The 116398-nt window shown below is 45.8% G+C and overlaps 3 protein-coding genes and 1 pseudogene across 7 annotated transcripts; 3 read left to right on the top strand and 1 right to left on the bottom strand.

The window, feature by feature from the left end:
* Window positions 1–33972: 33972 nt before the first annotated feature.
* PSMD13 (proteasome 26S subunit, non-ATPase 13) lies at window positions 33973–52939 on the bottom strand. The gene is made up of 13 exons (XM_077287925.1): window positions 52745–52939; window positions 46691–46769; window positions 45825–45859; window positions 44306–44361; window positions 43940–43983; window positions 41246–41332; window positions 40675–40846; window positions 38513–38592; window positions 37594–37719; window positions 37422–37484; window positions 37223–37303; window positions 35255–35371; window positions 33973–34306 (listed from the first exon to the last, which is right to left on the bottom strand). Exons 1-13 carry the CDS (start codon window positions 52843–52845, stop codon window positions 34211–34213), a joined length of 1137 nt encoding a protein of 378 aa, XP_077144040.1. The 5' UTR covers window positions 52846–52939; the 3' UTR covers window positions 33973–34210.
* A 55-nt stretch (window positions 52940–52994) lies between these two features.
* SIRT3 (sirtuin 3) lies at window positions 52995–85199 on the top strand. 4 transcript variants are annotated; one of them, XM_077287928.1, is made up of 9 exons: window positions 52996–53125; window positions 63484–63576; window positions 63647–63749; window positions 63871–64011; window positions 64918–65150; window positions 80845–80945; window positions 83496–83657; window positions 84441–84644; window positions 84753–85199. In XM_077287928.1, exons 2-9 carry the CDS (start codon window positions 63501–63503, stop codon window positions 84780–84782), a joined length of 1050 nt encoding a protein of 349 aa, XP_077144043.1. In that variant the 5' UTR covers window positions 52996–53125; window positions 63484–63500; the 3' UTR covers window positions 84783–85199. The 4 variants fall into 4 exon arrangements, with proteins under 4 accessions (XP_077144045.1, XP_077144043.1, XP_077144041.1 ...); XM_077287926.1 differs by having other exon boundaries at window positions 53056–53189; XM_077287930.1 differs by lacking the exon at window positions 63484–63576 and having other exon boundaries at window positions 52995–53125.
* A 7456-nt stretch (window positions 85200–92655) lies between these two features.
* LOC143806908 (mitoguardin 2-like) lies at window positions 92656–106594 on the top strand. The gene is made up of 4 exons (XM_077287924.1): window positions 92656–96311; window positions 96957–97093; window positions 97995–98128; window positions 106369–106594. Exons 2-4 carry the CDS (start codon window positions 97000–97002, stop codon window positions 106381–106383), a joined length of 243 nt encoding a protein of 80 aa, XP_077144039.1. The 5' UTR covers window positions 92656–96311; window positions 96957–96999; the 3' UTR covers window positions 106384–106594.
* Window positions 106595–106858: 264 nt separating this feature from the next.
* Window positions 106859–115655, top strand: LOC143803861 (mitoguardin 2-like; annotated as a pseudogene). Its single transcript, XR_013220961.1, has 5 exons — window positions 106859–106903; window positions 109826–109960; window positions 114024–114077; window positions 114444–114560; window positions 114881–115655. The product of XR_013220961.1 is annotated as a mitoguardin 2-like (transcript).
* Window positions 115656–116398: the final 743 nt, after the last annotated feature.

Here is a 116398-nt window from a genome sequence, read left to right as displayed (position 1 = left end):
TACGTTCACATTTGCGGTCCTCGCCGCAGCGTCGGGCGCCGCAGCGGCGCCGCATGCGTCATGCGCCCCTATATTTAACATGGGGGCGCATGGACATGCGGCGCACTTGCGTTTTGCGCCGCATGCGTCGCTGCGGCGCCCGCGTCCGGGCGCAGAGGACGCAGCAAGTTGCATTTTTGCTGCGTCCAAATTCAATGAAAAAAATGACGCATGCGGCGCAAAACGCAGCGTTGTGCATGCGTTTTGCTGCGTTTTTATTTGCGTTGTGCGTTGCGGCGCCGACGCTGCGGCGCACAACGCAAATGTGAACGTAGCCTTACCCTTACACCTCTCATCTATTATATCCTGGTAGCTTAGGTTTACTTAGACAAGTAAGCATGATGAAACATAATCACACATTTAATCACACATACGCATATTTGCCTTTTCTCCTTTTGTGACTGATGGGGACTGGGCAAAGCTTAGCTGCTCGGCCAGAAGCTATGAGTACAGCTGCTAATACATATGGTGATGATTCCTGGAGGTTCTCAGAATTGGCCATATGTGAAATAAATATGTGATCACGGAGGAAGGCAGTTTTCCATGTAAACTTTAACTCATTGAAAACATCAGCACCTACCCAGCATTTAATGGCTGATAACAGAGAACTGTAGATTGCATTAAGTTCTAAGTAGTTGTGTTCCATTCTGTACATTCTCATCCCACCAATGTTATTTCCTGACTTTAGTAGGTTGTTTCTTTTTACAGAAGAAGCCACACTAAGTAATGCTGCCTAACCGGTACAGAGGATGAAATACTGCACCGCTACTTCCGTATGCACGACGGCATGGCGCATACACAGTTCAAAGGAATGATGTTCATTGAAACCTTCAATTACTGAAATGCAATCTGAGACCTTTTTCAATGAATTTAGGATTAGTACAACTCACTTCTGTCATTATTAGTAGGGGCAGAGCTTTGGGAAATTTTCAGCCTTGGCCAAGGTATTTAGATACAGATCTGGGACAACAAACTGCTATAATTTGCTACAAATCTGCTATCAAAGTGACTGCAGACTTGTAGCTTAAGACCGGACAACCCTTTTTAAAGGGATCAACCCTCCTAAGGGATGTAGATCAGGGGAGCAGACTGTCGGTCATTACATGTCTCACACTGGTTACAGCCCCTATAATTTACAATAAGCTCTGGAGATGGAGTCTTGGGGAGATCTATGTCCGGCTCATAGATCTTAACAGCTCATTTACATATTAAGATAAAAGTGGAATTCTCTGGAATAAAACACCGGATCACAGATATTAAGGTATCATTTATTCAGATTTCTAAGACCTACAGGTGCCTCTAACAAAATTAGAATATCATCAAAAAGTTAATTTATTACAGCTCTCCAGTGCAAAAAGTGAAACTCATATATGGTATAGCGTCATTACAAACAGAGTTATCTATTTCAGGTGTTTATTTCTGTTAATGTTGATTATTATAGCTTACAGCCAATGACAACCCAAAAGTCATTATCTCAGTAAATTAGAATAATTAACAAAAAAACACTTCCTAAGCGTTTAAAAAGGTCCCTTAGTCTGTTTCAGTAGGCTCCACAATCATGGGGAAGACTGCTGACTTGACAGATGTCCAGAAGGCCGTCATTAACACACTCCACAAGGAGGGAAGCCACAAAAGGTCATTGCCAAAGAAGCTGGCTGTACACAGAGTGCTGTATGCAAAAATATTAATGGACAGTTAAGTGGAAGGAAAAAGTGTGGTAGAAAAAGGTGCACAAGCAACCGGTATAACCACAGCCTTGAAAGAATTAAGAAAACACTTTCAAATAATTGAGGGAGATTCACAAGGAGAGGACTGCTGCTGGAGTGATTGCTGAAAAAATTAACTTTTTGCTGATATTTTAATTTTCTGAGAAGCACCAGTATTTTCTGCTTAAAGGCTTGTCACCGGCTGAAAAATAGCCAGGTTTTGCTCTTTTTTTATTCTCGCTGCTCCCCTCTGTATTTTGTTTTTGTTATTTGTCAATCCTTCATACAATACCAGATATGGGACTTTTATTTTGATGTTAGATTTTATTTTGTTTACTAACAGTGCCATTATACAGCTTGGGGAGAAATTCAGGGGCCATTATACAGCTTGGAGACTAATGCGGGGCCATTATACAGCTTGTGGACTAATGTGGCATCCATTATACTGCTTGTGGACTAATGCGGGAGACATTATACAGCTTGGGGACTAATGTGGGGGCCATTATACAGCTTGTGGACTAATGCGGGGGCCATACTACAGCTTGTGGACTTATGTGGGAGCCATTATACAGCTTGTGGACTAATGAGGCGGCCATTATACAGCTTGTGGACTAATGAGGGGGCCATTATACAGCTCGTAGACTAATGCGGGAGCCATTATACAGCTCGTGGACTAATGTGGGGGCCCTTATGCAGCTTGCAGACTAATGTGGGGGCCATTATACAGCTTGTGGACTAATGCATTGGTCATTATACTGCTAATGGACTAATACGGGGCCATTATACAGCTTGTGGACTAATGCGGGGGCAATTATACAGCTTGTGGACTAATGCAGGAGCCATCATACAGCTTGTGGACTAATACAGGGGCCATTATACAGCTTAGGGATGAATACAGGGTCCATTATACAGCTTGTGGACTAATGCAAGGGCCATTATAAATCTGTGGACTAATGCGGGGGCCATTATACAGCTTGTGGAATAATATGGGGGCCATTATACAGCTTGTGGACTTATGCAGGGGCCATTATACAGCTTGTAGACTAATGAAGGGGCCATTATACACCTTGTAGACTAACGAAGGGGCCATTATACACCTTGTAGACTAACGAGTGGGCCATTATACAGCTTGTGGACTTATGTGGGGGCCATTTTACAGCTTGTGGACTAATGCGGGGGCCATTATACAGCTTGTGGACTAATGCGTGGGCCATTATACTAAACAATTTGCCAAAGTTAAAATCAACAAGTCGGGATGATATGAAGGTAAATACAGAAATCACTTATGAGAGAGAGGATTTCCATGGAAGACCCCCATACATAGAAAAGGAGAAGAAAGAAAAGAAGAGAAATACCACAAGAGAGAATAAGAAAGGGGGGGAGGGGAGGAGGAGGGGATCCTTCCACAGGCCATGTTTAATAACTGAATGCAGACACAGGCTAGCCGCTCCTACTCTGAAGCAGAAAAAGTACAAGCACTGAGCTGGGAGAGTTTGGCCGCTCATTTTGGCACATTTCTATTGAAGCCCTTCATTCTCAATGGCAGTTCTGGAAGTAAGAAATCATGTGAGGGGTGTGCAGAGCTCCACACAGGCCCCAGCTAAGCTAGAAAGCAGGAAACTGCCTCCAATGCTATGCTCACATATAGCGTTTTCTTTGCCTTTTTTATGCATATTAAAAGCTTTTTTTTTTTACTGTATCAGCAAATCTATGAGATTTCAGAAGTCTCAGGCACACACTTGTTTTTTTTCTGACAACTTGAGCGCTACAGCACTCTGACACGTATACTGTAGGCAAAGCACAAGTGTAATCTGCACACAAAAAAACACAGCAAAAACACATTGAAAAACACAGCAAAAATGTTTACTGACCAGAGAAAAGGTTTTGACTTCAGAAAAAAACACTGCATGTGAACACAGTCCAACAGCAGCGATAGGAGTTATCTTTGATCATTGCCGTTAACTCCTTGGATAACAAAGTCAATCTCTGACAGCCACATTTAAAGCGTGCGATCGTGCTCGGGCACCCATCACCCACCCCATGCCAGTGATGTGATCGCAGGGTGCTGGTGGGTTGTCATGTTGCAAGGAGACAGTTATTTGTCCTGTGTTCTGCAATACTGTAAAATATAGAACAAGTGATCAAACTGCTTGTACAAAGTCCCCCATTAATGCTCTCTAGTGCCAAACACTGAGCTTCATAGAAAACTGTGATTTGCCCTATACACTGTAATACTATGGCATTGCACTATAAAGTATAAGGCAGGCATCACACTAGCGTTCAGCAGGACTGTGGATGGCAGCCTTCTTCCTCTGTGAAGCCCCGCCCACTGCCACACCTCTTCCTTCAGCTCCGCCTACGTCTGCATGCGTCCTGCGTACCCTATCTTTAACATTGGGTACGCAGGCCATATGGAAGTGGGCGAGGTTTCACAGAGGAAGAATGCTGCTGTCCGCAGCCCTGCCGAACGCTAGTGTGACACTAGCCGAAGCGATCAGATGATTGCAAGTTCAAGTCCCATAATGGGGCTAAAGCAAACAAAAAGGTTTCAAAACTAAAAAAAATATATAACAATTCAGATCACCCACCTTCTTCCCTGTTAAAAATGAATACATTAAAAATAATAAACATATCTGGTATTGATAATAAAAGTCTGATCTATTGAACAACAAGGAAAAAAAGTACATGCATGCGAACAGGGATCACCCAGATATTTTAAATAAAGATAAAAAATTTTATTTCAAGACTGTCACGATGGTATGAAATATCATAAGTTTAGTTCTCTTGCTAGCATGCTGTGGGCTAAGCCCCCCTCCTTGGAGTGATTCAGCAACAGCTCGTAGCTGCAAATTCCTGACTTTCCTTCTCAGAGAGTGTGGGGGTTATGAGAGCCAAGGTATTTACGACCGGCATTTCCTGCCGTGTAAGCTCTTATCCAGCTATAACTGGACTAGAAACTTCTAGAATCTATGAAAGTTCTTTGTTCTGTTTTTGTAAGATATTACGCAAACCGTTTAAGTTAAGACCACAAAAACATATATTTTAATCTCCATCGAAGCATCTATCCAGCACTCTAAAGACGAGTTTCTAACTCCATCTGGTAAAGAAGTAGGGATTTCTCGGTAAATATGTATCCCAGACAGGACATATTTGATCTCGTTAGAATGCCCACGTTAATCCGAGATGAATGCTGGGTTTGTTACGACTATGACATGTTGTGTAGCGAAGTTATAGAAAGTAGATAAATTTAAGGTTGAAGTACTCAGAATGTAGAGAGAGGAGGGTTTGGAAAAGCCAGCCCTTTCTGTGAGGTCACAGGCTGTAGGTTTTAAGTGCTGGCCGGCGTCCAAGAGAGGGAGATTTGAGTTTTTACCTGAAGAGCCCAGAGTGCACGCCCTGATGCACTGGGATAGATGGAAAGTCCCCCTAGCCTGTTGCCTGCAATGCTTTGAACAACTGTAAGTGTTATTTCTCATGTTATTCCCTGTTTTTTTTATAATTACCTTGTACATATTTGCAATTGTCTCATTTGTAACATCTTTGTAAAATATTTTGATAAAGCACTATCTACATTCTGTGGGGTATATTATTTCATGCCAGTTCTTTCTCCATGCTCTAAAAACGTACCCTAAGTCTCTGAAGGGAATTACGCTACTGTTTTGGGTTAGCTTCGGACCCGTGTAATCGAAGCTGGTGGCGGCACTACCGTGTGCAGGCCTTTGGGTGTTGTAGCGATTGCGGCTTGATAATTATTGTTCCTGCCTGAGCGGGAGTAGTTTATCGCGTCGCTGCAGCGTGCCCAATAGCCAGTACATAGCAGGCAGCCTTTCTGGCGACTAATTACCCTAGGTGCAGTACCTAACCTGACCTGATAGAAAGGGGGGCGCCAGAGAGTGCAAGGTTTAAGTGGAACTGTAAGCGGGATACACAAAAATCCCTGCAGTTCGTGGTATATTGAAGAGCAGTGGGATACCTAAAATAAGCCCCTGCTGTAAACTAAGAGGTCCCTAGCCTTGTGTGTGTTTTTTCATCACATTGTGGCAGTGGAGGGATAACTAAGATAAGCCCGCCTGCACATGTGATAGCCGTCTGTTGGTCTAAAGTCACCCCAATCCGTGACATATTGGTGACAGTGGTCAGGAATCCCTGTGAATTTCGTGACCAATTGGTGGCAGCGGCTAAGGGATCGTGACAACTGGTAACGGTGCATGGACTGGGGACCCACTTTGACCAGTGGACCCAAGGACTATCAGTGACCACCTTTGCACAGCTGCGAGACCTGATGATCAAAGACCAGTTCTTCCATCTTTGCCCAGCTGAGGTGCGACAGTTCGTGATGGACAGAGAACCCAAAGACGTGACGAAAGCAGCGCAGATTGCCGATGCCTATGAGGCCAACCGTAGATCGGAAGTGCGGAAGCCAGTCACCAGCAGCTGGAGAGGGGGTAAGCCTGCAACCAACGCCAGTACCCCTGCCAGCCAACACACCAGAGGTCCTGTCCCCGTGGCCAACAGCACCAGACCTACCACCGAACTTCGCCAGTGTTACCACTGCAGGCAGCCTGGTCATATCAGTCCCCAGTGTCCAGTCAAGCAGAAGAACCTCCCAGCCAAGGCCCCAGGGCCTAATGCAGCAGTTCTTTTGGTGGGTTGTGTGACAACGTACAGCGCGTCACTGTGGGAGGTCATGTTGCTACAGGCCTCAAGGACACCGGGGCTGAACGAACCCTCATCCGACCCGAACTGGCAGCCCCTGAAGAAATCATTCCGGGGAAAACCCTAACTGTCACTGGGATTGGGGGCATCAGCTGTCCCTTGCCAATGGCCCGGGTTTATATTGATTGGGGTGCTGGGAGCGGGGTGAAGGAAGTGGGGCTGTCTGATAATTTGCCCACTGATGTTTTGTTGGGGACTGATTTGGGGAGGTTGGTTGCATACTACGACGTTGACACCCCTCCCCAATCTACTAATGAGGGTAACGTTAACCCTGATGATGAGGTTGATGATGATGATGGGAAATCGCATGTTTTACCTGACCATGCTTTATCTTGTAATGATGCATCTGATAACCATTTTTTCCCTAGGATTGATGGTGAAAATGTTGTACCTGTGCCAACTGTACCTGATAATGATGTTTCTGTGAAAGTTGATGTGTCCGTAGGTACAGGAGTGCTCAGCCACATCGCTCTGCGGAGTGAGCCGACTGAGGAACCCCTAGCAGGGGCAAGTGTCGGTGCTACAGGAAATGGGGAGATTCATGGGAACCGTGAGGAAGGTGATGCCGTGCAATTGACCAGTGCCACCGAGGAAGGTAACTGGCCCATAAGTAGCAATGCTCCTGAAGTGTTGGGGGTGGATAGGGAGGTAGAGCCCATAGCAGCGTCGGCTGATGGATCTGTAGAAATCCCCGGGGAGACAGCCTACGTAGCTGCTGTCACCCGCAGTCAGAGTGCCCGGAACGCAGATAACTGTCTGCCTCCCGGACCCTCCTCAGTCATCAGTATGACTGAACCAGAGGTGGACCCAGAGCAGGTCCCAGAGGGCTCCCGTGGGGAAGGGACCCTGACGTCGCTTCTGGCTTCCCCTAGCCAGGAGTTTCAGGCCGCTCTGCACACAGATGCGAGCCTAGAGAGTTTGAGACAACTCGCCGGGACGCGCTTCTCCGAGGCTGATAAGGAGAAGGTGTTCTGGGAAGGAGGAAGGTTGTACCGGGAGACAGTACCCGGAGAATCACAAAAGGAGTGGTTGAGGGAAAGACAGCTAGTCGTCCCGCAGCAATTCCGGGGTGAGTTGTTGCGGATTGCCCATGAGATCCCGCTAGCTGGACACTTGGGGATCAGCAAAACTAAGGCCCGGCTGTCTCAACACTTCTATTGGCCTAAGATGGGGACAGATGTGTCAAACTACTGCCGCTCCTGTGTCACCTGTCAAAGAGTGGGGAAGGCGGGGCCTGCTCTTAAGGCTCCCCTGATCCCTTTGCCAGTGATAGAGGAGCCTTTCCAGAGGATCGCGGTGGACATTGTGGGCCCGCTGGCCGTCCCCAGCAGCTCTGGAAAGCGATATATTCTTACTGTGGTAGACTATGCTACCCGGTACCCAGAGGCAGTAGCTCTGTCGTCAACTAGGGCAGATAAGGTGGCGGATGCCCTGTTGGCTATCTTCGCACGTGTAGGATTTCCCAGGGAGATGCTTACCGATCAAGGAACCCAATTCATGTCTCGCCTAATGGAGGCTCTCTGTAAGAAAATGCAGGTGAAGCACCTGGTATCGAGTGCGTATCACCCACAGACCAATGGCTTGTGTGAACGCTTCAATGGTACCCTCAAACAGATGCTATGCATGCTGGTTGAGACTCAAGGGCGCGACTGGGAGCGGTATCTCCCACACCTGCTGTTCGCCTACCGAGAGGTTCCGCAGGCCTCGACGGGGTTCTCCCCCTTCGAGCTCCTGTATGGCAGGCGAGTCCGGGGACCCCTTGGGTTGGTAAGAGAATCCTGGGAAGAGGAGCCGAACCCTTCTGAAGTGTCCATAGTGGAGTATGTCATGCGCTTCCGTGACAAGATGCAGACCTTGACGCAGTTGGTGCATGACAACATGACGCAGGCTCAGGCTGACCAGAAGCACTGTTTAATATTACAGTCATGAAGCACCAATATACTTTGTATCGATGAGTGGTAAATACCAACTCTCTCTAGGCACTCCTCAGGTGCCCTTCTGGGACTACTCCAAACCAATACATAAACAAAAACACGGAGAAAAGAAGTCCACTTCAACATATTTAGAAAACAATATACAAAAGGTTTATTAAGTAATCAATCATATACAAATACAAATATGTAAAATACAAAACATGGGTGTATTGTCAATACCGCCATATAGCAGAAGACACATAGGAGGAAATGCGGCAATGACCAAGTCAGGGGGGGAGTTCACATATACACCTTTTGGGTGGCAGCGTCAGCTCAGAAAGTAAAGAGAGTGTACGACCAGATACAATCACTACGTCTAAATCACATGGCAAAATAGCCCAAAGTACAGGATCATATCTTCATAAGTACATATAGTTGCTGCTTACCCATTATGGATCAGGTGTGTTCTCCCCACCTCACTCGGTCCCCCCGGACGCGCGTTTCGCGTGGCTTTTTCAACAGGGTGTATCCATAGTGTGTCCCATTGTGTTTAAATATCATAAACCCGGAAGTAGAATTGGTGACGCCGGCGCATGCGCAGTAGCGTCCAGAGTGCATCGTTCAATAGGGCCATCACAGTGGGGAGTGTATGAGAGGCGGAGCTCCACCTTCCAAGCACAAGAAGTGTAGCACTCCCCACTTGTAAGTGATAGGTCCACAAGAAGATGGCTACGATGGACGACACCGGGCATGCGCACCACCAATTCCCAATAAAAAGCCCTGGCTACAGCCATTTTCTTAGTGATAAATAAGATCGCTCAAAAAACAGAACGCCGCAGCGTCCCGAAATATACGTAAACCGGAACGCTAGATAGATCCAAAACGTCCCCAATAGAGTGAAAGAGCGGGACGCTAAAAAGATGCAGAAAATAATAACGCACCTCATATTTTTAAAGTGTGTACAGTTACATAAAAACAATAAAAGAAAGAAGAAAAGAAGCACTATAATGAAAAGACAATTTACAAAAAGAAACAATAACATACATATAAATATGTGAACAAAGCATATATCATGCGTGTAAAGCACATATGTGATTCCGTGTATATGTTATGAAACAGACCCCACTACACAATGGGGAATAAATTATACCATGTGTTAGTAGTCGCTTACAACCCCAAAGTACATTTTTAATGTCAAAGGGTCCTCTAAAGGCCCTAAAATATAAACCAACAAAGTTAAAATTGATATGTGATCCTGCACAATCTTGAAAGACGCAGGAATATCGAGTGAAACCTAGTGAATAACTAATGACCCCCACCCTAAACTAGACCAAATTATATAGACATACTAACAACTCATGCAAACATTCACTAAGGAATAATGTTAACATATAAAGACCACATGAAAAAACACGTAGACCACGTGTAAAAACATATACGTAAACAACATGTAGACAATATGTAAAGGACACTCCTTCTCTTCAGGTTCCGAAACGTTCAACGGGTTTTGCTGCGGCGTCAACACCAATGCGTAGCCATGGACGACTAATAAAAACTAAAAGGAAAAACACACAAGACAGTAAATACATAAAAATATTAAAAGCGAATGGTGAAAGCCAGGGCTTTTTATTGGAATTTGGTGGTGCGCATGCCCGGTGTCGTCCATCGTAGCCATCGTAGCCATCTTCTTGTGGACCTATCACTTACAAGTGGGGAGTGCTACACTTCTTGTGCTTGGAAGGTGGAGCTCCGCCTCTCATACACTCCCCACTGTGATGGCCCTATTGAACGATGCACTCTGGACGCTACTGCGCATGCGCCGGCGTCACCGATTCTACTTCCGGGTTTATGATATTTAAACACAATGGGACACACTATGGATACACCCTGTTGAAAAAGCCACGCGAAACGCGCGTCCGGGGGGACCGAGTGAGGTGGGGAGAACACACCTGATCCATAATGGGTAAGCAGCAACTATATGTACTTATGAAGATATGATCCTGTACTTTGGGCTATTTTGCCATGTGATTTAGACGTAGTGATTGTATCTGGTCGTACACTCTCTTTACTTTCTGAGCTGACGCTGCCACCCAAAAGGTGTATATGTGAACTCCCCCCCTGACTTGGTCATTGCCGCATTTCCTCCTATGTGTCTTCTGCTATATGGCGGTATTGACAATACACCCATGTTTTGTATTTTACATATTTGTATTTGTATATGATTGATTACTTAATAAACCTTTTGTATATTGTTTTCTAAATATGTTGAAGTGGACTTCTTTTCTCCGTGTTTTTGTTTATGTATTGGTTTGGAGTAGTCCCAGAAGGGCACCTGAGGAGTGCCTAGAGAGAGTTGGTATTTACCACTCATCGATACAAAGTATATTGGTGCTTCATGACTGTAATATTAAATATTGTTTTTCTGTGTTTTTCACAGCAGTTAGTCAGAAGTCAATGGATTTTCGTAGTCGGGACCAGACGTGGTTGTCTCGGCTGCAGGAGGCCTTTAAGGAGGATAATGTCGGCTCTACTGTTGCGAGTGGTGGTGACTCTAGAGAGAGGATTGCCAGGCTAAGGTTATTGCTGCATAAAAGGACAAAGCTGTGGTGGAATAGGGCCACTTTGGGGCAATACCTGACTCGCAATCTGATTCCGAGGGGCTTACGTGTCCAAATTTTCCCCTCTTATCCGATTGAAGACGAGGTATTTAAAACCGAATGGGAGAATATTGCTAACATCTGTTCCAGAGGTTTCATCGGTTTGCTTATGAAACTAGATGAAACCAAACTAGCGGAATTGGAGAAGGAAATTGACGATATTCAACTATTCATAAAAGAAGATTTGACACCAGAAGCATTGGGGAAACTTAATGGTGATCTTGAGAGTGATTTCCTCAAATGGGAGCAAGAGATAAGTGCGGTTAAGACAAAAAAACTGCAAAGAGACAATTCAGACTACCGCGATAATCACGTGTACAGGTGGAGGACAGGGAGAATGAGAACTCGTCCAACATCACTGATTAGGTCGGGCTCAATGTCATCCGCTACTTCAGTGGATGAACTGAGTGTGACATCGGACCAATCTAAAACTACACATGGTGATAGAGGGAGAAAAATACAACCTAATAGAGCTGCAAAAGGAAGATATACCTCCCAAAAGAGAAAATTCACCTCCCCTCCCACGTATGAGCGGAAGGCGAAAAATAACAACTTAGAGGTGATTAATCTATCTACCCATCCCCTCTCCAAAACTCAGTCTGAAGTCCTTAAACTTGGTCTTAATTTTGTCCCATCTAATCAGTTTAATTTTTTTACAGCTGTAAAGGACACGCATTTATTTTGTCGTAAATTATTATTGAAGAAGTTACACGCCCCAAAAAACTCTGGTAATCAACCTCCTAGTGATGTGGAAGCCGTTGCTCTATCGGCCCTGGAGGATCTACTTGAGGAACAACAACCAGATTCAGTAGGTAAATTTCCTTCTTCAGTTTTGCCCAGATCATCCACCTTCCCCCCTTTGTCTCTGTGTCCACAGATAGACATTTTTTGTAGACTGGTCACTGAGGATCTAGTCAAGATTCCAAGGGGACTCTACAATGATAATCTAACATCAGATCAAAGGAAGGCGCTGAGGGAGGTACAGGCTTTGGACACAGTAGTTATTAAACCTGCAGACAAGGGGGGGAATGTGGTGATCTGGCCAATTGAAAAATACGAAAAAGAGATATTTCGACAATTAAAGAACAAAGAAACATATCGGTGTTTACCTCAAAATCCCACCTCGGTTTTTTCAGGAGAGTTGGAATATATCTTGGAGTTGGCGAGCGAGTCGGGTGTTGTCCCCAAAAGGGTCCTCGATGGACTCATGCCAAGGTCCCCTAAGGTGGCTACCTTATATGCCCTGCCCAAAGTGCACAAAGATGCTGTTAACCCACCGGGACGTCCTATTGTCTCTGGCATAGGAGGGCTATGCGAGAATATTTGTAAGTTTATTGACTTTTATTTAAAACCTTTGGTGGAGACGCTGCCCTCCTATGTCAGAGACACTACTGACGTGCTGAGAAGGGTGGACGGACTGTCTCTGGAGGCGGGCATGATTTTAGTCACCATTGATGTGGAGTCATTATACACCTCGATTAGACATGCAGATGGTCTGAGGGCCGCCCGCTTCTTCCTTGAGACTACCAACTGGGATGGCCATTTTTCGGAATTTATTTTGGAATTGCTTGAGTTTATTTTAACCCACAACTATTTTGTTTTCAAAGATAAGTTTTATTTACAGTTGCAGGGCACTGCAATGGGCGCGGCGTGTGCGCCTTCGTATGCAAATTTATTCTTGGGTTACTGGGAAAGGTGTATTTTCCAGGGCGATGGCGCACACGCCGCGGACCCAGTGGTGGGCTGGTTTCGCTACATTGATGACATTCTGATGGTGTGGAGTGGTAGCGAAGCCAGCCTATCCAAATTTATGCAGGCCCTGAACATTAACAACTTTAATTTGAAATTTACGTATACTTGGCATTCTAGGGAAATTAATTTTTTGGATATTACGTTGTGTGTTGCCGAGGATGGCTCTATTGAAACAGATCTGTATCGCAAGGAATCCTCTGTGAATTCCTTGCTTCATGCCTCCTCGGCACACAATTATTCGGTTATCAAAGCCATCCCAGTTGGACAATTCTTAAGGAACAGGCGGGTTTGCTCTACGGATGCCCGCTTCGAGAGACAGTCCGCCATTCTCACGGAACGGTTTAGGGCACGAGGATACAGCCATCGTAGCATTAGGGCAGGGTATGGAAGGGCCAGACATACACGGAGAGAGGACCTGCTTAGGGAGTCGAACAGATCAGGAGCGAATGACGAGACGGCAATTAGATTCATTTCTACCGCGAATTGCCAATGGCACCGCATCCGTGAGGTGTTCAGCAAACACTGGTCCGTGCTGCAGACCGATAGTGCTTTGGCCCCATATCTCACAAAATCTCCTCTGATGACACAAAGGAGAGCCAGAAACTTGAAAGATACTCTGGTAAGGAGCCATTATATAACAACAAAAAGTAAAACATTTCTTGGTGTGAGGAGTCCCAGACAGGGATGTTTTCCTTGTGGCTCGTGTGTCGCGTGTCCGAACATCCTTAGATGTGGGACCTTCAAGAGTTCAGATGGGAGCAGGGAATTTAAGATAAGAGAGTATATCTCATGTAACACTACTTTTGTGGTCTATTATGCGACCTGTCCCTGCTCCCTGATCTATGTCGGTCTCACATCTAGGGAACTCAAAGTTCGGACGCGCGAACACGTAAGGGATATTTTGGCAGGCAAAGAAGTAGAAGATCCATCGGTCTTAAAAACAATACCCAGGCACTTTCGGCTGTTTCACGGATCAGACCCTAGGGGCTTAAAAGTGAGAGGGATAGATTTAATACATGGAGGTGTCAGGGGTGGCAACATGACCAAGTTACTCGCACAGTGCGAGTGTAAGTGGATTGTCACCCTTGATACCCTTGCCCCTAAGGGACTGAATGAACAGCTCAGCTTCGCTCCTTTTCTGTGAGAGTCCCGTAGGTTCTCTGTTGTGTCCGACACCTTTACTTGGTTCCAAAAGTATATTTTCGTAAGTTTTTGGCTTTGTTCTGACATGCAGCGATATAATATGGATGTAATATGGACAATAGTCCATGACCTTTGACCTGGCTGTCCTCTCTTGGGTGACTCTTTCACCATTCGCTTTTAATATTTTTATGTATTTACTGTCTTGTTGTGTGTTTTTCCTTTTAGTTTTTATTAGTCGTCCATGGCTACGCATTGGTGTTGACGCCGCAGCAAAACCCGTTGAACGTTTCGGAACCTGAAGAGAAGGAGTGTCCTTTACATATTGTCTACATGTTGTTTACGTATATGTTTTTACACGTGGTCTACGTGTTTTTTCATGTGGTCTTTATATGTTAACATTATTCCTTAGTGAATGTTTGCATGAGTTGTTAGTATGTCTATATAATTTGGTCTAGTTTAGGGTGGGGGTCATTAGTTATTCACTAGGTTTCACTCGATATTCCTGCGTCTTTCAAGATTGTGCAGGATCACATATCAATTTTAACTTTGTTGGTTTATATTTTAGGGCCTTTAGAGGACCCTTTGACATTAAAAATGTACTTTGGGGTTGTAAGCGACTACTAACACATGGTATAATTTATTCCCCATTGTGTAGTGGGGTCTGTTTCATAACATATACACGGAATCACATATGTGCTTTACACGCATGATATATGCTTTGTTCACATATTTATATGTATGTTATTGTTTCTTTTTGTAAATTGTCTTTTCATTATAGTGCTTCTTTTCTTCTTTCTTTTATTGTTTTTATGTAACTGTACACACTTTAAAAATATGAGGTGCGTTATTATTTTCTGCATCTTTTTAGCGTCCCGCTCTTTCACTCTATTGGGGACGTTTTGGATCTATCTAGCGTTCCGGTTTACGTATATTTCGGGACGCTGCGGCGTTCTGTTTTTTGAGCGATCTTATTTATCACTAAGAAAATGGCTGTAGCCAGGGCTTTTTATTGGGAATTGGTGGTGCGCATGCCCGGTGTCGTCCATCGTAGCCATCTTCTTGTGGACCTATCACTTACAAGTGGGGAGTGCTACACTTCTTGTGCTTGGAAGGTGGAGCTCCGCCTCTCATACACTCCCCACTGTGATGGCCCTATTGAACGATGCACTCTGGACGCTACTGCGCATGCGCCGGCGTCACCAATTCTACTTCCGGGTTTATGATATTTAAACACAATGGGACACACTATGGATACACCCTGTTGAAAAAGCCACGCGAAACGCGCGTCCGGGGGGACCGAGTGAGGTGGGGAGAACACACCTGATCCATAATGGGTAAGCAGCAACTATATGTACTTATGAAGATATGATCCTGTACTTTGGGCTATTTTGCCATGTGATTTAGACGTAGTGATTGTATCTGGTCGTACACTCTCTTTACTTTCTGAGCTGACGCTGCCACCCAAAAGGTGTATATGTGAACTCCCCCCCTGACTTGGTCATTGCCGCATTTCCTCCTATGTGTCTTCTGCTATATGGCGGTATTGACAATACACCCATGTTTTGTATTTTACATATTTGTATTTGTATATGATTGATTACTTAATAAACCTTTTGTATATTGTTTTCTAAATATGTTGAAGTGGACTTCTTTTCTCCGTGTTTTTGTTTATGTGTGACCAGAAGCACTGGTACGACCAGAACGCCCAGGAGCGGACCTATCACGTGGGTCAAAAGGTGTGGGTGCTGGTCCCCGTACCAACGGATAAGCTTCAGGCAGCCTGGGAGGGCCCGTACGTCGTCCACCAACAGCTCAACCCGGTAACCTACGTGGTCACGCTTGACCACGCTCGGGGTAGGCGAAAGGCCTTTCACGTCAACATGATGAAGGCTCATCACGAACGTGAACCTTTCATCCTACCGGTCTGCAGCTTGCCCGAAGACGTGGAGGAAGACACCCTCCTGGACATGCTGGCCCAAGCCAAGGCCAATGGGTCCATTGAGGACGTGGAGGTAAGCGCCTCGCTAGATGAACCACAGTGGTTGCAGTTGCAAACCACACTGGAACCCTTCCGGGTCGTGTTCTCGAACCGGCCTGGAAGGACTGAGTTAGCAGTCCACGAGGTGGACACCGGGAATCATGCCCCACTACGGCGAACACCCTATCGAATCTCTGACCAGGTGCAGCAGATTATGCGCCAGGAGATCGATGAGATGTTACAGCTGGGGGTGATTCGACGGTCAAAGAGCGCGTGGGCCGCACCTGTAGTTCTCGTGCCAAAAAAGGACCGGACCACCCGGTTCTGCGTGGACTACAGGGGGCTCAACGCCATTACAACCTCTGACGCGCACCCAATGCCACGCATCGAGGAGCTGCTTGAGAAGTTAGCTGGCGCAAAATACCTGACAATAATGGATCTGAGTCGCGGATACTGGCAGATTCCCCTGAGCCCGGAGGCGCAGGAGAAATCTGCCTTTATCACACCCTTTGGACTGTACGAGTCCACGGTCATGCCCTTCGGCATGAAGAATGCTCCTGCCACTTTCCAGTGGATGGTCAACCTCCTGCTTCAGGGACTGGAGAAGTACGCAGTGGCGTACTTGGATGACATTGCCATCTTCAGTCCCTCCTGGGGGGAACACCTGCAGCATCTCGAGGAGGTGCTCAGGCGAATTCACCGAGCAGGACTGACTATCAAGCCGGGAAAGTGCCAGATGGGCATGAGGGAGGTCCACTACCTGGGGCACCGGGAAGGCGGAGGCACCCTGAAGACAGAGCCTGAGAAAGTGGGCGCGATCGTGAACTGGCCCACTCCTGGGACCAAGAAACAGGTGATGTCCTTCCTGGGCACTGCAGGGTACTATAGGCGCTTTGTGCAGCACTATAGTAGCCTGGCAAAACCTTTGACGGACCTCACCAGGAAGAAGCTACCCCACATCGTCAACTGGACAGATGGCCGTGAGGGGGCCTTCCAGGCGTTGAAAACCGCACTGTGCAACGCCCCTGTGTTGAAAGCAGTCGACAGCAGTCGACCGTTCCTGGTACAGACTGATGCCAGCGAGTTTGGCTTCGGTGCTGTGCTCAGCCAGGTTGACTCGGAGGACCAAGAGCACCCCGTGTTGTACCTGAGCCGGAAACTTTTGCCGAGGGAAGTGGCCTACTCCATTATTGAGAAGGAGTGCCTGGCCATAGTCTGGGCCCTGCAGCGCTTGCAGCCCTACTTGTACGGTCGCACCTTCACTGTGGTGACCGACCACAACCCTCTGCGCTGGCTAAGCACCATGTGTGGAACCAACGGCAGGTTGCTACGCTGGAGCCTTGCCCTTCAGCAATTTGACTTCACCATTGAACACAAAGCGGGCAGGGAGCATGGGAATGCAGATGGACTGTCCCGCCAGGGTGAACCTACTGAGGTGCGCATGGAGGCATACCGTGGGGTTCTACCTCCCTAGCGCACTCCAAAGGGGGAAGGTGTCACAATGGTATGAAATATCATAAGTTTAGTTCTCTTGCTAGCATGCTGTGGGCTAAGCCCCCCTCCTTGGAGTGATTCAGCAACAGCTCGTAGCTGCAAATTCCTGACTTTCCTTCTCAGAGAGTGTGGGGGTTATGAGAGCCAAGGTATTTACGACCGGCATTTCCTGCCGTGTAAGCTCTTATCCAGCTATAACTGGACTAGAAACTTCTAGAATCTATGAAAGTTCTTTGTTCTGTTTTTGTAAGATATTACGCAAACCGTTTAAGTTAAGACCACAAAAACATATATTTTAATCTCCATCTAAGCATCTATCCAGCACTCTAAAGACGAGTTTCTAACTCCATCTGGTAAAGAAGTAGGGATTTCTCGGTAAATATGTATCCCAGACAGGACATATTTGATCTCGTTAGAATGCCCACGTTAATCCGAGATGAATGCTGGGTTTGTTACGACTATGACATGTTGTGTAGCGAAGTTATAGAAAGTAGATAAATTTAAGGTTGAAGTACTCAGAATGTAGAGAGAGGAGGGTTTGGAAAAGCCAGCCCTTTCTGTGAGGTCACAGGCTGTAGGTTTTAAGTGCTGGCCGGCGTCCAAGAGAGGGAGATTTGAGTTTTTACCTGAAGAGCCCAGAGTGCACGCCCTGATGCACTGGGATAGATGGAAAGTCCCCCTAGCCTGTTGCCTGCAATGCTTTGAACAACTGTAAGTGTTATTTCTCATGTTATTCCCTGTTTTTTTTATAATTACCTTGTACATATTTGCAATTGTCTCATTTGTAACATCTTTGTAAAATATTTTGATAAAGCACTGCCTACATTCTGTGGGGTATATTATTTCATGCCAGTTCTTTCTCCATGCTCTAAAAACGTACCCTAAGTCTCTGAAGGGAATTACGCTACTGTTTTGGGTTAGCTTCGGACCCGTGTAATCGAAGCTGGTGGCGGCACTACCGTGTGCAGGCCTTTGGGTGTTGTAGCGATTGCGGCTTGATAATTATTGTTCCTGCCTGAGCGGGAGTAGTTTATCGCGTTGCTGCAGCGTGCCCAATAGCCAGTACATAGCAGGCAGCCTTTCTGGCGACTAATTACCCTAGGTGCAGTACCTAACCTGACCTGATAGAAAGGGGGGCGCCAGAGAGCTGCAAGGTTTAAGTGGAACTGTAAGCGGGATACACAAAAATCTCTGCAGCTCGTGGTATATTGAAGAGCAGTGGGATACCTAAAATAAGCCCCTGCTGTAATCTAAGAGGTCCCTAGCCTTGTGTGTGTTTTTTCATCACATTGTGGCAGTGGAGGGATAACTAAGATAAGCCCCCCTGCACATGTGATAGCCGTCTGTTGGTCTAAAGTCACCCCAATCCGTGACATATTGGTGACAGTGGTCAGGAATCCCTGTGGATTTTGTGACCAATTGGTGGCAGCAGCTAAGGGATCGTGACAACTGGTGACAGTCACGGTGTGAGTCGTGACAAAGACCAAAAAATACACACACATAAAAACATTTAAAAGTCCACTTGGGATAATTTACACACAAAACAATGATCGATAATGAAGAGTTAAATACTCTCAAATACTCATAGACCAAATCCAAATAACGTTAAATGACAAAATCAATACATATGAGGACTATCTACTGGGCTGATGCTACCAGCCCATCATGGCCTGTGAAAAAAATCAGTAGCGGGGAGGCCTCCCCGCTAAGGCCAGGATCGCGTGCAGCTCCATATATTGCTGTGCGGCCGCACACTCCGCTCCGGAGTGCCGGCGCCAGAGCTGGGTTTTCACCTGCAAGACTCGGCCGTATCTCGTGTATGTGTGATCCCGGCCTAACTCTTTTGCACCACTCCAGTCTGTCCTCAACTCTGCTGCCTGACTAATCCACCTCTCTCCTTGCTACTCCCCTGCTTTCCCCCTCTGCAAATCCCTCCACTTGCTCCCAATTCCCCAACGAATCCAGTTCAAACTGCTAACACTCATCTACAAAGCCATCCACAACCTGTCCCCTCCCTATATCTCTGAACTAATCTCCCATTATCTTCCCTCACTTAATCTTCGATCCTCCCAAGACCTCCTACTCTCTTCCACACTTATTCGTTCCTCACACAACCGCCTCCAAGATTTCTCCCGAATATCCCCCATCCTCTGGAATTCCATGCCTCAACACGTCCGATTATCCACCACCCTCGAATCCTTCAGATTGAACCTTAAAACCCATCTCTTCAAGAAAGCCTACAGCCTGCAATAACCATTCTGCCACCTCACCACCACCCGAGCTGCCGCCTCACCAACCACCCAGGCTGCCGCCTCACCAACCACCCAAGCTGCCGCCTCACCAACCACCCGAGCTGCCGCGTCACCAACCACCCGATTTGCCGCGTCGCCACCACCAGAGCTGCCGCCTCACCAACCACCCGAGCTGCTGCCTCACCACCACCAGTGCTGCAGCACTCAAATCCTGTCTCTTGCCCATTATCCCGTAGAATGTAATTCCGCAAGGACAGGGTCCTCTCCCCTCAGTACCAGTCTGTCATTGTAAATTTGTTTACTGTTAACGATATCTATAACCCTGTATGCATCCCCTTTTCACATGTACAGCACCATGGAATTAATGGTGCTATATAAATAAATAATAATAATAACAATAATAATAAAATATAACAAACCCCTATGCGTGCAAGGTTACAATAAACCTATATGCAAAGCTTGTAATCATTCTATGAGAGAGATAAGGGCTGTGTGGAATAAGGTCCTAGTGCACTGTGTTCCCAGTTAAAAATAATGGAACCGAGAACACTGCACAATTATCATCATGGACAAAAAATATATACAGGTCCTTCTCAAAAAATTAGCATATAGTGTTAAATTTCATTATTTACCATAATGTAATGATTACAATTAAACTTTCATATATTATAGATTCATTATCCACCAACTGAAATTTGTCAGGTCTTTTATTGTTTTAATACTGATGATTTTGGCCTACAACTCCTGATAACCCAAAAAACCTGTCTCAATAAATTAGCATATCAAGAAAAGGTCCTCTAAACGACCTATTACCCTAATCTTCTGAATCAACTAATTAACTCTAAACACATGCAAAAGATACCTGAGGCTTTTAAAAACTCCCTGCCTGGTTCATTACTCAAAACCCCCATCATGGGTAAGACTAGCGACCTGACAGATGTCAAGAAGGCCATCATTGACACCCTCAAGCAAGAGGGTAAGACCCAAAAAGAAATTTCTCAACAAATAGGCTGTTCCCAGAGTGCTGTATCAAGGCACCTCAATGGTAAGTCTGTTGGAAGGAAACAATGTGGCAGAAAACGCTGTACAACGAGAAGAGGTGACCGGACCCTGAGGAAGATTGTGGAGAAGGACCGATTCCAGACCTTGGGGAACCTGAGGAAGCAGTGGACTGAGTCTGGTGTGCAAACATCCAGAGCCACCGTGCACAGGCGTGTGCAGGAAATGGGCTACAGAGAAGCAGCACTGGACTGTTGCTAAGTGGTCCCAAGTACTTTTTTCTGATGAAAGCAAATTTTGCATGTCATTCGGAAATCAAGGTGCCAGAGTCTGGAGGAAGACTGGGGAGAAGGAAATGCCAAAATGCCTGAAGTCCAGTGTCAAGTACCCACAGTCAGTGATGGTGTGGGGTGCCATGTCAGCTGCTGGTGTTGGTCCACTGTGTTTCATCAAGGGCAGGGTCAATGCAGCTAGCTATCAGGAGATTTTGGAGCACTTCATGCTTCCATTGGCTGAAATGCTTTATGGAGATGAAGATTTCATTTTTCAGCACGACCTGGCACCTGCTCACAGTGCCAAAACCACTGGTAAATGGTTTACTGACCATGGTATTACTGTGCTCAATTGGCCTGCCAACTCTCCTGACCTGAACCCCATAGAGAATCTGTGGGATATTGTGAAGAGAAAGTTGAGAGACGCAAGACCCAACACTCTGGATGAGCTTAAGGCCGCTATTGAAGCATCCTGGGCCTCCATAACATCTCAGCAGTGTCACAGGCTGATTGCCTCCATGCCACGCCGCATTGAAGCAGTCATTTCTGCCAAAGGATTCCCGACCAAGTATTGAGTGCATAACTGAACATTATTATTTGATTGTTTTTTTGTTTGTTATTAAAAAACACTTTTATTTGATTGGACGGGTGAAATATGCTAATTTATTGAGACAGGTTTTTTGGGTTATCAGGAGTTGTATGCCAAAATCATCAGTATTAAAACAATAAAAGACCTGACAAATTTCAGTTGGTGGATAATGAATCTATAATATATGAAAGTTTAATTGTAATCATTACATTATGGTAAATAATGAAATTTAACACTATATGCTAATTTTTTGAGAAGGACCTGTATATAGCGACAATGGTCCATACTCAGCCCTGACACAGTCAGATGGTCCCCCAATAAGAAGTCCGGTCTGGAAGGTACATGGACCAAGTTTGGTCTATTAAAACAATCAAAATAAAAAATTATCTTACGGTAAAGAGAAAAGTAATTGAAAAACTATGATTATGTTTTTTTTGTAGCCTAACCTCTGTAAAAAAAAAATAAAATAAATACAAAATAAAAAGAGATCAAAACATTGTATGTAGCCCAAATTGGTACCAATAAAAATGTCAGGACCCCAAGCAGAAAACAAGCTCCGTAGATCGAGAAACAAAAATGTTACGGGTCTCAAAAATGTAAAACAACCCCCCCAAAAAATCTATGTATGCCGTGATCGCACTGGCTTGAAGAATCATGTTCACAGGTCATTTCTTATCATCTGAATAAAGTAAACGCAAAAACAAAGACAGATTTGTGTTTTTTCACTGCATGCTTATATTGCACAGTGGGGAGGGTGGCAGTTCAGTTTTCACCTCAGGCAGCAAGAAAGCTGGAATCAGCTCCGCACGTAGCTCTGTATACAAGTTGCTTCAGGGCCTGTTTAAACAATGATAATAACTACAATGCGGAGTATGAAGAAACTCTTTCACATTCTTCAGGACGCGGCTGCACACTGTAAATTGCCAGATTCTATTACTGGAGGAAGCTCCTGACAAAGTCGGTCATACGCAGACCCCTGTGACTGGTGCTATGCAGGGAGGGGGCGAGGGTCTGAGCAAGTCCAGGCACAGTGAAGAACGAATGAGGAAGGACAGCAGCAAATGAACTCGAGGAAGAGAAACTGCTGGTGAAAAGGAGAAGAACACCAAGTGCATGGTGACATTATAGAAATGCTGGGAAACGCACGGAGACGGTAACACCAAGTGCATGGTGACATTATAGAAAAGCTGGGAAACGCACGGAGACGGTAACACCAAGTGCATGGTGACATTATAGAAATGCTGGGAAACGCACGGAGACGGTAACACCAAGTGCATGGTGACATTATAGAAAAGCTGGGAAACTCACGGAGACGGTAACACCAAGTGCATGGTGACATTATAGAAATGCTGGGAAACGCACGGAGACGGTAACACCAAGTGCATGGTGACATTATAGAAAAGCTGGGAAACGCACGGAGACGGTAACACCAAGTGCATGGTGACATTATAGAAAAGCTGGGAAACGCACGGAGACGGTAACACCAAGTGCATGGTGACATTATAGAAATGCTGGGAAACGCACGGAGACGGTAACACCAAGTGCATGGTGACATTATAGAAAAGCTGGGAAACGCACGGAGACGGTAACACCAAGTGCATGGTGACATTATAGAAAAGCTGGGAAACTCACGGAGACGGTAACACCAAGTGCATGGTGACATTATAGAAAAGCTGGGAAACGCACGGAGACGGTAACACCAAGTGCATGGTGACATTATAGAAAAGCTGGGAAACTCACGGAGACGGTAACACCAAGTGCATGGTGACATTATAGAAAAGCTGGGAAACGCACGGAGATGGTAACACCAAGTGCATGGTGACATTATAGAAAAGCTGGGAAACTCACGGAGACGGTAACACCAAGTGCATGGTGACAGTATGGAAAAGCTGGGAAACTCACGGAGACGGCAACACAAAGTGCATGGTGACATTATGAAAATGCTGGGAAACGCACGGAGATGGCAACACCAAGTGCATGGTGACAGTATGGAAAAGCTGGGAAACTCACGGAGACGGTAACAACAAGTGCATGGTGACATTATGGAAATGCTGGGAAACGCACGGAGACGGCAACACCAAGTGCATGGTGACAGTATGGAAATGCTGGGAAACGCACGGAGACGGCAACACCAAGTGCATGGTGACAGTATGGAAATGCTGGGAAACGCACGGAGATGGTAACAACAAGTGCATGGTGACATTATGAAAATGCTGGGAAACGCACGGAGACGGCAACACCAAGTGCATGGTGACAGTATGGAAAAGCTGGGAAACTCACGGAGACGGTAACAACAAGTGCATGGTGACATTATGGAAATGCTGGGAAACGCACGGAGACGGCAACACCAAGTGCATGGTGACAGTATGGAAATGCTGGGAAACGCACGGAGACGGCAACACCAAGTGCATGGTGACAGTATGGAAATGCTGGGAAACGCACGGAGACGGTAACAACAAGTGCATGGTGACATTATGAAAATGCTGGGAAACGCACGGAGACGGCAACACCAAGTGCATGGTGACAGTATGGAAAAGCTGGGAAACTCACGGAGACGGTAACAACAAGTGCATGGTGACATTATGGAAATGCTGGGAAACGCACGGAGACGGCAACACCAAGTGCATGGTGACAGTATGGAAATGCTGGGAAACGCACGGAGACGGCAACACCAAGTGCATGGTGACAGTATGGAAATGCTGGGAAACGCACGGAGACGGTAACAACAAGTGCATGGTGACATTATGGAAATGCTGGGAAAAACACGGAGACGGTAACAGCAGGCTTTCTATGGGGAGCAGCAGGCAAAGCTGAGTGACAGCTTGAGTGACGGGCACAGCTGTCACCGTAATCCCTTCTCAAAAGCAAAAAGTCGTTTGGATCTAAGGAAGACGTAAAGAGGAGTATAACATGAAGAAACCCCAGGAAGAAGCTTCGTATTGATCATCAAGGCACATAGCATGACACTTGTAGTATGTGGCAATGTGGTTGTATGAGGAGCAGATGTAAAGGCTGATCAGTATCCTCCCCTTTACTTCAACCCCTCCCTAGTCTATAAATATCGAGATCAATGTACGTGCTCCACACAACGTCTTACTTTAACCACTGTGTTGCCAGAATACAACTCACCAATGAGACCCAGAGACAAGTAAACCACTCCCTACTGGAAGCATTGAGCGTGGTAGATCGGACTTTACACCTGTCTCTGGCCGAGCTTACAGCCTTCCCTACAGAAAGCAGCAATGCCACTGTTTACCCGAGCCCTTGGCCTTCTGCGCCAGTCAAGATCTCCCCGAGTTATGAACAAAGCTTGGGCATCACAACAACCCAAAAGTCAAGAACTCTCAGCAGCGGTAAGTGAAATGGCACTAAGCATTGTAGAGGCCCGGGGTTATCATTGTTTTTGGATAATACTCTAAACTTTCCATTTTATTGGTCACCATAGAATTTATTTTCTGAAAAAATTCTGTCTGACCATTTGTGAGATCTTCATTGTTTTCTGTTTCGCCAACACCAGTTTCCATTGGGTCATCTTCCAGCCACTTGGACTTGGCTTTTTAGTGCTACATGAAGGATTCTTGAAGGGCATGCAACCTTGGTATTTATGAGAAGTTGGAGCATGACTAACGTACATTTCTGTTTGAGAAATTCTGTCTCATTGTGAGGGTAAGATAAAAGTCCAAGACGGTTTAGATGGAGTCATTGCGAGGTCATCTGGTGCCACCACCACTTCACATCTGTTTCCTGGAGGGATGTGTAATTACCGACCCTAATTTATATATTTTCATGATTATTCCAACCAACCATAAAACATTTATTCACCGATAAGTTTGTCATGTTGCACAACTCTTCTTCAGATCTTCTGATATCTGGGGACTTTCCTAAAACTGCAGGTAAACTAGTGACATTATCACACATGGTGTAGTCGTAAAGGGTCACAAAATAAATTTAGTTGTCCTTCTTTGGTATTTATTAGTTGATAATCTCTTTGCATGTAGACACTAAGGAATTTTTACATTAATACTTATTAATACTTGATCCTTAAGCTTTTCTCCTAAATAATAAGTAGCGACAGCTGCCCACCCCTCCCTGTAATATGTGCTGGTAGCATACAGCGCAGAAACCTCCTGAGAGACCAGTGTTAATATTCAATGAAATGGGGGGAGGGCGCACAGCACGAGGCTAACGACCTTGGGAAGTGTCCGGTCACCAAGCCGAGGCCTGCAGCTGCCGCAGGATACAGTGGTGATAAATCCCTAGGGACACCAGCTTATGACATTGCAATTTCCAGGAAATTATTTAGCATGTCATTTCTATCCATGACACTAGTAACAATAGTATACAAACCATCCAGGCTAGTGAATTATTGGATCTTAAAGGGCTTACAGTCTGCATCCAGTTTATGGAGAAAAATATTGGGCCCCATACACATTACACCTACAGGAGCTTTTCTGACCCCCCATACTACAGTCATAGACAAAATATGGAGCTGGTCCCTTTGCAGATATAACAAATCCCACTCTTCTGGGAAAACTTGCAACATGATTTTGGAAGTGGCTGTAGGAAATTTTGCCTCTTCACCCAGAGGAGCATTTGTGAGGTCTGACCCTGATGTTGGAGGATAGGCCGGGCTCACAATTCAGTCTTGTTCATCCGAAGGATGCTTTCACATTGTGTTCAGGGACCTGTTCAGTCACCTCGTCCTGGCTTAAACCCAACCCCAACCCCCCAAAATGGGATATGGACATATGCATCGACAGGGTAATAGAAGAGTGACAGTGCGCTTTTCTGTGCATCATTTTCAAGCGTGTACTCCTATTGGAGGACACTTAGACGTAGTCACAAAAGCAGTCAGGCAGGTAGCGTGCTCCTGGCATTCACCAAACCCAGACTCACCCATCAGATGCCAGATATAGAAGTGTGATCTGTCACTGCACAGGACACGTTTCCACTGATCCAAGCTATAATGGTGGCAGCTTTACAACACTCTAACATTTGACATTGTGCTTGGTAATGTAAGGCATCTTTTCAGCATGGAAACCCATGTCATGAAAAGTTTTTGTGCTGATGGAAATGTCATTGGAGGATTGGATGCCACAGTTATGGAGTCCATAAAGCGTTGGTGACTTTTCTGCTCCTCAGCACTCGGTGACCCAGCGCTGTAACTTTCTGTTGTCTCTACGTCGAACTAAAGTTGATGCTAATCATTTGCTTGTTTAAATAAAACCAATGACCGGTGATTTTAGAATATATAGTAGGAAAGAATTGAATGAACTGACTTGTTACCTAGGTTATAACGGTGGCCTGGACTACACCGTGACTTTGGCCATAACACCGGCCTGGACTACACCGTGACTTTGGCCATAACACCGGCTCTGTGCCGATGCTACATTCCAGCACAATGTAGGTGAACAGGATCACATTGTGACCAAAAGGGATTATGACTGCGACAAAATATGCAACTAAGGGCTTGTTTCCACTTGCGAGAAACACATCCGTGTCTCGCATGTGGAAACCAAGCTCTGGCGCCGGCACTCCAGAGCGGAGCGTGCGGCCGCATAGGAACACATGGAGCTGCACGCTCCGCTCCAATGTGCCGGCGCCAGAGCTTGGTTTCCACATGCGAGACACGGACGGGTTTCTCGCAAGTGGAAACAAGCCCTAATTCTGACTCTTTGCTTCTTGCAGTCATGGTACCCTGCGGGTTGCAATACCAAGGCCGCCGTGTAGCCCCAGCTTGAGAATACGTCCTTCCATTTGTAAAAGAATGGCTAAAAGTGCAGGCAGAGTGGAAGGGAGGGGCAGGGTTGTATATATGGGGGCAATGAGACAGAAAGAAAAACCTGAATTTATTATTTTGTCCATAGTACAGTTTTGTACATCTAATATCTGCAGGAATCTGATTTACTGACATTGACCTACACCGTTTCCTAGAACGTGCCATGTCACTACTAATGAAGATTATAATCTCCAAGTCTAGACCAGGGAATTTTTCAATGGATGAGCTGTATGAGATTAGAATAAAAAATGATTGCTGTGATACTACAAACAGCCCCCAGACATACATGGCCCAGTTTCTGGAAGAACGCAGCCCTTCCTCCAGCGACATCCAGAGCTTTCACGTTTGCAATTGGAATTATTTCTAGACATCCATTAATTCTGGATGAGAGGACTTGTACTGAAAAGCAGCGGCCGCTGTGGCTTTAGCCTAAAAAGGCCCAAGTCCTGGGTTTGTTAATATCTACCACCCTTAACAACTGTTTATCTGCACCAAAGAAATTAGTGTTTCTCATTTATTTGCAATGTTGGGCAGAGCCATTCATTCTTTCATGCAGAACATTGCACACGGGCACAGACGACAGCAAGTTAGCAACATGAACCTATATGCCAATCCAAGATAAAATCTCAAGGGAAATAGTGTCTAAAGTGGCCAAAACTGCAAGATTTTTTTTTTTAAATGTTGCCTTTTCAAAGAGCTAAGTCCAGAAATTCCTTTACAAGGCCAATCTGCTCCTCCGACACTGAGAAGTCAGTATTTTAATTTATATGCAAAAGAAACTGAAGACCTATGGTAGATCTGAAGCCTCCGTCACTCCAGCTCAGCACCGTCTCCTCCTGCTTGACTGATGTCTCCATTGCCTGAAGGCATGTGGAATAGATGCCGTCAGTCAAGCAGGTTGAGGCTTTGCCAAGCTGGAGTGACGGAGGCTTCAGATCTACCATAGGTCTTCAGCTTCATATGTCTAATTTGCATATCCAATCAGAAGCTGATTTCTTAGTAATGGAGGAACAGACTGGTCATTTAATGGTATTGCAGGACTTGCCTTTGAATGTGCTACGTGCGTAATATAATAGTATAATATATAGTTTGAGGGGTGACATTCTCCCGATAGATTTCCTTTAATGGTGATGCAGCTAAACAGTAGTTCACGAACAATAAAACTGCACCATCCTTTGTGTTGGCATGCTTCTGATCACAACATGTGAGTGTATCATACCATTATAGCATTTGGAGCTGCAATCTGCCGAAATTATGGCTCAATTACAGCAAGGCGAGTCATGTACGTTAAAGCATTTTAAAAATATTTTCCCGAAAGAGCAAAATAAATAAAGTGCAGTGAAGTTGTGTCTGATGTATTTGTGTTCCCAGTACATCCAAACACTGGAAACCTGTGTAGAACCAGTCCTTCTTTCAAATGAGAGGTGGATACAAAAATATTTTTATGAGCCAAACACATTAAAAGGGGTTGACCAGGCATATAATATTGGCGACTTATCTGCCGGATAGGTCAATAGCAGATTGAAAGGGGTCCGCCTCCAACAAGCAACTGTTTTTTGTTTTTTTCCTCTGGCAGTGGCTGCATGTAAACACTTTGAACAGCCTCTGCCTGCAACTGCTCCTTATGGGGGTATTAGTGAAGCAAGTGGCATCAGCGGGAAGAAGTCATGGAGGAGAGCGCGGCCCCCCACTGTGTGTGTGTAAAGTGTGCAGGGCGGTAGCCGTGGACGAGGGGCTGCTTCTCCACACCCTGGCACCCCACAAAGAAAGTGTCCCAGTCCACCAATGTTTTGCCGTGTACAATGCCGTACACTCACTTTCAGGCCGGAGGCCTCCACTGCATCCACGTCCTTTGGTCCAGGACCAGCTGCACACACATCAGGGGACAACAAATAAATTCAACTTTACTGGAAAGTTCAGATACAACAATCCATAAGGCCTCTTTCACACGTCCTGATATTTCCGGTACCGGAGATATCCGTGTCCGTATGTCCGTGTGCTCAAGTGGGACATACGTGCGGCATCCGTGTGCCCCCTGAGGACCACACGGACCGGGCAGGAGAGACCACGCTACACTAAGCGCTGTCCCCCCCGCATGTGGTGCTGAAGGCAGAATTCATCTCTTCTCCCCCAGCGTTCGTTGGAGAGAAGAGATGAAAGATCTTTTTTTTTTTTTTTTGGGGGGGGGTGAAAAATAAAGTTTGCATGTGCCCCCGCCTCCCCCCTTAGTGCGCCGCCTGGCCCCTTGCCGCAGAAATACTCACCTAGCTCCCGCGATGTCTCCTCTGTCCTCTCCGCGCTGGCAGCTTCTCCTGTGTGAGCGGTCACGTGGGACCGCTCATTACAGTCAGGGAATATTCCCTCACTGTAATGAGCGGTCCCACGTGACCGCTCACACAGGAGACGCTGCCAGCGCGAAGAGGACAGAGGAGACATCGCTGGAGCTAGGTGAGTATTCCTGCGGCAAGGGGCCAGGCGGCGCACTGAGGGGGGAGGCGGGGGCACATGCAAACTTTATTCCCCCCCCCCCCCCCCCCCCCCAAAAAAAAAAAAAGATCTTTCATCTCTTCTCTCCGGCGGGGGAGAAGAGATGAATGCCGCCTTCAGCACCACACGGGGGGGACAGCGCTTAGTGTAGCGCTGTCTCTCCTGCGGGCGGTACGTGCACACGGAGGAGAGTGCACACTGTTCTCCGTGTGCAGTCCGTATTGTGGTCCGTGCTGCCGGTAGAAAACGGACATGTCGACGTGTTTTCAGCAAGGACATACGGTCCGTGTGAAAACACGCACATGTGCATAGACCCATTCATTTTAATGTGTCTACGTGTGTCAGTGTCTCCGGTACGTGAGAAAACTGTCACTACACGTACCGGAGACACTGACGTGTGAAAGAGCCCTAACACACAGTTTCAGACAACACCTTCCAGTTCCATCAACACAGTAATTTCAAGCCTCTGCTAACGTCCAGCTTGGATTATCCCTACGCTTGATCCTCCTGTCTGGACTTCCCATCTGGCTCCACAGCACTCCCGAGATTTGCTACATTTCCCTAGTGAGTTTCCCCATTCAGCTTCCTCTGTCTGGAAGGGAGTAAGGCACACTCCTCAGCGCCTAGTTTGGGCCGTAGGTCTTAGACATTCCAGGGAGGTCCACAGCGAATCCAGTATGACCTCACGCTGTCAGAATGTTATATGCTCCATGTGGCTTCAATCCACTACCATCTGAACTTCACAAGAACTCAGACTGACTAAACCAGGATATGCTTCTCCTTTTTCATTGGCCTACTCCTTCCTCTGCTGGGCTGGTCCCAAACATTTAACTGTATCTTTACTGTGTCTGCCCCAGCAGTCTGTTGCTGGGCAACTTAAACTGTCACCTACATTCTAACCTAACATCACTACAGTCACTATGTTCTAACAGTATGCACTAAGCATCTTACATTTACAATGAGCATGGTCGGTCATAGGCACTACACAGGCACACACACTCAGGCAGCATCAGACTGCGCTCCCTCTGGGAAGTGAGCGCTGTCAATCAGAAGTCAGGGAGGTGTAATGGTGCACCAACAGGTACAGAGCTAGTATTGTCTTTATAGGGGCCAAGCCCCCTAAAACACTGTGTAGTCCATTTAAAATGCATTTTGGAGGTATGCTCCATAGTTTCCAACATGGACAATAACAAAGTTTAGGTCTCATTTACACATCAGTATTTCATCAGTGTTTGAGCCAAAGCCAGGAATGGAGCTTAGAGAAAAACGAAAAATAGAAAGACTGACATCTGTTGTGTGTTTTGGATCCACTCCTGGTTTTTACATACAAACACTGATATAAAAATATGATGTGTGAATGAGGCCTTAGGGTTAGAATTAGTGACTCCACCAAATAGTGAAGTAATTAAAAGTATAAGAATGTGCAACTGCATAACCTACATCAGTTATAGAAAGCGCCTCCTAACATCTTCATGGAACAGGAAGGTAACAGTCGTTATGTGTATCCTGTACACAGACAGATAAAATCAAGTACAGTACAGAAAAATCATTGTGTGCACATAGGTATAATTTATGCTTCAGGGTTTTGTTCAAAATTAGTCTCCTTCCCCATCTGGCAGCTGACAATACAGTGCCTTTCTGAAAGCAAACATTGTTCATTTATATGATTCATACATGTTTTCAATAGTGAATCAACGCCCAAAGCACCAAAATAGCAAGTGTTAGGCAGGATCGGTCCATACTCAAACCATGATGTGTGAATCCGGCCTTAATCTCTACCCTACCACACACTTCCGGTGAGATTAGGTTTTTTCCCGTAATCACCATAAAAGGTCCAAAGATATTAGTGTTAACCAATCCACCTTCCTATAATTTCCCATCGCGACTTAACTTTTTATGATTTATTCTGAGTTGTTTTGTTGATCTGCAAAAAACATGATGCATTTTAACAAGGCACTAGTCCTAATGCTGGATCTCATCTCTTACTACATTCACCATCCTGTTAGGTATTAACCCCTAGGGATCTTACTAGAGACACTGTTACTGACCTCCATTGCAGTCTATAGAAAGTTCACATATTCCCCAATGAACAAGCGAGGCGAAACGTGTGTTGGGGTGTTTCGCCACCACATGGCCTGTATGGATATTCTGACTACTATTTTGTATTTCTAACTATTGTGATAGTATTACCCCATCTCCAGTGCTTGGTGACTTGTGTACCCCTTAGTATCTGATAGCGGGGGCTCACTAGCTATCTTACAGAATTAGGCTGGTTATTTGTAAGCTTTCATAGTAACTATCTGTCGTGCTCATATATGCACATAATATATGACCCGAGTGGTCAGGAGTAGTCTGCATGGTAATTTAACACTCTGTGCATGCATTATTAACCCTATACAAGCCCTTCGTGGTTTTCTTCCTTCAATTCTAATTTTATGCAATGTTTTTCATTAATAAATCTAAAGATATTTTGTATATATTTTTGTTGCCCAAAATTTTTTTTTAATATAATTTATGCCCAAAGTGTGAAAAATATAAAAAGATGAGGTATTTTGATATCCTGGTTATGGACAACACAATATTTGGAAATGTACCCTCTCGTGATTGCCCTTGAAAATTGTCCATTTTTTAAGGAAAATAGGAGAATAGCCTTTGATTTCAGACTCTCTGGAGTCTCCTTTGTGCTGATGATCAGATATATGACCCTCATATCCTCCCAGTGTCTGGCTGTTGCATAATGTTATACTGAGGACTCCTTTTTGGTGGGTGGATGGGACACATTGAGCATAAAAATGTAACCTACACTTGTGTCTGTACAGGAACAAGCCATCGGCCTTGGGGTCCTCTTCTCAGTCTTCCTAGTTCCTTCTGGCTGGATCCTGTCTCACTTGGAAAACTACAAGAGCAGACCAGAATAAAGGAAGTTACCCGACCTCCGAGGAAGTCACTGGCCTGGGATGATGGCGGAAGGATGACCGAAGAAACGGCAGTGTCTAAATCTGCTCCTGGGGTGTCCGGACCCCCTTGTGTATTTTTTTTGTACTTAATAAAATTATTCTAAATCTGCTTTTAGGAGTGGAGTGGGCATCACTAAACGAGAGACCCCCTTGGTGGATGACTGGAGTCTACAGCCCATGACTGACCTGTTACAGCTTAGGCTGTGCGCACACGTCCAGTAATCATCCGTCTGAACGGATCCAGCAGTAATCCATTGACAAAAAAAGTTGTGCAAACAAATTTTTACCCAGGTAAAAAAATTATTTAAACTGTTTTTTTACATTGAATTCTATGTAGAATGGATCCGTTAAATATAAATCTGTTTTTCTTTCATATGAAAAAGGATCCGTTTTTTAACTTACTGGATAAGTTGCAAATGGAAGAAAACTGATGACCATTTAATGGATGTTTTCCATAGACTTCAATGTAAAAAAAAAAAACCCAGATATTGTTAGAAGATCTCAATCCATTGAGAATGTGTCCAGTTCCAGACGTCTCCTGCGCATTGTACGAGGATAGGTGGACACAGCAGTGCATAGAAGTAATATGCGGTAACAGAGGAGAATGCGCCCCCTGGTGGTGCAACACAACTTCTCTTTCCAACATGTTCAAGGTTTGGAAACATAAAACATTATGGATCCAGTTGTTTAAGACTGGCTGTGCAGGAATAAGATGAAGCCAGTTCAGCGGTGTGAACATGTTACTCTAGTCAGAGACTGGAATAACATTTCTGGCGTAATGTATGCCTTCGCTTTCCATGGATATAAAAGAAGAGTATAGCCATGCCTCTCCTCCCCAGCATCGCCTATTTTGTCGGAGCTGCTTGAAACCGGTGTGAAAACTCCAAGTCGCGGTAAAATTTCGCAGCAATTTAGTTTTACATCAGTTTTCCGGGTAAAAACTGAAGTATCGGTAACACATTTCTACAACAATCCCAGCACATCATTCAATGCTCGTCCGTGGACAATATGCCACCTCCTGCGGACACAAACATATTTTTCGAGCACGCCGAAGACACTCGGCTAGCACCTAGATAACACCTTATCCGAGCACGTCCGCTCATGACTAATATCTAGCCCTTCATTACACGTCGTACACTGAAAACGTTCTATAAGGAGAAAATGAAATATTAACGGGAGATTGCAGGGGAGGTCGGGTTATCCTGCCACTGGGGAAAGCAAGATGCCAAAACAGCATTTGTGAAGATTACAGAAACTGGTTTATTTGCTCATTGCCATTATTAGTGCAGGCACAAACCCTGGAACATAAAGAAGCTGCATCCTCTAGATGAAACCAGAAGACAGGTGGGTGTGACTGGTAATGGGGGCTTCAGTCACCTCCGAATGAGTCCAGCTATGTCCCCAATACCACGCTCACAAGTGCAGCCGCAACTGGTGACGAAGACTGGTGCGATCTCTGATCAGAGTGGTCGGACGTCTACGTCAAGATGTCGTGGGCCTGATGTTCTACAAGCATCTCCATGCTCTTCACATCTGTGCACCAGAACTCCAGGCGGTCTTTCATACCTTTGATCTGAAAAATAAAAAGCACAACAACTTTAAGGGGTCGTCCGGTGAAGAGAGGTCACCCCCCATTCTGTGGATAGGTGATAAATAATAGATGGGTGGGGGAGCGGCAGCGCACAAGCCTGACCGTCGTTCCAGACAACCCCTTTAATAGATCTGTTATATTGCTTAACAAAATGTCATATTTTAATGGGGGAAGTGATCTCACACATTCACAACTTTAATTAATTAGCCAGAAAGTGATGTGACTGCAAAGGTCACGTCGCACTCTAGAGGTCTCGGCAACTCTATGTACTTCATGGACTGTAATTAAAAAAGGAACATGTATCCCTAAGAATAGGTCATAAACGTCTGATGGTTGGGGGGATCCAATCTTTGGGACCCCTATTAATTGCAAAAAAACTGTGGATTAAACATCTCCCCGAGTTTAAACAGAACATAGGCCGAACATGAGAAATGCTGCTCCATTCATTGTATATAGGACTAAAGCAGCGTATCGGGGGTCTCCATCAGTCTCAGAGGCTATATATGGAGTCAGCTCTGATCAAACATCCCTCACTACAAGCCAGCAATGAGGAGGAAAGGGGCCCAGGATCAGTGGGGCTCTCAGGAGTGGGGCCCTCAACAATCAGACATCCTGTACATAGGTAAAAAGGAAATTGGGCGTTACATCACAGACATTTCTGAAGTATTCATGTATTGCCAAACCTCCATTCATTTTCCCTGTCCAGGTGAGGCAGCCACATCAGACAGGAGTGGGAACAGTTTTCTACATAAGGCTAGACCCCAGAGGTGTCACAGATCTATGGATATGCCATAAATGTCTGACCCCTTTACTTTGGTCTGATCACTGGGGTCCTGTAGTGAAGCATTCTCTGATCAGCTTATATAGGATAATTATGGAACAAGGTAAATTGCATAATCTGAAGCGTCAGGACAGAAGCCGATTACATACCTGCTGCAAATCAAGAACCCGAGGCTGAACCCACGTAATGTGCACTCGCTTATACACCTCATCAATGCTTCCCCGCAGCAAACCCACCGACAGCGCCTTCATCACAAGAAGCTCCACCTGCGACAATAGGGAGATTGGTGAAGGACACGTTACTCCAGACAAATTGCATTGCACTGAATGGTGCAGCTGGCGACCAGGGAGGAAGCCCGCCGTTCACAGGCCTTTGGCTGTTTTGATCCAACGAGTGAGATATGAAAAGCCAAAGAGCTGGGTGACGTCGGTCACAATTTGGCCATGTCTGGTGTAGAGGGATGATAAATGCCCCCCTTGTGTTTAGAAAGCTACTCTATGGGCCACTGGGGGCACAAAGCAGTATGGACAGACCCTCTAGTGGCATGTGAGGTCATCATGGCTCTGTATAACAGATCTAGATGATCTCCATGTACCACTGCATATGGTGCATACCGTTAAAAATTTTCTCCTACAATTAATAGGTCCATAATAAGGTATATGATAGAGGGGGGCAACTTTTTTGTTTTGTTTAATATATTCATATTACAAAAACCCTTTAAAGGGGCTGTCTGGCTTTAGGCTACAAGTCTGCAGTCACTCTATGGAACGGCAGACTCGTTAACCCCTTTCTGCCAGCTCCGGCGGTGAAAACAGCTGACATGTGCCTGCAATGGGCACGAGCGGAATCGCGATCCGCCAGCGCCCATTAACTAGTTAAATGCCCCTGTCAAGCGCTGACAGCGGCATTTAACAAGCGCTGCCGGCTGCAAGTACACGCACCGCTGACTTCCGTCACGTGATTGGGGGTCATCGCTGCGTTGCTATCACAACCAGAGGTCTCCTAGAGACCGCTATGGTTGCTGATGGCACATTGCTGTGAGCGCCACCCTGTGGTTGGCGCTCATAGCAATGCTGTAATTCGGCTGCATAGAGGCGATCTGTGCATCACCTCTATGTAGCAGAGGCGATCGAGTAGTGGATGCTTCTGAAAAAAATCAAACCGCCAAAATTACGTTTTTGTGATCACCGTGACATTGCATTAAAATGCAATAAGCAGCGATCAAAAGAACGTATCTGCACAAAAGTGATATAATTAAAAATGTCAGCTCGGCGCGCAAAAAATAAGCTCTCAACCGACCCCAGATCACAAAAAATGGAGACGCTACTTTTTTTTTTTTTTTAGCAAAATTTGGAATTGTTTTGTACCACTTAAATATAAGAGAACCTAGACATGTTTGATGTCTATGAACTCGTAATGACCTGGAGAATCATAATGGCAGGTCAGTTTTAGCATTTAGTGAACCTAGCAAAAAAAGCAAAACAAAAAACAAGTGTGGAATTGCGTTGTTTTTTTTAAATTTAATCGCACTTGAAATTTTTTTCCCGTTTTCTGTTACATGACATGGTATCTTTCAAAAGTACAACTCGTCCCGCAAAAAATAAGCCCTCATATGCCCATATTGATGGAAAAATAAAAAAAAGTTATGGCTCTGGAAAGAAGGGGAGCAAAAAACGAAAACCGCTCCGGGGGTGAAGGGGTTCATCTTCACATCATGGGAACCACAAGGATTCTCCATTGCTAGGAGAAAGACCACAAGTATGGGATTTGCATATATGTGGTCACATGCCAACTAGAAATGTGCAGCCTCACTCAATGCAAGCGTATTGAGTGAGACCAGACACGTCTAGTCTGAATGTGGCAGAAAGAATAGAAATGGCATACTTGCGGTTACATGAATGCCCGCTGCTGGCACTGTAGAATCCTCAAAGAGCGCAGACTTGTACATGAAGGCTGGACAATCCATAAGTGTGCCATTACAGGCAACAATCAGGCTGTGAGTATTATATTATGGACCCATACTGCACCATTTCCAAATATAACTGTGTGCACAAGGTCTGGGGCAGATGCAAGAATCCAAAAAAATAAAAAATTTGTATTAAAAAGGTTCAACTCACATCATTAACGTTGACCTGCGCGCTCTTCGCAATCTCTTCAAATGTCAGCTGACGATGATTCGCTGGCCGTGTGAACGTCATCTATGGAAGGAGAAGCACCAGACGGGAATGTACAGAATACCAGACCCTTCTATGTACATCTACTAGAGAGCTGCAGTGAACAGGGGGTGGAGGAAGCGCACACCCAAAAATCACTCACCTCCATTAAACAGAGAAGCTGAATTTTCTTAAGTAACAGTGATTCATTGGCAGCAAGGTCAGGCTAAAAGCAAAAAAAAAAAAAAAAATAGTACTATGATACAGACAATATGTCAGGAGCAAGGAGCCATCTAAAAAATAATGACGGACAAGACACAAAACTGGCTCCAAACCTGTTGTCCCCAAGCAGTTTTCAAGGCTCTGAAGGTCTCTACGTTGCCGCTGTTAAAGGCATAGAGCGTGTCTATCAGCCACTGCCGCTCAGACTTACGCAAGGACTCCAGCACCGGATGCATCAGCTAACGAGAGACCATAGTGTCATTGTGTGGAATGAGGGATAGCAGGAATTCTCAGCACAACAGTTATGACAGTAGCCCTACAATGGCAGGAGTATTATACCTGGTATTAAAGAGGTTGCCCACTACTTTGACAACGATGGTCTATGCTTAGGATAGGTCATCAATGTCTGATCGGCCAGGGACGGCTGCAAGTACTCGCTTACCGAGCTGCTCCGTCTGCTTGTAGTGGCTGCAGATTGATCTGAATAGGAGGCGGATGTGCAGTACCCTGCGGCAGCGACTACAAGCAGACGGAACAGCTCGGCAAGTGAGTACTTCCGGCCGGTGGCTGCCAACATTGATAACCGCTGATCAGCGAGGTGCCGGGTGTGGGATCCTGGACGTTCATACATTGATGAACTATCCTAAGCATAGGCCATCAATATAAAAGAACTGGGCAACCTCGTTAACAATCTACATTCTGGATGAACACTACGACCCCTTGTGCTCTACAGAATCTAACAAAGGCACTAAAGGTCCAGTTACACTGCAGGATTATCATGAATAAGCGGCTCGTTTCTCGATAATCGTGCCGTGTAAACAGGCTGCTGATCAGCAGATGATCAAGCAAAACGCTTATTTGTCAAGAGAAATTATGTTTTGATCTGCCTAAAAAATTAATGGTTCTCGGCAGCACATCATACTGTGTAAAAACCACCTGTACTGCCGAGAAAAATGGCAACCTATGCACACGGAATGATCTATTACAGATGAGGCAACTTCTTGTTAGCACAAGATATGCAAAATAACTTACCAGCTCTCCGAAGTTATAGACCCCATCTCCGAGAAGACCAGCCAGCCCAAGAGTGAATGCCCGGTCCTGTTGCTCTGACACTGCAATTAAACATGGACATGCAATAAAAGCAGATCTTCGGATATTGATAGAATGCTTTATCTGATGAGGTTCCTAAGAACGATTTATTAACCCCTAAGGACTGGGCAATTTTTCATTTTTTGCACTTTCGTTTTTTTTCCTCCCCTTATTCCAAGACCCATAAGTGCTATTCCGCAATTGTTTTTGTTTTATCTACCGCATTCATTTTACAGTAAAAATGACCTGACAATATGATTCTTCAGGTCAGTACAATTATGCAGATACCAAATATGAATGGTTTTTATTTAAAGTGGTGGGTGAAGGGAGAAAAAAAAAAATTGCTGAAATTTGTAAAGAAAAAAAAAAAATTGTTTGTGACGACATTATCCAAGAGATGCAATGCTTTCAGTTTTCAGGATATGGAGCCGTAAATGGGCTTGCTTTTTTGAGTCCTGTGCCAATGTTTTTTGTTGGTATCATTTTGGGGTAGATATGAGGTTTCGATTGGCTTTAATTAAATCTTTGTGTTGTTGCGGCGGCCAAAAAAAAAAAAAAAGAATTGGAATTGGGGGGGGGGGGGGGTTTATTATTTTTTTCTCTCTCGTTATGCCGTTTACCAATTGGATTAATTTATTTTATATTTTGATAGAGCGGACTTAAACAAATGCAGGGACACCAAATAGATGTATTTTTATTTATTAATATTTAATGGGGGAAAAGGAGGGTAATTTGAATTTTTTTTTTTTTTTTATTTACTTTTGATAGTACTTGCTAGTCACCTTAGGATATGTGAACCTGTCATCGTCTGATCGCATGTTTTATATACTGTAACACCACAGCATTGATTTATCTAGCAAAGATCGCAGTCTCCTCTTTCACAAAACAACTGTCATGAAAGGCTAAGGGGTCTTCATCAGACCCCTGACTGTCATTACAACTAGTGATGAGCGAATATACTCGTTACTCGAGATTTCTCGAGCACGCTCGGGGGTCCTCCAAGTATTTTTTAGTGCTCGGAGATTTAGTTTTTATTGCCGCAGCTGAATGATTTACATCTGTTAGCCAGCATAAGTACATGTGGGGGTTGCCTGGTTGCTAGGGAATCCCCACATGTAATCAAGCTGCTAACAGATGTAAATCATTCAGATGAGGTGAGGAAAACTAAATCTCCGAGCACTAAAAAATACTCGGAGGACACCCGAGCGTGCTCAGGAAATCTCGAGTAACGAGTATATTCGCTCATCACTTATAGCAACCCATTGGCAGCCCGCACTCATGTCACACATGCATAAAACAGTGCACCCCATTGCCGGAATGCTCAATGCTGCTGTCACAGACTGACAGCTCTTCTCCATCCACAACTCAATCAACCATCATCTGCGGATGAACGAGCTCGCATCAGAGGCAAGGAGATGGCAAATGAAGTACGCTGTACGTAATATCTTGTTAAGGCACAAGCATGTTGTATTAACCTATCCCCTTACCCGATATCACTGCATTATCACTACCAGGAAGCCAATGGTGTGCTTAATTCTATGTACAACTGGCAAAACCACAAAAGAACAAATGGACGAAATAGTCTTAATGACTGTGAGAAATAAAGAGCTACACGACTCCTGTAATGTTGCTTCATCCTGGACACATGAGAGCCGACTGTCACAGGAGGACAGCACAGGGAAAGAAAAAAAGGAGCTGATCACATTTAAAGGGAACCGGTCATATAAAGTAGGGTTAGCACCTATAAGCCCTTATATACAGCACTGTATAATGTTGTATGTCTGTCCCTAATCCGGACTGCAAGACAAGAAAAAGACTTTCATTATACCCACCTGCAGGGTGTCTGGACAGTGTGGATGATGCAGGATGCGTCAGAGAAGGAGGACAGCATCACAAGAAGAAGGGAGGTACAGGATGAAGAACAGCGATGCCCATCAAACCGGACCGCCCCACAGGCAAGTATAATAAAAGGTGTTTTTCTTGTCTTGCAGGCCGGGTCGGGGACAGATATTCAGCATTATAGAATGGTGTAACACCGGGCCTGTAGCTGCTGACCTTACTTTAGATGGAAAAACCTGGTGACAGATTCCCTTTCAGGAACTTACCTGGCAAGTCTTTTAGTTCTGTGCATCCCAAGAATCGAAGTGCATCTTTGTAATAGGAGGCATGATTTCCAATCGTCTGATAATACTTGCTGGAGAGGTCATAGAAGCGGCTGTGCACAGACGTCACACCGGCCAAGGCTCCGAGCATCTCCTCCACACCTTCTATCGTTTCCTGAAAATCAAAAACAAGGAGCACGGAAAGCTAAGATGATGCCTAGGAAGAATCAAGCCGTACATTACAGGGGCGTCCAAGGATTGAAGCTTCACGAGTGGAGAGAATAGAGCTTGGTGAAAACACAACCAACAGTCATCACGACTTGCACAAAATCATCAGACTTGTCATTCTGAGCTGCAATAACATCATTAGAATATGCACTGGAATAAATGATATGTAACACAGAGGATAGCGACTGCATGGAGATGGCTCAGGAATCACTGCACCCAGGGATCAAAGTTTTCCGAAATGGAAAGATGCAAATGTATTTGTCTAAAAATACAAAACTTTCCTTGTGAATAAAATACACTAAGCGGCTTCATCACAGCGACCTGTACCCAATTCTGTACTACACACCTTAGTGGCCTGTAAGTCTCCAATGTTCAGCTTCAGCGCCCCAATGGCCGTCCTGCAGAGTATCACAGCCTCATCGCTGCTTTTCACCTGTACCCAAAAAAAAAAAAGTTTTTTTTTTTTTTTAACAAAGTTTATATATTTTACATGTTCAGCAGAAAAAGCAAAATAATCAGGGAGAAAGGGTTGTTACATGTCAGGGATCGGACTAGGACCAGTTCATGTGGATGCTGGTTATATTCCAAATATAAGTTTCGGGTTTGGGTGGAATGTTGGGACGACCCCTCCACCACCGTCCAAATAAGTGAAGACCATGCACTAAAGTATGAAAAAGACCAAGCCCATGGTGCTGTTCCTGCAATGCCGGAGCCCACTTTAAAGTAGTGTCGATAAGAGGTTGCACTTAGGTCTAGCTACGTCTTAAGTTTGATGGATTCCCATGGAAGAAAAGCTTTATGAAAGGCTGAAAATAGTCACTTTAGGGTGTTTTAATGGCCAATTACTCGGCATGCATTACAGTGAATCTGTCAGGTTTTGCTATGAAATCTGAGCGCAGCATGATGTAGAGGCAGAGACTCCAATTCCAGCAATGTGTCAGTTACTGGGCTGCTTGGTGCAGCTTTAATATATGCCATGTTCTCTCTGCTGCAGATATAGCAGTGCTCAGAATGCAGGTCCCTTTATAACGGGCCAGGGTTGCAGATTAGCTGGCCTTGATTTTACAAGACCTAGTCCAGTCAATGATCATCTCCTGCTGATAAAACACTGATAGCATTGAAACAACAGCACACAGCTAATAAGTGACACATCCCTGGAATCAGGATCTCTGCCCCTACATCATGCTGATCTCAGATTACATAACAAAAAACCTACTGAGAGATTTTCTTTAGCCCCTCCAGGACCCTGGGGTTTTCAGTGTTTGCTCCCCTTCTTCCCAGCGCCATAACATTTTTAATTTTCCATTAATATGGCCATGTGAGGGCTTGTTTTTTGCAGGACAAGTTGTACTTTTGAAGAACACAACTGATGTTACCATATAATGTACTGGAAAAAGGGAAAATAATCAGTGTGGTGAAATTGCAAAGAAAAAAAAAACGTACATTTCCACAACTCTTTCTTCCATGTTTACTAAATGCTAAAACTGACGTGCCATTATGGTTCTCCAGGTCATTATGGGTTCGCAGACACCAGACGTGTCTAGGTTCTTTTTTTTATTTAAGTGGTGAAAAAAAAATATCCAAAGTTTGTAAGAAAAATAAAACGGCGCCATTTTCAAGGACCCGCAGCGTCTCCATTTTTCGTAATCTCGGGCTGGGTGAGGGCTTATTTTTTTGCATGCCGAAATGATGTTTTTAATCGATGCTGTTTTGGGGAACATACCATGTTTTGATCACCCGTTATTGTATTTTATTGCAATGCTGTGGTGACCAAAAAAAATGCAATTCTGGCGTTTATTTTTTTCTCGTTACATCGTTTAACAAATGGATTAATTATTTTTATATATTAATAGATCTTGCGTTTCTGAAAGCGGCGATATAAAATATGTGTATTTTTTATTCTGAATGGGGCAAAAGTGGGGTGAACAGAACTTTTATATTTTTTAAAAAGGTTTTTCCTACTTTTTACTGTCTTCAATAGTCTCCTTAGGAGAGCTGAAGCTGCGATCTTATGATCATTTGTGCTATGTGGAGCAAAAATCATCATCATCCTCTAAAACAGCAGATCAGCAATGACAAGCACGGGGGTCTTCTGCCGACCTCCGATTGCCATGCCAGCCCATGGGCACCCAATAGACAGTGGCATTTAACATTCTATCAGCTGCGTGGGGATTGCGATTCCACCTGTGGCTGTTAGGGGCACATGTCAGCTGATCGATCAGCTGTCATGTGCCTGAAAAGATGCGGGCTCAGCACCGGAGCCCGCATCAAACAGGGGGAGGTGACCTATGATGGTCGTGAATGAGTTAAGTTTAGCAGATGAGACCCATGGATACAATGAACAACAGGTTTGTGATTCCATTTTACTCTGTGGGTCTATTTACTTTGATTTCAGTTTTACAAATGGACAGAAAATGGATGAGAAAAACTGTCCTTAATTATACCCACGGTATAAGCCAAACACAAGGTAGCAGCACACATGCCAATAAGGCAATGTGGACAGTCAAACCCCATTACTATATAAAAGGCATCCATGATTAAAGCCAGTGCTCCGTCACAACACCGCATGGCTGCAAACAAGTGTGGAGGGGCACGAGATTCAAGAAGGGCTGTGGAGTTGGAGTCGGAGCCCATTTTGGTGGAGTCGGGCTCTTGGAAATTGAGGAGTTGGAGGTATGGCTTACCGACTCCATAGCTCTGCATTTGAGGCCCCTTTGTCAAGTAGAAGAGACCTAAATGCACCCTCTGCACCATCAGCCAGCTTTCCTGCACCAGTAACATACCCACCTCCACACCTCTCTGAAGCCCCTCCATAATGTATCCTACCTACTGAGGAGAGTGGACCCTGGCAGTGCTCATACCCGACTATACTAGGACATAAGCCCCCATTGGAGTAGTGCCCATTGTAGCACCACCTTCTAAAGACAAGCCTTTCACCTAGTCCTGGATTTTGGAGGCCCCCATTGCCACAGCTGCCCCCGCCCCATACACAGAGCAGAGCAGCGTCTGTGTGACTACAAAATGCCTGCGCTCTGCTCACCTTCTCCCGAGTTTTCTCTAGGAAAGTAAGAGCCACGGTGGGATCTAGAAGAAAAAAAAAAAAATATGTAAGCAGTGAAAAATATTATCAACTGATGCCACATTAAAATCAAAAAATATTTTATTCTTCTTTAAAAAATGATATATATATATTTGACAGACAAGACTCGAATGCCCTGGGGGGAGAGACAGGAACCAGGCTTAGCTCTAATGCCTTCCTGCTACAGATGGGTGGGTAAGGGTCCGCAGCCCCACTACACAATACATTTGTACGTATTCCACTGGTATGGAAGGTTATATATATATATATATATATATATATATGTGGAATTCATGTATTCATTAATCACAGCGTGCGTTTCCTTACCTGTCATCTGTCGCACCACATGAAGGATTATCTCAACCAGAGATAAGGGGTTAATTCTGAAACAACATATAATGTTCATCTTTCAGACCAGTTTGTTGGTTTAAGAAACATAACACAATATTGGGAATTTGCCTATTTGTTGGGGGGGGTTAAATCTTATTCCCCAATAGACATATGGATGAAACATGGCCGTTGTGTCTCTTCTAACAGTGCCTGAGCTGCAGCAGTGAGCGCACTTTACAAGTGACTATAACACTGTCATTATAATAATTTTGTATAAACTCTACATACATCATCCGCTATGAGGGACTAGATCATAAGACCCTGCAAAACTGCTGATGAGACCCGGACCCCGGATTATAGCCGCACTACGGGAAATGGATTCATCTCCTGGCTCAATCCTAAGTAATATCCAATACATAGTGCTGCTCTTTGGCTTTATTGCCGATCTCCGGACCCTCACCGGACCACACGACATCCTCAGTGTCCCCCTCTATGCCTTCCTATGAGAGTTACAACAAGAAACTGACACTTGGTGTGCACAGGGGTCACTGCCTAGTTAGACCTTGTGGCACGTGGTCCAGCTGATGACCAGAACTCATCTACCTGAATGAATCTACTGAAGAAAAAGACCAGAAATGAATAAGCCCACCTATGAATGTACATTACAAAACGCATTGTCTTAACAACTCGCGTTAATGTAGAGATAATTGTTATTCCCTGGAAAATCTGTCAACACTCCTTGTGGCTACAGACCGACGCTGTATATTATGCGTACGTCGCGTGGCTATCACATCTGCTTCCTTACAACACACTAATGAACACTAGTCCCTGGATACGTTTCGCCTGATACATTGGTGTCTTCAGGGGTAAATGACCCATAACTACTAATAGTCCCATATACCTCTGAGGACACCAGTGTAGCTCACGGTAAGCGCTCGCTTACACCAGCGTATACATCAGACGAGCGCTGTCTGATTTTTATCAGATAACATGGAGACCAACGCAGTCCTCATACGTGTTTACTTCAATAACAGAATCTGTCAGTGGAATACAAATTTGCAGAAGGATCCAATTTCACTTTGAAATCAGATGCCACAAACCCACTGAAGTCAATAAGCGAGTGGAAAACATCGGACTGCACTCGGATGACATCCGGGTGCAGTCCAATTTCCAAGGACAACAGACAATGGAGAAGACGGAGAAATTTTGTTCTCCATCTTCTCCTCAGTGGGCTCATCGGAGTGTACCGGAGCACACTATGCCGACACTGGGATCAGAGTATCATGAGCACAATCGGCCGATTCTCTTGGATGAGAGGATCTACACCTGTCTGACCGTAGCTTAAGAGCTGTGATAGCACCCAGGTTAGTCTTCGCCCAGTTTTCTGAGGAACATTCCTGTTGCTGTCCAAGCCTTGTACACCCATTTTAATGAAACGCATAACAAGAACACAAGACTTTTTATTTATATTTTTGCAGGGAAAGGAACAGTAAGGAAAGTAAAAATGTCTTTATACCTGTGCTCAAAGTCACTGATAAAGTTCTCATAAAGCTGTAAAAAGAAACAAAACAAATACCTCAGTAAGTCACTAGAAAAAAAAGAACACAATTTTAAAGGATCTACTAAAATAATTCTATTTTTTTTAACCTTTTTTACATATAACCTTCTGAAAAATAAATATGCCTGACCACGGCTTTCCACAATAAGACAGCTCTATACAATGCATCATTTTTAATGATTTACTAAACTGAATTTGCTGCTGATTGGTGAGGGTCCCGAGACCCTCGCTGACGTTCAGAACACGACTCATGTACAGGCTCAGACTATTGAGCCATACCCCGCATGCACCCGTGTCAGAGCCAGGGGCTTCTGCTTGCACAAGTAACAGCGTCAGAGTCATGTTTTGAGCCATTGTAGTGGGGGGTCTCAGGACCCGGACCCCCCACCAATCAGCAGTAGGTTCAAACACATAAATATAAGTGAAAATTATAGGAACTAAATTATTAATTCACACATAGCGGGAGGATTAACAGAACCTGAGCGATCAGAGTCTCCCGGTCTGTTACATTCTTACTGCAAGATCCAATAAAGGTGATGTTGTGTGGAAATTCCATCATGGCTGCATGTAACAGAGGAATGGCACCATGCAGAGTTACCCAAATATATATATCTTTTGCTTTACATGGAATACAAGTACTGTACTTATTAAGGCAGAAAGTCAGATAGTGGCCGGGTTCTCTCTATACCCCTTGGTTACAGCTTAGGTATTTCTGTTACTTGAAAAGCGACAACAGAATAAGGAAGGACCTCAGGACTCAATGACCACGAGTATCAACGTGCACAGTTCTCCCCAACGTTCCCCCGATGGGTGCACTCACTTACTTTGATAAGTCCATCGCCTTTGGAGCAATCAGGATCCTGAACAAAGTCCAGAAGCTGAAGAGTTAACTGATGCCAAAGCCTGGAAACGAGATAGAAATGATTATTGCCATAAACCCCCATCATCTGTTCCCTTATCTTGTGTCAATGGTTCATTGCTAAGATCTCTGCTTGCTGTAAGTGACTGGAAGCACTCCATTAACAAGAGCAGAGCACCTTACAGGATCCAGCACAGCGGAGCGTGTGTGCTATGACTGTATGCAGCGCAGCAATGTCCTGGGGAGGGCAGATATAGGACGGAAACTCCTCCTCTGACACTACAAGACGCAGTGTGACCAGGGCCTTACACTCACGTATGACTGTCTGCCCTGGATGCATCAGTAACAAGCGCTCAGCCATGATGACATCTGTGCATGTTATACACGGAAGCGCTGACAGCACAGCACATTGCTGCAACGTTTACATTTTACATCCCACCCTGCTGAGCTTGGCGGGTCTTCCAATAGGTGGCGCTAGAGTTCCTCTGAAGAGGCAATTTACTCGATAAAATCAGTATTGAGTGATGACAGATCGTTACATTACTGAGACAGAAGATGGCAGCTGCAGCTCATAAGATTTTGGAACTATAGTCTACAAGTTCTCCTGAGGTGACAGTTACACTTCTCCATAGAACCTTATAAGCACCAACTGTCATCTCCTCTCTCAGTAATGGGAACGTCTGGACTCACTGAAGACACATTTTACCCATGAGAATTGGCACTGACTGATCAGTCCAGGAGGAGACAGCAGTGGATTCCTCTGATACATTACAGTTTCTTATTTTCCTGTGTACTATTAATTTACGGGAAAAAATTATCATCAAATTTACATGAATCAGTGCAAATCCTACAAGAGTGATAACATGCAGTACTGGACATGCTGACAACATGACAGACCCCAGTATAATATCCCAGAGGGGCCATGACTGCCGCCAGGTAATATGGCGGATCGCTGCCAGGCACTAGGATCTCATTTATCAACACTAAAGTGTGTTGCTCATACCAACCAATCAGAGCGCAACTTTCATTTCTTAAACTGCCTTAGTACAATGAAAGCTGCTCTGTGATTGGTTGCTACAGGCAAAGACTGTTTTTTAGCTACCTCCTAGGTCTGAGTACATAGTTACATAGTTACATAGTTATTGAGGTTGAAGGAAGACTTTAAGTCCATCTAGTTCAACCCATAGCCTAACCTAACATGCCCTAACATGTTGATCCAGAGGAAGGCAAAAAAAACCCATGTGGCACAGAGTAACTCCACCATGGGGAAAAAAATTCCTTCCCGACTCCACATACGGCAATCAGACTAGTTCCCTGGATCAACGCCTTATCAAGGAATCTAGTGTATATACCCTGTAATATTATACTTTTCCAGAAAGGTATCCAGTCCCCTCTTAAATTTAATTAATGAATCACTCATTACAACATCATACGGCAGAGAGTTCCATAGTCTCACTGCTCTTACAGTAAAGAATCCGCGTCTGTTATTATGCTTAAACCTTCTTTCCTCCAGACGTAGAGGATGCCCCCTTGTCCCTGTCTCAGGTCTATGATTAAAAAGATCATCAGAAAGGTCTTTGTACTGTCCCCTCATATATTTATACATTAAAATAAGATCACCCCTTAGTCTTCGTTTTTCCAAACTAAATAGCCCCAAGTGTAATAACCTATCTTGGTATTGCAGACCCCCAAGTCCTCTAATAACCTTGGTCGCTCTTCTCTGCACCCGCTCTAGTTCAGCTATGTCTTTCTTATACACCGGAGACCAGAACTGTGCACAGTATTCTAAGTGTGGTCGAACTAGTGACTTGTATAGAGGTAAAATTATGTTCTCCTCATGAGCATCAATGCCTCTTTTAATACATCCCATTATTTTATTTGCCTTTGTAGCAGCTGCCTGACACTGGCCACTGAATATGAGTCTGTCATCCACCCATACACCCAGGTCTTTTTCATTGATGGTTTTGCCCAGAGTTTTAGAATTAAGCACATAGTTATACATCTTATTACTTCTACCCAAGTGCATGACCTTGCATTTTTCCCCATTAAAGCTCATTTGCCATTTATCAGCCCAAGCTTCTAGTTTACATAAATCATCCTGTAATATAAAATTGTCCTCCCCTGTATTGATTACCCTACAGAGTTTAGTGTCATCTGCAAATATTGAAATTCTACTCTGAATGCCCCCTACAAGGTCATTAATAAATATGTTAAAAAGAAGAGGGCCCAATACTGACCCCTGTGGTACCCCACTGCTAACCGCGACCCAGTCCGAGTGTGCTCCATTAATAACCACCCTTTGTTTCCTATCCCTGAGCCAGCTCTCAACCCACTTACACATATTTTCCCCTATCCCCATTACTCTCATTTTATGTATCAACCTTTTGTGTGGCACCGTATCAAAAGCTTTGGAAAAGTCCATATACACTACGTCCACTGGGTTCCCTTGGTCCAGTCCGGAACTTACCTCTTCATAGAAGCTGATCAAATTAGTCTGACATGAGCGGTCCCTAGTAAACCCGTGCTGATACTGGGTCATGAGGTTATTCCTCTTCAGATACTCCAGTATAGCATCCCTTAGAATGCCCTCCAGGATTTTACCCACAGTAGAGGTTAAACTTACTGGCCTATAATTACCGAGTTCAGTTTTTGCCCCTTTTTTGAATATTGGCACCACATTTGCTATACGCCAGTCCTGTGGTACAGACCCTGTTATTATGGACTCTTTAAAGATTAAAAATAATGGTCTATCAATGACTGTACTTAGTTCCTGCAGTACTCGGGGGTGTATCCCATCCGGGCCCGGAGATTTGTCAATTTTAGTGATTTTTAGACGCCGCTGTACTTCCTGCTGGGTTAAGCAGGTGACATTTAATGGGGAATTTTTATCACTAGTCATATTGGCTGCCATGGGATTTTCTTTTGTAAATACTGATGAAAAAAAGTCATTTAGCAGATTGGCTTTTTCCTCATCCTCATCCACCATTTCACCCAGACGATTTTTAAGGGGGCCAACACTGTCATTTTTTAGTTTCTTACTATTTATGTAGTTAAAGAATATTTTGGGGTTATTTTTACTCTCTCTAGCAATGAGTCTCTCTGTCTCAATCTTTGCTGCCTTGATTTGCTTTTTACAGAATTTATTTAATTTTCTGTATTTATTTAATGCCTCATCACTACCTACTTCCTTTAATTCTCTAAATGCTTTCTTTTTGTTCCTTATTGCGCCCCTAACAGCTCTATTTAGCCATATTGGTTTCCTCCTATTTCTAGTATGTTTATTCCCATACGGTATATACTGTGCACAGGTCCTATCCAGGATGCTAATAAACGTCTCCCATTTTCTTTGTGTATTTTTGTGTCTCAGGATATCGTCCCAGTTAATTGCACCAAGATCCTCTCTCATCCGTTGGAAATTTGCCCTCCTGAAGTTTAGTGTCCTTGTCACCCCCCTACTACCCATCTTATTAAAGGTTACATGAAAACTTATTATTTTATGATCACTATTCCCCAAGTGACCCCCAACCCTTATATTTGATATGCGGTCTGGCCTGTTGGTTAATATTAGATCTAGCAGTGCCCCCCTCCTTGTTGGGTCCTGAACCAGCTGTGAAAGGTAATTGTCTCTCATAGTTGTCAAAAACCGATTACCTTTGCTGGAACTGCAGGTTTCTGTTCCCCAATCTATTTCAGGGTAGTTGAAGTCCCCCATAATAATGACTTCTCCTTGAGTCGCAGCTTCATCTATTTGCTTTACGAGGATATTCTCCATTGCTTCCATTATTTTTGGAGATTTATAACAAACCCCTATCAGTAATTTATTATTTTTTCCCCCTCCCCTTATCTCCACCCACAGGGACTCCACATTTTCATTAAATTCACCTATATTATCACGCAGGATGGGTTTTAAGGAAGATTTTACATATAGACACACCCCTCCCCCTCGCTTATCTGTACGGTCATTTCTGAACAGGCTATAGCCCTGCAAGTTAACAGCCCAGTCATGGCTCTCATCCAGCCACGTCTCAGATATCCCCACCATGTCATAATTATGCTCCAACAACATTAGTTCTAATTCGTCCATTTTGTTGGCGAGGCTTCTGGCATTAGTATACATGCACTTGATGTTACTCTCTGTACCTCTATTCTTTCTTAAATTAATAACTGTTCTAACCCCACCCCCCATGCCACCGCCACCCCCAACTTCCTTATTTGTGCCCAGCTCTCTATCTGCACTATCTTCCCCTCCTATAAAATGAATACCCTCCCCCCCAATCCCTAGTTTAAACACTCCTCCAACCTTCTAACCATTTTCTCCCCCAGCACAGCTGCCCCTTCCCCATTGAGGTGCAGCCCGTCCCTAGCGTAGAGCCTGTAGCCCACTGAGAAGTCGGCCCAGTTCTGCAGGAACCCAAACCCCTCCTTCCTACACCAATTCTTGAGCCACTTATTAACCTCCCTAATCTCCCGTTGCCTCTCTGGCGTGGCACGTGGTACAGGCAGTATTTCGGAAAATACCACGTTGGAGGTCCTTGCTTTCAGCTTGCAGCCTAATTCCCTGAAATCATCTTTAAGGACCTTCCACCTACCTCTAACTTTGTCATTTGTGCCAATGTGCACCATGACTGCTGGGTCCTCACCAGCCCCTCCCAGTAATCTGTCCACCCGATCAGCGATGTGTCGGACTCGAGCGCCAGGTAGGCAGCACACCGTCCGACGATCCCTGTCTTTGTGACAGATTGCCCTATCTGTTCCCCTAATAATTGAGTCCCCCACTACCAGCACCTGTCTGGCCTGCCCTGCTCTCCTATTTCCCTCCTTACTGGAGCAGTCACTCCTCCGGCTTTCAGAGGACATGCCTGGCTGCAGCAGTGCTACCCCTGTACTGGCACCCCCCTCATCTGCCAACTTAGCAAACTTATTGGGGTGTGCCAGATCAGGACTAGCCTCCCTGGCACTCTTCCCTCTACCCCGCCTTCTATCTGTCACCCAGCTAACTGCCACACTGTCCTGCTGCTCCATCCTACCATCCCCCTCCTCATCTATCCCATTGAGCGTCTGCTCTGTGAGCAGAAGACTCCTCTCCATATTGTCTATGGATCTCAGTGTTGCCAGCTGCACATTTAGATCCAAAATCTGGGCTTCCAAATGCACAATGTGCTCACATCTCGCACAGCAGTATGCACCCTCGACCGGCTGGTCAAGGACTGCATACATGTGGCAAGATGTGCACTGGATGGCATTAACAATTGTGGAGCACATTTCCTAATGGGGATTGCACCACACAGAAACTTTAATTAAAAATAAATACAAAGTATTAATTAAAAAAAAAAAAAAAACAGAAGCAATTCCTCCCTTGGAAACTCCCTGATTCCAAAGTCACTGAATCACAAGTCACACACTTACCGCCGTTCACACTTACGCTCAGGTCACACTCAGCTCGCTGACACTCGCTGTGCTGAAGATTTATAGATTTTTTTTTTCTCTCTATCTCCCCTCAACAGCAATCCACCTTGCTGTTCAGATGCACTTCCAAAAAGGGCTTGAGCCCCAAACAGCTGCCCCTTATAAACCCTTGATTATGACCGCCCACCCTAAGTTAACACCTTATGAATATAGCTACTCCCAATTCAGCAATTCACACAAATTCACACAGGTATTTGTTAAAGGCCTTCCAAATACCTCCTCACTGAATCACAAGTCACACACTTACCGCCGTTCACACTTACGCTCAGGTCAAACTCAGCTCGCTCACACTCGCTGTGCTGAAGATTTATAGATTTTTTTTTTCTCTCTATCTCCCCTCAACAGCAATCCACCTTGCTGTTCAGATGCACTTCCAAAAAAAGTACGTGCCCAAAGCGGCCAATTAGAGCCTTGCTTGCATCTTGTAACATTGTGAATAGAAAAGCTAGATCCTGATTGGCTTCTACGGGCGACAAGTGTCCATGCACGAGCTCAGTGTATGAGGCGGAGGCTCGGCATGGTCCGTGCTGCGGGCACTGCTCCCGGCGCTCACTTCTTGTTGTACAGCTCCTCCATCCGGTGCCATATCTCCGCCGTCTCAGGCGTCGCGCTCTGACTCTGCTGCTGCTGTAGGAAGCCGGTCACGTCCCTCATTTCTGCGAATCAAAGCCAATCTGCTAAGGGTGAAAAACAAAAGCGTGCAGCAAACACCGGCCGCCACCACCGGAAGTGTCAGAGCAAGCTGCACACTCACTTCCGCCAGGATGCGACAAGCCGTAAAGCATCAGCGCGAAACTACATTTCCCGGCGTCCAGGCTCTGTAGCGGCTACGTGGGGGTGCGCCTGTGCGGGGATGATGTCACCAGAGGGGCGTGGTCTCACTGTCCAGTGCCGACCCATTAGTAGGAACGAAGCAGGTGACAAATCACTACAGGTGAGGAATGGATTCTGCTGAGGCTGCTGGAGAGGACTGATCTCTGCACCATGGAGCCTGTGAGGTTGGCAGCGAGGGCACAGGACTCAGTGTGATGGAATGAGGATGTATTGTGGGGCCAAAGACACATGGATGATGTTCCCATATGGGGGCTGCATGTTGGAAGGTTGCACAGGGAAATGGTGCTGCTATTTGTACGGGGCTGCTTATTGGGGGGCTTTCACAGGAAAAGGGTTGATGTTACACTTGAGTGGGTCTGCATGGGGAAGGTGATGGGGAGATTATGATGAAGGGCTGTGCGGAGAAGGGGATGATGATGAGGGGCTGTGCGGAGAAGGGGATGAGGGGCTGTGCGCAGAAGGGGGGATGATGAGGGGCTGTGCGGAGAAGGGGATGATGATGAGGGGCTGTGCGGAGAAGGGGATGATGATGAGGGGCTGTGCGGAGAAGGGGATGATGATGAGGGGCTGTGCGGAGAAGGGGATGAGGGGCTGTGCGCAGAAGGGGGGATGATGAGGGGCTGTGCGGAGAAGGGGGGATGATGAGGGGCTGTGCGGAGAAGGGGATGAGGGGCTGTGCGCAAAAGGGGGATGATGAGGGGCTGTGTACAGAAGGGGGGATGATGAGGGGCTGTGCGCAGAGGGGGGATGATGAGGGGCTGTGCGCAGAAGGGGGATGATGAGGGGCTGTGTGGAGAAAGGGGGAATGATGAGGGGCTGTGCAGAGAAAGGGATGATGATGATAAGGGGCTGTGTGGAGAAGGGGATGATGATGAGGGGCTGTGCGGAGAAGGGGATGATGAGGGGCTGTGCAGAGAAGGGGATGATGATGATAAGGGGCTGTGCAGAGAAGGGGGATGATGAGGGGCTGTGCGGAGAAAGGGGGGATGATGAGGGGCTGTGCGGAGAAAGGGGGGATGATGAGGGGCTGTGCGGAGAAAGGGAGGGATGATGAAGGGCTGTGCGGAGAAAGGGGGGATGATGAGGGGCTGTGCGGAGAAAGGGGGGATGATGAGGGGCTGTGCAGAGAAGGGGGGATGATGAGGAGCTGTGCGGAGAAAGGGGATGATGAGGGGCTGTGCGGAGAAAGGGGGGATGATGAGGGGCTGTGCGGAGAAAGGGGGGATGGTGATGAGGGGCTGTGAGGAGAAAGGGGGGATGATGATGAGGGGCTGTGCGGAGAAAGGGGGGATGATGATGAGGGGCTGTGCGGAGAAAGGGGGGCAATATTGAGCTGTGAGGATAATCCTGCATGCTTGGCGGCTACAATTGGAAGTGGGTAATGTCACTCGTGAGACTGCATGCAAGGCAGCTGTTCGTTGAAGGGAGTGATGTTTTTCACGTTGGGCTGCATGCTGGGTAGAAGGGGGTGATGTTACTCTCGTGGGAATGCGTGCTGGAGGACTGATGCATGATGATGATGAGTGGAGATGCATGGGAATTAAGTCAGTCACATGGGGCCTCATACTAGGGGTCTGCATGGTGAATGGGGTTAATGTCACTTGTGGGGCTGTGTGCTGTGCCTCATCTGGGGGTAGTGGGTGCTGTTAGTTGCGTGTGGCTGCTTGCTTGGCTGTGCAGTGCAGGATTGTTGTTCGTCGCGTGAGGCTGCATGTGGCGGGGTTGCCTGTGCAGGGAAGGGGTTGCTTTCACATGCTGGGCCTGCATGTGGGGGGAGGTTTTAGAGGGTGATGTCACTCGTGTGCTTTTTGTTTTCATCATCACTTCTCTCCAGCGTGGCCTAATTCTTCTTGTGCATTTGTAAGTTCATTGTTATAGACTTTGGGTGTATAAATATATTTACATCTTTCTCCTTTTTGTTAGACTTATTTATATATGTGTTTTAATAAAACTGAGAATTATGGGTGAATTTTCACTTCTATATTTCTAAAGCTCAGGATGTGTTCACACATTGCCAAGTCCTCGCCAGTAGACCCGCACAAAATCGTTCAGATCTCACTGACTATTCCTTTCATGAGCAACTTTTAAACAAAAAGTGATTAATGCCCTGATCCTCACAGCCCTCATCCAGCCCCTGTTCCTGAAAAATGAGAAAGTTATGGGTCTCGGAAAATGGCAACAAACGCAAACATTTCTGATTATTATTTTCCATTATTTAACTAATGATACATGTTTGGTATCTGTGTACTCGTACTGACTTGGAGAATCATATTACCGTATCATTTTTACCATATAGTGCACATTGTAAATAAATAAAAAAAAAACGATTATGAAATTGCACTTTTTTTTGGGTAAATATATTTTTATTAAAGAGAAGAGAATTTTACAAGAAAAACAGTAGTTGAAAACTACGACAATGATCAAAGTACTTTTTCTTATAATATACAGTTCGAGAAGAGTAACACAAAAAATACTCGTTCACAAACCTTGCATAAATCTTACATAAAAGAAAGAAAAGAAAAAATAAAAATTAGAGGGAGTAAACCCTCTAGAATGACTACGGTAACTTTAACATATAAGCAATAACTCCTTGCCCCCGCAACAGGCGAGGACTTTCATTACCGTGAATAAAAGAAAGCATACCTAAAATCAGTGCGCCCATGTCCCCTAGAGCGAGACATGCACGCAAATAGTAACATTATAAAAGTAACTGGTAAATCATGGTACAGACCTATCACACCGAGCTGGTGGAAGGTGAACAGCTCACCCAGGGGGGAGATAGAAAGAGGAGGAAATAAAGGGGGGAGCCCAAGTAGGTTGGGCTCAAGAAAAGAAATATAAAATGAGAACACGAAAAGAAGAGTAGCTTAGTAATCGACTGTAGAATAGACAGGTGTATTCAGGTAAACAGGTGAGGGAAACGAGCAGAATCTTTAAATAGAATCCATTCAGTCCAGATACCTAAAAAGGAGACCCTTGTCTGTGAAAGGTCTGCATTAATTTCCTCCATCCTAAAGATGGTTTCAAATTCTGAAAACCACTCCACAACATCGGGGGGAACCGGGTCTCGCCATCGGCGGGGGATCACCGTCCTAGCAGCCGCTAGGCAAAATTTAAGGATGTCCTTTTTTTAGGATCCCACCGAACCGGGAATCATGGAGAGCAATGCAATCTCCGGAGTACCGGTGATGTGCTTGCCTGTGATCAAACCATAATTTCGGAACACTTGGTCCCAGAATGTTCTAATCAAGGGGCAGCCCCACCAGATATGCAAAAGGGAGCCAATGCCATTTCCACACCTCCAGCAGCAGTTTGAAATTGAGGGAGAAAATTTGTGTAACCTGTCAGGTGTGAGGTACCACCTATATTGCAGTTTATACCCCTTCTCCGAGGCCTCACTGGAACTCGGGAGTTTATGGTTCATCAGGAAGCAACGCTCCCATTCCTCATCCGACAAAGTCCGCCCTAAATCCTTCTCCCAAGCAAACTGGAAATAGAGCCTTGCGTCAGAGTCAGGTGTTGAAAAAACTGAGTAGAGGGAAGAGATTCCCCTGCTCGGGGCGTCTCCACCGGCAAACAACAGTTCCAAGGGAGAGAGTCTACAGTTCGAACCCCTTGGCAAATTCAAAGAGGCCAGGAAGGACCGAACCTGCAAGTACTCCCACCAAAGAAGTTTAGTGGAGGGAGATTGGGTTTGGAGGGAACAGAGGGTGGGCATCTCGCCACGCTGTAAGATATCACCAACCCGTATGTCATCCTCGTATTTCCATCCCATGAAGGCTTTCCTGTGAATGCCCGGAGGAAATGCCGGGTTGCAAAAAATAGGTGTAAGAAGGCTGGCCCCAGGAGGAGCGGACCCCTTCACACCACTGCAGTGCCATGCCCTCATAGCCTCTGAGGTTAAGAAGGAAAATCTCCCCCGTTGAAGAGCATATTGCTTTGGGATCCACTGAAGATAATGAAGAGGCAAATCGGACCATTCTTGTTCCAATGCTACCCATTTTTTAAATTTCATTTTATATTTCCAGTCCAAGAGGCGAACTAATATGGCCGCCCTGCAATAGTTTCGGAGGTTGGGTAGACCCACCCCACCAAGCTGGCGTGGCCTAGATAAAACCTTGTAACTCACCCTCGGTGTTTTCCCCTTCCAGATAAAACGGGAAATCAAGGACTGTATTTTAATAAAAAACGATTTATGTGGCCAAATGGGAATCGCCTGAAAGATATAAAGAAATCTCGGCAGGATATCCATCTTAATCACCTGAATCCTACCGAGCCACGACAGCCTCAATGGGCCGTCGTAAGACTCCAGAAGGGATCCCACCCTGTTCAAAATGACCTGATGGTTCAAAGAAAATAATTGAAGAGGATCCGAGGTGAGGTTCACCCCGAGATATGAAATCTGATCCTGTTGCCATCTAAAGGGGAAGGCCCGCTTCAAGGAAGCCACCACGGAAGAAGATAGAGAAATGTTTAGGACCTCAGTTTTGGAGTAATTAATCTTGAAGTTACTTAAATCCCCGAAGGATTCGAACTCCTTCATAAGCACTGGAAAAGAGACGACTGGGTTAGAGACGAAGAGGAGGATGTCGTCGGCAAATAGGGCCGTTTTATGGTTAGAGTTTCCAACCTGAATCCCTGAGATACTGTCATTAACTCGGATAGCCTTAGCCAAATGCTCAATAACTAAAACATATAATAGGGGCGACAACGGGCAGCCTTGTCTAGTACCGTTCTGAATATAAAAACGATCGGACAAAGATCCATTGACTCTAACACGAGCTGAGGGTTTTGAATATAATGACATAATTTTCCCCAGGAAATTGGATTGTAAGCCAATATGGGTCAGAGTCTCCCGTAGAAAGTCCCAATGGGCTCTATCAAAGGCCTTTTCCGCGTCAATCGACAGAAGACAAAGAGGGGACTTTTGCATCTTGGTCCTCTCAATAAGGAGAAGAGACCTGATAATGCTGTCCCGCGCCTCCCGGCCCTTGACAAAGCCCACCTGATCAAGGTCGATAATAGATGGGAGAAGTCCCGACAATCTGTCAGCCAATACCTTGGCAAATAATTTTACATCGACGTTGATCAGGGAGATTGGCCTATAACTCCCGGCCAGCAGGGGATCTTTATTAGGCTTTGGCAGAACAGAAATATGAGCCTCTAGGGACTGGGGGGTAAAGCTATTCTCCTCAGAAATCGCATTAAAGGTGAGGACCATTTGGGGAAGCAAGTCAGATAGAAGGGATTTATAGAATAAGGGAGTGAACCCATCCGTCCCAGGACATTTAGAGGTGGACGTGGATTTAACAGCTTCTGACAGCTCCTCAGGGGTTACGTCCTTTTCCAGGACCGCCAAATCCGCCTCAGGGAGGGACGGGACCTTGATCCTATTCATATAAGATTTAATTTTATTTTTCAACGTGGTGGGATCCAAGTCAGCGAACCTGCCCCTAATGTTGTACAGGGATTTATAGAACTTTTGAAAGACCTCTAGGATCTCCTCATTACTATGGACCAGTTGGCCCTTATCATTTTTGAGTGATGAGATAAGGGTGGGACCCGATCTGGGATGAAGCAGTCGTGCTAGAGGGCGCCCACAAACATTAGCTCTTTTGTAGAAAAACCCTTTAGTTCTTTCCTTGTCACCCATAAACCGTCTATCCAGCAGGCCTTTAAGTTCAAGCCTTTTTGTAGTGAGCTCGACCAAAGTCTCAGAGGACCTCGAATTCTTATGCCTGCTTTCCAGGGTCTGAATTTGTGACAGCAAAGCGTCTATTTCCTCAGTCTGAAGTTTTTTGATTCTAGCCCCATGTTTGATTAAGGTGCCTCTCATGATGCACTTCAGTGCTTCCCATTTAATTGCCTGAGGTATGGGATCTGATGCATGAGTATGGGCGAACGCTGCAATGTCAGATTTCAAATCACTCAAACAGGTGGTGTCTCGTAAAAGGTTGCCATTCAATTTCCATGAGAATTTTTTCATAGCCAGCCCGGGTATCTCCAAGGATAGAAAAATAGGGCAATGATCCGATTGAACCATATTACCAATCTTGGCATCATGCCTCCAAGATAAGACCCCCCTGCTGACCAGAAAAAGGTCAATTCTGCTGTAGGAGTTATGTGGAGTAGAATAAAAAGTATAATCCTTACCTCTAGGATTGAGGATTCTCCAAACATCTATCAGATGTAGTTTAAGTAAGAATTTTTGTAGGGCTCTCACCTTTCTCGATGGGACCGCCCCCCGACCAGAGGAGGTATCTAGTTTGGGATCAAAGACAAAGTTAAAATCACCACCTATCACAACCTGGCCCTCCGCAAATGAAGACAGTTTCAACAATAGAGACTTGCAGACCTTAGGCTGTTCCCGGTTTGGGAGATACCAGTTAACTAGGGTCAGGATCCGTTCCGCAACTTTAACTTTCATAAAAATATAGCGTCCCCCTTCATCTATGACCTTGTCTATCAATATGATATTCAAATTCTTACAAAAGGCTATTGAGACACCTTTTGTCCTCGATTCGGGGTTGGAACTATGGGACCATCTATCATAAAGTTTACCCCCGACAACTGGTATCCGGTCAGCTCTAAAATGAGTTTCTTGAAGAAAAAGTATCTGAACCCCTAGCTTGTGCATATCTGAAAGTACGTGGCTTCGTTTTTGGGGAGTATTGAATCCCCGTACATTTAGGGAACCAAATTTTAAGGAACCCATTTTTCAATAGAACGTCGAGTACCCAACCGTTAGGCCCCAAAAAGGGGTTATCCTGCCACCTGAGAGATGAGAGCAGAAAACAAGACGCAGCAAATTAGAAGAAAAAGAAGAGAAAAAGAGTAGGCAAATATAGAAGAAAATAGGAATGTAGCAGAAAATTGTACCCCTGGGGGAGCTGAAAATTAAAAACTCTTACTTAAGATATGGGGTATAGTCGTTTCACGAATATCACGGTTTGGACAAACCGTATAACCCCTTAATGGGTCGTGTCCTTTCCACTGAAGAAAGGAAGAAAGTCAAAACAATATATAACAAAATAAATCATATACCGACGGATTCGATAAACAATATAGCTGTATAACACACCATGTTCCCCGGCGAACTTCCCTGAGACAAAAAAAATACACAAAATTACCCAGTACAACCGAACCACCAGAGGGGGAGGGAAAGGGAGAAGAAAAAAGGGGGGGGGGGGGAAGGGGTAATCAAAGGAGAGGAGAGGGAGGGGGAAGAATAAGAAGGGGGAAGGAAGAGAATGGAATAGTGGAGAGGGAAGGGAAAATGACCAAGGGAAAAGAGCAAAGCATATATCATCAACACGGCCATTACTGCCTAAAGCTAGACCAAAGACCTAAGGGTCTGCAACCGACTGAACCAAAAATACTGGACGCTTGCATATCAGCCGTCTTCAGATACATCATTACAGTTCTGTCCTCTACCACGAGATCTAGTGCGGCCTCTTCCACGGTTGCGACGCGCCCTCTTTCGGCGCTGTGGCATAGGGCCCATATCCTGACCAACGGGATAAGGCCAGTCAGGGAATTGTAGGCCCGGATCCTCGAGGTTCAGAAGGGAGAGAAATGAACAATGCTCCCTGGGGTGAGATAAGGACACCATCTGGGTTCCCCGCCGAACCTGAAGGCGGAACGGATATCCCCAAGAATAGGGGATCTGGCTCTGGCGAAGGAGGTTAAGTAGAGGTCGCAGAGCTCTCCTCTTTTGGAGGGTTCTCCGTGACAGATCCGAGAGGAACTGTAATTGGCAATCTTGGAAACGGATCTCCTGGGTCTTTCTGGAACAGTTGAGGATTTCTTCCTTCACTTGGTACCTATGAAAACGACAAATCACGTCTCTAGGCAGACCTCCATCCTCAGGGGGAGGACCCAGCGACCTATGAGCTCTGTCAAATTCAATACCCAACTCTGGGGCAGTGTTCCTAACGGAATTGAACAAAGCTTGAAGAGTCGCAGTTAGGTCACTGGCTTGGACTGATTCCGGTAGACCCCTCACTCTCAGATTTTGCCTTCTCTCCCGATTCTCCAAGTCCTCCATATGGTCTAGAAAGCTCTCAAAGGTGGACGTCTGGGCTGACAGTTTATCCTCAAGGGCTAGGATCTTGCTGGAGAGATTTTCCACAGTAGTGTCAGTAAGTGTGACTCTGCCCGCTAGAGCTGAGACGTCCCCTCTCAGGGCCATTGTTTCAGCTTTAAAGGAGTTCTCCACCCTGGAGATAAAGCCCTCAAGTTCCTCTTTAGTTGGAACGTTGCTAATACGGGCCTTAAAAGCTTCCCACATGTCTGGGTCAGGGCTATCTTGTGGCCGCATATTTGGTAAAATAGGAGAACCACTGGAGCCTCCACTGATGGTCGGCTCCACTCGTCGTTCACCCCCTGTGGCTTCTGTGCGGTGATTTAGTAGAGGGGGGAGATAACCTGCTCTGTTGTGAATTTACCTTTTGGCTCCCTCTAGTGGCTACTAGTGTTTTTACTCTGGGTATGTCTATCATCCCTTGTATGCTCACCTGGGTCGTTAGGTCAGGGGTGTTGCTATATTAGCTCCCTGGACCTTCAGTTCAATGCCTGGCAACGTTGATATCAGAGCTAATCTGTAGTGCTCTTGTCTACTGATCCTGGTTCCTGCTTGATTAAGCTAAGTCTGCTTTCTTGCTTTTTGCTATTGTTTTGGTTTTGTATTTTTGTCCAGCTTGTACATAATCTGTATCCTATCCTTGCTGGAAGCTCTAGGGAGGCTGGAGTTCTCCCCCCGGGCCGTTAGACGGTTCGGGGGTTCTTGAATCTCCAGTGTGGATTTTCGTTAGGGCTTTTGTTGACCATATAAGTTATCTTACTACATTCTGCTATTAGTGAGTGGGCCTCTCTTTGCTAAACCTAGTTCATCTCTGTGTTTGTCATTTCCTCTTACCTCACCGTTATTATTTGTGGGGGGCTTGTATCCAACTTTTGGGGTCTATTCTCTGGAGGCAAGAGAGGTCTTTGTTTTCCTCTTCTAGGGGTAGTTAGTCCTCCGGCTGGCGCGAGACATCTAGCGACCAACGTAGGCATGTTCCCCGGCTACTTCTAGTGTTGGCGTTAGGAGTAGATATATGGTCAACCCAGTTACCACTGCCCTATGAGCTGGATTTTTGTACTTCGCAGACTTGCTGATATCTCTGAGACCCTCGCCATTGGGGTCATAACACTGCTCCACAGCCCGGTTTCTGAATAGAGAGTTGTTGAAGCACCCCCTCTGCAGGTGTAAGTGGCCGAGGTGACAGGCTAGGGGGCAGCTGAGTCTCCTGCAGCACAGGCCACTCAGTTTGGGAGGGGTAGAGATCAGCTCTCTGTGTCCAGGACCTCACCGCTTCTCCCTCTGTTTGTACAGTCTCATGATCCGAGCCCCCACCATCCTCCCTCTCCCCTGCGGTACCTTCATCTGAGACCCCCTGCAGGGGGTCCTCCAGGGGCCTCTCCTGAGTAAACAGTCTGGTGACAGACGCTCTGGAAACCTCAGTGCAGGCCTGCAGTGTCTTCTTCTCTCTCTGTTTGTTTTTTGCCTCATGTGTAGTGCTGCAGGGCTTGGGGGAGGGATCAGTCATCTTAGGATCAGTGCAGCTCCAAGGCCCCTTCCCAGAGCTTCTTAAAAAGCGAGATATACTTGCAGAGAACTCCACAGGGGGTCCAGAAGGGGTGTTGGGGCGTGCAGGCCTCCGTTTAGCAGGCATAGACTCCGGTAAAGTCAGTTTCTGGGCTGTTGCAGGGCTTTATTCGGCCGGGGAAGTAGGAGCTCAGGGACCAGCAGCCTTCCTCCATTATGGCCAGGACACGCCCCCGAAATTGCACTTTTATTTTTGTCATTTCACCACACTTGTTTTTTTTCTTTTTTCCCCATTTTCCGGTATACTATATAGTAAAATCAATAGTGTTATTCAAAAGTACAACTCGTCTCTAAAAAAAACAAGGCAAAATATGGCTATGTTGACGGAAAAAAAACAAAAAACTTTATGGCTCTTGGAAGAAGGGGAGGAAAAAAAATGAAAAATGGAAAATTGTCTAGGAGTGAAGGGGTTAATGTATCAGCGTGGATGCAATGTGTCAGCCTATATAAATGCATGGTAGTGTTAGAGGGTCTATGGCAGGTCATCATCTAGTTGTTTTCCCCCAGTAGTGCAGAGGTTAATGGAGGGAGGCAGCAGAGTCCAGGTTGCTGGGATCTCCCCCCCTCCCCCCCCAGAGTGACTGCACCAGGAGCCTATAGGGATAGTGTATGCTGGGGAGGACCCTGCCAGCAGGCGGGTCACAGGGGACACATGACAGCCCAGCACGGGAAGCACTACTATATACATAGCACCCAGAGCAGAGGCTCCGACAGACACTATTATATATGCACGCAGTTACAGAAAGCAGCAAGACATTATTTTTTCCTATAAATGCCCCATTTAGCTTCTTAGTATATATTCTGTGCAGTCTCACAGGGAGAAAATATGGCTTCTCTGTGTGTTTCCTACCGGCCCTTTAAGAAAATGGTTCTGGTGGCGTCATCATCACCACTATTGAGAGGTAAGCTATATTAATGAACTACAGTACTGCTCCTCTTTACACCGCCATCTTCATCTTTTAACTCTTTCAGTGCGGAGGATCCATGGAAGCCCGTTCCATCTGCTGCCACTTACTGGAAGAAATAAGATCTCGCTATCTAATGGCGGCAAAACTGGCCTTATCTCGTGTCCGCGGTAAGTAATATATACAGTACATGCCTTCAATCCAAGTAGAATGCTTATCAGTGGAGATTGTGTTTCCGCAGTACATGAATGTATTATTTTCGGACCAGATCTAATCCCCGCTTTCCCACAGTTGGGTGCGAGCCCATAGCGCTAAGAGCAGCTCTACGTCCATCACGGATGTGGCCAAGAAAATAAAGGATGGCTTCTACCGTCATATATTGGTCATGGCTGGCGCTGGAATCAGCACAGACAGCGGGATCCCAGATTTCAGGTAATTCTGACATGTGGACACTATAGCATGGGTGTAAGATGGAAATGATACTGATCCCTGTAGGCATAGCGGCATCCTGTGCTACACGCCATGTCAGCATTATGTACTGTCACTCATGCCTAATAAATATATTTAGGAATAGGAGCAATTTAAGGCTTTGTCCACTGCAGAATGTAAATGATCGCTGAGGGACTATGGTAGATCTGAAGCCTCTGTCACTCCAGCTCTTTTCCCCACCCAGCACCGCCTTCTCCTACTTGACTGACAACTCCTTTGCCTGAAGTCACACAGCATAGAGGCTGTCAGTGAAGCAGGAGGAGATGGTTCTGGCTGGGGAATAGAGCTGGAGTGACAGAGGCTTCAGATCTACAAATAGCTCTTAAACCTCATTTGCCTATCAATTCAAACGCTGTTTTCTTAGTAATGGAGGAACGGATCGGTCATGTAAAAGGTATTGCAGGACTTGTCACTTAACAGGCTACATGCACATATCAATAGTTTGAGGGTGAAATCCTGCTGACAGATTCGCTTTAAAGAGTACCTGACAGTTGTCAAAAATCTGTATTTTTTTCCCATTGTGCTCTTGAATCTGGAGTTGTTGCTTTTTTTGTACTTTTCAGTTCCTGAGATATGGCCTGTGTGTAAATCTAGTCTTTTTAGTAATGGGATGGGGTCTTATTCTTAAGGACCGCACCCAGTTCATTAAAAAAACACTCATTTTTTTATACATTGAAAAGGGGGCTATATCTTAGCAATGGAGTGGCGCAGGAACAAAAAAATTGACAGATATGACAGATAGCGGCATTTCCAGATTAAAGTGTCATTCCCAGTTTTATGGCCCCTGACAGGACTGTGCAGGATGCATGTGATCAACCAATACTCCCATGTGTTTCTTTCTCGCTCCAGGTCTCCCACTAGTGGACTGTATAGTAAACTGCAGGAGTATTCCCTCCCATATCCTGAAGCTATATTTGATCTTGGCTTCTTCTTACGTGACCCCAAACCTTTCCTGCGTCTGTCCCAGGAGCTGCTACCTGGGCGCCATCACCCCAACTCAGCGCATTACTTTCTGCGTCTTCTACATGACAAAGGAGTATTGCTGCGTGTGTACACACAGAACATCGACGGACTGGAGAGAGGTGAGGGGCTATAAACTGCTCATATGGACCTCTACCCTGGACAGCTGGAAATCCAGCACTGTGCGTGTTCTGTAGGACGGGGCGAGTATGAAGCATTACATTGTGGCAAGATTGCACATTAAAAACACTCATGAAAATATTCTGGACTAAAAGCATGGAAACATTAGCTTAAAGAACCACTCCAAGGTTTGTTTGTTTTTTGGACCCCTGGAGTGGTGCTTCAAAATCCCCCTGCCCCCTGTCTTATACTCACCGGCCACCGCCTTCATTCTTTTCCAGAGTCACTCTTGGTCCCCGGTGAAAAGTGACCTCCCGGCTTCCCCAGTGTTTCATGGAGCAGTGCGGAGGTCACATTTTAATACAAATCTATGAGAGCCTCACTATGGCCACCTTCTGGCCTACTTCTGACTCTCATAGACTTGTATTGAGAGTGTGACGTAACTTCTGAGTTCCAGCCAGTCAGAAGTTACTGTCACAAGATGGCGCCATGGGACCTGAGTGGCACCGAAAAGTGGTGAAGGCTCTGGAGGGTGAGTACATTTAAAGCGCCACTCCAGCGGTGGAAAAACAAAAAGCTGGAGTGGCGCTTTAATATTTGGTTGCACAACCTTTTGAGGCAATCACTGCAAACAAACAAGGATCGCATCCAAATGCTGTCCGAGTTTTTCGCTCACCCATAGACTTGCATTGCCAATTTTGGTAAAACAATCAGGTCAATATCTGACATGTCTGTGATTTTGATGGACCACTTGGTTCGAGACAAAAATTGGACATGTGGAAAGCCCCATAGAGTGTCATAGGTACAAGTGCTATCCAGGAAAAAAACAGATAGCATTCGTACGTGAATAACTGACGTGTGAATGAGCGCTGACTCTCGGTAAGACTTCTGCACCTGTCCACAGGTATCCTGGCCCATTCCTTATCTGCACCTGTCCACAGGTATCCTGGCCCATTCCTTATCTGCACCTGTCCACAGGTATCCTGGCCCATTCCTTATCTGCACCTGTCCACAGGTATCCTGGCCCATTCCTTATCTGCACCTGTCCACAGGTATCCTGGCCCATTCCTTATCTGCACCTGTCCACAGGTATCCTGGCCCATTCCTTATCTGCACCTGTCCACAGGTATCCTGGCCCATTCCTTATCTGCACCTGTCCACAGGTATCCTGGCCCATTCCTTATCTGGCTTATGCTTATCTGGCTTATGCTGGCCCATTCCTTATCTGCACCTGTCCACAGGTATCCTGGCCCATTCCTTATCTGCACCTGTCCACAGGTATCTGGCTTATGCTGGCCCATTCCTTATCTGCACCTGTCCACAGGTATCCTGGCCCATTCCTTATCTGCACCTGTCCACAGGTATCCTGGCCCATTCCTTATCTGCACCTGTCCACAGGTATCCTGGCCCATTCCTTATCTGCACCTGTCCACAGGTATCCTGGCCCATTCCTTATCTGCACCTGTCCACAGGTATCCTGGCCCATTCCTTATCTGCACCTGTCCACAGGTATCCTGGCCCATTCCTTATCTGCACCTGTCCACAGGTATCCTGGCCCATTCCTTATCTGCACCTGTCCACAGGTATCCTGGCCCATTCCTTATGAGAAAACCACTCCAGCTGCCTCAGGTTTAGGCTACTTTCCCACGATAAGCTTTTGGTGAGTTTTTGACGTTACAGAATTTCCTCACATTTCCGCACCGAATATGTACGTTAGGTTACTTACATTTTTTCAATGTGTTTTTGTGCGCATTTTTTTACATTAATTTTTATCCTGTTTTTAATGCATTTTGATTTTGTTGGCATGTTATGTTTAAATAAAGCTTTGTTTTTGATACTTCCTGGTATTATTGTTCGGATTGCACGTGTTTTTGATATTTCTGCCACGGAAATGCTCTAAAAATACATATGTTTTTTTTACCTGTGGATTTTCCACATCTAATGCAAGTCTGAGAAAAATTTGAACATAAAACTCAACATACCCGCAAGAGACATTATCAAGTTGTGGGTTTTGAAAAAGCCACAAGCCGGTCAGTTTACGCTGAGAATAAAACTACACAGTGGGCAGCAGATTTCTATAAAATCCCATCCATCTTGCTGGAACTGTAAGATGCTGTGTTTTTCACGCAGCAAAAATTCACCAAAAGCTCATTGTGGGCACACAGCCCTAAAGGGCACCTTTGCAGGTTTCAGCTCCTTCATGAGATGATCAATAGGATTGAGATCAGGGCTTTATAGAAGGCCACCTCAGAAGAGTCCATTGTTTTCCTCTTAGCCATTCTTGGGTGTTTTTAGCTGTGTGTTTTGGGTCATTATCCTGTTGGAAGACCCATGACCTGCGACTGAGACCAAGCTTTCTGACACTGGTCAGCACATTTCTCTCCAGAATATCTTAATAGTCTTGAGATTTAATGGTACACTCCCAGGAGCTTTGTGATTTGGCAATATGCATTTTGGCAAATTCCGTCTCTTTTTTTTTATGAATTGCTTTCAACAGTGGTGTTATCCTTGGTTATTTTATATGAAGTCCACTTTGGCCATGACTGTGACGGATTGTGCAATGTACCTTGATCCTGCAAGTCACCTCTAATCTCTTCGGAAGTTGTTCTTTTTTTTTTTTTTAATCAGATATTTTTATTAAACAGTAAGGGTAATACATGGAAATTACGTTACTGTAAACAGTACACATATGTATTTTACTTTTTAAGAAATTTTTAAACCCCAAACCCAACTCCCACATCCCCTCCCCCCCAACCTTTAGAGACCTGACAAAAACCGCCCCAGTTTGCTACATCGTACATAGTTATACAAGAAAAGGAAGATGACTTGTCGGTATTGCCCTCGAGAGGGCAGAGAACCCAAGAACAGAAACAGAGTCACTTAAATCACGTTGATTCGAGCCACGGATTCCACAACCTGCTGAAAAGGTCCATCTTGTTTCTCTTAAGGTAAATGCTCCTCTCCAGAACGATAATGTGATCCACTTGCGTCATAAAGTCTCTTCTCGTTGGTGGCTCTTCCCTAATCCAGAACTTGGCAATCAGCTTTCGCGCAATAAACAGCAATCTAGCAATAACCATTTTGTACAGATTATCAGTTACAATCTCCTCTACGTAACCCAAAACACATACCAAAGGGTCCCGTGGTATAGAGCAGTTATATGTCAATCCCACCTTATTCAGTACCACAATCCAAAAGGAGGACAGCCTGGGGCATTGCCACATCATATGGAGGATGCCCGCCTCGGATTGTGAGCACCTAGGGCATTCCGAATTAGGTCTCAGACCAGCTTTGAATAACATGTCCGGAGTTCTGTAAGCCCTATGGATAACAAATAATTGTGACAACCTCCCAGGCTCACTCATCGAGATCTTGGGCACATACTCCAATATTGAGTCCCAACAATCGTTGTCAATCACCCCCAGGTCAGCCTCCCATTTCGCCCTAGCTCTAATAGGGTGCCCCTCTAAGAAAAAGAATAGAAGAAATTCGTATATACCCGAAATCACCCCCTTCGTGCCTCCCCCCGTAAGAATAAAATCCAGCATGAGATCAACCTGAATCTCCACAGGCCCTCTCTTACACTGTGCCTGATATGCATGTGAAATGCAGCTATACTGATACAACTCAGAGTTTGGCAGTAGAAATTCTTCCTGCAATGCCTCGAAGTTCCTAATCCTACCCTGATGTAATATTTGACTTATCCGAGAGATGCCTGCCTCCCTCCAGACATGAAATCCCGCCATCTGTCTAAACTCTGGTAGGAAGTAGTTATTCCAAATAGGAAAGAATCTAGTGAGAGCCCTCACTCCCCTAATTACCTTTACTGTGTCCCAAACTTTGTGAATAAGCCTAATAGTGCAGAATTTAGAGCCCATCTCACGGAAATGCCCACCCTCCAGGCCATCACTCAATACCCTTGACCCAATCAGCGTCCTCAGGCTACAGGGTATCCGCTCCCCACCCGAATCCACACCCCATCCCCAAAGGTGCTGACACTGTGATGCCAAAAAGTATAGCCACGGATTAGGTAGTGCCACCCCCCCCCCCCCCCGCCCCCCCCCCCCCCTCCGTCTTTGGCCTTTGTAGAATTTCTTGTATAAATCTGGGGCTTTTCCCTCCCCAGATCAGCTCGCCAAACAAGGATCTGATCCTCCGAAATCTCCTTGATATCCATACAGGAGAGTTGTGTAGCACGTAAAGAAGTTGCAGCATCACAATCATCTTTATAAGGTTTACCCTACTGATCACCGATAAGTGTAGCTTTTTCCACGCCTGGACTTTAGTGCGTATCTTTCGCAAACGTGGTGTCAAATTCAGCTCCTCAAAACCAGTCAAAGGGAGAGCAATCTGGATCCCCAGATATTTAAACTTATCACCTGACCGCAACCTTATAGAAGAGTCCCTCACCTCGCTATCTCCATATTCCCCATCAATCAACATCATATTGGATTTGTCCCAATTAATTCTTAGGCCCGAATAACTCCTAAATTCCTCAATGATGGCCTCCGCCCCAACAAGGGTCGCCTCAGAGTCCTCCAAGAAGAGCAAAATATCATCAGCGTATAACGCCACTTTTTCTTCTAAATTCCCGTATATGAAACCTCTCACCTTCCGGGATCCTCTAATTTTTGCAGCAAGGGGCTCCACCGCCAAGGCGAAGAGCAGCGGGGACAAAGGACAGCCCTGTCTAGTGCCCCTAGACAAAGCAAAGGTCTCAGAAAAAGCATTATTCACTCTAACCTTGGCCACTGGAGAGGAGTACAATAGCCGCACCCATGAGATGAATTTAGGTCCAAACCCCAATCGTTCCAGTACCGACCACAGGTAGCTCCACTCCACGCAATCAAAAGCCTTGTGGGCATCCAAGGAAACCACAACCCGTTTGCCGACATTGTCGGAAGGAATTTGCAAATTTAAAAACAACCGTCTCAGGTTGAGTGCCGTTGATTTGTTGGGCATAAAGCCTAATTGATCAGAGTGAACCAGTTTGTCAATCACCCTAGTCAACCTATTTGCCAAGGCTCTTGCCAAAATCTTTATGTCGTCCGTCAGCAGTGAGATTGGTCTATAAGATTCCGGTAGCTGTGGGTCCTTGTCGGCTTTAGGGATAACCCCCACAACAGCCTCTCTCATTGACAAAGGTAGCTCCCCTCTTTCCAGCGAACCATTGCACACCCCTACCAGTTTGGCCAACAGAGTATCTTTCAAAATCTTATAAATCTCAGCTGGAATACCGTCTGCCCCCAGAGCCTTACGCCCAGCTACGCCCGCTAAAGCAGCCCCCAATTCTTCCTCCCCTATCGGCTCCTCCAACGACTCACATTCCTCCCTACTCAACCTGGGCAGATCAATCCCCTCCAAGTACATGCTCATATCCTTAGACCCCCTCTGTTGTGAACTCTGTTTTTTGGCTCCCTCTTGTGGTCACAACTGGTACTGTGTGAGTGCTGTCTTTGGGCTCCCTCTGGTGGCTCTTTGTGTCATTCTGCAGGTCTGAGGCTTGATCAGCTGTCTCGTTATCTGTTAGCTGGTTTCCTATTTAGTTCACCTGGACTCTCAGTTGTTGCCTGCTGTCAATGTCTTCAGTGCTATTTTGGAGCTCTCCTGCAGTCCTTCGTTATCAGTCTCTTCAAGAGAAGCTAAGTTTTGCTTGGTTCATTTTTTGACCATCAGTGGTCATATGTTTCTTGGTTTATTTTTGTTTCTTGTCCAGCTTGCTAATATGTGATTTCCTTGCTTGCTGGTAGCTCTAGGGGGCTGAGTTTCTCCCCTCACACCGTTAGTTGGTGTGGGGGTTCTTCTATTCTCAGCGTGGATATTTTGCATAGGGTTTTTTACTGACCGCACAGTTCCCTATCTGTCTTCTGCTATCTAGTATTAGCGGGTCTCATTTGCTGTATCTTTTCATTTCTACGTTTGTGTTTTCCCCTTACCTCACCGTTATTATTTGTTGGGGGCTTCCTATATCTTTGGGGTGATTTCTCTTGAGGCAAGTGAGGTCTTACTTTCCCTCCAGGAGTAGATAGTTTCTCAGGCTGCGTCGAGACATCCAGGATTTTAGGCACGTTCACCGGCTACCTTTAGTGTGTTGGTTAGGATCAGGTTTGCGGTCAGTCCAGTTACCACCTCCCTAGAGCTCGTGTCTATGTTCATAAACTTAGCTAGTCCGTTTTGTGATCCTCAGCCACTAGGATCATAACAGTACAGCAGGCCGAAAAGTGTTTAATGCATCGCAGAAGTGGGATAAGAGAAGCCCTGAGTACAATTTTTTTTTCTCCTCTCTATCTTTGCTGCAGTCTGTCCAGCTTCTCTCATCCCCTTAATCTCTGGGTGGTTTTGTGTTCAGCTGCAGACATGGATATTCAGAGTCTGACTTCTAGTGTGGATCATCTTGCTGCAAGGGTGCAAAGCATTCAGGATTTTGTTGCTCATAGCCCTATGTCAGAGCCTAAAATACCTATTCCTGAGTTGTTTTCTGGAGATAGATCTAGGTTTCTGAATTTTAAGAATAATTGTAAATTATTTCTATCTTTGAGACCTCGTTCCTCTGGTGATTCCGCTCAGCAAGTTAAAATTGTTATCTCCTTGTTACGTGGCGACCCTCAAGATTGGGCTTTCTCTCTGGTGCCAGGAGATCCTGCATTGCTGAATGTGGATGCGTTTTTTCTGGCGCTTGGACTGCTTTATGAGGAACCTAATCTTGAGAACCAGGCAGAAAAGGCCTTGCTGGCTCTTTCTCAGGGCCAGGATGAAGCTGAGAGCTGAGGTGTATTGTCAAAAATTTCGGAAATGGTCGGTGCTTACTCAATGGAATGAGTGTGCCCTGGCTGCAAATTTCAGAGAAGGTCTTTCTGAAGCCATTAAGAATGTTATGGTGGGGTTCCCCACGCCTGCAAGTCTGAATGACTCAATGGCTTTGGCCATTCAGATTGATCGGCGTTTGCGGGAGCGCAAATCTGCGCACCATCTGGCGGTGTTTTCTGAACAGAGACCTGAGTCTATGCAATGTGACAGAATTCTGACCAGAATTGAGCGGCAAAGTCATAGACGTCAAAATGGGTTGTGCTTTTACTGTGGTGATTCAACTCATGTTATCTCAGCATGCTCTAAGCGCGTTAAAAAAATCGCTAAACCTGTCACCATTGGTACTATACAGCCTAAATTCATTTTGTCTGTTACTTTAATTTGTTCTTTGTCATCCTACTCGGTTATGGCTTTTGTGGATTCGGGTGCTGCCCTGAACCTGATGGATCTGTCGTTTGCCAGGCGCTGTGGTTTTGTCCTGGAGCCTTTGGAATTCCCTATTCCACTGAGGGGAATTGATGCTACACCATTGGCTGAGAATAAGCCTCAATATTGGACCCAAGTGACCATGTGCATGACTCCTGTGCATCAGGAGGTGATTCGCTTTCTTGTGCTGCATAATTTGCATGACGTTGTCGTGTTGGGTCTGCCATGGTTGCAGGCCCATAATCCAGTTCTGGATTGGAAAGCTATGTCTGTGTCAAGTTGGGGTTGCCAGGGGATTCATCGCGATGCTCCTTTGGTATCAATTGCTTCTTCCACTCCTTCTGAGGTCCCTGAGTTTTTGTCGGACTACCAGGATGTATTTGATGAGCCCAGATCCGGTGCCCTGCCTCCTCACAGGGATTGTGATTGTGCTATAAATTTGATTCCTGGTAGTAAGTTCCCTAAGGGACGACTTTTTAATTTGTCTGTACCAGAACATGCCGCAATGCGGAGCTATATAAAGGAGTCTTTAGAGAAGGGACATATTCGCCCGTCCTCCTCCCCTCTTGGTGCAGGATTCTTTTTTGTGGCCAAGAAGGATGGTTCTCTGAGACCTTGTATAGATTATCGTCTTCTAAATAAAATCACGGTCAAATTTCAGTATCCTTTGCCATTGTTGTCTGATCTGTTTGCTCGGATTAAGGGGTCCAGTTGGTTCACCAAGATAGATCTTCGTGGTGCGTATAACCTTGTGCGCATTAAGCAGGGGGATGAATGGTAAACAGCATTTAATACGCCCGAAGGCCATTTTGAGTACTTGGTGATGCCTTTTGGACTCTCTAATGCTCCTTCTGTGTTCCAGTCCTTCATGCATGACATCTTCCGAGAATATCTGGATAAATTTCTGATTGTGTATCTGGATGACATTTTGGTCTTTTCTGAGGACTGGGAGTCCCATGTGAAGCAGGTCAGGATGGTATTTCAGGTCCTGCGTGCTAATGCCTTATTTGTGAAGGGCTCAAAATGTCTCTTCGGAGTACAGAAGGTTTCCTTTTTGGGTTTTATTTTTTTCTCCTTCTACTATTGAGATGGACCCAGTCAAGGTCCAGGCTATTCATGACTGGACTCAGCCCACGTCTGTTAAGAGTCTTCAGAAGTTCTTGGGTTTTGCTAATTTTTACCGTCACTTCAGTGCTAATTTTTCTGGCGTGGTTAAACCCTTGACGGATTTGACCAAGAAGGGTTCTGATGTGACTAATTGGCCTCCTGCGGCCGTGGAAGCCTTTCGGGAGCTGAAGCGCCGGTTTTCTTCGGCTCCAGTTTTGTGTCAGCCTGATGTCTCTCTTCCTTTTCAGGTCGAGGTTGATGCTTCTGAGATTGGAGCAGGGGCTGTTTTGTCGCAGAGAAGCTCTGATTGCTCTGTGATGAAGCCTTGTGCTTTCTTTTCAAGAAAGTTTTCGCCTGCTGAGCGGAATTATGATGTTGGGAGTTGTTGGCTATGAAGTGGGCATTTGAGGAGTGGCGACATTGGCTCGAGGGAGCTAAGCATCGTGTAGTGGTCTTAACTGATCACAAAAATCTGATTTATCTCGAGTCTGCCAAGCGGCTGAATCCTAGACAGGCTCGTTGGTCGTTGTTTTTCTCCCGTTTCGATTTCGTGGTCTTGTACCTGCCTGGTTCGAAGAACGTGAAGGCTGATGCTCTTTCTAGGAGTTTTGTGCCTGACTCTCCGGGAGTTTCAGAGCCGGCTGGTATCCTCAGACAGGGAGTGATTTTGTCTGCCATTTCCCCAGATTTGCGACGAGTGCTGCAGAAATTTCAGGTGGATAGACCTGACCGTTGCCCACCAGAGAGACTGTTTGTCCCAGATAGATGGACCAGCAGAGTTATTTCCGAGGTTCATTCTTCGGTGTTGGCAGGCCATCCTGGGATTTTTGGTACCAGAGATTTGGTGGCTAGGTCCTTCTGGTGGCCTTCCTTGTCGCGGGATGTGCGTTCCTTTGTGCAGTCCTGTGGGATTTGTGCTCGGGCTAAGCCTTGCTGTTCTCGTGCCAGCGGTTTGCTTTTGTCTTTGCCTGTCCCGAAGAGGCCTTGGACGCACATTTCCATGGATTTTATTTCGGATCTTCCAGTCTCTCAGAGAATGTCTGTCATCTGGGTGGTGTGTGATCGTTTTTCCAAAATGGCCCATTTGGTGCCCTTGCCTAAGTTGCCTTCCTCCTCCGATTTGGTTCCTCTATTTTTTCAGAATGTGGTTCGCTTGCACGGCATCCCTGAAAATATTGTTTCCGACAGAGGATCCCAGTTTGTGTCCAGATTTTGGCGGATCTTTTGTGCTAAGATGGGCATTGATTTGTCTTTTTCGTCGGCCTTCCATCCTCAGACGAATGGCCAAACCGAGCGAACTAATCAGACCTTGGAAACTTATTTAAGATGTTTTGTTTCTGCTGATCAGGATGATTGGGTGACTTTTTTGCCATTGGCCGAGTTTGCCCTTAATAATCGGGCTAGTTCTGCTACTTTGGTTTCGCCTTTTTTCTGTAATTCTGGTTTTCATCCTCGTTTTTCCTCGGGTCAGGTTGAGCCTTCTGACTGTCCTGGGGTGGATTCTGTGGTGGATAGGTTGCAACAGATTTGGAACCATGTGGTGGACAATTTGAAGTTGTCACAGGAGAAGGCTCAGCGTTTTGCCAACCGCCGTCGCGGTGTGGGTCCCCGACTTCTTGTTGGGGATTTGGTATGGCTGTCTTCTCGGTATGTTCCTATGAAGGTTTCCTCTCCTAAATTCAAGCCTCGCTTCATCGGTCCTTATAAGATTTTGGAAATCCTTAACCCGGTGTCATTTTGTTTGGACCTCCCAGCGTCGTTTGCCATTCGTAACGTGTTCCATAGGTCTTTGTTGCGGAGGTATGTGGTGCCTGTGGTTCCTTCTGTTGAACCCCCTGCCCCGGTGCTGGTTGAGGGCGAATTGGAGTACGTGGTGGAGAAGATCTTGGATTCTCGTATTTCTAGACGGAGGCTTCAGTATTTGGTTAAGTGGAAGGGCTATGGTCAGGAGGATAATTCCTGGGGTGTCGCCTCTGATGTTCATGCGGCCGATTTGGTTCATGCCTTCCATGTGGCTCATCCTGATCTCCCTGGGGGTTTTGATGAGGGTTCGGTGACCCCTCCTCAAGGGGGGGGTAATGTTGTGAACTCTGTTTTTGGGCTCCCTCTTGTGGTCACAACTGGTACTGTGTGAGTGCTGTCTTTTGGCTCCCTCTGGTGGCTCTTTGTGTCATTCTGCAGGTCTGAGGCTTGATCAGCTGTCTCGTTATCTGTTAGCTGGTTTCCTATTTAGTTCACCTGGACTCTCAGTTGTTGCCTGCTGTCAATGTCTTCAGTGCTATTTTGGAGCTCTCCTGCAGTCCTTCGTTATCAGTCTCTTCAAGAGAAGCTAAGTTTTGCTTGGTTCATTTTTTGATCATCAGTGGTCATATGTTTCTTGGTTTATTTTTGTTTCTTGTCCAGCTTGCTAATATGTGATTTCCTTGCTTGCTGGTAGCTCTAGGGGGCTGAGTTTCTCCCCTCACACCGTTAGTTGGTGTGGGGGTTCTTCTATTCTCAGCGTGGAAATTTTGCATAGGGTTTTTTACTGACCGCACAGTTCCCTATCTGTCTTCTGCTATCTAGTATTAGCGGGTCTCATTTGCTGTATCTGTTTTCATTTCTACGTTTGTGTTTTCCCCTTACCTCACCGTTATTATTTGTTGGGGGCTTCCTATATCTTTGGGGTGATTTCTCTTGAGGCAAGTGAGGTCTTACTTTCCCTCCAGGAGTAGATAGTTTCTCAGGCTGCGTCGAGACGTCCAGGATTTTAGGCATGTTCACCGGCTACCTTTTAGTGTGTTGGTTAGGATCAGGTTTGCGGTCAGTCCAGTTACCACCTCCCTAGAGCTCGTGTCTATGTTCATAAACTTAGCTAGTCCGTTTTGTGATCCTCAGCCACTAGGATCATAACACCCCTCCCCACGCTAGAAGTATATAATTTACCAATTTCCTAAACACTTCCAGAATTTGCTCCCCCCGAGTAACCAACGTCCCGTCCTCCGTTTTTATGGAGTAGACATGCGAGGAGCCTCTCTGTGCAGATGCCACCACAGAGAGTAAGTGTCCCACCTTTTCCCCTTCTGAATAGAAAGTTTCTTTTTGAAAAGCCCGCGACCTCTCCGCTTTTCTCAAATATAACTGGTTAACCTCCTGCTGAGCTACCCTCATACGGCTCTGAGACTCCTTAGTGCTGTGGGCCCCCAATGCAGCCTCAGCTGCCTTCAGTTCTTCCAAAACAGCTTGATCCTGTGCTCTGGTCCTTGTCTTATGTCTTGAGATCACGAAACAGAATACCCCTTAAATACGCCTTCATAGTGTCCCAAACTACATGACTTTCTGCACTCCCTTCATTGATTTTAAAAAACTCCTCTATCTCTGTTCCCACCCTTCCCATATCCAAAAGTTGTATCCAGGAGGGGTGAAACTTCCAACCCATCCTCCCCGATCCAACCTGACTTGATAACTTCAGAGAGACCTGAACTGGGCTATGATCTGATAAAATCCTAGGACTATATTCCACCCCACTTAACGGTTCGTTCATCCCATCATTACCCAAGGCTACATCGATTCGTGACATAGATCCATACGTAGTCGAGTAGCAGGAGTAAGAATATGTATTAACTTTGCGAACCCGCCATAACTCAATCCAACCTATTTCTCTAAGATAATTTCCAAAAGGGGTGTCATTGCCGTCCCTGCGCAGCGAGGCGTGATTACTCTTGTCCCAGTGGTCATCAGCTATATTGTTCACATCTCCCACCACTAGAAGGGGAACCCCATCCCATCCTCTCATAGACTCCAATATGTCCTGAATTTTCTTACCAGAATATGGCGGGGGTATATATAATGAAACAATGCAAATCAAACGGTTAAAGATTTTACACACTAAAAAAACATACTGACCGTCCTTATCAATTTTAACCTCTATTTCCTCAAATGGAGTATTTGTATGGATTAAAACTGACACCTGCCTTGCGTAATTAGAGAACATCGAGTGATACGCCTTGCTCACCCATCGCTTCTGTAACATATCAGCTTTTTCTTCCACTAAGTGGGTTTCTTGCAGGCAAATCACCGAGGGCCTCTGTTTCAGCAGGTACTGAAATATTGCCGCCCGTTTAGTAGCGTCTGCTAACCCCCTGACATTCCAACTTATAATATTAACGTCCCCTCCCATTTCCTTAAAGAAAGATAACATGTGAGAACAGTCTCCCCCAGGTCTCCACCAATACCCGCCTCCCCCCCTCTCTCCCCCACAACCAAACCATCCTCCCCCATCTGAAACTCAACAAAATTCAAATAGAACAAACTTTCTTTCTCTATGTGAGAACTGAGAGCGCTTGATACAACCTAGAACTATGCCCTTTACCATCCATCTCTCCCCCTCCCACCGCGACCAATATGAACTATTCATTGCGCCGCCGAACACAATACTTTAACTTTTGGGTGCATTCTGTCAGAAAACACAAAGCACGTTCAAAGACCAGAAAGAGGCAGAACCAGTGAAATTACGAATCCTCAGTATCAGACTCAACTGTTCCGATCCGTGCCAATTTTCTTGGCATTAATATCCAGCCAATGCGTAGCCTCCTCCGGACTCTGGAAAAAATGAACACGATCCAGCGCTACCACCCTGAGCTTAGCCGGGTAGAGCATCGAATATTTTAGGTCCAGTTCTCGGAGCCCTCGCTTGACTTCACCAAACTTCATTCTAAGTTTTTGCACCGATGCCGAATAGTCCGGATAAATGGAAATCCGATTTCCGTTTATGCTCAGGCCGTCACTGATCCTGGCCTTCCTTAATAGGGTTTCTCGATCCCGGTAGTCCAAGATTTTTGCCAATATAGCTCGAGGGGGAGAGCCGGGTGGCAGGGGCCGAGTAGGGACTCTATGAGCCCTCTCCACCGAGAAGTGATTTGTAAGGCCGTCACCTCCCACCGAGTTCTTAAGCCATGCCTCAATATATTCAGTGGGATTATTCCCCTCCACCTTCTCCGGCACCCCAGTTATTCTTAAATTATTCCTGCGGGAACGGTTTTCCAAGTCATCTGTTTTAAATTCCAATTCTGCAATACGTTGAATGTATTTCTTTTCTCTTTTTAACAGTTCGTTTGTCTGATCCTCCACACTGCCCACACGTTCCTCCACCACCTCCACTCTCTTCTCCACCTTGCGCATAGCAGAGTTAAGGGACTTCATTTCAACTTTTAAATCATCCACCCTTATGTTCAGCGCAGCCAGGGCAGATTTGCAGTGTATAACAACAGAGAAGATGTCTTGCAGTGTTGGCTCCCCCATGGTTTAAGTGCTGCACACCATCAGAATCATTAGTCAGCACTGGGCTGGCAGCAGGAGTCACATTATCAGCGCTGTGCACTTCCTGCACCCTTCCTGGGGAAAGCTGTTCCTCCCCCACACTGGGAATGTCCTCTCCTCCTCTCCTCTGCCTTTGCGGGGTCTCCTTCTCTCCAAGCCCCTCAGGATCCAGCAGCAGGGCACCCCCCTCCTCCGTGCGGGCAAACCGCTCCAGCCGGGCGATTACCTCCAGCTTCCGGCGGTATGAAGCTCTGGCCGCCTCCTCCTCTGCCACGGCGCCATCTTGGATTTTCGCGCCAGCTGCAGGCGCCGACTGTTTTCGGCGTGGCATCGCCGCTCCTCACCGCCCCTTACCACCGGTGTCTTCCTCCGTACGCAGGGGTCCTGCGGTGCCTCTCTGCCTAGTTTCGTAGTTCGGCGGTGCCTTCAAGGGTGAGTTATAGGAGCGGTGCGGGGAGAGAGAGCCGTCGCACGTCCGCTCACATCGCTTGCTAGGCCACGCCCCCTCGGAAGTTGTTCTTGGCTCTTTTGTTACCATTTTTATTATCCGATTCTTCAATTTGTCATCAATTTTCCTCTTGCGGCCACGTCCACAGAGGTCGGCTACAGTCCAATGGACTACAATAAGCGCATATATTGTTCTTCCACAGGTGTCCTCTTCTGCCTGTGTCCACAGTAAACCAGTTTGACCATAAATGTCTTTCCTCCGCTTTCTTTGGTCCTCGTTCAGTGTGGTACACACCATGATACCAAACAGCACAGTGACTACTTTTCACCCTTCAAAGTGACTGATTATAAGTATGTAGACACCTGTGATGCTATTTAGAAGACACACCTTAGTTTCATATGTCCCTATGGTCACATTATTTTCTGTCTTTTCTAGAGGCACCATCATTTTTGTCCAGGCCATTTTCAGTAGTTTATTTTTTTCTTCTGTTGAACCACAATTCAAAACCAATGTATGATTTTTATTAGTTGATATTACAGTTATTTCAGTGACAATTGTGAGTCTTCCTCCCTTTATCAGACGAGTACCAACAATTTTGTCCGTGTGTGTATATTTACTGAACCTCTCAGCTATCTACACTCACCGGCCACTTTATTAGGTACACCATGCTAGTAACGGGTTGGACCCCCTTTTGCCTTCAGAACTGCCTCAATTCTTCGTGGCATAGATTCAACAAGGTGCTGGAAGCATTCCTCAGAGATTTTGGTCCATATTGACATGATGGCATCACACAGTTGCCGCAGATTTGTCGGCTGCACATCCCAAAGATGCTCCATACAAGGCAGGATGGATCCATGCTTTCATGTTGTTTACGCCAAATTCTGACCCTACCATCCGAATGTCGCAGCAGAAATCGAGACTCATCAGACCAAGCAACGTTTTTCCAATCTTCTACTGTCCAATTTCGATGAGCTTGTACAAATTGTAGCCTCAGTTTCCTGTTCTTAGCTGAAAGGAGTGGTACCCGGTGTGGTCTTCTGCTGCTGTAGCCCATCTGCCTCAAAGTTCGACGCACTGTGCGTTCAGAGATGCTCTTAGGCCTACCTTGGTTGTAACGGGTGGCGATTTGAGTCACTGTTGCCTTTCTATCAGCTCGAACCAGTCTGCCCATTCTCCTCTGACCTCTGGCATCAACAAGGCATTTCCGCCCACAGAACTGCCGCTCACTGGATTTTTTTTCTTTTTCGGACCATTCTCTGTAAACCCTAGAGATGGTTGTGCGTGAAAATCCCAGTAGATCAGCAGTTTCTGAAATACTCAGACCAGCCCTTCTGGCACCAACAACCATGCCACGTTCAAAGGCACTCAAATCACCTTTCTTCCCCATACTGATGCTCGGTTTGAACTGCAGGAGATTGTCTTGACCATGTCTACATGCCTAAATGCACTGAGTTGCCGCCATGTGATTGGCTGATTAGAAATTAAGTGTTAACAAGAAGTTGGACAGGTGTACCTAATAAAGTGGCCGGTGAGTGTATATCTCACTAGATTTGACAAAATATCCTATAAATGATCATTAATAATGCTATATTTTCTGGTTTGTATTTCAGCTGCGGGTATTCCCGCTGAGAAGTTGGTAGAAGCCCATGGCACATTTGCATCATCCACATGCACAATGTGCCTCAAAGAGTATCCCGGAAAGACCTTCAGTGTAAGTGGTACCGTGCCTGTTGTGCCATATACTGTGGTGGAAATACCGTAATAATAGCCGTTTTGTATTGTTCGGTGTCTTTTATGTAAAACATTTACCTTAGAAATTCTGTTTTTCTGTTCTGTTTTATGAACGGGATGGATTTCCTGCAAAATGGGCACAAATGATGCCTGATAGGCCTCATAGACTATCTTGTGGTTCTCTGGGTTCTGTGATGGTGCTTATCTTTTTTACCACAAAAATAGAGCAGTCTACACAATTTCTTCAGTCTTTTTCCAACATAGATATGAACAGATCATTACAGAAAAACTAGCCTAGTTGTTAACAGCAACCACAATAGGCAAGCTTAAAGACGTGCACCACTATGACCTAGGCTAAAGTGTGATGTCCAGACAACTGAATCAGAGCATCTCGAAAACTGCCAGCCTTGTGGGATGTTCTCATTACTGCGCAAGTGGTCTCCGTAAGGTCGACTAGTGAATTGGTGACCCAATTTCTCTACTCAATGATCCAAGAATCATTGAGTAGAGAAAAGGTGTCACGATTCGGTTGTCGGGTGACCAGGCACCAGGGGCTCCTTCCCTGTCCCTAACACTAGGGGATGCCCTAGCTCGCCCTATTCACCAGGGTACTTCTGAAGGTGAAGATGCTGGGGCCGCGTACCTTACCTTATTTCCTGTATTCGAGCCCTGTCTGTCTGCCCATAGTAACATTTTCCCAATCTGAAAGTCTCACCATTGGATGTAGAGATAAGAACTGGAGCATGGGATAATGGAAGAAGCCGACCTGGAATGATTTATTATACAAAAATAAGAAAATTGTGGCACTCACCGGCTCTTTATAAAAGTCCAAAGTTTTTTATTCCCATTACTAAAACTGTTGTCATGGGAGAGTATCACATGTGACGGATGACGGACGTTTCGCTCCTGTCTGTGCTTCAATGGGTCACGAACCATCCGTTGTCCGTCACGTGTCATTTTCTCCCATGCCAACAGTCTTAATAATGTGAATAAAACTTTGAACTTTTATACAGAACCAGTGAGTGCCACCATTTTCTTCTTTTTCTATTGCATATGGATTAACCTTGGATGAGCACATGGTTATTGATGCTTGACAATCCATTCCACATTCAGCAGATATATTACCACTTTTTTCCATGGTGTTGTTTTTTTCCTTCGTTATTGCTTATGATTTATTATTATTATTTATTTATAGAGCACCAGAGTCCATGGTGCTGTACATGTGAAAGGGGTTAAACACAAAATAGAGAGAGAAATAGATTACAATGAACAAACTAAGAATGATAGACAGGTACAGAGGGGAGAGGACCCTGCCCTTGCGGGCTTACAGTCAACAGGGTATTGGGGAAGGAGACAGTAGGTTGGGGGTTGTGGCAGCTCCAGTGGTCGGTGCGGTAGCAACTCAGGTGGTGGTGAGGTGGCGGTGAGGTGGCAGCGGGTCATTGCAGGCTGTAAGCTTTCTTGATGAGATGTGCTTTCAAGTTCTGTCTGAAAGTTCCAAGTGTTGGAGATAATCGGATGTGTTGGGGCACATCATTTCAGAGGATGGGGAATACTCTGGAGAAGTCTTGGATACAATTGGCTGAGGAGCATGTAAGTGTGGAGGAGAGAAGGAGGTCTTTAGAGGTCCGGAGGTAACGTGTTGGAAGATATCAGGAGATTAGTTCAGAGATATACAGAAAAGACAGATTATGGATGGCTTTTTAGGTCAATATTAGTTGTTCGAACTGATTATGTTGGGAAATATGGAGCCAATGAGGGGATTTGCAGTGGGGAGGAGAAAGGTGGATTAGTTGGGAAGCAAAGTTAAGGACAGACTGGAAAGAACGAGTGGGGTAAGGTGAGATGGAGGAAAGATGATGAGTTCAGATTTGTCCACATTGAGCTTTAGGAAGCGAGAGAAGAAGAAGGGTATAGCTGATACTCTCTGGGATTCTGGACATCAGAGAGGTGACATCTGGGCCAGAGAGGTAGATCCGAGTGTCATCAGTGTATGGATGATACTGGAAGCCATGGGACTTTTAGGTATCCCAACCCAAAGGTATAGATGGAGAAGAGTAGGGGTTCTAAGACAGAGCCTTGAGGAACACCAACAGAGAGAGGGTGGTATGAGGAGATATAATGGGAATGGGAGATGCTAAATGAATCATGTTTTCTTTTTCATGATGTCAAGAGCGAGGTGCTTAGCTTTACTTACCTGGAGAAGAGATGGCATCAGGATGTACTGTAGGAAGAAAAAAGCCATTAATGGCAATGGGATGCTCTGGTCTGCTGGGATACCCTGGGTTTGGGCATCACACGGATGCATCTTTGACACATACCCCCTACTTACACTGTTAGAGATCACGTACACGTCTACGTGGCATCGGTATGTCTTAGTGTCAGTGGCCTCTTTCAGGAGACTAATACAACCACATTCTAATAGTGAATTTTCACATTTGCTTATGACAAATCAGTTGTGTATTTTTTTTTTTTTCTAGATTAAAATTCAAGCAAAATGTTGAAGTCTTAATTTTTCGCATTTTTACAGGATGCTGTAATGAAGTCTACAGACCCTCGTTGTTCAGCTTGTGGTGGTCTCATCAAACCTGATATCGTCTTTTTTGGAGAACAGTTACCTGCCCGCTTTTTCCTCCACTTGACCGATTTTCCTAGAGCAGATCTTCTGATTGTCATGGGCACATCACTTGAGGTCATACAGACAGAAGAAAAGTATATTGATTTGCTTAGTCCCGATGCACTTATTAGAAGTCACATATTAATGGGAACCTACAAGATGATTCATGCTGCCTGGACCACAGGCATCAGTATTTAGAAACTGACTCCTGTTTTACAAACATATATATACATTTTTCTTTGAACCACCAGCATTTCAGAGAAAATACAGCTGAAAGAGCATCCGAGGTGACTGGTCCAAGAGGCATGTCCCAGGCGGCTTTGCTCTCTGATTTTGTGGCTTGGGGTTCGGGCAGCATGAATCATATAGATGAGATCAGTGGTCGAAAAATCTTCGTAGTCTATGCAACCAACAGTGTTGTACATGGATCGGTGCACTCCTACTTATTCTCATATTTATAGAGAAGGGCCATTTCATAGAAAGATAATTAAGCTACCACTATGTTTTATAGTGTGGAAAGAATTCATGTTTGGGGGACAACCTACAATTGTTACCCTAAACTCCTTGCAGATGTTGTCCTTGGTGAGATTTGAACCTAGAACCTAGCACTGCAAAGCAACAGTGCTAACCACTTAGCCACCGTGCTGCAGGTAGATCTTTACCAAGTAGGAGAGAAGACAGTGCCTCAAACGTTGGTGAAAAAAAAAAATCACATTTTATTCCGCCTCCTGTGGCAACTTTTCGATCCAACAGATCTTTCTCAAGCAGAAAACTCTTGTAAGGAAAGATCAGGTGGTCATTTTAATATATGTTGAAGCCTGTTTTTATCAAGTATCTAAAACCAATTTGATTTTCTAGGTGGAACCCTTTGCCAGCCTGGTGTATGCCGTGCGGAGCTCTACACCACGAGTCCTCATCAACCGAGACCCGGTGGGACCTTTTCTGGACAATTCAGATGGGCTCAGTGTAGTAGAATTAGGAGAGGTCACCAGCGGGGTGAAGCGACTTGTACAACTCCTGGGATGGGATCGTGAACTGGAGGAGATAGAGAAAAATAACAAGGTATGTAAAAAGAAAGGACGACATTGTACCATTACAGGTCGTGGGTTAGCATCTGTATCACAAATCATCTTCATATTATATACAGCTGCTTGTCTTCTTCTTTTCCAGAAAATTGTAAGTGAAGACTTCCATCCATGACCGGAATGAACCTGAGGCCATGGGGATGAGATGATTTTACCAACCGTATTTGTGATGTTCCTGTGAGATATCAGTTACATTCATGGTGGGAAGCTGACTAGGTCTCAGACATGGTTGTCTCCTCCTATATGTGGGGGGAGATGTAGTTTTGTATGTTGTGTATTTTTCATACAAGGAAATTAGGAAGCTTTATTGTAAGGACATAAAAGGGATAACCATGGGGTGCACTCTGGTACCTAAAGAGACCACATTAGACCACATCAGTATTATGAATGACACATGGTAGCTTTGGGCCCCTAAATTTAGCAATATGCCCCAGGAACTTCACATTTTGCCCCTGTTCCCATACCGAAGGTATGTTTTACATGTTAACAGCACCAGGGCACTTTTTCCAATAAACTTGTGAATTTTTTAGTATCTTATATCTCTGTTGTTTATAATTACTTTTTCTTGGACATGTAATTAAGTGAACCCTTGGCCTCACATTGATTGCATTTCTGCAGTGATTAATAATTACACATGGTCTGATTGTTTTCACAGTTATAGCCTAACTCAATCTAACTAAACTAATAAATCACAAAGTTGTCCTGCGCCGCCTGTCATTCAAATGTGACCCGGGACTTTCACAGCCTGCTCTGCATAGACGCACTGCAGAGTGAGCTGTCAGTCATAGTGCTGGGACGTATTCTGTTACAGCCTCCACTCGCACTATAGCGAGCGATGCTGTGATTGGTGACTGTAAGCCCTCTGTGAGCTGCCCCCATGACTGAAAGCCAGCGGCTCCCAGAAGGAAACAAGTTCGTTTTTATAATGGTAGTTTCACTTTCAATAAGGCTGCTGGACAACATTGTAACACTCATTACCTGATGATTAACCCTATAACTGCAAGTGAAGTGTTTTCCGCGGTGACAGTCTCCCTTTAAGTTCTCTGTCCCACCCAGAGCACTTAACACATTTGCACATGAACAAAAACGCTGATTGCCAGGGATAACAGAAACAGATGGAAGATATAGCGATTTATAATTTCAAAGCCCTGCATTCCCATATTTGCAATTTAGGGGGTTTATCTTACGGAGAGATTCCCTTTAATTGCTGCTCATTTATACACATGTATTTTAGTTCACACAGTGGGAGTTGGTGTAGTAATCTGCATCCAGTGCTTGTGTAATGTGACGTAGGCCTGATGTCGCTAACTGGAGGGCCAGTTGTGTCTGATGAGCTCGATATAATGGGGTTAGATGGTCCAGCAGTCACTGAAGAGCAGATTAGAGAAGTTGTGGAGCATTATAAAGGGGCCGTCCTTTATTATACAGAGGTTATATGACTTATAGAAGTAGAAACGAACAGACACATAAACACTCTACCTTCTCGGTTCTCCTTTGCTTCCCTGGTCTTTGGCTAATAAGCATTAACTTAGAGTGGCCAGTGAAGGGTGTGAAGGAAAGGTGGCGTTCTGCTATGTGCACCGTATACATCCGGCCAATAACAGGTAATCATTGAGGGGGTCAGATCTCCATCAATTGGACCATCAATACTTAAATGATGGAAAACCCCTTTAAGAATATAGAGATCATAAAATGTCATGGTGCCAATAAAAACGTCAACTCGTCCTGCAATAAACAAGACCTCACATGACTCTGTGGACCAAAATATGGATAAATTATAGCTCTCAAAATGTGGAGACGCAAAAAACTATTTTTTTGCAATAAAAAGCATCTTTTAGTGTGTGACAGCTGCCAAACATAAAACCCACTATAAATAGTAAATCAAACCCCCCTTTATCACCCCCTTAGTTAGGTAAAAATAATAAAATAAAAAAAATGTATTTTTCTCCTTCGCCACATTGGGGGACACAGGACCATGGGTGTTATGCTGCTGTCACTAGGAGGCTGACACTAAGTTGAGACAAAAAAGTTAGCTCCTCCCCTGCAGTATACACCCTCATCCTGGCTTCCAGAGACCCAGTTCAGGCTTAGTGTCTTTAGGAGGCACACTGGGTCTGCTATTCAGACCAGAACTTTTCGGATTTTCTACTATTTATCCCTTTTGGACGAAGGGGCGACGGAACCTTTCAAGGCTCCGATCTCCCCGAACCAACAACAGGCGAGCACAGAGAGTGCCCCTCTCCGTATCCTCTCCTGCGACTGCCTGGGCTGATTTTAGGGGCGACGGGCCTCGATCTCCCCCCCCCCCCCCCCCCCATCAGATGAGCACTGGAGTGGTACCTCCAGTATCCTCTTCTGCAGCCAGGCCATATTGCCGGACATTTTGCCCTGCCCACCAGGTTTTACCCTCGGCTGTTCAGAGGCACTTTCCATTGTGGCGTCCGTGCAGCCCCCCCACTGCATCACCACTGTAAAGCTGATGATGGAAGGAGGCGGACGGTTCCACTCCACCCCCCTTTCAGGGGATGGTGGATGGAGGCTCCCCAGCCCTGCACCATCCTAACTACCCCGGGCACAGCTCTGACCTGCTGAACCATCCCCCTCATATCAGGGTAAGTGCACCTTGAGGGGTCGTTTTTTTGGCGGCATACGAGGGCTCCATAGCGGCAGGGTCCCCACAGCTCCGCGGCTCATTTCCCAGCAGTCTGCGGGTGCGCGCCGGCCGAAGCCATAAATTTAGTCCCTGGCTTTGGCCTTGTGTAGGGCGCATCCCAGTAAGCTCCGCCCACCGCTTGCATCATTCTGGCGGCTCTGCCTCCAATCCTGGCGCTTCTCGCTCCTTGCGAGACCAGCTCTCGGCAGCCATCTTTTTCCCACTGCAAGCAGCTCTGCCGCCCTCTGCACGTGTCGCCCTGGATGCCGGTTTACTCAGCGCCATCACCTTCAGATTGCGGGACACAGGACCTGGGTAAGGAGACGGCACTAGGTGCTTCCCTGCAGCTTTACCCCACATCGCTTCCATTAGCAGTGTTTTTCACTTATATTGGGGTACATTATGTCGCAGTCAAAGGCTAAAAAGACTACAACGGTACATACTACCTTTTTCACTGCGTGTACCACCTGCCAGGCTCCTCTCCCCCGGCCTCAAAGCTCTCCTCTCTGCCCAGCCTGTGATGCCCAATGTGCCCAGGAGCCCTTCGCCGCTACCGACCCCAGTGTATCTAGCCCCCCTGAGTGGGCTGCGTCACTGTCACAATCCATGGCTTCGCTGGCCAAAGCGATTGAATCCCTCCATGACCCCTCTGGGGAGCGGGGCACTCGTCTACCTGGGTTAAGAGACCCCTCCATTACAGGGGAATCATCGGCTAGCAGGGGCCGCTCTCACCTGAAGGAGGTACGGACATCCAAAAAAACAGATCCACACTACCTCTCCTGAGCATTCACCACGCCATTCAGCCTCTGGTAGCTCCACTTCTCGCTCTCCCTCCAGGGGTTCGCAGCGTTCATGACTCTGAGTATGAGTCTGAGGCATCCTTGGACCCGGATTCTCCGGAGTTTTCAAGCGACTGTGGATTCCCTCATTGAAGCTGTGAATCATGCGCTAAAGGTTGATGATGACCCTAATTCGGCTCCGGATCATGCGGTTTCTTTTACAAGAACCAAGCGATCCCATAGGGTGTTCGCCTCTCATCCGGACTTTTTGGAGATAGTCAGGCGACACAGGGAGCGACCGGATAAGCGCTTTATGGGTAAAAAGACCCTGGGAACGAAGTATCCCTCCACTAGTAGATCCTCCGGTATCGCGTCTGGCTACCAAAACGCTTTTGTCTGTACCTGATGGTGCTTCAATTAAAAATCCCACAGAACGCCAAATAGATTCCATGGCTCGCTCAGTGTATGAGGCCTCAGGTTCCTCGCTATTCCCTTCCTTCGCTGCGGCATGGGTTGCAAAAGCAATGGTTTTCTGGGCAGATGCCCTTGCAAAATCCATTCAGGACCAGGCTCTTCCGTCTGAGGCAGCGGATCTCTCCAAACAAATCGCTATGGCTGGAGACTATGTGATGTACGCATCTTTAGACGCAGCAGACTGTGCGGCAATTGCTGCCTCAAACGCCGTCACCATTAGAAGAGCACTATGGCTTAGAGAGTGGCGTGCGGATTCATCTTCTAAAAAGTCTCTGATTTCTCTGCCTTTTCAGACCGGACGTCTTTTGGAGAGAAACTAGACCAGCTTATTTCCGATGCTACAAGAGGGAATAGCAAATTCCTCCCGCAGCATAAGCCTAAAACTGCTTTTCATTGTCAGCAACATTTTCACTTTCAGCCTTTTCGCAGTAGCCCTTTCTGGTCCTCCTCCACAGCCTCGTCCAGATCAGAACGTTCTCCACGTACAGACAGAGACTCTCGGCCCTCATACAGGCCAAATCAGTCCTGGCGAGGTAAGCCTAGGCAGCCCAGAACTAGGGGATCCAGGCCCTCCAGATTTCCTTCACAATGACTCTGGGAGTCTTCCGGTCGACACCACCAAAAAAGTAGGCAGACGTCTGCTTCTCTTTCAACATGTCTGGCTTTCCGTCATTCACGACGAATGGGTCAGAGACCTGGTGTCTTCCGGTTACAAAATAGAATTCATCGCCTCCCCTCCAGCTCGGTTTTTTTCCTCTCGTCATCCAAGTTCAGGAGCTCAGTCTCGCGCGCTTCACCGCGCCATCGAGTCTCTCCGCCAAAACGGGGTAATTGTTCCGGTTCCAGAACACGAGAAGTTCAGAGGTTTTTACTCAAACCTCTTCGTCGTTCCAAAAAAGGACGGGGCGGTGCCCCCTATTTTGGATCTAAAACTCCTAAACAAATGTGTAAAGGTCCAGCATTTCAGGATGGAATCCCTCCGGTCAGTCGTCTCCTCAATGGAGAGAGGAGAATTTTTAGCATCAATAGACATCAAAGAAGCTTATCTCCATATCCCAGTCTTCCCGCCACATCAAAGGTTCCTGCGTTTTGCCATCCAACAGGACCATTTTCAATTCACGGCCTTACCCTTCGGCCTTGCCACCGCGCCCAGGGTATTCCCAAAGGTCATGGCGGCGGTCATGGCCATTCTTCACTCCCGAGTAGTGGTTGCGTTGCCATACTTAGGACGGACCTTTGATCAGGAGGTCGTCTATCACACCTGCCAAGCAAGTGTCCGCATTACCTTGAATACCCTTTCACGCCTGGGCTGGCTGATCAACTTGGACAAGTCCTCCCCTGTTCCAGCCCGACGGACCTCCTTCCTAGGCATGATCCTGGACACGTCCAAGGGGATGGTTCTGCTTCCTCGGTCCAAGGTCCAAGCGCTTCAGCAGGGAACCCGGACACTTTGTCGTCCCTTTCCTCATTCCATTCGTTTTGCCATGAGGATCCTGGCGAAAATGGTGGCCGCAATGGAAGTGGTTCCCTTCGCCCAACTGCATCTCCGTCTCTTATAACAGGCTCTACTGGACAATTGGAACAGGAGTCCCTTATCCCTTGATCGGCCATGTCCTCTGCCCCCGCGGATCAGGCAAGCGCTCAAATGGTGGACTTTGGAGTTATCTCTCAGCCAGGGAAGGTCTTTTCTCCCAATTCACTGGTTTGTGGTAAATACCGACGCCAGTCTCCTCGGTTGGGGAGCGGTATTTTGCCACCACACTACCCAGGGACGTTGGACGATTCGAGAGTCGAGACATCCGATAAACATCTTGGAGATTCGAGCGATCAGATTGGTGGCCCTGAGACATTTCCACTTCCTCCTTCCAATTCGAATTCAATCAGACAATGTTACAGCTGTGGTGTACATAAACCATCAGGGGGGTACCCGCAGCAGGGCGGCGATGTGGGAAGTCTCTCACATTCTCCGCTGGGCAGAGCACAACCGCTCCACCATTTCTGCAGTCACATTCCAGGCGTTGAGAACTGGGTGGCGGACTTTCTCAGCCGTCAGGGTCTCTCCTCGGGGGAGTGGGAACTCTATCCGGAGGTCTTCCAGCAGATTTGTCTTCGCTGGGGGACTCCGGACGTGGATCTGATGGCGCCCAGACTGAATGCAAAGGTTCCCAACTTCATAGCGCGTTCTCGGGATCCTAAAGCCATCGGGGTGGACGCACTGATATTCCCATGGCATCAGTTCCACCTCCCGTACGTGTTTCCTCCGCTTCCTTTACTACCGAAGGTAATCCAGAAAATCAAGATGGAGGGGGGTTCCTTTGATCCTAGTCACCCCGGATTGGCCACGTCGTGCGTGGTACGCAGAGCTCGTTCAACTCGTATCCGACGTTCCCTGGCGGCTACCAGATCGCCCAGATCTGCTTCGCCAAGGGCCGATCTACCACCAGAACTCGGGCCCTACGTTTAACGGCGTGGCTGTTGAAACCTGGATCCTAACTCAAGCTGGTTTCTCCCAGCAAGTCATTGCCACCATGATTAGCGCTCGCAAGACATCTTCCGCTCGCATTTATCACCGCACCTGGAAAGCCTTCTTCTCATGGTGCAGGCTCCGTGGACGTCCTCCTCTCGCCTTTTCTATTCCCTCCATTCTGGAATTTCTCCAATCCGGCTTGGATTCCGGTCTGGCACTCAGTTCTCTCAAGGGTCAGATCTCGGCATTATCCGTGTTGTTCCATTGTAGGATTGCTGCTAACCTGCAGGTCAGGACTGTCGTTCAGGGGGTCTCTCATGTGGTACCCCCCTATAGAATGCCGTTAGAGACTTGGGATCTCAATTTGGTTCTGAGTGTTCTTCAGGAGTCCCCTTTTGAACCTCTGCAGGATGTTTCGCTGATTGTCCTCTCCTGGAAGGTCGCCTTCCTTGTGGCAGTAACCTCTATCAGGCGACTCTCAGAGTTGGCCGCCCTGTCTTGCCGGGCGCCCTTCCTTTCCTTCCACCAAGATAAAGTAGTCCTACGTCCACCTCCGTCTTTTCTTCCCAAGGTGGTTTCATCCTTCCACCTTAATGAAGATATCGTTCCTCCCTCCTTTTGCCCACAGCCAAGACATAGGGTTGTAAAGGCCCTTCACACCTTGGACATGGTACGGGCCCTCAGGAGGTACGTTTCTAGGACCGCCCCCTTCCGCAAGTCAGACTCCCTCTTTGTGCTCCCAGAGGGTCACAGAAAGGGTTTAGCTGCTTCTAAAGCCACGATAGCCAGATGGATCCGATCAGCTATTCAAGAATCTTATTGGGTCAGGGGCAGACCTATCCCGGCGGGGATTAGGGCACACTCAACTCGGTCAGTGGGTGCTTCCTGGGCCATTCGGCACCAGGCGTCGGCGGAGCAGGTTTGCAAGGCCGCAACATGGTCCAGCCTGCATACCTTCACAAAGCACTACAATGTCAACACTCATTCTTCTGCGGATGCGGCCCTTGGCAGACGTGTTCTGCAAGCAGCTGTTGCGCATTTATAGTCAGTTGGTACACGGAGTTATTGGGTTATATTGTTCCCCACCCAGGGACTGCTTTGGGACGTCCCATGGTTCTGTGTCCCCCAATGTAGCGAAGGAGAAAAAGGGATTTTTGTGTACTCACCGTAAAATCCTTTTCTCCGAGCCACTCATTGGGGGACACAGCTCCCACCCTGTTAGCCTTATGGCTTGTTTTCTTTTTGGCTCTTTGCTTACTCTGTCATGTTGTACTCTTAATATTATGTTATATGTTGTTAATAATCTCCTACTGCTTTTACACTGAACTGGATCTCTGGAAGCCAGCATAAGGGTGTATACTGCAGGGGAGGAGCTAACTATTTTTGTCTCAACTTAGTGTCAGCCTCCTACAGTAGTGACAGCAGCATAACACCCATGGTTCTGTGTCCCCCCCAATGAGTGGCTCGGAGAAAAGGATTTTATGGGGAGTACACAAAAATCCCTATATTTCCATTTTCCCGTTAGGGTTGGGGCTAAAGTTAGGGTTAGGGTTTGAATAAGGCTAGATTCACATTGCGTTAAAGCAGCCCGTTCAACACATGCGTTAAACGGGCTGCTTTAACGCAAGTGCCGAAATGTGATCACGCTAGCGGTGACGGACCCGTAAACGCTGCAGCCCGCATTCCAGGGTCCGTCACGCAATGACGGCACATCGCTAGCGCACGCCCATTTTGGGCATGCGCTAGCGATGCGTCTGACATAGGGCTTAATGGCGGCGTCAACGGACTGCTTACACCGTGGTGTAACGCAGTCCGTCTAACGGACTGGGGAAACGTAGTGTGAGCCTAGCCGTAGGGTTAGGGGTTTGTTGGAGTTAGAGGTGTGGTTAGGGTTATGGTTAGGGTTGGAATTAGAATTAGGGGTGTGTTGGGGTTAGGGTTGGAGTCAGAATTGGGGTTTTTCCACTGTTGAGGCACATCACGGGCTCTCCAAACGCGACATGGCATCTGATCTTAATTCCAGCCAATTTTGCATTGAAAAGTAAAACAGTGCTCCTTCCCTTCCAAGCTCTGCCATGCGCCCAAACAGTGGTTTACCCCCACATATGGGGTATCAGCGTACTCGGGACAAATTGCACAACAACTTTTGGGGTCCAATTTCTCCTGTTACCCTTGGGAAAATAAAAATTGGGGTCGAAAAGGTAATTTTTCTGAAAAAAATGATTTTTTATTTTTACCGTTCTATATTTTAAAACTTCTGTGAAGCACTTGGGGGTTCAACGTTCTCACCACACATTTAGATAAGTTCTTTAGGGGGTCTACTTTCCAAAATGGTGTCACTTGTGGAGAGTTTCCACTGTTTAGGCACATGAGAGGCTCTTCAAACGCGACATGGCTCCCGATCTCAATTCCAGCCAATTTTGCTTTGAAAAGTCAAACGGTGCTCCTTCTCTTCCAAGCTCTTCCATGCGCCCTCACTATATGGCACTATTCAGACCCCCACTATATGGCACTATAACCTCCAAACACAGAGTATAACAGCCCTGGCTCACATCGCAAACCCGATTTCTCCAGCGATGCTCTAGGAGTGCTGAACGCTTATGGAGGAAAACACGCACACCAGAAGACCTCATCCACTTCAAATTTATGTTAAGGACCTATAATTCTGCCTTTCACCTCGCCAAACAGACTTACTTCACTACCCTGATCTTCTCACTATCCAACATCCCCAAGAAACTTTTTGACACCTTTCACTCCCTCCTCAGGCCAAAAGCACATGCCCCACAAGCCCCTATCACAGACATTTGTGCAGATGACCTGGCCTCCCACTTTATAGAGAAAATAGACAATATCCGCCAGGAAATCCGCTCCCAATCACCAAGTTCAGTGACTCCCATCCCTCCCTGCATTTCCCCTGGCTCACTCTCCACATTCAATCCCATCACAGAAGAAGTCTCCAAGCTCCTCTCCTCTTCTCGTCCGACTACATGCACTACTGACCCCATTCCCTCACATATCCATTCTCTCTCTCCAGTGTCGCAGCTCACCTAACTACAATCTTTAATCTCTCTCTCTCCTCTGGCATTTTCCCCTCCTCCTTCAAGCATTCTATCATTACTCCATTACTAAAGAAACCCACCCTCGACCCATCCTGCACAAACAACTACAGACCAGTCTCCAATCTCCCCTTCATCTCTAAACTCTTGGAGCGCCTGATCTACTCCCTCCTTACCCGTTACCTCTCCTAGATTTCTATACAGGGAAGAGGGGGGGGCTATATCTCAGGAACGGAAAGGCGCAGGAACAAAAGAAAAACCGTGCCGGATTCAGGAAAAAAAATGTTCACGTCAAATCACTGGCACCCTTTAAGGTGCATTCACAACTGCAGATTTCCATATTTCTAATGTTCACATGGTACAATACAAACTGCATGGGGTTAAATAATTGCTAATATGGTCCCCGTAGGGTTGACATATTGTTGGCAGTACATCCCATGCTCTCATGACAACATTTGCTGCCAACAACTATGATTTTTAGGGTTATTACACTTATATACGCTCATGGCTTTTCCTAAGGACACACCTTTAATGTACGGTAGGTGCTGGTCTCGCTAATCTCAAGGATGGGGCATATGTCAGTGTAGAGGTGGTCCAAATTCCTACTTCTGTTTGATTTCCAACCACCTCTCCCCTCACAGGAGCCCATGACGGGGCCCTGCTCTTGATATATGCAGGCCCCATTGATGGGATCCGCATCTACTATTCATTTATGGCACATTCTGTGGGTATGTGATGTGTGGTCACCTGTCGTTCTTTATTAATTTTCCTGGAGTGATCATGTGCCGGACATTCACATGACCGATCCCTGCAAGCCAATCTCTGGCCTCCGAGGTCATGTGCTGTACTTGCATGCATTACCGCAGAGGCCAGTGATTGGCTGCAGTGGTCCCATGGTTCTACATCTTAGCCCTGGCAGCTCATCAGCTGAAGAGACGGAAACACAAGAGAAAACATAACCGCAGGAGGTGGAGATCTGAAGGCAAGAGGAGTCCCACCAGTCGTGTTACCTGTCAGACGCTCCTCTTCTGTACAGAAAGGTTAGTCACTCTAATGGACAAAGATTACGAGGGGCGGCACCATTATCGGCTCATACCCCATTACCAGCTCGCTATCTGATGCTTGCATTTGAGCCAATAACTGTAAAGTGGGAGAGGTTTTATGTAAAGGCTTCAGTCCTCACATTGTGGAATTTACTGCCGTGATGGACTGATAATCTCAGGACATTCCTGTCTGATGTTTATAGACACTTGTCCTGGACTGTGGAAAGCACCACATGTGCAATATTCTGGATGAGACTGCACAGACAGTACTGACTTGTCCTCGGCAGCCTCGCTTTTCCTTGTAATGTCCCCTATGTAGCCTTAGGATCTGCACAGACGATGTGGATGTCCTGCAGACATATGCACATTTTAAGTCCACGTAGAGCATTGTGGGAAGTCTGATCGGCCCTGGACCTGGTGCTTCAGCTGAGCCCCATTCAGTTTACTAGGTGAAAATGCAACATGTGACAGACCCATGGACTCTGCTCGCTGTACATGAGGTTGAATAGTCACAGATCGGTCAGAGCGCCCAAAATAATCCAAGCCAAAGGTGTCTACAGTGGGCGTGTGAGCATCAGAACAGGACCATTGAGCAATGGAAGAAGGTGCCCTGGTCTGATGAATCAGATTTCACATCATGTGGACGACCGGGTGTTAATGTGCATCATTTACCCTGGGAAGAAATTGTCCAAGGAGGCAATGTTCTGCTGGGAAACCTTGGGTGCTGGCAGTATTTGGATCTTTCTTTGACACATAATACCTGATCTATTCTGACTGATCAGGGTGTATGCATGATGTATATCTCCCCATCTTCTACAATTTGGCTCACCTTTTATAATATTGTGTTTGTGACACTTTCCTTTGCAGCGATGGGGCCCACCATTCAGCACAGTCGCCATATCACTGTGTCTTCCGCCACTTTTGTGACATTTTCACGTGTTCGCTGATTAATAATTTAATGTTATATATGTTTGGGGGTTTTCTATCACACGCATTGGGAAGGAACATCAGTACTGGTGGTGCTTTTTTATATCTAATTTTCCTTTGTTTTCATACCCTTTTAGGATGCTCGCGCAGGGTACAAAGTCCCAGCAATAAAAGCAATGACACGTTGAGTGGCATCTCTTCGATTGAACCAAGCAAGCACTCCAGCTCCACTCAGTCTGGCATCGGTAAGCTTCGCCGCTGTTACATCAGGGGAATGATTCTGAGTCCGCTTCTTATGCTAAATAGAAAAAATACCATAATCAGGTGAGGCTAAAGCCTTTGTTCTAGGTGTATAAGTTATCCCTTCTGCCTAGGATTGATCACGGGCGGGGGACCCCCACCAGTCTCAAGAATGTGGCCCTGCGGCATGTGCATCTATTCCATTCATTCTCTAATGGACTGCCGGAGACTGCCGAGTGCTGTGCAGTCTTATAGAGAATGAATGGAGCGGAAATGTGCACATGCTAGAACTCTGTTCCATTCAGAGAGGATTGGACCATGGATCAGACCCCCAGCAGTCAACATGTTATTCCCCATCCTATCAATATACTTGGCATTGGTTTGTATCCTGGGAGGCTGATTCATGTACAGCCAGGATGCTTAGGGTTGACATCTTTTTAGTGAATCTGCCTTTTGGAGCCAATGTAAATAGTATTTTAGGGATCTGCATAAATAATACGTACATATATTTGTAGCCTGAATCGCTCACTTTGTTGTGGGTGCGCCCACTAATATACAGCACTTATAGACTCATAAGTGCAATAATATACTTATGGCGTCCTGTGGACTTCTAAAAAGTTGTGTCTGAAAAATTGCATTGCCCTCCATAGATCTCGCTTGGTTAGGTAGTGGCGGTCAACTCTTCCAACGCAAATGCTACTTCGCTGGCATCATGGGAGCCCCGAGAAATGGATGGAACAGCTCGCTGCCGCTGATGAGTCTGAAGCAGAACATCTTTACATTCAAGGTAGGATTTACTGCAGTCATAAATCACAAATCATAGATGACATGACATGGAGACTGTTATTATAAGCAGAGAGGTGTTAAAAGGAGCATATAGCATGCCAAAATACCTTTTTGATGTGTTAACCCCCTGAATGATGAATGGGATGGTAGAATGAAGCCCCATTGTGATAGGTGTCACTTTAAACACTTGGAATGCTTTTATGTATCCAAATCATTCTGAGATTTTGTTGTTGTTTTTTGCGTGACACATTGTACTTTATTATTATACATTTTTATAGCGCCATTTATTCCACGGCGCTTTACATGTGAAATACGGGGCAAATACTTTACTTTACGGGGCACAGACTTTATATTAATAGTAAATTCAGGTTGAAGAGTTTTAAATCTATTTTATTGAAAAATACAATTTTTCTAAATTTTAGTCTTTCTGCCCTTAAGACAGTCATAGTACACACAATAGTTAATATTTACCATGTCTCGTGTATGTCGGCATCATTTTTTAAATATTTTTTTTTTTTAGCATTTTGATGTAACAACGAAAACCTGTAAAACATTGGAACTTTTTTTTAAAAAAAATTTTAAGATCCGATTTTATCATTTTAATAAGGAACAACAAATAAAAATTACCCCACCTTTGTTAAAGCAATTTTTCCTGAGCAAAGCAATACCCCCACATGAGGGCATAATCTGAAGGGAAGAACTGCTTTTTGGCTTTTGGAGCAAATGGTGATCAGGTGCCATATCACATTTGATGATCCGTTACGTACTGTTACGGTAGAAATATGTGGTTCCCACATCGTGCCACTGTAGTTTCTCATCCCATGAACTGTTAAGCATGTTTCTTGATCAGAATTGCTTTTTTTATTTATTTTTTTTATTAAATTGACTTTATTGCTAATTAGGAGTGGAACTTTTTGAAGAGGCTCTGCATAAGTGGGAGCTGGCACTGAATATTGGGCAGAGGTGCAGCTCCAATACCCCGACCGCACAGAGTAGTGAAGTCATGAATGATGAGTCATCTGCAAGTATACTCGAGGTTAGACCATGTCTATAGTGAAATATGTGTATTATATGTTCTGCTAATAATTTGTAATAAGATGGTTTTCTGTAAATGTAAGGGCTCATTCTCCGCCTATATTGCTAGGAGAGACGCACAGACCTCACATCCATCTTGTATTAATAGGAGAGACGCACAGACCTCACATCCATCCTATATTACCAGGAGAGATGCAGACCTCACATCCATCTTGTATTACTAGGAGAGACACACAGACTTCACATCTATCTTGTATTACTAGGAGAGACGCACAGACCTCACATCCATCTTGTATTACTAGGAGAGACACACAGACCTCACATCCAGCCTATATTACTAGGATAGACACACTGACCTCCCATCCATCCTATAATACTAGGAGAGACACACAGACCTCACATCCATCTTGTATTACTAGGAGAGACACACAGAACTCACATCCAGCCTATATTATTGGGAGAGTCACAGACCTCACATCCATCCTATATTACCAGGAGAGATGCAGATTTCATATCCATCCTATATTACTAGGAGAGACGCACAGACCTCACATCCATCTTGTATTACTAGGAGAGACACACAGACCTCACATCCATCTTGTAGTACTAGGAGAGACACACAGACCTCACATCCATCTTGTATTACTAGGAGAGACACACAGACCTCACATCCATCTTGTATTACTAGGAGAGACACACAGACCTCACATCCAGCCTATATTACTGGGAGAGGCACACAGACCTCACATCCATCTTGTAATACTAGGAGAGACACACAGACTTCACATCCATCTTGTATTGCTAGGAGAGATGCAGACCTTACATTCAGCCTATATTAGTGGGAGAGACACAGCAGTTACATCCAGCCTATATTACTAGGAGAGACACACAGACCTCACATCCATCTTGTATTACTAGGAGAGACACACAGACCTCACATCCATCTTGTATTACTAGGAGAGACACACAGACCTCACATCCATCTTGTATTACTAGGAGAGACACACAGACCTCACATCCATCTTGTATTACTAGGAGAGACACACAGACCTCACATCCAGCCTATATTACTAGGAGAGACACACAGACCTCACATCCAGCCTATATTACTAGGAGAGACGCACAGACCTCACATCCATCTTGTATTACTAGGAGGGACACACAGACCTCACATCCAGCCTATATTACTAGGATAGACACACTGACCTCCCATCCAGCCTATATTACTAGGAGAGACGCACAGACCTCACATCCATCTTGTATTACTAGGAGAGACACACAGACTTCACATCCAGCCTATTGTTATGACCCCAATGGCGAGGGTCTCAGAGGAACGTGGAAGTCTGCAGAATACAAAAATCCAGCTCATAGGGCAGTGGTAACTGGGTTGACCATATATCTACTCCTAACGCCAACACTAGAAGTAGCCGGGGATCATTCCTACGTTGATTCTAGATGACACGCGCCAGCCGGAGAATCTAGCTACCCCTAGTAGAGGAAAACAAAGACCTTTCTTGCCTCCAGAGAAGGGAACCCCAAAGCTGGATAGAAGCCCCCCACAAATAATAACGGTGAGGTAAGAGGAAATGACAAACACAGAAATTAACCAGGTTTAGCACAGAGAGGCCCGCTTACTGATAGCAGAATAAAGAAAGGTAACTTATATGGTCAACAAAAACCCTATCAAAATCCACACTGGAAATTCAAGAACCCCCGAACCGTCTAACGGTCCGGGGGGAGAACACCAGCCCCCTAGAGCTTCCAGCAAAGGTCAGGATATAGATTTGGAACAAGCTGGACAAAAATACAAAACCAAAACAAATAGCAAAAAGCAAAAAGCAGACTTAGCTGATATAACTGGAACCAGGATCAGTAGACAAGAGCACAGCAGACTAGCTCTGATAACTACGTTGCCAGGCATTGAACTGAAGGTCCAGGGAGCTTATATAGCAACACCCCTAACTAACGACCCAGGTGCGGATAAAAGGAATGACAGAAAAACCAGAGTCAAAAAACTAGTAACCACTAGAGGGAGCAAAAAGCAAATTCACAACAGTACCCCCCCCTTAGTGAGGGGTCACCGAACCCTCACCACGACCACCAGGGCGATCAGGATGAGCGGCATGAAAGGCACGAACTAAATCGGCCGCATGAACATCAGAGGCGACCACCCAGGAATTATCCTCCTGACCATAGCCCTTCCACTTGACCAGGTACTGAAGCCTCCGCCTGGAGAGGCGAGAATCCAAGATCTTCTCCACCACGTACTCCAACTCGCCCTCAACCAACACCGGAGCAGGAGGCTCAGCAGAAGGAACTACAGGCACAATGTACCGCCGCAACAAGGACCTATGAAATACATTGTGAATAGCAAACGACACAGGAAGATCCAGACGAAAAGATACAGGATTAAGGATTTCCAATATCTTGTAAGGCCCAATAAAACGAGGTTTAAATTTGGGAGAGGAGACCTTCATAGGAACAAAGCGGGAAGAAAGCCATACCAAATCCCCAACGCGTAGTCGGGGACCCACACCGCGGCGGCGGTTGGCAAAGCGCTGAGCCCTCTCCTGTGACAACTTCAAGTTGTCCACCACATGATTCCAGATCCGCTGCAACCTATCCACCACAGAATCCACCCCAGGACAGTCAGAAGGCTCCACATGACCCGAAGAAAAGCGAGGATGGAAACCAGAGTTGCAGAAAAAAGGCGAAACCAAGGTGGCGGAACTAGCCCGATTATTAAGGGCAAACTCAGCCAACGGCAAGAATGTCACCCAATCGTCCTGATCAGCAGAGACAAAACACCTCAAATAAGCCTCCAAAGTCTGATTGGTTCGCTCCGTCTGTCCATTAGTCTGAGGATGGAAAGCAGACGAAAACGACAAATCAATGCCCATCCTACTACAAAAGGATCGCCAGAACCTGGAAACGAACTGGGATCCTCTGTCTGACACAATATTCTCAGGGATGCCGTGCAAACGAACCACGTTCTGGAAAAACACAGGAACCAGATCGGAAGAGGAAGGCAGCTTAGGCAAAGGAACCAAATGGACCATCTTGGAGAAGCGATCACATATCACCCAGATAACGGACATGCCCTGAGATAGCGGAAGATCAGAAATGAAATCCATGGAGATATGTGTCCAAGGTCTCTTCGGGACAGGCAAGGGCAAGAGCAAACCGCTGGCACGAGAACAGCAAGGCTTAGCTCGAGCACAAGTCCCACAGGACTGCACAAATGACCGCACATCCCTTGACAAGGAAGGCCACCAAAAGGACCTGGCCACCAGATCTCTGGTGCCAAAAATTCCCGGGTGACCTGCCAACACCGAGGAATGAACCTCGGAAATGACTCTGCTGGTCCACTTATCCGGGACAAACAGTCTGTCAGGTGGACAAGACTCAGGCCTATCAGCCTGAAATCTCTGCAACACACGTCGCAGATCCGGAGAAATAGCTGACAAGATAACTCCATCTTTAAGAATACCAACAGGATCAGCGACTTCAGGAGCATCAGGCACAAAGCTCCTAGAAAGAGCATCGGCCTTCACATTCTTTGAACCTGGTAAATACGAGACAACAAAATCAAAGCGGGAGAAAAACAATGACCAGCGGGCCTGTCTCGGATTAAGGCGTTTAGCAGACTCGAGATACATCAGATTTTTGTGATCAGTCAAGACCACCACACGATGCTTAGCACCCTCGAGCCAATGACGCCACTCCTCAAATGCCCATTTCATGGCCAACAACTCCCGATTGCCCACCATCATAATTTCGCTCGGCAGGCGAAAACTTCCTAGAGAAAAAGGCACAAGGTTTCATAACAGAGCAACCAGGGCCTCTCTGCGACAAAACGGCCCCTGCTCCAATCTCTGAAGCATCCACCTCAACCTGAAAGGGAAGTGAGACATCGGGCTGGCACAAAACAGGCGCCGAAGTAAACCGGCGTTTCAACTCCTGGAAAGCCTCCACGGCAGCAGGAGCCCAGTTAGCTACATCGGAGCCCTTCTTGGTCATATCCGTCAAAGGTTTCACAATGCTAGAAAAATTAGCGATAAAACGACGGTAGAAGTTAGCGAAACCCAAGAACTTCTGAAGACTCTTAACTGACGAGGGCTGAGTCCAATCAAGAATAGCTCGGACCTTGACTGGGTCCATCTCCACAGCAGAAGGGGAAAAAATGAACCCCAAAAAGGGAACCTTCTGTACACCAAAGAGACATTTTGAGCCCTTGACAAACAAAGAATTTTCACGCAAAATTTTAAAGACCAACCTGACCTGCTCCACATGCGAATCCCAATTCTCAGAAAAAACCAAAATATCATCCAGATAAACAATCAAAAATTTATCCAGATACTTCCGGAAAATGTCATGCATAAAGGACTGAAAAACTGAAGGCGCATTGGAGAGCCCAAAAGGCATCACCAAGTACTCAAAATGACCTTCGGGCGTATTGAATGCGGTTTTCCATTCATCACCTTGCTTAATGCGCACAAGGTTGTACGCACCACGAAGGTCTATCTTGGTGAACCACTTGGCACCTTTAATCCGGGCAAACAAGTCAGACAACAGCGGTAAAGGATACTGAAATTTGACAGTGATCTTATTTAAAAGCCGATAATCAATACAAGGCCTCAAAGATCCGTCCTTTTTTGCCACAAAAAAGAATCCCGCACCAAGAGGGGAAGAAGACGGACGAATATGTCCTTTCTCCAGAGACTCCTTGATATATGAACGCATAGCGGTATGTTCAGGTACCGACAGATTAAACAGTCTTCCCTTAGGAAATTTACTGCCTGGGATCAAATCTATAGCACAGTCACATTCCCTATGAGGAGGCAGTGCACTGGACTCAGACTCACTGAAGACATCCTGATAATCAGACAAATACTCAGGAACTTCCGAAGGCGTAGAAGAAGCAATAGACACAGGCAGGGAATCCCCATGAATACCACGACAGCCCCAACTTGAGACTGACATAGCCTTCCAGTCCAGGACTGGATTATGGGTCTGTAACCATGGCAGCCCTAAAACAACCAAATCATGCATTTTATGTAAAACCAGGAAACGTATCACCTCGCGGTGTTCAGGAGTCATGCACATGGTAACCTGTGTCCAATACTGCGGTTTATTTGCTGCCAATGGCGTAGCATCAATACCCCTAAGAGGAATAGGATTTACTAATGGTTCAAGAGTAAAACCACAGCGCTTAGCAAATGACAGATCCATAAGACTCAGGGCAGCACCTGAATCTACAAACGCCATGACAGGATAAGACGACAGTGAGCAAATCAAAGTTACAGACAGAATAAATTTAGGTTGCAAATTACCAACGGTGACAGGACTAACAACCTTAGCTATACGTTTAGAGCATGCTGAGATAACATGTGTAGAATCACCACAGTAGTAGCACAAGCCATTCCGGCGTCTATGAATTTTCCGCTCATTTCTAGTCAGGATTCTATCACATTGCATTAAATCAGGTGTCTGTTCAGACAACACCATGAGGGAATTTGCGGTTTTTCTATCACATTGCACCGAATTAGGTGTCTGTTCAGACAACACCATGAGGGAATTTGCGGTTTTGCGCTCCCGCAACCGCCGGTCAATTTGAATAGCCAGTGCCATAGTATCATTCAGACCTGTGGGAATGGGAAAACCCACCATAACATTCTTAATGGCTTCAGAAAGGCCATTTCTAAAATTAGCGGCCAGTGCACACTCGTTCCAATGTGTCAGCACGGACCATTTCCGAAATTTTTGGCAATACACTTCAGCCTCGTCCTGCCCCTGAGACATAGCCAGCAAGGCCTTTTCTGCCTGAATCTCAAGATTGGGTTCCTCATAAAGTAAACCGAGCGCCAGAAAAAACGCATCAATATCAGCCAATGCCGGATCTCCTGGCGCCAGCGAAAAAGCCCAATCCTGAGGGTCGCCCCGTAAGAACGAAATAACAATTTTTACTTGCTGAGCAAAGTCTCCAGATGAACAGGGTCTCAGGGACAAAAACAATTTACAATTATTCACGAAATTCCTAAACTTAAACCTGTCTCCGGAAAACAGTTCAGGAATCGGTATTTTAGGTTCTGACCTAGGATTTCTGATAACATAGTCTTGTATGCCCTGCACACGAGTAGCCAGCTGGTCCACACTTGTAATCAAGGTCTGGACATTCATGTCTGCAGCAAGCATAGCCACTCTGAGGTAAAGGGGAAGAAGAAAGAAAAAAAAAAAACTCAGAATCTTCTTTCTTATAATCCCTCTTCTGCAATGCATTAAACATTTAATACTGGCCTGGCAAACTGTTATGACCCCAATGGCGAGGGTCTCAGAGGAACGTGGAAGTCTGCAGAATACAAAAATCCAGCTCATAGGGCAGTGGTAACTGGGTTGACCATATATCTACTCCTAACGCCAACACTAGAAGTAGCCGGGGATCATTCCTACGTTGATTCTAGATGACACGCGCCAGCCGGAGAATCTAGCTACCCCTAGTAGAGGAAAACAAAGACCTTTCTTGCCTCCAGAGAAGGGAACCCCAAAGCTGGATAGAAGCCCCCCACAAATAATAACGGTGAGGTAAGAGGAAATGACAAACACAGAAATGAACCAGGTTTAGCACAGAGAGGCCCGCTTACTGATAGCAGAATAAAGAAAGGTAACTTATATGGTCAACAAAAACCCTATCAAAATCCACACTGGAAATTCAAGAACCCCCGAACCGTCTAACGGTCCGGGGGGAGAACACCAGCCCCCTAGAGCTTCCAGCAAAGGTCAGGATATAGATTTGGAACAAGCTGGACAAAAATACAAAACCAAAACAAATAGCAAAAAGCAAAAAGCAGACTTAGCTGATATAACTGGAACCAGGATCAGTAGACAAGAGCACAGCAGACTAGCTCTGATAACTACGTTGCCAGGCATTGAACTGAAGGTCCAGGGAGCTTATATAGCAACACCCCTAACTAACGACCCAGGTGCGGATAAAAGGAATGACAGAAAAACCAGAGTCAAAAAACTAGTAACCACTAGAGGGAGCAAAAAGCAAATTCACAACAGCCTATATTACTAGGAGAGACACACAGACCTCACATCCATCTTGCAGTACTAGGAGAGACACACATACCTCACATCCATCTTGCAGTACTAGGAGAGACACACAGACCTCACATCCATCTTGTATTACTAGGAGAGACACACAGACCTCACATCCAGCCTATATTACTAGGAGAGACGCACAGACCTCACATCCATCTTGTATTACTAGGAGAGACACACAGTCTTCACATCCAGCCTATATTACTAGGAGACCCAGCACTCAACTTTGTTGTGAGAGGAAAAACGGATAGTTTATTGTATCCCAATGCAAAACGTTTCGGTCACACATAAGTCAGTAACTGAAAAGTATATATATCAAAACAGTACATAAATTCAGGATAACACAAAATCATAAATAATAAACAAAGTATGTACACAACATAAACATGTACAGCCGTACATGTGCATGGCAAAAGAGAGCTTTCTAAGGTGCGTGTATGGTAACAGAGAGTTACAGATCTACAGTGGCACAGTGAGTGAGAAGAGGGGTATAGATAAATACATACCAAGAACTGGAATGAAGATAAATGCTAGTGGCTATATGTGCTGCCTAGGATGAAAGGCCACCCAATTTGAGGGACAATCTAGTTAAAGCCGACATCGGGACAGGGGATCAGCGTAGACAAACTTTTCTATCACGCCCCAAGACTGGTACATTTCCATGCCTCCATTGTGCACAATGTCATAACGTGCTCAAGGGAAACACTTTCCAACATCCCAGATCAGGCAAGACGTTTAAGATTAACCATTTCTTTACATGTGAGTCCTCTCACGTCGTGTACCTCATCAAGTGCCCCTGTGGGCTATTATACGTGGGTGAGACCACACAGTCAGTGAGAGATAGGATCTCAAAGCACAAATCTACAATCCGGTGCAAAAACTTACTCCTGCCGATCCCATACCATTTTCATACATTGGGCCACTCTGTTTCTCAATTACGATACCAGGTTATTGATAGCGTCCCACCCCCAAGGAGAGGCGGCAACAGAGTCGCTTTACTACACAAAAAAGAGGCGTTTTGGATCCATACTTTGGAGACGTTGGCTCCCAAAGGTCTCAACCGTGATTACGAGCTTATGGCGTTTGTTTGACAGTTGTTGCTATGTATGATTACTAATGTGCTCTTCTCTATCTTTTTAGAGTCGTCTGTACTGATTTATTGGCACCACGGATCACGAGCACCACCTTATCCACCTGTTGTCACTGTGCTCCGGACTAGTCACGTCCACCCCCATCATCCCTTTGTCTTTTATCTTCTTTTATTTTCATTATATCTGGTCACTTACTGTCACGTTCCCGTATCTCTAGGAACACTAGTTCAGCTCTATACTACTTGTCATTAGCATAATAAAATACTATGCACTCATCAGAATTGGTCTCCTTTTCTCCTTTCTTTTTTTCTATTCCTCACGCTATGTTAGCGCTGCCTTTTAGCCCCTTGCTCCTTGTCCACACACCATGGCGTACATAAGCTCTGTAAACACGCCTCTCCCAACATGGTGACTGATTCATTTACCCTGACACCCGGTGCCCCACTTCCGGGATGTCACATCCGGTCTATACTCTCTTCCTATACTGACTCTAATCCTACACATAGCGAACAGCACAGTGCAGCCCTGCCTCATCCATCATGGCGACGGGACATCTCTGTGTGATGACCGGTGCCCCACTTCCGGTACGTCATATCCGGCTTCTGCCGCCTCGCCTTGCACCTCCACACAGTGCGATATGCACTGTCTGTCTCAGAGCGTCATTTCCGCCCCACTTGGGGCTATGACGCTCCGCAGCATACATCGCTATTTCCGGCAGTTATTCCGCCCCTTGGTGTATATAAAGCCCCATCCTTCCAGATTCCTCACTCATACAGCGGTGGACACCGCGGAATCAGCCATCTACAAGGTAAACCATTAGGGACATTGCACCATCTTGGCCCCACACACTCATTATGGTACTTTTTATGGTACTTATATGACTGCCCTATCTCCTTTAGGCTGCATCAGGAGACTCTCATTCGCGCTGAACTCAGGAAATCATTGGTAGGCATAAAGTAACATGCTTTCTACCTGTTTCACGTTTTCACACCCCCGGATGTAACCGGTCTTGCCATGTCTTTACTTTCATCCTAGGCAGCACTTATAAAAAACACCAGAACACAGGCAGAGATGCTTACCTGTTCAAGGCCTCCAACAATTGCACTACCCAGGGTGCACCAGGCCCAAGTAAAGATAGCAAAAACACAGGTGCAAATAATACCGATGCAGCCAACCTACAATCAGGAATTGGCCGCTTGGAGCACCCGTGCACAAAAATAGTCTGTATGTGGCATGTTCACACAGGAATGCAAAGTATATGGTGCAAAGCCTATTAATGACGCCATATATATAGCGGGCTAACCATGATGCATCCTGTGTGAACAGAGGCCGCAGTGTACAGAGCCATCTAGGGCCCAGGCGCACCCTGGAAAAATGTACAGTGCACCAAAAACATAACAATGTATGCAAGGTATTGGTTGATATTATGGCCACAATATTGAAGCTGCCAACCCACGTCAAGGGTCCTTGTATCTTGGCAGTCCTAATCTAAAAAAACACCATTGGAGGAAAAACCTCCACTATACTAAACAAAAAACACCAGAACACAGGCAGAGATGCTTACCTGCTCAAGGCCTGTAAAGAAATGGTTAATCTTAAACGTCTTGCCTGATCTGGGATGTTGGAAAGTGTTTCCCTTGAGCACGTTGTGACATTGTGCACAATGGAGGCATGGAAATGTACCAGTCTTGGGGCGTGATAGAAAAGTTTGTCTACGCTGATCCCCTGTCCCGATGTCGGCTTTAACTAGATTGTCCCTCAAATTGGGTGGCCTTTCATCCTAGGCAGCACATATAGCCACTAGCATTTATCTTCATTCCAGTTCTTGGTATGTATTTATCTATACCCCTCTTCTCACTCACTGTGCCACTGTAGATCTGTAACTCTCTGTTACCATACACGCACCTTAGAAAGCTCTCTTTTGCCATGCACATGTACGGCTGTACATGTTTATGTTGTGTATATACTTTGTTTATTATTTATGATTTTGTGTTATCCTGAATTTATGTACTGTTTTGATATATATACTTTTCAGTTACTGACGAAGGTCTTATGTGTGACCGAAACGTTTTGCATTGGGATACAATAAATTATCCGTTTTTCCTCTCACAACAAAGTTGAGTGCTGGGTTTTGTTATTGCTTGGTCTGAAGGTTTGGGAACCTACCCTTGCACCACTTTAGGTTGTGCACACGTTGATTCATCACATATATTACTAGGAGAGACACACAGACTTCACATCTATCTTGTATTTCTAGGAGAGACACACAGACCTCACATCCATCTTGTATTACTAGGAGAGACACACAGACCTCATATCTATCTTGTATTTCTAGGAGAGACACACAGACCTCACATCCATCTTGTATTACTAGGAGAGACACACAGACCTCACATCCATCTTGTATTACTAGGAGAGACACACGGACTTCCACATCCAGCCTATATTACTGGGAGAGACACACGGCCCTTACATCCAGCCTATATTACTGGGAGAGACACACAGACCTCACATCCATCTTGAATTACTAGGAGAGACACACAGACCTCACATCCAGCCTATATTACTGGGAGAGGCACACAGACCTCACATCCATCTTGTATTACTAGGAGAGACACACAGACCTCACATCCAGCCTATATTACTGGGAGAGGCACACGGCCCTTACATCCAGCCTATATTACTGGGAGAGACACAGTCCTCACATCCAGTCTAAATTACTGGAAGAGATGCTCTTACAAGTGAAAAATCTAAACGTTAGATTAGCCTGCAACCACATATCAGGAGTCTGAAAATGAAGGAATGAAGATTGTTGGCTGAAACTTGGTGCAATCTGATAATCTAAAGGTAACCACTAACCTATGTAGAAGTAGTCATTTCTATTCGGCTGTACAGCTTTCTGTTATGTAGTTCTATTTACCTGTTCTGTAGAGATCAGACATTGGTATCTAGGGAGAAGACGGCAGTAATTAACACATCTGCTTAAGGTACCGTCACACTCGGCGACGCTGCAGCGATATAGACAACGAGCCGACCGCTGCAGCGTCGCTGTTTAGGTCGCTGTAGAGACGTCAAACACAGCAGCTCCAGAACGATGCAGGAGCGATCCGGTGACGTAGCGGTGACGCACTTATCGTTCTCACAGGTCGTTAGCTCCATGTTTAACATTGCTGGCATCGTTGCTTTTGCTGTCAAACACGACGATACACGCCGACCTGACGACCAAATAAAGTTCTGGACTTCTAGCTCCGAGCAGCGATATCACAGCGGGATCCAGATCGCTGCTGCGTGTCAAACACAACGAGATCGCTATCCAGGACGCTGCAACGTCACAGATCGTTGTCGTTCTCGTTGTTAAGTTGTTTAGTGTGAAGGTACCTTTACAGGAACACGTCTCCCAAAGGAGCGTCTTGTGGATTAGTACAAACAGGACTGATAGGTTTGGGGACAGGACTTGGGAGACCTCCTCTCTGGATAGTAAATGTGTGTTGTCTTCTCCCATCCAGGTTGTCTGCATGAATTTCTTTGATATTGTGCTGGATTTTATCCTAATGGATGCCTTTGAGGACCTAGAAAACCCTCCTACCTCGGTGATTGCTGTACTGTGCAACCGTTGATTGTCTGACAGCTTCAAGGAAACAGTAAGAAGGGAGAATTAACCATAAATAATCCTTGTGTATTGTGGAGGATGTTGTGCAGGGAAATAAGAAATCACCAGTTGGAATCTGTTATGTCAAGAAAGTGCTAAAGGACAGTAGAGAAAAGTGTTGCGTCTTAATTATTGAATTCAGATTTCTAATCCGGACCCTAACCCCTCTGGTGTACAACATCTGGTCCCTCATGCTCTAGTGTACAACCTCCGCCCCCCGTCCCCGCCATGATGTCTGCCTTTATAAATGTGACAGACCGGCCAGTGGTGCAGAGATCACTGATATCAGCGCTGTCCTGCAATAGGAGCCACCGAGGTAGCAAGTCCGTTTATGACATTTCTTCCCTCCTAAACCTTTCCCCATCACCTGTGAGTGATATTATTGAGAAGTGGAAGAAACTGAAGCAACTTAGCCACGAAGTGGAGACCCCGTAACTTTACAGAGCGGGGGGCCGAGTGCTGAAGGGCTGAGGGCAGAAAAGTCACCAACGCTCTGGTGACTCCATAACTGCAGAGTCCTGACCTCTGGTATAACATCAGCACAAACACCGAGAGCTTTATGACCAAGCAGCTGCATGCAGCCTTACATCACCAAGCACAATGCCGATCGATGGATGGAGTAGTGTAAAGCTGCCATCACTGGATTCTGGAGGAAACATGTTCTGTGCAGTGATGGATCACACTTCTCTATCTGGCGTCTGGAGGAGTCTGGGTTTGGTGATTCCAGGAGAACGTTACCCCCTGACTGCATTGTGCCGCTGTACAGATGGTTGAGGAGGATAACACTATGGGCTTGTTACCAGGGGTCGGCCTCGACCCCCTTGGTTCCAGTGATGTCCAAAATGTATTGTGCTGAAGCATTAACATTTCACAATAGTAGCTTCCAGCTTTGTGGGAACAGTTTGGGGAAGACCCTTTTCTGTTCCCCATGACTGTGCTCAGCGCACAAGCTCCATACAGACATGGAGGGGGAGTTAAGTGGAAGAACATGACCGTCCGCACAGAGCCTGGACCTCAGCCCCATCCAAGAGCAGAGATTGTGACCCCGGCCTCCCCATAACATCCGGGTCTGACCTCACAAATGCTCTCCTGGATGAAGGGACAAAAATTCCCACAGACGCCTCCAAAATCTTGTAGAAATCCTTCCTAGAAGAGCAGGAGCCGTTATATCTGCAAAGGGGCAGCTCCATATTATGTCTATGGATGTAGGATGGGAGAGAAAATCTACTGTAGGTGTGACGTGGAGGGGGGCACATACTTAGTCTATATGATAAAGTATTTATATACAGGACTGTGCAAAAGTGTTAGTGGGGAAAACCGCTGCAGAGAGAAGCTTTCTAAAATAGTAGTGTAAGGCTATGTGCACACGTTTCGGATTTTGTTGCGGTTCCGCAGCATATTTGCACCAAATCCGCAATGTAGTGCACAACCAATGTTAATCTCTGTGAATCCAGAATTGTTGTGCACATGCTGCAGAAAAATCCACGCCGATTTGCAGCGTTTTATTTTCCTCAGCATGTCTATTCTTTTTGCGGATCTGCAGCGTTTCTGCACCCATTAACTTCCATTGATACAGTCATATCTGCAGCAAAACCGCAGGTGTAAAAAGATTTGCGGATTTGCTGTGGATGTGCGTGCGAAAAACACTGCAAAAAGGCAGGAGGAAGAGTTTGTGGGTGGAGACTGTGTGTGGGCGGAGACTGTGTGGAGAAGATGTGCGGGTATCTGTGGGGGTGTGCGTGTGTGTGCGTGCGGTCTGTGTGTAGGCAGGCATCGTCTGATGGGACTACTAGTCCCATCCAGCTATGTCTGCAGTCACATAGAACAGTGGCAGCATTAGCCGATGATAGGATAAGTAGTCCCATCATCCGGCTACTGTGTTGAATATTAGAAAAAAAAAAAACATTTACATATACACATATAGTACATAATCACCAAACAGCTAATCCCGACGCCCTCGATCGTCTTCAAAAATAGTAAACCAACCCAATATGCCCTGTTCTGATGTAATCCATTTAATAACGAGGGTCCCACGATGATCTGATGTGACTGCTCTTCAGGGGCTCCAGTGATAGTGATAGGAGGTATCCTCCCACATTGTATCACTCCACCGCTTAGAGGTCACTGGAGTTCGTCCTGTCACTTACGGCACTGCTGTGTGAGAAAATTTTCACGCAGCTGTAGTGCCGTAAAGTGAGAGCACGAACTCTGATGAACTACACTGCGGAAAAATCTAAACGTTAGATTAGCCTGCAACCACATATCAGGAGTCTGAAAATGAAGGAATGAAGATTGTTCCTGTAGAGCTGTCACATCTCCCGATGTGATAGCTCTACGCCGGAGATCGTTGTGGGACAGTCGTTATTAAATGGATTACATCAGAACAGGGAGTATTTGTGTTGTGTTTTTTTTTTTTTGCAGTAGAACGAGGGCACCAAGGAATTAGGCGTATAATAAATATGGGAAATTATGTGGTGTTTTATTTCATTAAAAAACTTTATTCTGGCTGTGCTTTTATTTACCGTGTAACAACTATAGGATTAGTAATGGATAGGTATCTTATTGATACCTCTCTATTACTAAACCGGCTTGATGTCACCTTACAATACAAAGGTGACATCAACCCCACAACTGTTACCCCACTTGCCACCGCTACAGGGCAAGTGGGAAGAGAGAGGCTAAGTGCCAGAATTGGTGCATTCTAGAGATGTGCCTTTTCCGGGGTGGCTGAGAGCTGATGTTTGTAGCCAGGGGGGAACCAGTATCCATGGCCCCTTCCTAGGCTATTAATATCAACCCACAGCTGTCCGCATAGCCTTTTCTGGTTATTAATTATAGGGGGGCCCCCATGTCTCTTTTTTTTGGGGGGGGGCTCCTCTATTTTAATAGCCAATAAAGGCTAAATATACAGCTGTGAGCTGATTATTAGTAGCCTGGGAAGATCCATGGGTATTACTCCCTTCCCAAGCTATAAACATCGACCCTCCACAGCCGCTGGCTTTCTCTCTGTGGTTTGGAAAATTGCGCAGGAGCCCACGCCATCTTTTTTTAAAATTAAACAGATATTGCGATTAAGGCTGGGGACACACTTGCGAGAAACTCACATGAGTCTTGCGCCTCAATACCCAGCACTGCTGCCGGCACTCAGGACTAGAGTGTGTGGCTGCATGTATTTCTATGCATCTGAACGCTCCGGCCCGAGTGCCGGCGGCAGTGCCAGGTACTGAGGTGCGAGACTCGTGTGAGTTTCTCGTAAGTGTGTCCCCAGCCTAACACAGATTTTGTATGTGTGTCTTTATTTAACTCTTTATGTATCATTTTATTACGTTTATTACCAAACATCAGGCTTGGTATTCTCTATCTATCTATAGATATATCTGTGTGTGTAAACATTATTCTTCAATGGAGTATGTAAAAGAGGAGGTTGGACAAGAAATTACATCACAAATGCTCTTTTTTTTTTTTTGTTAAATAATATATCTTTATTTAGCTTACAAAAAACGCATACAAATCCGCGCGGATTTTCAACTGCATTTTCTGCCAAGAGAGGAGGAATCCGCCCAGAAAATTCCATAGGCAAATCCACAACGTGTGCACATACCCTGAATAGTTTTATCTTTATCTAGTAACAAAATGCAATTTGCACAATTTTTCAAGCAACTTGGCAAGGAGGTTGTTCCAAACTTGTGTAAATCCTTCTGGGAGGCGTCTGATTGGCTACAAATTTATTCTGCATCAAAACAACAACCCACCCCCTTCCCCAACATCCAGCCACTGTCATTATAAGAACAAGGAGTTCTGGAAGTGATGATCTGGCCCCATAGAATCCCTTATCTCACATCACGCAGTCTGTCTTGGATCACATGAAGACACAGAGGGATTTCCATAAGCCTCATACACAGAAGGTACTCCTGCCGAGTTCCTTCAAAGATTGTGTGCAAGTGACCGAGAAGAAGTGATGAAGAAAGGTCACCAAATATTGATGGGATAATATATTGTATATGTAATATATTGGCTGTAAGATAAGACATTGACTCATTACTTCTTCTCCCCAGGCCTTGGCAACAGCGTGCTGGTCAGCTTTGAAAGCAAAAAGGAGGCTTCTCATGGTGAGGATATCTGCAGTTGGTTAATAAAAATAATGCAAATTTAGATGCATATTTATGCAGATGGGAATTTTTAGAGATATGGGGGCTCCTGAGGGGGGAATACAGTGACTCTGTCAATGTTGCGTTGATGTACATATATTCCGTGTAAGTTCTCTACCTGATGTTAGCAATTGCTATAGCAGTTGCATTATTGGGCGGTCAGATATCAGTGTAGCGCCCCCTCTGGCTATTAGACTGCCTGCTATCATCTGTCACCTTCTGATCCCGGTTTCTGAGATCCCACATTGTACAACCGGATCAGGATTTATAGATGCCGGAATATAATAATTTCACCTTTTATAATTAATGATCATTTATCTTTATCAGGTGCAAGACGGCTTCAAATCACATTTCTACTCCGTATCGGAGCACGTCAGCCCTATACTCGCAGATGGATTTCTAGGTCCAAAGGAAAACTTAACAGAAATTTGTAATTTCTTTAAAGTAAGTTATATAAATTCATTTATCTTTGGGTACTAATAGAAGTTACTCTTTATGTATTTTTCGCTGGGCACAGGGTGTAATTTGACCAAGACATTCAATGACCAGCTGTGACCTCTGGAGGATGGTATGATAACTTTTTATTTCATTTTAGGGGGAGGGGAGAAGCAGCAAAAAGATAAAAAAACAAAACAATTTTTATATTTCAGGTTTTCAGTATAGTATCATAGTATATAGAAGACCTGCTGATCTCCTGTGTGGCTCGGCCGAATTGTACTTTTCTCTCGGTGCGATGACTTCCTTCTTCTTGTGTTTCCCGCCAGCACCAGATTGTGCAGTATTTAAAGGACATGTTGGATTTGGATAAGGTGACATACACTACGGTCCAGTCACTGGCAGAAGACATCCTGCATCTTTCCCGCCAGCGGAGTGACATCCTCCTGGGATATCTTGGTATAGACTCTGTGCGGGAAATGAATGGCGACGTCCATGTTGGTAACGGAGCAGAAGAGCTTCACCTCTGACCCTAGGCGTGATCATACATCAGGAACCAAACATAGAAGTCCAGAAAGAAGAAAAAATAAATGGCACTGAGATTAAATGTAATGTTAGCCCCCCCGCCAAGGGACAACAAAATATAGCGGGGGTCTCATGGCCTCATAGACCCTGCATCATTTAATTCTATGGCTTTCTGTCAGAGAAAGGTCAGGTAAAGGTCAGGTCAATTATCTCTGAAAGTATAAAAGTGGTTTTATCCAGTTTTTTCTGGTATGTTTGGCGCCTATTCTAACGGTTTCCTATTGGCTGTTAGTAGGTTTGGCGCTCTTTTTTTGAATATATAAATCCTTGTTTTGTGGGATTTGGTCATTCTGTCAGCGCAAGAAGATAAAGAAGACCCCACCCTCCCTCCCGTTAATTCTTGTAATTTACTGTCGTGTAGTTTACACAGTAGTGGGAAAATCACCCATGTCTGGCTGGATTGGTTTTTTGGAAAAGTTTGGAACTTTGGTTTTTAATTTGAGGAGTTTATTTATTGGTGATTAATTATTTTATGTAACCCTAAATAAACTACACAGCCATTTTTATCCACAATTAAAGTGTTTGTGTTTTTATTGTATGAATGGGTTTTATGAGGCCATGAGTTACTTTCTGGTATGGAGGGATACACTCTGAATCATTGGCACATTGTGGGAGTGGAGTCACTTGGTGGAGGGTGCTTGCCAGAAATAAAACATGTAGCTAAATCCAAAGGAAGAAGAAAGCAGCAAAAAGGAAGAAGAAAGCAGCAACACTTCCGTTATGTGACGAAGAAACCTTGGTCCCTTATTTCCAATATAAATTCATGGACAAGGTAATCAGAGCAGGGACAGTGCAAGTAAAAGGACGACGGCCTTTTCGCGAACGTATCTTGTCCCTGCTCTGATTACCTTGTCCATGAATTTATATTGGAAATAAAGGACCAAGGTGTCTTCGTCACATAACGGAAGTGTTGCATACATCAGGAACCTACATACTGAGCGTCTAACCCTGGGGTCGGCTTCATCATCTATTTTACAGCTGATAGACCCAGATCCCATCCCTGCGATCCTACTGACCCGCCATACAGACCTCTGATCATACAAGTTAGATTTCGTAGGACCACGGGGGAAGTTGTATCTGTCTTATGCTAGTCAGATGTGGTCTGCATTAGTATCTGATGTCTGTGGCCATCCAGCTGTTGGCCGTGGTTGCTATCCTACTGGGGCTGATCATTGACCCAAAGGATCATCTTCCCAAGTGGTGCACAGACAGCAGAAATCCTGAGGACGAAACCTGAGCTTTTAGCGACTATGTTACCCTAA

The sequence above is a fragment of the Ranitomeya variabilis genome, chromosome 2, assembly GCF_051348905.1.
Source record: "Ranitomeya variabilis isolate aRanVar5 chromosome 2, aRanVar5.hap1, whole genome shotgun sequence".
NCBI classification, from domain to species: domain Eukaryota; kingdom Metazoa; phylum Chordata; class Amphibia; order Anura; family Dendrobatidae; genus Ranitomeya; species Ranitomeya variabilis.
The sequence above is the reverse complement of the archived record's forward strand: the minus strand, read 5'-3'. Positions and strand labels throughout refer to the sequence as shown.

What these genes read in the sequence shown, in the direction of transcription:
- LOC143806908 (XM_077287924.1), top strand. Translation starts at nt 97,000, where the DNA reads ATGCTACTTCGCTGGCATCATGGGAGCCCCGAGAAATGGATGGAACAG. An exon ending in AGAACATCTTTACATTCAAG is followed by an intron (nt 97,094 to 97,994) that starts GTAGGATTTACT and finishes ATTGCTAATTAG; the next exon opens with GAGTGGAACTTTTTGAAGAG.
- SIRT3 (XM_077287928.1), top strand. Translation starts at nt 63,501, where the DNA reads ATGGCTTCTCTGTGTGTTTCCTACCGGCCCTTTAAGAAAATGGTTCTG. An exon ending in ATCATCACCACTATTGAGAG is followed by an intron (nt 63,577 to 63,646) that starts GTAAGCTATATT and finishes TAACTCTTTCAG; the next exon opens with TGCGGAGGATCCATGGAAGC. An exon ending in AGCGGGATCCCAGATTTCAG is followed by an intron (nt 64,012 to 64,917) that starts GTAATTCTGACA and finishes TTCTCGCTCCAG; the next exon opens with GTCTCCCACTAGTGGACTGT.
- PSMD13 (XM_077287925.1), bottom strand. Translation starts at nt 52,845, where the DNA reads ATGAGGGACGTGACCGGCTTCCTACAGCAGCAGCAGAGTCAGAGCGCG. An exon ending in GAGGAGCTGTACAACAAGAA is followed by an intron (nt 46,770 to 52,744) that starts GTGAGCGCCGGG and finishes TCTCGTTTCCAG; the next exon opens with GCTTTGGCATCAGTTAACTC. An exon ending in TGTGGTGCGACAGATGACAG is followed by an intron (nt 43,984 to 44,305) that starts GTAAGGAAACGC and finishes TTTTTCTTCTAG; the next exon opens with ATCCCACCGTGGCTCTTACT.